The 113,091-nt window shown below is 35.7% G+C and overlaps 7 protein-coding genes across 9 annotated transcripts; 5 read left to right on the top strand and 2 right to left on the bottom strand.

Annotated features, from left to right (window-relative positions):
* The first annotated feature begins 5,900 nt into the window (after positions 1–5,900).
* On the top strand, positions 5,901–32,183 carry LOC135117433 (uncharacterized). The gene is made up of 8 exons (XM_064036714.1): positions 5,901–6,333; positions 12,554–12,706; positions 17,107–17,242; positions 20,697–20,824; positions 23,039–23,164; positions 27,712–27,876; positions 29,805–30,029; positions 32,062–32,183. The coding sequence occupies exons 1-8, from the start codon at positions 5,901–5,903 to the stop codon at positions 32,181–32,183; spliced, it is 1,488 nt and encodes a 495-aa protein (XP_063892784.1).
* A 2,577-nt stretch (positions 32,184–34,760) lies between these two features.
* LOC110373033 (band 7 protein AGAP004871) lies at positions 34,761–45,772 on the top strand. 3 transcript variants are annotated; one of them, XM_049837882.2, is made up of 8 exons: positions 34,761–34,987; positions 35,309–35,418; positions 39,589–39,661; positions 39,848–39,930; positions 40,276–40,535; positions 42,065–42,245; positions 42,742–42,784; positions 43,625–45,772. In XM_049837882.2, the coding sequence occupies exons 1-8, from the start codon at positions 34,972–34,974 to the stop codon at positions 43,726–43,728; spliced, it is 870 nt and encodes a 289-aa protein (XP_049693839.2). In that variant the 5' UTR covers positions 34,761–34,971; the 3' UTR covers positions 43,729–45,772. The 3 variants fall into 3 exon arrangements, with proteins under 3 accessions (XP_049693839.2, XP_049693832.2, XP_021185799.1); XM_049837875.2 differs by lacking the exon at positions 34,761–34,987 and adding an exon at positions 35,121–35,240; XM_021330124.3 differs by lacking the exons at positions 34,761–34,987; positions 42,742–42,784 and adding an exon at positions 35,121–35,240.
* Positions 45,773–57,792: 12,020 nt separating this feature from the next.
* Positions 57,793–70,299, bottom strand: LOC110373031 (uncharacterized). The gene is made up of 8 exons (XM_021330121.3): positions 70,115–70,299; positions 69,918–70,023; positions 65,841–65,934; positions 60,410–64,965; positions 60,222–60,320; positions 59,599–59,776; positions 58,762–58,903; positions 57,793–58,536 (listed from the first exon to the last, which is right to left on the bottom strand). The coding sequence occupies exons 1-8, from the start codon at positions 70,129–70,131 to the stop codon at positions 57,963–57,965; spliced, it is 5,766 nt and encodes a 1,921-aa protein (XP_021185796.3). The 5' UTR covers positions 70,132–70,299; the 3' UTR covers positions 57,793–57,962.
* Positions 70,300–71,907: 1,608 nt separating this feature from the next.
* Positions 71,908–78,331, top strand: LOC110373027 (LETM1 domain-containing protein 1). The gene is made up of 4 exons (XM_021330117.3): positions 71,908–72,141; positions 72,621–72,983; positions 73,283–73,571; positions 74,852–78,331. The coding sequence occupies exons 1-4, from the start codon at positions 72,041–72,043 to the stop codon at positions 75,173–75,175; spliced, it is 1,077 nt and encodes a 358-aa protein (XP_021185792.2). The 5' UTR covers positions 71,908–72,040; the 3' UTR covers positions 75,176–78,331.
* A 321-nt stretch (positions 78,332–78,652) lies between these two features.
* LOC110373004 (uncharacterized) lies at positions 78,653–82,142 on the top strand. Its single transcript, XM_021330087.3, has one exon. It carries the CDS (start codon positions 78,720–78,722, stop codon positions 82,020–82,022), a length of 3,303 nt encoding a protein of 1,100 aa, XP_021185762.3. The 5' UTR covers positions 78,653–78,719; the 3' UTR covers positions 82,023–82,142.
* A 394-nt stretch (positions 82,143–82,536) lies between these two features.
* On the bottom strand, positions 82,537–99,146 carry LOC110373022 (solute carrier family 66 member 3). The gene is made up of 5 exons (XM_021330108.3): positions 98,911–99,146; positions 98,060–98,230; positions 96,029–96,254; positions 88,361–88,481; positions 82,537–87,663 (listed from the first exon to the last, which is right to left on the bottom strand). The coding sequence occupies exons 2-5, from the start codon at positions 98,212–98,214 to the stop codon at positions 87,488–87,490; spliced, it is 678 nt and encodes a 225-aa protein (XP_021185783.3). The 5' UTR covers positions 98,215–98,230; positions 98,911–99,146; the 3' UTR covers positions 82,537–87,487.
* A 1,807-nt stretch (positions 99,147–100,953) lies between these two features.
* Positions 100,954–112,774, top strand: LOC110373025 (histamine H2 receptor). Its single transcript, XM_021330114.3, has 4 exons — positions 100,954–101,139; positions 109,726–109,918; positions 110,351–110,520; positions 111,112–112,774. The coding sequence occupies exons 2-4, from the start codon at positions 109,729–109,731 to the stop codon at positions 111,814–111,816; spliced, it is 1,065 nt and encodes a 354-aa protein (XP_021185789.2). The 5' UTR covers positions 100,954–101,139; positions 109,726–109,728; the 3' UTR covers positions 111,817–112,774.
* Positions 112,775–113,091: the final 317 nt, after the last annotated feature.

The raw sequence follows: 113,091 nt of genomic DNA, 5'->3' as shown, positions 1-113,091 counted from the left end.
TATAACTACTTAAAGCGGCCTCCGACATTATACAAATAATCTCGTCATACATGTTATCTAACAGGATTTTATGACTTTTGTTACAACACATATTATCTGAGCAACTTCTTAATTCTGAGGGAAAATCAATTTCACGAAGTCTAGAGTGACATACATTATTATATTTCGCTATTTGAGTCGAGTCACGTTCGCCCCAGACTATTCTATTTATACAAACAGTGGGTATACAAATCTTAGGCTTAATCAAATTAAAATTACAACGTATAGATATGGGGTAATGATCAGACCAATAAGTATTATATAACACGCAGGCTGCGGACACGGACTGCCGCGCATCACCTGTCACAAGACAGTGATCGAGCCAGCGCCGACAACCGTGCGCATCACTGACAAACGTATGACTGTCCGACGGCATAAGTTCTAGGTCTACACAGTACCACGATTGTTCTGCACAAAAAGATAAAAGTTCGGTAGCAAATGACTCACCGGGGTGCGCATTGTAGTCCCCTAACATGAACACTGACTGTACATTGTGACTGTCAATTATAGCTGTCATTTCACTAAGACACTCTGTGAATTCCACTAAGTTATCATTGGATTCGGTAGGCATATACACAGAAAATATTAAGATGGAACGATCACTGAGCTCGATTTTTATCGCGGCGAGACGCACACTATCGCACTTTACTACAGTTACCGTCGGAAACGCAACCTTTCTCCACAGTAGGGCAACTCCGCCATAGGGCCTGCCGCGTAACACTCCTGCCGCTGTATCCACTGCAGAGGTACCCGTGCAGGCGAAGTCGTTGTCTATCGTGGCCAGGTATCAAGGTCGTGCGGCATAAGCCACGTCTCCTGCAGCGCCACAACATCTGCCGAGCGACAAAGCTGCCGCACGCATTCCACTGACCTCGTCACATTTTTGCAGTTAAAACTTATCAAGTTGATATTATTCATAAATTATTCGATTTGCCTATATTCTCGCTAGTCACACGGACATTTTCCTTATCACGTTTGATAATGTTAACAAATCGACGATAGGCTACCCCCTTTGGCCAGAAGTCATCATTAAGGAAATTTATTAAGGAATGTTTTGGTACGAATATTTTGTATGATTCGTAATCCTTCGCTAACTTCATGTCCATTTTTCAATTTTAACATCCATGTTAGTTTTTTCTTTATGTAGGTATGGATATCACACACAGACACGCCCTTTGCCACATTATAAATGTACATGGGAACCTTAGTTTCCGCTGCCATAAAATTACATCCAGGCTCAGGCTCCGCTTTTCCTCGCTTCCCAACGAAACGGTTTCGAAACCTTTTGTTTTGAACACGAATCCACTGTTCACTCGGGGCCTGTGTCTTCCAATTCCCTTCTTTAACAATCTCCGCTAAGGATTTAGGCGCCATAGGGCTGGATCCATTTCTATCGACTGGTGGTGGTAGCGGCGCAGTACTGGTGGCCGGACTAGATAATGTCGGCAGCTGAGCGGGGGACAGGGGACCGCGGCCGCCGGTCGCCGCGGGGGACGGCGTCAGGGGCCATGCCCCAGCGACCGCCTCGCGCACCGGCGCGGGCGGTAGAACGGGCGCCGACTGCGCGTGCGGAGCCGCAAGCGACTCGATCAGCTGACCAGCGACATGCGTCATCGTAGCCGTTGCTCGTCGTTCGACGGTAGACTCGCCTTGATGACTTTGACTATTACCCTCCAATATTTTATTATCGATAATAACGGTTTTTAATGCTGATTCCAACGTAGATTGTTGTTGATAACATTCACTACTGCCTTCATTGCACTCTGGCGGCAACCCGATGGGACCACTATCGCACTCAAAGTTTGCAAGTCTTGCGACATTTGCACCTCTTTTGGTGTTTACATTGCGCCATCCTGATGAAAGATTTTGCACCTCAGTTCTCAACTGGTTCATCTGTTTAACTGTAGCATAATCTTCTTTCATCATGTCGAGATCCTGCCGCAGCTTAACAATATCTTTCAGTAGCCTCGTCACGTCAACATGATCGAACAGAACCGGGGGTAACTTCTCAAGATCGCGGGCCACGAAGACGGGGATATCCTCGGAGTCGGTATCGCGAATAACACAGATGATGTCGTCTATGTTTCGAACACTTTTACCGGCCTTCCTCCTCGTTATCTTACGTTTCTTTGTCGGCAACGATTCGAACAACAGATTCTTCGCCGCTACTATTTCACTCTCAGAGAAAGCGCTCACACAGATTCTGCTAATACTTTCATCGTCCATAACAGCAATCTTATTATGGACGAAGGCCAAAACTTCGTTGATCACTACATTGCAGTTTGCACATTTAACCACAGAGGACATTTTTAAATCCGTAATACCACACCGTCACGCACAATATCCAACCGTACGCATACGCGCGCGCGGCGTGACTGAAAGACTGACTGTAACAACACTTTTTCTTTTTTTTATTATGTCTAGATAAAACTATGGCCAACTCTAACGAGTTTACCCTATTTATTAAAGTAATGTAATGTCATTAAAAGCTGTCGTTATTTTAAATGAACATATTTATTTACCTAGGTGGAAATCAGAAAAATATGTTTCTTTAAAAGTCTTGTTACTTAAGAAACGAAAAATTTCGGAGCCCGACTCTAAATTGAGATGAAGTGGGTTCTATAATTCATATAAAGCCCTGCCATATTTTTTTGAAGTCGTGAAATCTAACTACGTGATAGCGCTTGCTGTTCTTTTTGTTTTTTGTCAAATCTACAGGCACAATGGAGTTCCAAAAATCCAGCAAATACAAAAATACATTTTTGTCGTGTTTGAGCCAACTCGTAACAAACAGAGTTCGAAAAAGCGTTACATGGACACAATACAAAAGTACAAACGAACACGGTGGACATTCGAGCAGTATTCGAAACTATGATCGAATAAACACGCACGATTTTTTGAATCGAGTTTTTCTATCGATTTTTGTTTCGGTGTTTGATCCTGTATCGTTTTTTGGGTGCGCGACTCAAAGCTTCGAGAACACCGATTGTTTCCAGGAACCCTTTTCTGTTTTAGTTAGCATTTGCTGTTCACAAAAAAAGATGAAACAGAGAGATGCATACTGCATCAAATATTCGTAACCCCAGCACAAAGGTTTTTTCACTTTAATTATTGGAAATATCCAGTGGCAGCTTTGTTTGTATTCCGGTTGTAGATTTTTTCTGTTCAAGCCGAGTGATTTATTTTTCTGTTGTGGACGAGATAGAAACCGTGGTTACAGCATTAATTATTACATTACGTAGTTAATTCGTTTTTATGTGATGTATAATCTAATTTACTTTGATAAAAGTAGTACATGAATCTGTGTCTGTGTATGTATAAAGTTAGATGGAACTTATTTAAAATACTTTTTAACTTAGTGTTCTTGTGTCTATAATTAAATTCTTTTCTCCATTGATTTGTTACTATATAATTATGTTAATAAACCTCTCGATAACTATTATCGACATTTAATATTGATATGAAGTAATAGTTAGTTTAGTTACATCACTAAGTATTTTACCCAATAATTACAGAGTAATTTAATTGTGGTCAATTAATTTATATTGTAAATTACCGTTCTGGAAATCATCAAACCACCAAAGTTTGAATAGCATGATTTGTTTATTTACTTATGAATCCAAAAACCGAACTATAATATAAATTAATTTTCATATCAATATTTACCTGAGGCCATCCAATATTTTGAGTAGGTCCTTATTCAAACAGTGCGTACCTCAATTTGTTTGACTGCAGAGTACTAGTTCAACATCCATATTTCATAGGGAAAAAGTAATTAAAACTGTCTGATATTTATTTACTGGGTACGCGTATATTAATTAAGCCTTTGAAACCTCAAAGTGAATGCATTTATTTAAGTTCCTAAAATGCATTCGAATTTTTGTAAGCTTGAAAACCTAACCGTAAGTGCCGATCGATAAATACAATAATCTCTTGGGAATTGTAACAAACGGTCCGCTTAAAGTTTTACACAGTTAAATTACAGAAGAAAAGACATGAAAGAAAATGAACCCACTTTTCTATCAAAGTATAAAATTGACGTAGTTACGAGTATCATTTCAAAGCAATCTATTGCAACATAATCTGTGTCGTTAAGTCGTTACTTTCCTTTATACTCTTCTATCAGAAGGCCACTTCAAATTAGTGTTGCTATCTATGCGATTTTATTGATTTCAGTTAATTTATGAATGATACGTTGTCAGGAAAGCTGCAATATTTTGAAAGAATTTTTGTTATCATATCTTGCGTATATTTTATGTTTTTCCATGTGTTTTTCATGATCCAATGACCTTGTTTATCCCATCTCGCTAAGTAAAGATTTAAGAAATGGAGATTATAATATTTTATTGGATACATCTCTGTGGGATAGGTATCTCTATTTTTATAGCTTCGACAATTTCGATAATCACCGCCCTTACGTAGACAGGCAGAGAACGCCTAAGGCGTTAAGTCCGCCATTGTACGTTGTAAAAATGTATAAATAAATAAGTATTGTATTGTAAGATACGTTATGGTAGGGTAATAGACTCACCATAATCTATTATCTAAGGGAAAAGAAATTAATGAGATTCTTCAGTCAGATGTACACGAACCCAGCGAGTACCTACTACAAATCTGTATAAAATGAAAATTATGTAATATAAATATGAAACTTCAATAAGAAATACTTATTGAAATAAAAGGTGAGCTCAAGGTGAACATTAAACTATGCCACAAACCACATGAGTATAGACTGCTCTGCATAAGTTTATGAAACGTGAAAGTTTGGTTTGGTAAAATATTGTGAAAAGGTTAGGCTAGTTTATTCTCAACGGTAAGTAGCCACACTTTACAGTCAGACAGCAGACAGTAACTTGAAATATGTTTTACCTTACTTTTTAGTACTGAAATATTTATTATAGATTCTGATTTCTGCGAAAACAAATATTTGCATAAATCCGTTTGGATGCACTAATAGCTTTTACGTCCATTTCAAACATAATGGCTGCCTGAAATTTGTTTACAATCCTTTCATTGCAAATTCACCGATTTCAATATCCTTTTATAAAAAATCGTTACAAAAAACATAAAGAGTATTAAATGGATTTCAGTTGTAGGAAAATAAATATAAGCTCTTTATGAAAAATATTCTGCATCATATTTGTACTGCGTATTCGATATCAATTAAAATGAGCGCGCGCTGTATGTAATAAAGTTGAGCTACACAAAGGATTATTGCATCTGCTCAAAGGGGGAGGTTTAAAGTGCAAATATTTTTTTCGGAACTTAAATTTCAATGGACTTCCCAGAATTAATCCCGCGGCCATCATTTTGCTGTATCCAACCATGGCAAAAGGAATGATGAAAAATTGTTTTCGTATGTATCATTTTTGGAAAATGTAATATCTGTTTTAATCAACATTCCTTTTTGTTTTCATTTAATCACTGGCTGTGTCTTTTACCATTCGGCTGCGGCCAAAGGGAAATAATTCCCGCATGCTTCTAAAAAGTCGCCAAAGTTCGTTTTGGTTACATCAGCCGTTAATGAAAGTTCCGATGGGTACGGCAACTTTTTTGCGAATGTGTTTTGAGGAACCTTACACTGGTATTGATTAATTTTTGCCAATGAAGCGTGGTTTTCTCATAAGTACAATCATAGGTACACGGTACCTGCTATGAAATGAACAATAAATACTTAGTATGTAAATCATTAAAATGTTGTTAAAGCATTGTCAGTTCAAATGTAGGTACGTATCTCAATACAACAACTCAGCGAGCAAGTACAGTCTCAAGCTAAATCCAACCTGAAGAACCAAGTCGAGATATTGGGCATCAACGAAACTACTAACGAAAATCCCGTACATACGATACTCACAGTTGCTATGAAATTAGGTGTTGATCTCCAAGACACAGACATCGACTTCGTAACCAGAACGGGACCCCGCTTCAACAACAACTCCGAGATAACTTCTAGCCCACGTCAAGAAAACCAGCCACGCCCTCTGGTTGTTAAATTCTTACGACACAACAAACGTAATGAATTCCTACGTGCTGGGAAAACGAGACGCAACATTTCTAGCGAAAAATTTGACGTACCAGGTCCATCCAGAACCATATACATTAATGAGCGTCTCACTAAGGAGGACAGACAGTTATTTCGCGCGGCCAGATTACGCGCCAAAGAATGTGATTACAAGTTCTGCTGGATTAAGAATGGAACTGTTTACATCCGCAAAAAGGAAGGAAACCCCGCCATCACTGTTAAGGCCATGGATGACTTGTTGCGGTACTGCCCCGCGACAACTGCACAAACAAGTGGCTGACGCTCAGACAAACCTGTTATTGTGTTATCTTCAAATTTTATGTAAGCATGTTTTGTTTTGTTATTTTATCCATTTTTACATTTTTTTAATTTCCTTGATTATTTTAGTTTTTAAGAAAATAATGTCATTTTTCACTAACGGGCTTAACTATACATACACACACATTTGTCAACAACACACCCCACAACATACATATTACTTGACAAACTTAGAAGTCAAATATACACGAGTAATCCTCATGCACGTATTCTCTCTTACACAAACACCAAAAAACACACTACAATTACATAAACACAAATACATAAAAACATACATCTTATGTATGCATATTTTGTTATGTTATTATTTCAACTATTTCTATTACCTTTTAACTCCTTTGATTATATTAGTTCTTAAGAAAATTATGTTATCACTCACTCAAGGGCTTACATATACACGCACACAAACACGCCAACAACTCTCCCTACCACATGCAAATATCTCAACAAACTTAGGAATCCAACCTACACTGGTAATCAACACGCACGGCTTCTCTATTACACAAATACATAAATATATATTAAATACACAATACATACTCTACACGGCTACACAACACTATTTACCACAAACTCTTTCTTATGGAAACGTTGTCAATCTCACTCAGTTTAACCAAGACGCAACAAACATTTTAAATAAAAATCACGCACAAAAGTTTCTTTCATACATCATTATATTAAATAAAAATGGCTTCACTTGACATCGCCAATGATATAGACGAATCCTTTTCAATAGAATGTCACACAGTAGATTCCCCAGAAAGTTGCAAAATTATCCTAAATGTTTCCAAAGATAAATTCACAGTTCTTACATACAATATAAGAAGCTATCAAAAAAACTTCGATGACTTTAAAGTTGCTTTATATAGGTTGAATTCAAACATTGATGTAATTGTGCTAACAGAGTGCTGGCTGTCTGAAGGCACAATCTTAGAAGAAATTCCAGGTTACTACATATACAGAACCTCTTCCCAAGTTAACAAAAACGGAGGTATTGTTACCTACATCAGAACAGTTTGGAATAACGTTACTAGTACGGAAGCCAATCTAGCTGACGCTGACAGTTTGCTCTTAAACATCACATATGACATTACACTTCTAGCAATATACCGTTCCCCTTCTTTTAGTAACGCAGACACCTTCTTCAGTTCCCTTGACACTATACTCTCAGATCTAAAACATAAGCAAACAATCATAGTAGCTGGTGACATTAATATTAACATTATAGATTTAGAAAATAGCCAGGCATCAAGTTATTCGTGCCTCATGGCCTCACACGACCTGGCCCCTGCCATAACTGTTCCCACAAGAGGTGGCTCATGTATTGACCATATTTTCATTAAAACTAACGCAACTCCACTCGGTCTAGTATGCAACCTATCCATCACAGATCACGATTTAGCGCTATGTAGTATACCCTTGAAGTCGCAGAACAAGAAACAAACCAAACGCTGGAAAATCAAAACCGATTGGGACGCTGTGGTTGATGAGATCGCCAAATCAGACTGGGAACCCGTATACAACTCCTCATGTGTAAACAATTCATTAAACCTTTTCAACGACATCGTTTCTAGTGCCATTAACAAACACACAAAAGAAATAAAAATCTCGAGAAAACTAGCCAATATCCAACCATGGGTCACACCCGGCTTAATTAGATGCATGAGACACCGTGACAAACTACACCTAGAGTGCAAAGCCAACCCTAATGATGCCACCAAACACTTAATTTATACCCGATACAGAAACCACGTATATTTGTTGCTACGAAATCTCAAAACTTTACACAACAAGAAGGAAATAGACGGAAATAAAAACAATCCCAAAAGGCTTTGGACTGCTATAAAAGACATATGTGGAAATAAAAACACCCAAAACAATGCTAGAGAGCTAATTGCATCCAGTTCTTCCCCCGTGCAAGCACTCGACAGTTGCAATCAACATTTTGTTAATGTGGGAGAGGAACACGCAGCCAAAATTCTTAATAAACTTGGAATTACACAAAACTTTTTAATAGATTCTTACCGACCTTCACAAACCATCTCACAATCATTTTTCATGAATCCGACTGACGAACAAGAAATCACCGACATTATACGTAATCTGAAAATTGATAGTGCACCTGGTCCCGATCAACTCACGGTACTCCTACTCTCAAAATGTCTAAACAGCTTCATAAAACCTCTAACCCACATTTTCAATTTAAGTTTAGAAAGCGGTGTCTTTCCTGACTCCTGGAAGACGGCATCTGTTACTCCTATTTACAAAACTGGTCCTAAAGACGATCCTAAAAACTACAGACCTATAGCTCTCTTAAGCATAGTTTCAAAAACACTAGAGAAAATTGTTAACAAAAGACTTATAGACTATGTCGACAAAAACCAAATCATTTCAGATCGGCAGTTTGGCTTTCGTCAAGGTAGATCCACTGAAGACGCTGTGGCACTCCTGACAGATCGAGTTTCTCACTATATCGAACACGGAGAATGCTGTATTGGTGTATTCCTCGATCTCGCAAAGGCGTTCGACACAGTATCGACGGGGTTACTACTAAAAAAATTAGAGTTTATAGGCATTAGGGGCAACTCTCTGGAATGGTTTCGCAGCTACCTTACATTCCGAAAGCAATATGTTAAAATAGGCTTCCAAAGAAGCAAACTCCTCCCAATCAACTACGGCGTTCCTCAAGGTAGTACCCTCGGTCCTACCTTGTTCACATTGTACATAAATGATATAGTAAGTTTACCCATCAACGGTGCGGAAGTAATTACTTACGCCGACGACACAGCCATTGTCTTCCATGGCAATACTTGGGACGGTGTACGTAACATAGCAGAACGTGGTCTCTCCGAGATTGCGATATCTCTAGACCTTAATCTATTGACACTCAATATTACCAAGAGCAAATTCATTACCTTCTGTAAAACGAATCATACCTGCCCTCCTCGCTCATTTACTATAAAAATACACACATGCACACAAGTAAATAATAATGACCCCCAACAAAATTGCGCCTGTGATACCCTTGCACGTACTGAAACAATTAAATACCTAGGGATAATCATAGACCACCATCTGAATTACAAAGCACACATCTTCTCACTGTCTGCTAGAGTCCGCAAATTAATACACGTAATGAAAAAACTTAGGGACTGCTCTCCATTAGACGTACTGAGAACTGTTTACTACGCGCTTTGCCAATCCGCCATACAATACTGCATACGTATATGGGGGAGTGCTGGAAAGAGCACCTTCATTATTTTGGAAAGAGCACAACGAGCCTTGATCAAGGTAGCTTTAAAATTGCCTTTCATATTTCCCACGAACTCAGTATATGAAAAGTTTCAAGTACTAAGGGTCCGCCAACTGTACATACTTAAGGCAACGCTCGTCACCCACACACTTGTCAGAAAACGCGCAGACTATCAAGAAATACTCAGGAAACGGGTATTTAGGATTCCTATTCCAACTGCCAACTCCGAACTAGCCAGACGTTGTATAACATTCTCGCATCCAAACACATACAACAAAGTCAACAGGATTTGTAACCTAAGGGACTGTACATCTAAAATGTGTAAAAAGAAACTAACAGCAGCCCTCCTAAAACTCTCATATACGGAAACCGAAGCTCTGTTGTAGCATAAACTCACCCTCACCATCAACACTGACACTCTCACACTGACTTAACACGCCACACACTCTCACCACACACACACACACACTACATCACACACTCTAAACTAGCAAATAAGCCCGAATACTTTACCCAGTTTTATTTAATTTCGATATGTACCTAAATTTAAGTCCTTCCCTATAACTCCAAAGATACTATGTAACTTTATACTATTAAGACTAATTATCGCACTCGGAGCCACAAGATACAAGCTGCGCTTAGTTTGTGGCTCAACGACAATGTCAGAGCTATGTAAGGTTACTTATGTCAATAAACATTATTTTATTTTTTATTTATTTTTATCTACTTTTACGTATTTACAATTCCAACTACTACCTATCAAAAACACAAAAGCACACATTCACGCCAAACACGTTATTTCCCATTCACAAGAATTTCATAACACAAGCTCATTACTACTATTAGCAATAGTTTTATCATTTATCCCAACAATACGTTACTAGTGTCAACGAAACTGCGAACCGATTACCTTTATAAGTAGCGTCATTACTTCAACAAAGGGACCTCGTTCCGTGCTGTTGGTTAAAAGAAAATTATCACTGGACCATTGTCACGATCTGCGTAATCGGTGAAATTCACTATTGTTTCCTCTTCCGACGGCATTATATATAGAAATGGCGACTTTATAATCTTCCCATACTTGTGTAGTTGGTTATATGGTTAAGATGAGAAGTCATTTGGTGATAATCGTGTTGATGTATGGGTTTTGTGAAGGGAATGAAGGGAGGGCTAATGGGAGGATTCGCGGAGGTGCACTCGCAAGTCGGTATAAGGGAAAGGTGCAAGATGTGGGGAAAGAACAACGATTTTGGCCGCCGGGATCTAAGGAAAGTAGATGTAAGTAGCGCTGTATTATTCTTTTGCGTCACTTTAATATTGCAGTCGCGTAGTGTCTATACTTAAACTGCAAAATTTTCCAATACTCCATCCTGCACTTTGGTGTATTTTGGTTTGTATCATGTACATATACTGCGAACTGAGTAATAAATCAAAACCATATTTCCTTAGTCAGTTAAATTTTCCGCTTCACAAATATTCTCCTTTAACTTATCTCCCGAGTCCACAATTTCACTGAAACAGCATACACAGGTAAATAAAGCTTTATTAACTACTCAAAGAACTTAGATATGTTTCCCTTTTTCAATTAATACTGCTACATTTGGGTAGCAAAACAAGCAACCGTCCGACTTTGACTTTTGTGTAAAGTTTACACTTTCATTTTGCTAGTGTGTACGCTGATGCTAGTTTCAACAGTGTTTACTTTGTAGCGAAGCTAGAGATTTGTTGACCGAGCTGAATCTGTTAGAGAAATAAGCGGATCTCACACTAATATTAGTTAGTTAAAAGTTGCACTTGCTTCTATGTTTATTTAGATTTCTAGTGTACGCGGTAGATGTTTGCATAAATGCCACCCTCAGAGTTCCTGCATACTGGAGACTTTTTAGTCGGCCGACAGTTTAATCAACCGCTTGACAATTACTAACATGTATCATTACCGGTACCGGAAAAACTTTGATTGAATTCACGCTCTTCTTAAAATTCAAATTCAACTATCGGGCTAACTATCGGCCAACTATTAGTTTCCAGTGTGCGGATAAAGTTGTATGATTTGGTCTGTCTTACCACCCCAGGCTAAATCAAGAGCTTTATGTTATGTATAGCGAGATAGTACTGACGTAGTCATGAAAATCATGAAGCTTACTAATTATTTAAAAAAAATACAGCGAGTTTAACACCCATATCTTGGGTACCAATAATAACAGCTTACATACGTATCAAAATATTGTTACAGTGTAGCAAATTCTAAGATGAAACTACAAAATTACGCGAAGCACACGACATATCAACGCGTGTGGTTACAAATGCATTAATTAGTGCATCGGAGCGCGCCAATTAATGTGTGATCCGCCTTACGACGCTCAGATCACTAGACCATGCTAGCGAGAATCGTGACAAAAGGATTATTCAATATGAAAGATATGGAATCTCTTATTAGACGTAGTCTTTGTTCGAATGATAGATGATTTGTCCATATATCTTGGATTTCATTTGAAAATTAGGACAGAAAGCTAAGTATTTATAGAACCAAAATTTAGTATTACATAAAATAAACTTAATACAACTTAAAGACATTATAAAATAGATATGACGGCACAATACTTTTGACGGCTAAGATGTACTCGAAACATCTTATTGTACAGATTAGAGCGAATATTAGTTTCAGTACTTACCAGTTCCTACTCCTCCTTCTTACTACCTCTTTGCCTGAGGGTGGAGAGGATTTTAAGTATCAGACTTATTGACTTACTGTTAACTCGTCTATGTTCCTGCCGGCGTGATTTGTATTCAAGGGTTAAGATAACACCTAAGTACAATCCTACTACCCAAGACATTTGTATGTCAAATAGTAATGAGTAGGTATGCAACTAAATAATGCCTTACTTTATATACTACTATACATATAATATATTTCCCAACAGTTCTTTCACTCTTCACGGTGGTGACATTTCCTAATGGCGGTTGTGCGGGCGCTTCTGGTGACAACGGTACTTGCATGACTGCGCGCGAGTGTACCGCCAGAGGGGGCTCAGCAAATGGATACTGTGCTAATGGATTTGGCCTCTGTTGTATATGTAAGTACTGAATACTGGTTGAATTTAAAATAGGCTTAGTAAATGATGGACAAATTTTTATTTCGATTTCTTATAACTAAAACATTCCTCATTATTACTCTTACCACGACTTACGGCAGTTTTTTTATCAGCGAATTTTCCTCTCGATTTTTCAACACGAGACACATTTTTTTAAATGAGCACACAATTGACAACTATCTTTCTATTTTTCTCTATATGGCTCGCGTATACCTACACTCGATTTGGCTGCGCGCGAAAAAAATCACCATCACAAAAACGCTCTGTGAAAACCTATGGACTTTCATTTGCGCCGTGCAATACCAATGTTAGCTTTTCTTCCAAAGGCATATCAATCAAAGGCATCAAAGTTCAGCGAAATCAAAGCCTTTACAAATATTTGGACATTCCTAGCGCCGACCACACTGCAGGTTCATAATTGTCTTTGAACTGGACCCCCCAGTGTTCTATAGAACTCTATGCGTACATTCGGGGCTGGTCAGATGGACGACACAAAGGGCTTTGCGTATGGTCTGGACCGCAGACTATGGTATGCCTATGCATCGCCCTCAGATTGATGAAGATACCACACTATGGCAGGTACTGCAATCAAATTGATGACTTCTATTGATGGCAGCTGACCAAAGTCAATACCTACCTTTGTTTTCAAAAGCTTATTCAAATGGAGTATCTAGGTCTTTTGTGTATTTTGGTTGAACCTTTGGCATGTCATCAAATCAGCAGTTTGCTGAGCAGAGAAAATTATCTATATGCTAATAACTTGTTTTGTTTCTTTTTTTTTTGTAAAAAACAATTCTTGAAAAACAAAGTTAATCCTATTAAAGTTATTCTCATAGACTAATTAGCAACTAACAAGAAAAAGGGAAAATAGCTACTAAAAACCTTCCAGATTATCATTAATGAGCGTCTTTTTTCCAACATAAGCCGATTTTCATAATCGCTGTAGATATTCCATGAAATTGTTTGATTATTTCCAATAAACACGACTTAACAACATCACAACATTATTAATCTGGATCAAGGGATTAAATTAGTTGTCTAGAACGATTAAATCTCGGCTCGATTTCAATTCGCTAATTGCTTGGATTATTTCGATCATTTCGATATTCGACGTCGAAATCATCATACCTGTATTCATTTGCTGAGTGCACTATTATCGTGATTGATAGAATTCTGATAGGAATCCGATATTGGGTTTCGAGGGCTTAAGCTGTATATCACTCCTGTTACATTAGGAACCATTGTAAGGTTACTGTAGGGGTACCTATAACACTCAAAATTGATTATTTATCCCCTACGGTGTTTCTTATACCTACGTTTTGTCTGGTCGTCTCTATTTCAAGCCAAAGCCAAATGTTTTTTTTTTTTATTATTTTAAATAGGTTTTTGCAGACCATTATGAAACACCGCACTAGTTACAAAGTTTATTTTGAACAATGATACTCTTTCTCTATAAATAAAAGTTTTTTGAATGTTGTTCTTAAGAACGTCGGGTCAGTAGAAGTTGAAATAAAACTTTTTCTGGTTTGAAACAGTGAAATAGCCTTAAAATATAACGTAAAGAATGCAGTATCACAGCCGTTCTATCGTTCCACTGCTGGGTACATGTCTCCTCTCACAAGGAGAAGGATTAAACGTTAATCACTACGCTTGCACAATGCTGTTTACCTCAAAATGTTTTCATTCACCTTTTCAATTAACATTATGGTGACCAAAATATATAATCGGAAAGTACATACATACTTATGGCCGTTCGCAATATTTTATCCATCTGTTATTTTGCTAGAGATATGAATTTGACGTTTCGAAATATCTAATAAGCAAACCAAGTTACATTTTTTTTCTCTCACCGACCACAAAAAAATAATCAGTTTAAAAACCTCTTGCTTTATTAAAGTTAAAATCGTTAATAGTTGAATAAATATCAAAATATGTGAATCAAACATTGATTGGCAACGCGACAAGGTTTTGCAATCAAATAAAACGCGCCGAGATTCGTGGCAAACCATATGTGTTTGTTTTATCTATTTTTTGGCGCGAATGATAGAGTGGGCGCTACGGGTCGGCACGTCTATTCGAGCCTTTGATGCATCCGCGATTTTCTAAGCCCTCTTTTAGTCGTGTATGAACTGTAAAGCCAATGTAAGTACTTTAAAGTGTACTTATTTCTGCTTGCAATTTTGATGCGTAATGATAAAAACCTTGTTAATCTAAAATTACAAAGCTCTTGTTTAACTTTTATAACGAACGTAATTTAGTGAATCCATATCATTTTTGAAAATTAAGTTCTGATATTCAGAACATATGTGTGCTGACATCATTTTTATGGGATCATATTGAACGATAAACCTAAAACTGAATAATCAACAGTCTATTAACTAGTATCAGTCTATTAATGAAAATTGGTAACCTATCCTCATTAACGGCCGAATTTAAAGCTTTCAATAACTCCCGCAAATGCGAGTAATACCTATTGCCTGGCGAGGCATTATTTAAACAATCTTTTTTTTAATATATTCTTAGAGGTCAGATCAGAAGTGGTACTTGAAAATGAATAACACACGTCTATAAACATTTAACCTGGTAAGGTTTATTTCTTACAAAGGATTTAGCAGAAGCCAACTTTGAATAGCAAATACAATATCGATAATTAATTATAAGATCAGGATGTGACATCTTCAACGTCCGTCATCCTTCTATCCGTCATAACTTCTTCTTCTATACCAGCCTGGTCAGTCTAGGTTGGTAGCAAGGAGGATTCATATCTAACAATATATACAAGTGAATATCATGTTATATAGTAGTTGAATGTTAATGGATGTTTTAATTAAAATAATATACGATACTTCATCAGTATAATAAGCAGATATTCAGAATTCCATGAAAAATTCGATTCGAGAAATATCGAACTTTTCTCTGTATCTGTATGTAGGTAGGTATGTAAAATGATGGGCACAAATAAATAATTGAGCTGAAAGCTTCACCAAAAGGGGGCGTACCCCAGTTGTGAGGGCGTTCCTTACTGTAAACTGAAACAAAGGGGCGTGGCTTCGTTCCCAAGGTCAGAACGATGCAAATAAACCCAATTGCAATAAATATGGGCCAGAGGAATATTTTACGTAGCCCTATAAATCCAAAAAGCCGATGCTGTTTGAATCACTGCTTTGCTCTTAATGCCTAATTTTGTCATTGAAGTTACTTTATTTTAATAATAGTGGCCCAAAATAAGAGAAACTTGTTTCTAAACGCAAGTTTCTGAAAGTTTGTCAGCCAATCAACATTTTTACTAAAATATGATTAAAAAATTGAGCACTTTCTACAATGAACAATTGCTAAAAACAATGTACGTCTCTAAATAAGTCCATCATTATCCGTATGAGATATTTTTTTAACAAAATTTCGAATTTCAAATAATATTTTTGCTCGCCCAGATTTTTTGCACTGTATTGTAAATGGTAGCATTGAAGTACATAGTACTCGTAAACCAGTGATCTACTTTATATAGGTAGATCACTCGAAGTAGATAACTAAGGTAATCTTTCTCGAACGCAAAAATATCGAAATATTTTATTTAGTATGAAAACGTACGCTTTAATTGGACTTAATCAATGATTTAATAATTCTTTCGAAACCCATTAATTTAACACAGGTTCACATTTTAAAATATTATTAATAAAAAAATAATTAAACATATAAAAATAGTGTCAAACAGGCATAGGGAACATGGTCCACGCTACTGGCGATCAGGGCCCCATAGAGAAAAACCTCCTGACTATGACTGCCGTGTCGTGTCTTTAATTATCATTCATCTTTATGGCACACTTACATAATATACGAAACACACACAAAATACAGAAAGTTGATATACAACGGCGAGCTCAACCCAGAATTGGTTTCATGTACGGCCAAACTTAGGGCGATAAAGAGATTTGATATGGGAAGTGTAAACAACTACACAAAAACAATAAATTAATGAAAAAATACATAATATACGAGTATAACAAGAAACTTAACGCAATACATAATACACAATACATAATACATGATATATTAATATTTCAAAGCGAACCATGGAATGGCTTTATGATCAAATTCTATTGTAAAAATCTGTGTATCTGATTAAGCAGCATGAGAGCTAGTAGCAACAGCTTTCTGATGATTCTGAGACACTCACTCTGTTCAGTAGCTTGGGAGTAGAAATAAATAAACAATCATTATTGCTCTTTTGTCTATCTTCATCAGACCGCTGAACTATAGATAATGGGAATATTGGAAGGCTAACGTGGGGCAATACCCAACAAGCTGAAGCCTTTTTCAGACAACTTTATTGAAATGGTGACACAAACCCCAATTATTAAATATAATATGTTTTTTTCTTTCAGTTATGACATCATGCGGGAGTTCAACGTCAGAGAACGGAACATACTTTGTGAATTCAGGCTATCCTTCAGTGTATGACGGGACTGGATCTTGCGAACTTACTGTACTGAAAGCCCATCCTGATGTCTGCCAAATTCGGTAAGGATATTTCAGTTTACTGAAGAAGTTTTTGTGTAATAGTTTTTCAACAAAATTTAAGATAATTTTTGCTTAAGATGTTAGGATTGGCTTGATTAACATATTAACATAGGTGAAAGATTATATGTGACCAAAAGTGACTAACAAATTATGTAGAACTCAAAACTGACAAACTAAATGACTAGCTTGGTCAACGTCTTCATAACTGCGTAATATTTTTTAAGCGTCTCAGGAAATTATTATCGATAAACCTTAGCAGTAAAAAAAAATAAATCTCATGAAAGCTTTATCTCATGATAAAGTCGCCTGGCTTCCTGGGGCGAAATACCGTTACTCTACGGACATGCAAATCCCCATAAAAAGTATCTCAATAGAAAACTGTTTTAAAAAACCTTTATTAAGCAACTAAGCTACCTAACTAAGCAAACTCTTTTTTAATAACTATGGCAGGGAGAAATTCTGTTTTTGTAAAGGACTTTTTATATCCTATGACAAAAAGACCAACCTACACGTAGCGCCTCGCTGCTACGAAATTCTCGTAGCCCACCGCTACGCTGCCTACGAATTGGAGTTAATAATTGGCTATATAAAAATGATCAGCTAATAATATGCCAATCCCTATTACCAATTATTATTAGTTATATCCCATAATAATGATGGTTGACTGCCTGAAAGAAGACATTAATAAATTGGAAGTGGGTGTTACTATGACGTCTGATAGATAAAAATGGAAGAAAGAAACATATTACGCCGACTCCCCAAATAATTTGGGAACACGGTAGGTAGAAGAATAATATTAATAAGGGGAATGAAAATAGATATAAATCCTACAACATGAATAAATATCAAACTACAATTCAAGTGACATTTGAGATTGTTTCTCAAGTAACATTTTACAAGAATAATATTGCATCTGATTGCCTACTCGTGCCGGTCCTTGACAAGCAATACTAAGTCTGTCATTACCTATTTCCCTTTATAACATCTAAGACGCAGTTCTAGTAACTCAATATTATAAACAAATGATACAATATTGAATCTGCAAGTCTCGTGTATCATTTACAGGGTGCATTCTTTTATTATAAAATACCTACACAGGTGAAAATTCAGTTTTAGTGGTTCATGAGCACTAATTTGTGGCATTTGTTCCTAATTTAGCGTCAGTTACGTGTGACGAATACGTGAAATAGCCTAATTGCTGTCTGTATTTTAGGAATCCACGTGTACTGCAAACTTTTAGTCGGACTATAGTTTTATCAGGCTCATTCATTTTGAAGAATATAAATGCAACTGTCAATTGTTTTTTCAGTAGTGGTGGGATCTCTAAGTAGGTATGATTCCTTCCTACCAATAGACTCTCGTTTTTTTTTAGGTGAAGCTAAAATGGCATTGGATCATCTATCGTTTTCATAGCTACGTCAAAGCACTAATTAAACGTAACTAGGTAATAGGTTTGCGGTAACCAGTATTGCGTAGTGCGGTCAAACTTATTCGAAAAGCATATTTGATCAAATATAGCAAAATTTATATAAACCACAGATATTAACAAATTTTAGCTCTAATTGATTAAAATAAATTAAATTAGTACTAATTACGAACTCAGTTCATAATTAAATTAGCCAAATTTTACTAATTAAATTATGCGTTTAATATAATTAGTAAATCATGTTTGTTTTTGCCTAAATAGCGTAATAATTAATTTTATTATGTTATATCACATTAACTGCCAAATGCTCAAAGCAAGATTTAGTAACATGTAGTGACTTGGACTGAAATAAGTAGGTGTACAATTAAATTCAATAAGTGGTAATGTTTATTACCAAAATAAAAACGGTTTTTATTATTTTGTGTTGTTTTATACAATAAAAGATACATACTGTTTTTGACTTCTTCCATCAATTAGAATTTATTTAACCCACACCACCTAATTTTAAACAAAATGTCTTTTAAATCAAACTTTTAATTCAAACTGCACCCTGTGGAGTGTAGAGTACCTACGTGTGTGCTCAGAACATTTATGATACATCTTATTACTCGAACTACTGAAGCGTTTGCAATAACTAGGAAAAGCCGCGCAGCACGAACCATATTACTGATTGAAAATATTCCAACGTACAGAACTTTCTAGAATTTGTAACGGTTTACGACTCCGAGTTTACCTAGAAATAATTGCATGAGCACACATTGTAGAGGATTTGTTAACCCTAGAAGCCCAATCATATTTAACTAGCTATAAAGCCCAATCATACGTAAAAATGACGTGTAAAAATAAAACTACAGAGTTTTCCAATTTTTTTCTGTTAATGAAGTATATTTTTGCATGAGTTATCATAATTGAAGTTTTAATTAATAAATTAAATACATTTTAAGTTAAAAAATACTCTTTATTAATACTATTATGGCACTTTAATCAAATCTTAGAAAAAATCAACAAAAAAATCAAGCCTCTAACACTTTTTCTTAAAATTATGTAATTATAAAAAAAATCAACTAGTTTTAAATGTTTTCATAAAATTAAATCAATTTGTAATAATATTTTATAAGTCTCTTAGAAAAAAACAGTCTTTATATACAGTCTTGACAAACATCAATATTGTGTTCTCCACATATAGCATTTGCAACACTGAGCTTTGGTCGTCCGCCTTTTTTTATATGAAAAAAATCCACAATAGCATCGTTTTTTTGGTTCTGGCTCATAACTAATATTTTCTGATGATGGTGGTACCACTCCATTATCACTCCAGACATCATCTTCAACTACACAATCTTCTTTCTCGGATTCCGAATCCAGCGGAGAATAATCGTCATCATTTTCTAAAATTGTAGCTATTTCGTCCTGGTTTAGCCGTTGACGGGTCGCCATTTGGTATTCAACCTGAAAATATTAATATTATATGTAAAATGTAACGAAACAATACAATTAACTCAAATAAATCACAAATATATAAAAAAAATAAACAATTTCAAAAGTTACACAAAGCCCAATTATACGTCAAATTGACGTGCAACCTCTCTATTACAACAAAATGGCGGCACTTACCGAGATGACGCAACTGTGTCCTGCGAGGTCCCAATGGCTACTGAGTTGGTTCAGAAGTTAGCGGCGATCTGACGGTAAACGTGAAAGATACAGAGATATTTCGCCGCGGCATACGTCAAATTTACGTAGATTGGGCTTCTAGGGTTAAAACTTTCGCTAACTGAAAAATATGCTACCTACTGAGAAAAAGTTGGAGTTTTCCAAAGCTACAGAGAAAAAGTTAGATGAAATTTTGTATAGAGGTGCTGAATTCAAAGGGTTTTATTTAAAACTGACTTATATTTTTTATACTTGAATTTTAGCACAATAACTTTATTTGAGTCGCAGCTGAAACTTTTCTTTTTCCAATTACATAATGTTAATTAACTCGACCGTACACATTCAAAATCTACATTCAAAATATTTTTATTTTAGGTTGGATTTCAATCGCTTCACAATTGCGGGTCCGGAGCAGATGAACCACGTTTGTAACCAAGACCAGTTCATTGTGTCTGGAGGAAACCCCGTGCCAGCCATCTGTGGAGCCAACCAAGGAAGTCACAGTAAGTATAATTTATAAGCTATTGAGTAAAGACGCTTTAAAGTTTTGATAAGATTGCGAAGCAACTCAAAGTCAAAGTGTTTTTATTTCACATAGAAATGTCAGTAGCTAGGTGCATATAGTTCTTATGGAGAAGAACCGGCCCCGTTACTAATATCTACTTGAGATCACTAGGCCAAGTGGCCGGAGACTCCTGCTAAGTAACTTTGTTCACAAAATATGATATGCGCACCTAAAAACTATCGAAACCTACGTAAAACAAGAGTATTCAACGCTCAAAAGCTCCCAGTAATAAAAGTCAAACATTCCAAAACACCTGCCCGCAAAAAAAGGATTCATGACTACACAAAGCAAGCACACACATCCCAGGAACATATTTCAATCAAAACCAATCGCACAGCCATCCCTTTGAGATACCACGCTAGAACTCCAAAAATGTTCTATCCTCAGGCTCGACTAGATTGCATAGGATGCAAAAGCCACGATATACAGCAAAAGCCACGGAGTATTCCAAAACTTCATAGTTCCGAAGTGCAAGATTACAGACTTCAAAACCGATGACATAGTTAAGACTTTGATTCTTAGTAGTTTAGCATGTCTGGCTGCTAGACTGAGACTACGATACCATGTAATAACTAAGTACATATACCTAAATGATCTATTAATCCTGATGCATTTAGGGTGGCGGCCCTTTCAGACTAGAGAATTTTCCGCTAGGTACGCAGGGGTGTAGCACGCACAACAAATAATTTACAAAGACCGGATCAGGCGAAAATACCTGAAACCGCATAATAGGTTTGCAGCGTGGGTAGTGTCGAACAAAGAAAACTTGAGCGTACCTACACATACTTTTATTATGTGTGACAAAATTATCTATATATGAAAGCGCTGTAAGCTTCATATTTCCAATACAAATAACTTGTTATTGAAAATAGGCAAGTGACATTGACAACATTAAGACTTGTCCCAGTTACCAAGTGATTTCTTTGGAATCACCTATAACAAGGACGATGAAATAGTTGCATCTATGATTGCATAGAAATACCTTGAATTCACTGATTGGTAGCTATTGAACTGCAATAACTACGATGCCGTCACATTCAATAAAGTTAAATTGCTCCAGTTCTTATGACATTCATTACAGACTCAGGGGCATATTTTTTTTCTAGAGAAAAAAGAGATTACCTTCGAACTAATTATTTTCAAGGAAATATTCTTGTTAGCACAACTGTACAACACTTCATCTCATGCAAAAAAAGGTTATATTTTGAAATGTAAAAGCAACTGGTCAAATAGGTACTTATAGGTACTTCATTTTTGACGCACGTCACCCCTTTTCAAAACTCTCTCATCGATAAATCATATTCAGTCATGGCAAATCACACCGTTCATTAGCAGTCAGCTAAACATTTTATCAAAGATATTTTGCTCGAGAAAATTCCGAAGGCAGACTTACAGTATAGGGATTAAAGAAATGTCTAGAAACTACCGCCTACAGGCTACCTTCAGCCCGTCTTATTTTTAGCTACGAAGAAATTCTATCGAACTAAAAATAATGTTATTTTCCACTGGAAAGTCTTGGCAAATTCCATTTTGAAAAAAATAACAACGTAATCTTGTTTTTGTATCGGCAAACCTGTAGGTTGCTTCGAATCAAATATGTTTTCTTGAAGGTGAAAAAGTCTGTCTTAAAAAAATATAGTCATATACCTAGTACATAAATATTTTCCGTTAAAAAGACTCACTGAAAGAGAGAAGGTTAATTATGCATTTATGAATGACACTTCACGTGCACAGCACACTTGAATACACTATGCCGAAACAAAAGGCTACTTACGTACTTATTTTCGACGGTAAAATCAGACATACGCGGTGAGCGGCTAATTAGCCAGATTTTGACGTGACTTGCGGAGAGCTTTTATAAAATAAATGCAGAGCGCGTGTAACCCGTCTGCCCACGCTTTATTAAATATAACATCATAATGGTATACAACCGACGTAGGATCTTTACCGTTGTACCAAAAAAAACTTTTGAACGTCTGTTGAACACTTGTCTAAAAAATGACAGATTATGACATTGAAATAAAGTCCATTTTGCAGCCACATTTTTTTTAGACAAGTGTTTGACACATGTTTAAGTTTTTGTAGTAAGACCATTAATGTTTTATTTCAACAGAACTTCTTAAATAGTAACAATGTGTATCGTTTTTTCAAGTGTATATAGATGCAGGCATCGGTATGACGAATCCTGTGAAGCTAACATTTGTGACCAGCGGGACTTCATTTGAGAGACTTTGGAAGGTCAAAGTTACTCAAATACCATGCAGTACAATATACAAAGGTAAGATTTGTTTTTATATTAACATCATTGTATTTTCCCTTTCGCAGGTAAATTTTCAAATCACAAGTGCAATTTATAGTGTAAGAGTAGTAAGTACCACAAAGCAGACTTTTTAGTCGGCTAACAGTTTGATCGGGCGCTTGATAGGGTTGTATAGGAGTGCGCACATTACAACGATCGGGTTTTTAGCCGGCGTTAGACCGACTGAAAACTTTGATTAAAATCAACATTTTCGAAATGAAATGAAAATCTTAAGGCGAGGAAGTGGTCAACAATAATTCCATAACCGGCACGCGCATCTAAGGCGCCAAAAGGGGTCGGAGCGTCTGAGCGGGGCGAGGATAACAATACGCGCGCTAGCTTATAACTAAAAGTCGTAAGCGACAAAATGGTTTTGTAATTTTAATATTTAGAAATGATAATTTAATAAAAATTCCTACTACAATTTTAAAGAGTATGTATATACTCAACTACTAAAAAAGTTAAGAGGCTTAAATCGGTCCCGTTTGCCCATAATATGTGAATCTCTTTTTAAAAAGAGGTATGTTTGATATATTTTTCTCTGTTATAAAAGTTACCTAATCATGTTTCTACAACTAACAAAATAAGGTTTATATCATGAACTTTCAGGTAACCAAGTTGTATTTTGATCCGTTTTGTATTTACTGAGAAAAATTGACATCCTTGGCGCCAAAAATTCCAATTCGTCCTCTTAATGCGCAGAGACATGGTCAATACAAAAGGTGGTAAAAACAAAATAAGTGACTTAGCATATCTCGCCTTCAGTAGGCATGCAAAAATTATAACATATATGTATATGCTTAAACCTATAACCTAAAACTAGGTAGGTACAAATCTATTTTCTACAATTAACATACTATTTTATTGTGTAGAACTTCGAGTCAACTGTTTGTTTAGTCTGCAGTGTATAGAGTAGAGGTACTATATTGTACTCTTAATTAACAAGCATTGTTTTCGCTTTACGCTGAATTTTATTTCACGTTTAATATTATTCATTTTTGTAGTTCCTCCTTTATTACGACGTTGAAGTTATAACAAAATAGTGAATGCTTTGTCTCTTCCCGTTCCTTCAAATTCTTTTAATGTAAACAAAAAGAGCCTTCTTTCATTGTTCTCTTTGCTTTCGTAAACGTCTTATTTAGTTCTTACAGTTCTGAAATATTAATATACAATGCTTTTGTTTTAGCACTAGTTCTTTTTTTGTTTTGGTCAAAATTGAAATCTTCACCTTCCTAGCCTTTCCCCAACTCTGTTGGGGTCGGCTTCCAGTCTAGCCGGATGCAGCTGAGTACCAACATTAAAATCCTACAAAATAATATAAGTTAAAAACATGAATGACCTATATCAGGGAGCCTTTCTGAAACGAACATGCTTCAATTGATTTTCCTTTGAAACGCACAAAAGGGAATATTTCCTCATGTAAATACAATTACAAACAACATTGCTCGAATGTCACTGAATACAACAGGAGTTGGACTAATTAATAACATTGTTGCTCTGATTGGCATCGGTATCACAGAATTTTACTCTGGAATACAATTCCTGTTATTTTGCAGTAAAGTTAGCAATGTGGAACTGGTCAGTTTGCTTGTTTTTAATTTAAAATTTTCTATTCGACTCGCAAACAAATTTTTATTTCAATCATCCATCCTCCGAGCCTTTTTCCCAAACTATGTTGGGGTCGGCTTCCAGTCTAACCGGATGTAGCTGAGTACCAGTGCTTTACAAGGAGCGACTGCCCTGCCTGACCTCCTCAACCCAGTTACCTGGGCAACCCAATACCCTTTGGTTAGACTGGTGTCAGACTTACTGGCTTCTGACTACCCGTAACGACTGCCAAGGATGTTCAATGACAGCCGGGACCTACAGTTTAACGTGCCATCCGAAACACAGTCATTGGTGTCTAAGATATACTTAGAAAGTACATACAAACTTAGAAAAGTTGCATTGGTACTTGCCTGACCTGGAATCGAACCCGCGCCCTCATACTCGAGAGGTTGGTTCTTTGCCCACTAGGCCACCACGACTTTTTTATTTCAATATCGATGAAAATTATGACCTAATTAAGAGCGTGTACGCTCGGCGCGCAATGTCAACTTTAGGTAATTCAACGCAAAAAACCGCGCAGACTAGCATCGCGGCTGTGTGCGTGCCTATCATACTTCACGTATAGTCACACAAACCATTTTGATCCTTTCGAGTGAAATTGGTAGAACAAAAAATATATTATTTAGTAAATAGTTAATAGCGGGAAAATAGTGTAAGTCTATGGATGTCTAAAATATAAAAGCAAGAAAATAAGTCGTTAATACTTACACTCTTTTGCAAAAAAATCGGGCACCTATGAAAACCTTGGTTTTGAGGACTTTCTGTATATTACATACAATTTTCAACAGTACTAAATAGTCGACTGATGATTAATGACAATGTTAAGAGTTTCTGTATTTTAACCGATTTCAAAAAAAGAAAGGAGGAGGTTTCAATTAGACTGTTTTGTGATTGTGCTCAATTTGATTGTTCTCGATTTCTCAAAGACGCCTGGACCGATTTGAAAAATTGATTGTTTATATGAATGGTCCAGTCCATCCAGACCGAAAAATTGTGGTCAAATAACAACAATTGCCGGAAAGCCAAATATTGGTGAAGAGCTTGGGTTTACCATTGCAAATAAAGTTTAAAGTTATCTATCCTATATGCTTCAAAAGTTATTCGAGATCAAAAGTCAAAATTTGGGTACATCCAAAATGAAAAAAAAAATTATAGCTCGATTGGTAACAGACATCTGCAATAAGTGATTTCTAGCCTAAGGAGTCCACCATATTGGATTTAGACTCGCGACACATTTTTTTTCGAGTTATTCATAGCAAGCCCTTTCATTTGATACCCATATCGTAGGAATGCATTACAAAACATTTTTTTCTCCATCTTGGGTATACCGCCATATTGGATATAGAATCATACATTGTCATTAAAACTGAACATTCAAACAAAATTTCAACTCAATCGATAAAAAAAATATGCTTCAAAATTGAGCTTTAAAGTAAATATTTTGTGAATAAATAACTTATACCCAGCTTTAAATAAAATAGTAATGTATCAAGATTTGTTGGTCGCGCTTGAAATGTACTCTATTCTCGGTATCCACGGCAGAGGTTATTCACCCTAAGCGATGTGACGGAGCGACACGTCCTCTCTCTGTGAAGCCTTGCGGCGGTCTGGTTTGAGTTGACTCGCGTGCAGCGTTTTATAGTAGTTTTTAAATAATTTATAAAAAAATAAAAACGAGAGATTAAATTATAATATAAAGTTTATGTTTTAAAGAAAGAGTTATATTACTATAGTAAATAATTTTTATATTAAATTAAGTAAGATAGATAGGCAAAAAAAGCATTTGAAATTCACAATTTTTCACATTGTTAAAATATTTTTTTCTGAAAGATAGAGACCTAAATCAAAAAATGTTTTCAACTAACTATAGGCATGGAGATTTCGTCTATGAGTAAAAAAATAAATATGATTAGATTTGCCACTGTTTTCACATGAATTTAAGCTTCGAAATAGACGCTGAACGGGAATTTTATAAAACATCTGTTACGTTATAGGGGTTTTAAGTATTTAAACTACAGAAATTGAAATTTATGTTCAATTAACTATATAGACAGTGAAATTACCTTGCGTTATTAAAAAATAACATAGTTAAAGGATAAGTAGTTACTGAGAAACAGTGGTTTGAAAAGTACCATTTTAGGCCAAATGGCGCGCGGTTGACGTACACGCTCTTAAGATTACGCAAAGTTTTTAGCTCATGAGAAAAAGAAGGCCAGTTGATACATATTGTAGGTAAAACCGAAAAGCAAAGGTGGTCTTAGGCTGCGTTCAAACCAAACTGATTGTCAGCCGCCGAATGTCAGCGTCTATGCACAGCATAACAACGTACCGTCGGTTAAGTATGAACGAAAAAGTGAATATGTATGGAAATACACTGAGGAACGTTCCCTCACATTCGATGGCACACAGTCAATATGGTTTGAACACAGCCTTACAGATATGGTTTACAGGCAAACTTGAATTTCTATCTAATAGCGAATTGTTCTCCTTGTCTCGACATATTTGGGATGCCTTCTTGTGCAATCAATTAGTGCAGTACGACTGAGATACACAGTTACAGCTCATACCTGGTAGATTCAATTAATTATGTTCAATATATTGCAGCTTTGGACTTCGGAATACCTTATCTGCACAGGAATCTTGCTTATTAGTTGTAAATTGAGCAAGATATTGTCTTAGTATCGTTCCTAGTCTCGGTTATTTTGTAAATGATTTAAGTCGTATAACAAAAAATTATAACTTCATAACAGAATCTACAACAATTATGTTTAGTATCACTAGACATATTATTTTGAATGACTATAAAAATCGAATTTCTCTTTCTAGTTGACGAAATAACGAAAGGTTTTTAATTATTTTTTCCACGAAAAATTTATTCAACGTTCTAAAAAAAAATCTTTCAACAATTTCTTCTCCAGCTGACGAAGGCTGCTTGCAGTACTACACAGGAGTATCAGGGCAGCTGCGGTCCTTCAACTACGACCCCACTTCAGGACTGCAGCTCAGCAACCAGGACTATGGCATCTGCGTGAGAATGGAACGCAACTTCTGTGGCATACAGTACACTGCGTGTCCAGATACAGGTGATTTTATTTACAGCTTGTGTTTATTTATTTTACTTACAAGTTATTTAAACCTAAAGGCGGAAACACACGCCAGAAGCTATCGGTTTCATACATTTAAATACACGTCACGACAGGCAAATATGTCTCTAACTATATTAAATGTATGAAACCGATATACTTCTGGCGCGTCACGTTACGACACCTTGAGTTTCCTTCTTTAAAATAAAAAGAAAAAACTGTAACTTTATATTCAAATATATATAAAGTTCGTTAAGGACACTGTCATGGTCCAAAACAGTTGACAAGATGGTCCCGCGCGCCTCTGTAATTACCCTCACTACCTAAGTCCCGATCCCCTCGTTGACCATGGGATTGTCACTCACTAGCTGGCCAGGGTATATTTTACACTACCGCTACAAAATTATCGTGGTTGTGAAAACAACAATAACCCCAAGAATAAAAAAAACCTATCTGAGGCTAGCTAATTTGTCCTATGCCTCTGCCATTATAAAATATCGACCAGGTAAATGGAGTAGCTTTGTACATTACGTGGCTTGCTACATATCAAAGATGCAAGCATTGGAGCAACTTACTTGTGTAAATCATAATTTAAGTAGCCTTTGAAGTTGTTTTCTACAGTCAAATACAGTTATATCACAAATTAAATAAAGCTACTATAATTAAATATAGCTCTAACGATTTCCAGGAATTTCTGTACTTACTAACTTTATTAACAACAAATAAATATCACTGCTTCACACATCAGCTTCTTCGAGTTATGCCGATATTGACCATTCAGCTGGATTTTTATGCATGAATACGCAATTCGAGTGTAATTTTAATTTTAATATAGGTAAGAGCGAGAACTCAGGGCTTACAGCGTAGTGCACCGTTTTATTTGCTCCCCTAAATAAATTTGAAGTGGTAGGAATGTTTCACTAAATAAAAATGTTTCGAAGGATTGCGCTCGATTGAAAAATATTAATTTTCCGGCACCAAATTGAAGTTTCCAGTCGACTAACTATTATAGGAGGCATACAAATAAACATTTTGAAAACCTTTTTCGATATTTATTTTTCGATGGGCGTATGTTTCTGTGTAAATGTAAACGTATATTTTGTTTGTTTTATTGCATAAAAGTATTCGTTCCTGTAAATAGTGGTCTGGTTATTAGGACAAACGTGCCTGTTGTACGGAAAAAATGATTAGGAAAGTATATTTTCAGTGATCTGGGTTTGTATTGCGAAGCCTGATCTGCCCTCGGACATGCTAATATGGAGGAGACATGGATTACTTTTTTCTATACAAGGTTATATCAATGTTACAGCATATTTTTTATCGTATTGTTTAAAACCTACAATGTACTTAATAAAAATCGCTGTATGTGTGAGCTATGCTTTGAAAGGCTTCATGCTGTACTTATTATTAAATACTTAAAATAAGCACCAATTTTAATCATCCAATACTATTTTGATGTTAAGATTAGAAATACGTTGAAGAAATAAACTTTTTGTAATGCTCGGGAATTGAATTTTATTCTCACTGTTATCAGCAGTGCTGTGTATAAATAAGACAGTAGAACGATTATTCCTAGGCTGAGATGAAATAATAATCCAGTTCCAAGTTTATTCCAAGCAATAGAAAATTGATACTGTTTCTTTGAATGATGCACTATTTGCAAATAGGTCAGGACCTATTTCTAACAATCTAATGTTTTTTTTTATAGCGTCTCTTGATTATTGTGTCTTGCATTTATTAGTCCCTATATTATTTCAAAGCATCACTTACTAAACCAAAGTACCTTTAAGTCGAATAACAATAAATAATAATCGTAGTAAATGACTTTCTCATCCTCACCTCTTTAACAAACCCAAAAAAAAGTTAATTTTCGATTCCAAAGCAACAGACTTTTCTTTACAATAAACTTACAATTGACCACTTTTCAGTCAACAACCGCTCGCGATCCTTCACTCTAAGTGGCAACAGCAACAACCCAGTCAACGCCATGATTGGTTCCGGAGCTGGCCCCAACAATTGTGCCAATGATTGGCTTCTACTACCATGTGCCACCAACGTTGGCCGAATACAGCCAGCCCAAGCTTTGTGTACAGACAGAATCTGCGGCGGTACCTTTTCCGCGGAACTTTCTATGCAAGCGGCGACTGTGCTGAGTAAGTTGTTAATATTAAATTAATTTAGTAAGTGGGTAATAAAATGAATATGTAAGTATAATATTGTAGAGGTGAAAGTTTGTCAGTGTGTGTGTAAGTATGTGTGCATGCTTGTTACTTCTTACGCACAAGAATGAACGGATTTTGATAAAACTTGGCATTTAATTTCTTTATACATCGAAATTTCATATTGGCTACTTTTTGTCCAGGTGCTGAAAGTAGTTCCCTAAACTACTGTTGCACTAAACAACACTGTTAGAAGAAAGATAACAATATCAAATAATTCTTATATTCAGACCTAAGATAAAAGTAACTAAGACACAATAACACACATGTTTTTCAAAATCTATTTTCATATCTCAATACCACTTCGCTTTTACACGTGTTTTGAAGTAGGAAAAACAGCCTTAGGCGCTCAAGAGGGTCTCTCTACCTAAAAATATGAACTTCAATATTATTGTTTATTCAATATTACCTTCCGTAACATAAAAATAGAAGCTGGTTATTACTATTGCAGGAATAGTTTTTAATTCAATTCAAAACAACAAAGACTGACTGTATCCTAATCCAGCTCAAAGCCATAGGATTTACTCTTCAGTACAATTATTGTTTATTATTTAGTACAGTATTATTATGCAGTTCTGCGGCGAAAACAAAAGATTAAATGTCGATTCCTTTGACAAGACAAGTAGGTATAGGTAAAGCTAAGAATTATATAAAATTGAGAAGTATTTACTAAATACTTCTCAAAGGAATTGACAATTTACATGCATCGCGGAGGCCATAAGACAGTCACAAAACATGTTTGAGAATCAAATAGTAGAAGCAGTAGCCACAGAAAACAGAGACACATTAAAGAAGAATTTCTAGTCTGACAATTTTCGAGGGAAAATTGCATTTTTTATACTTAGGTACTGAACTGAATGAAATGTCAACTGCACCAAGAAATGGTCAGACCATAACAATCAAAATATATAATAACTGAAAAAGATAAGAAAACAAATGACATAGTGACACATTGAAGAAAGAAATCTTCTTCAATGTGTCACGATGTCATTTGTTTTCTTATCTTTTTCAATTACTCGAAGACTACCCACAGCTACACAGATAACACACACCACATCTGAAGACGTAGCTGTCTCAAAAACACACACACTTACAAGCACACATTCACACACGCACACACGTCTAGCATGCCTCTTACTAATCACCAGTTGCCTCAACACGAATGCCACGAGGAACGATTACACAGAATTAGTTCACAAAATCTTACTTTAACTATCCACAGAACAAGATACACGGATTAGACAAGATGCAGAATGTAGTTCATATATTACAAGTTTATTATCCTGTTTGTTAAACGTCTAACGTTAAAACCAGTTTCAAAGTTTGTGAGCGAAACCTCTGTTCAAACTTATGTATGGGTAATTTTCGAACGCCTCAAAATATGTAATGCTTTTGAAGTGCAGGATTCAAAGAAGATTATTGAATAGAAGACGTATACAGTAACTTAGACTTGGTGCCAAGTTTGCATGCCTTGATCTCATTATTTCACTTAGACCTTGTTCTTTACTGCACACTTTATATACGAAATACCCAAACAAATACAGACAGTTTATGTACAAAAAACCTTACATATTGTACTTACAACACCCACAATAGATTTTAAGGTGGAAAGATGTACCACGGGATGAGTATAGAAGAGGAAGTTAGAAAGTTTCAGTAGTGACCGATGAGCTTTGTTGAAGGGGCTATCAGTATGAGTATGTAATACCGAGGAAAAAGGATCATAGTGTGTTAGATTTTGAACTTGAACGTTTGACGGTAAAGAAAAAATGGATGCCCAAAGAAATGATGTGTGAAAGACTGTTTAGCCGGAATTTTAGGTAATGTTACTGTGTAAGATGAAGTTAGATAGATGATGTATGGAAGAAGAAGACACGCTGCGCCGATGCTATATAAAAATTGTGAGAAGGGCACAAAAGTGATGACGATGATGAAGATGATTTAAAAAACTTTTTTCATTTCACAGGTACTGTGAAACCATTCCGTCTATGGTTTCACACAGACAACGTGGAAGCACCAGTTGATATAGACAATAGAGGTTTCTGTCTCAACTATATTCAACAACCTTGTACGAATAATGTAGTTTAAATCCTAATTTAGTCAAGTTTAATATTAGCTCAATAAGAGAGGGTTTTGTTCTAAATTGTATTAATGTAGGGATGGCAAGATATGTAAGAATCTCAAAACAAAGTCAAATGCTTAAGTGACTAGAAAAGTAACTGATGAGAAATAGGTTACAACTTTAGACACTGTTGTGTGACGACACCTAGGCGTAGCTACTATAATGAAGGCTACACTTAGAACGAACCGAAGATAAGAGGATACACGTAACATTAGCTGCATATTTCTACAGCTGGGTGTAGCCTATGTAACCTATGCCTCTCTCTTCCCTGCTATGTATCATAATCTTTCTTCTCCACTTTGCTCTATGAATGACATCGCTCTTGGACCCCTGGCATTCCTTCATATCATTAGCCACCACAATAATGCCATCTAGTTTGGTGGCCTCTAGATCTTTGACCGGGGATGCAAATTTGCAATGCAATTTAACCTAGGTATCATTATGACACTTATTAAAATGTGTCTGATTATGATAACGACGCAACAAGTCACGTCTTTGGGTCAGTGTTTGGTTCTATACATGATGGGAGCCGTGTTTAAAAATGTAGAATATTTTGTATATACATACATATCATGTAGGTATGTTTTGCTCTACTACCCCTTCCACAAAATATTTTTTTATATTATGTCACAAACAAGCCTTTTATTATTAATTTCATGTAAAAGCAAAAAGTAGGTACTTATCAACACTTTCTGCTTTAACTTCAACGTAAATTCCTGTTGGCAATTTTAAAATCATGCAATGACGTCATTCGATGACGTTAAAGGTCCCTGAGTGCTTTTGAGAGTATTTTTTTACTGAAAACTTCAGCTGAGACCGACGGATTGAAATACGCCTATAGCATTATTTTCAGCGTGAAGTTCCTTTTTTTTGTTTCAATAATGCTTGACGTGGGCTTAAAAAATAATTATTATTATGCAATTTTAAAATATTACCGTTGCAAACCTGTATTTATAAAGCCTACGTTTATTAAAAACGGGGAAATTGCATCTAATGAAGTTTGTAGGTCTTTGTTATACAGGGCTACTGGTAAGTAGACCGCATCCTTTCAGGAGGTGATAGTGTAGGTCAATACGGACAAATTTGACCCTGGGATACACTGGGCAAAAGTTAACCCGTTTCAAGATAATCGAATTCCAAGATCAGTCGTCTAGGTACACGTATAAATTTTCATTATTAGTCAAAAGTCTCGTTTTTGTGGATTTTTGTGTGTTTTTGGATAGAAGATGAATCATTTCATAATAACAAACCATAAAACTGTACAAATCACAGAGGAAATTATAGCGAACAGCAATTACTTTTTTAGTAGATATTTTCTCAAAAATATTACTCTTCATTTTTTTGTGCAGAATACTTAAAAAACATCTACATTTATCTAGTTATCCAAAAAGCCACAAAACACACAAAAATCCGCAAAAACGAGACTTTTAACTAGTAATCAAAATGTATACGTGTACCTAGACGACTTGTAAAGAAAAGATCTTAAAATTCGATTATCTTGAAACGGGTTAACTTTTGCCCAGTGTATCCCATGGTCAAATTTGTCCGTATTGACCTATACTATCACCTCCTGAAAGGATGCGGTCTACTTACCAGTAACCCTGTATACTTAGTAAGTTCGAATTAATTATTTACTGCATATGGGCCACCTTTGCTTAAATTCCGACTAAAGTTAATAGCCGATAATTCACTAATTAATCATTCGGGGCAAAAATGTACAATAAACGTTGCTTTTAAAGTAAATGTATTAAAAGGATGCTTAAAAATAAATTGGTTGTGCAATGCATTAACGGTAAAACTGCAAAAGCTTACTCTATTCTTTTATTTTGACGTGTAATCTGAAATGTGTTGTGTTCATGTAATGTTTCATATTTTTTATATTAAAATACTTTACGAAGAGTTAATACTGTTTTTCCTTACACTAATCGTTTCATAATCCTGCCCTATATTTCAAATCTGCGACCAGCGTCCTAATTTTCTCGAAGTAAGTTATTCAAACGTCTATGACATAAGATTTTTATAAAAACTGATGTCTTTTGTTTTTCATTGTCTATATGACGTTAAAGAAACGTAATCGACAAAAGTTGACTAATGATTAGCCCAATATAATGTGTCTGGTCAATGACCTAGTTTCAGAAGTATACAGGTTAACATCATTTGTCTTTAAGGCTTTAATGATCTTCACTCTACTTGTATTAATTTAATTACTATCGACAAATCTTTGCCGTCAACGTATGATATTGTCATTGATTATGAACATTTTATTTAAAGTTAAGTCGATATTTCGTGATCAAGGCCATTTTTTTGCTTGAAATATTTATTAAGTCTTCGAAGTAACGTTTGTAGAAGTGTTTGTTCGGTTATTCTAAGGTATAGCGGTAGTAACGAGGTGGCCCCTACCAAGCGTGTAAACTCGCAAATGATGATGCTAGTTCGAGTTTACAAGAGGGAGGAGTTTCAGTAGTCGCAACTCCGCACCTCTAGATTAGAACGTATTTTAGTTGACCAATAAAAGCGAAGGAAATCAGTCACCATATATAGCATATCATAATGCCCGCGCAAGTGCAGTGCAGGGCCCTACGACCATATAAAAGGAGTAGCTAGCAGATTGCGAAGTTATTACACTTCACGACTTTAGTCAGTTTCTTTGAGTTGTATTCGCGTTCCCCATCCATCAGTCATTTAGTGGCTCTCGTTCTGTTAACACGCTATGTAAAAAAACTCACCGTGGCGCGCTACTCCGAAGCTACCACCATGGTGGTGACCGAGGGTGAGTACATTCCGCCTATTTTATCAATAATATTATTGTAAATGATATTCTTTTTGCATTTTAATAAGACGTATATGGTAGTGCCCACTTTTCGGTTCCCACGTGAATGTTTAATAAGCTACCGTAAGCGTGCATGCCCAGTAAATACTAGGCGCTTGACGGCAGCGCATGGGAGTTTCGTGTTCTAAATGTTTCTAAACTATGATGGAAATGTCGAGCCGACAACAATTATATCCGACTATTACTAATACTAGTGAGCTTTGGAAATTTATTTTACGTGTTTTGCTGTGTCTTTGTACTAAAGTATTGGATGTTTTTCAGTCAACGAGGAGGCGGACAACGAGGGTAAAACCTGCGGCAAGATTTTGGTGGTCCTGTCATGGATCCTGGTGGCATTAACCATGCCATTTTCGCTCTTCATCTGTTTCAAGGTAAGTGGAATTTATTTATTTTTCATTTTATTTGCCTTGCTTATAATTTTATTGGCTTATTTTTTCGTCCTATTTTTAATTATTTTTCTTTTAATTCTTCTATTGAGACTCAGCTCGCGTTGCTGTGCATGCATGACTTCGAGACGAACTCCGGTTTTACGCCAAAAAACTTTACGAGTTTGAATTTTCTTTGCAACTATTTTTAAGATATTTTTTTTCTCTTTTTCTAAAGAATATAAAGATTATTTAAGTTTAAACTGTTAAATCACAACAAAGAACCGAAAATAATATTACGAAAAGGGAAAACGAAAAGTTATAACTTCAGATTAAAAATAGTTATACAGAAAAATGTACATATTTCTTGTTTCATGATAAATCAACAATGTACATAAAACAAAATATCCTTATTAACAAAAAGATAGGGAAGGTGACTCACTTCGTTGCTAACTTTTCTAATGCCTAACTTTTACACTTTTATACCGGGAAAAGACGAACTAAATTCCTGAACAGCGCCACAAAAGTTGTAAAAAAATAATATTTTATTTTTTATTCGAAGTATATAGTTTATTCTGGCATTACATACAAAATTTAATCTCGAAGAGAAAATGATAGGAAAATGAAGATATTATGATATTCCTTCCAACGAGAAGCTAGTTCATTTATAAAAATATTTTTTAAATAAAATACCCATTACTGACAAGCCAGAATTAATTAATCCAAAAATATGTCTTAATGAACTGTGAAATTACGTTTAGTTCCAAAATTCATCTGCCTATTCTTCGTCTCATAATTCTCCCGCACCTAAGTACGGAAATTTCCAAAATAAATTAAAATGTGTATTTTATCGATTGAAGGAAATAAGTCTTAGTGGGAAATGAGGCATATGTTGAACAACAAAGAAAATATGCAGCTAAGCCACACTCGATATTTCACTTAGAAACAAAGCCAACAATAACCGATGCCCTTTGAAGTATCCAACTGATTAAAAAATCTACTCCGTTAATAATTTTCAAGAAAACTTTCCACTGGTAGAACTTCCTCCATCAATCTAGGGCATCAAATAAGTAGACTAAAGGTCAAGACTAATATTAAATATACCGCCGTTGAATAGACGAATAGTTCTTCAAAGAAAATGTTACAAACATACGTTTGCTGCCATACGGTTTATGAATAATTGAGCAGCTCATATCAGGTGTCCCATTTCTCACATTTAAGTTGATCGAACCAATGCCAATATGAACCACTATACATGATGAGACACAACATCGAATATGAATCGATAATCGTTTTATTATTTATGCACCGCTGCGATTTACTAATATTAATCGGTAAGCCTATAAAGCCTACTCGTATCGTTACTTGATGGTAATGACTCTTCATTCGATTCTCGGAATTCTTGTCATCGGTGAACAAACTAATTTCATACACGATACTATCAATAATAAGGCCAAGGTTGTGTTTAAACCAGACGGAAAAATGGTGACACACTTGTTCGAATCGCGCGCCAAGAAAACCTAGCATTTACTTACAATAAATAAATAACATGAGGATGTTATTGATCGATTAAAAAACAAATTTTCCTTCAAGTTATTTACTAAAAAGATTTTAGTCTTCTACAATAATCTAAAGAAAAAAATATTTTTTACGAATTTTTAATTTTGACAAAACTTTTAAATAACCATTATAAGTATGAGCTACAATTTGGGAATTTAGGTGTTTTTCTCAAAACCTATAATTACTGACAATCCACTCTGCATTTTTACGAGTGATAGTTGCAGACATCCATCCTTACACACATTGATACAATTTTGCGTTTACAATATAAAGGAGATTCAGCCATGGGAATGAAAATATGGTATATTGCTAATTGGAATCGATTTTATAATTCCCTTTTACAATTGTAAAAATTGCTTCATACATTTCTATAATAAGACTTATAATCAGTAGCTGAAGTCCAATTGAAACCCACTCATTTTCGATACATTATAACTGGTATATTTTTTTATTTATCCGTCCAATATTTTTCCATAACACAATTTTCTCAGTAAAATAAATTGGAGAAAAATAATAATATGTTAAAGAATACGTTTAAAAAAGCTATAAATCTTATATTTCTGATAAGCTGTACTTATAATAAAAGGTTATTGAAATTATATAAAAATATCCACACCATTTTCTGAGGGGAAATATTTTTAAGTACTGAGAACACGAATTACAAAAGGAATTAATTCAATCTATAATAAAAAGTTCAGGCGTAGGTACAAGTACAACAACTTGCCCACTGTTGGAATTCCAAATTTTCTTTTTTTTTGTTATCAGGAAGCTATCGAACCAATCAATTTTATTTTTTCACGGTATTTTTTTTGTAAATACAAACCATCCTCATAGTAACAGGTTGTTTTAGTCCTACCCACGCTTTTCTTACTCCATCGATGTGACCTCGACCTAAGTAAGTCTCCGACCTCAATATAATACGGAAAATATTGACCTCCGAATATCTGAATAAATAAGCTAATTATAGGATTGCCCCGTTACACTATCATTATTATTGTTTCGTACTCTTTTCTTACTTACGAGTAATACTCTTCGTAAACTATACCAGAGGATTCAAGATAGTGTGTAAAACAAAAACCATAAAATGTTACAACATAAGACACTGAAATAAAATTCATAATAAAACAAAAGGAAAAAACACTTTTTACTTCAAAATAAATCTTCTTAAAATTATTATATTTTAAAAAGTTTCAGTGCACTTTACGTAAAATTTTGTAAATTTTTGATGAAAAGTACCGATCCACTATTTCACGGCGCCTAACTTATTGAGAAATGTTTCAAACTTACATAAGCTGAGCTAACTTTCCCGCGCATAGTTATACCGCTCAATCATAGAGTAAGTGCAAACAACCCCAGAAATGCTGTGCTTTCCACAATTATGCTTAGAAGTAAGTATCTTTCATTTAAATTTGCGGATCAAGCTTATTTAACGATTTCCATTTTTAATAGAGAGCACATTTTATACGGCTGACGATGAGTGAGCGCATATAAATGAGCCCAACATTTTCAACTAAATTGAACGGTGCAGTGTATATTTTCCACTTAAATTCAATCAAACCATTACGTGATTTAAAGCAATATGTGCCGAACACAATGGTCCTGAAAGCCTGCACCGCACACGCCGTCGCATAAACAGAATCTTGTTTGACAATGCATACTTACACATACATATACATACACTATGTTCAATGCACAGGCTACAGTTTACCTAAACAGTTTGTAAGCATAGCGGCCTAATCGATTGATTCGATTCAAGTATTCTCAAACCGAATCAGCCTCGAAGAATCCGATTATTTTGATCGATTTACTTTAAAGTCGAGTTGAAAATGTGATTTACTCTGCAGTTTTGCCGGATATCAAACGGCGATGGCAGTCAGTTGTATATTACTAAAGATGTTCACCTTTCGTTTGACGCAGAAATATATGATTGAATTATATAGAAAGCCACAGCAAGGAAAATATTATTTTCGTATAATCTAAGCCCTGCACTACGGGGTTCCTTAATTGGTAGCTAATTGGTGGCCGGTGGCTTTATTAAAATTCAATAATTGAGTATTGAAAATGCTTGCGGCTACCGCATGGTATTCCGTTCAATGAAACTGTACCACCGACGATAGGAATATACCGTAGAAAACATATTTTCAATTAATTAATTTCGTAATAATTCGGTAGAATTGATAATTAGTATTCAATTACGAAATTTTCAAATTAATTTGTCGAAAATTAGTTTGAACTAATTATATTAAAATCAAATAGTTACAAGTACTAATATAAAGCCTTCATGAAGTACCTACCTATGTATATTTTTGAAAATAAACATGCGAAATAAGCCGCTTAGTTTAATTTGCTGAATTTGAAAGTTCACATGCATCTATGCGCTTAACCCGTTCTATGTCGGAGCGCAGATATACGCGACACAGTTGATTGTCTATTGTTTTATAATTAGCGACACGCAGATTTATTACATTATAATAATCAAGTTCAAATTAGTACGTTATGCGGCGGGAATAAGGTACATTTTTACTTACTTGACTATTGTTTTTATTGCCTTTAGTAATAACTCATGTTATTTTTTATTTATTTTTAATGAAGATATTAACCTATTTTTATATAAAGGTTGTGCAGGAGTATGAGCGCGCTGTAATATTTCGTTTGGGGCGTCTTCTATCTGGGGGTGCCAAAGGACCTGGTAAGAATAAACACAATATAAATAGAAACTGGTACTTAACATAACAAGTAAAATATACTACCCACTTGATTTTAATAATATTCTATAGGCTTTTATAAACAGCCTTTAGATTTTTTCACTAATAAGGTAAGTGGGAGGTATGTAATGAGAGAAGTGGCTTTATTATAATAATTGTTCTTTTTATAGGAATTTTCTTCATTTTGCCATGCATCGATACTTACGCCCGCGTTGATCTGCGTACGCGCACCTACGATATACCGCCCCAAGAGGTATTGTATATTTTAACTATTTTTATTTCATAGTACATTTTCATTTAAGGTGAAAGTTGAGTTAAACGTTCTTTATTTTGGGTACTTAAAACTTTGTTTTGGGGACAAGTATTTACTTCGATTTTGAAGCTTATATTTCATCCTGCTGCTTTTACCAATAAAAATTAAATGGGGCTGGAAGAGCGTATCTTCTTCAATTTGTGACGTCATATCATTTTCAAACATTTACTTAAGTACCTAGGAAATTTAATTGACACACAGGAGTTCAAATCCGAGGAGTCCAAACATTAGCCCAAACAATTGAACACTCTCAAATTCCGAATCAAACTACACTCCCCTTCACAGGTACTCACGAAGGATTCCGTCACCGTCTCCGTGGACGCTGTGGTCTACTACCGCGTCCACAATGCTACCATTTCCATAGCTAACGTGGAAAATGCCCATCATTCCACCCGGCTCCTTGCCCAGACAACCCTCCGTAATACCATGGGAACACGACCTTTGCACGAAATCTTGAGCGAGCGCGAAACGATTTCTGGAACTATGCAACTGTCATTGGATGAGGCTACCGAGGCTTGGGGTATCAAGGTGGAGCGTGTTGAGATGTGAGTATATTATGTATATTAGGTACTTTTCTCGCTTCTTGAAGAGTGCTCATATGCTTGAAGAAGTGCTACATGCCTGTCTTGATCAAAGTATTCAACTCTATAAAACTCTTCAAAGTACCTGCAGAACTCCAGCTTTCATCTAAAAAAATAATGAAAATCGGCGCAAAACTGCAAGAACTACGGTGCCTGAGACTTAAAGATAGCCACACATGACGGTCAAACTTTTAATACCAATCTTTTTTGTGTTGATGAATAAATAAACAATCGGAATATCAGACCATATAAAATAACGAAAACACTAACAAAAGCATTTAATTTTATACATTTTATGGTTATTTACGAAACTATAGACAGAATTCATTTGAAAACAATGGGTATTCTTTTGTCATACGATATGATACGTGTATATTGTTTCCGAACACAAAGCACGCATTCCACAAAGCTCGGTAATAAACCAAAAAAACAAGGGTAGTTTATTTCGAAATGCATCATTTTACGAAATAACCAGCTTTAATAATTGTTTAAAATGGAAAATATTTACATGAAAACATTAAAACATGAAAGCATGTGTGATATTTCACACGAACTAAAACTGAAGTTATTCAATCCGACTGTGACATGGAGAACAAAATGACTAGTGGAGATGACATAACTCAAAATTTCTTAAGAAAGTAGCGTCACGTAGCGGATCAAAATTCAGTTGTTCGGGGGACGAGGAATGTTACTAGCTCCACCCTTACATGCCTTTTTTGGAAACCACCCACTAATTCCAAAATGAAATGACCAATCTATCAAGACCAATCTTTGACAAATTGGTACTGATTTGACAAGGCACTCGAACGCCTCTTTAGTTCTAGGACCTGATCACGCCTGCTGTAGGTTACTTGGCCTACACCAGTGTTTGTCAACCTTTTTCACGACGGGACTCCCTTGGGGTCGCGATCCACAGGTTGAAAAACACTGGCCTACACGAAGGCGCCTGAAAGACCCTAAGGCATCTCTGCTATCTTTCCTTCCTCCGTGGACTGTACCTACCTACATGAATTCACGGCGACATTATGACCGACGTGAATTCACATTTCAAAGAAATAACGTAATCAACTTGCAGAAACCAGCGGAATTCAACTCGCGAACATTATGAATGAACTTTAATTTGCAGTTTGCACAAGCTAATTTTATGATGTTGTGTTGTTTGTTAAGCAGCTTTAGGTATTATTCCTAGAGTGAAACAGTCAACACAATGCAGTCGACAGTGAACAATGAATAGACGGACTAAAATAACTACCCTTACTTATATTAAACATGCAAAATAAGCTCAGACTGTCTGGCTGTCATTTGCACTTTCACACCAAAACTACTAGAACCGTTTCAAATGAAAGAACCACACACTAAAAAGGCCTACATTTCACAACAATTCATTCAGTTGCGGGACGGCTTTCCACTCTTACGGGATCGAACCACGTAAATTGTAGAATAGCTAGTAGGCAAAAAAATATCGTAACAAATAAACAAATGACTGCTAACAGCAAGGACGTTCGTCTGCCGGTACAACTGCAACGTGCCATGGCCGCTGAGGCAGAGGCCGCTCGCGAGGCCCGTGCTAAAGTCATCGCTGCCGAAGGAGAACAGAAGGCCTCGCGAGCTCTTCGTGAGGCCTCCGAAGTCATTGGCGACAGTCCCGCTGCTCTGCAACTCCGTTATCTCCAGGTATTGTACTGCTTTTAATTAAATAACAGTAAATGCTTTGTGCCGTTTTAATAGTCCACTTGCACTAAAGATGCATCTACACGGTGCAAGTAGCTTGCACATGTTGAGACACATGCGCAGATTACATGCATTTAAAAACCCGGGGTCCGGCGACTTGCGCATATACCAAAGTAAAATATCCACCCGCGTGCTCTTGTCACTTGTCGCTTGTCACTTGCTCCAGCCACATGCACTGTGTAGACACACCCAAGTCAAACTACCGGTAAAACCTAAGTAAAACGAATATACTTTTGAAATGTCATGTGGTCTCTGCAACTTCAAACAAATGCACGAGACAATATTCTCTGCATTTGACAGTAATGTGAACTAACTTGAGTAGGCTCGCTATTTTAGAAAATCTAAGAGCGTTCATTCAAAGCATTTTGAAGCTCATGTTCATAGTTAAGGCTGACCTAGACTAGACAGTAAAAAGGCAATAAATTCCATTCAATAACAGGTTCTGCACGGAAATAATTACGCATCCCCCCAACCAAAAAGGCGTAAGTACTAATACGTATTGTATGGATATTGCAAGTAAAATAGTTTCTGGTCTTCTTTTCCTTATTTATGTTATGTAAAATTAGGGAATAAAAAAATATTTTATCATTTAAAGATATCGATAAACTAAGATGTACAAAATACATAAGACCACGTGCATGTCTGGGATTGTGAACTCTTTTAGTCAAAAAGGAACAGAATAAAAAAAAAAAGATACAGACCTATGTCTAGTTAAATGTTATTCTTTCTCTTAGTGTTTCTATCTTACGCCTTTATTGCACGGGGTGTGCGATTGTTTTTACTTGAAACTGCATTTTTAACCTCATTTCAGTAATTTGAGAGATTTATGTAGAAATTACCCATTTTAATTGGTCGTTTAGAGCCTCTATTCTTTTCCGGCATGCCGTAGGAACTGCATGCTGTATCTTTGTCATAGCGAATCGATATCTTAGTCGATAGCGCCCGCATGCGTACTGACAGATATTCTTTTTCCGGGCATTTGTTTTTTTAAGTGATTGACGGAGTAGGTATTCTACTATGCATGCTTTGCATATATCAGTTAATTTCATTGGTTGTTAGATTGCATCCCAGAACTTCTCGCATACTGTACAACGACTTAGTTAACCAATGAGAACGAGCTTTTTAGTACCTATATACTTAAATGTTCCTCAGATTTCTTCTTTTATTGTACCCAGTTAAATGTGAAGTCACATTTCATTTGTAATTTTATTACGATGCACATCTTTTTGAATTGATAAATATGATATGAGCATTGGGGTAGGTATTGTTCTAATTGAACCATTCGCAGGATATTTTTAATGCAAATAATATTCTTCTTACAGACGTTGAACACCATCTCAGCCGAAAAGAACTCAACAATAGTCTTTCCCTTGCCGATCGATATGATTACGTACTTCATGAGGGCAAAAGAGGAATCCCAAAATAATCTATAAACATATTATTTTTGATGCTACACTCTTTTTTTGCAATTCATTTCTAATTCTACTCTATTTTTATAGTTATTTTTACTACAATTCATTATTTTTTTATTTATACTCACTTCGCTGTATTTTTTTTATATTATTTTCACTTCTACCGATTTGCCAATTCGTCTTCAGACCAGGAATTAAACATTGACACGATTTTAAAACCCAAAAAAATATATACGTTCAAGCATCCAGGAAAAAAATAGGGCCCTATGATAGTTTATAGTAATTATTGTATGTGAATTAATCAAATCAAGTATCATTACTTAATTAATTAGATTTATAAGAATGAAATAAGCAGGTAATGCTTTAATTTATAGTCCCTAGGCCAAAGACTCAATCCGAGAGACTTGGTCTCGGAATAATATTGAGTCAATAGAAAATAAGACAAATATTTATTCAATTAGCTGTAGGAAAACATATTTATTCGATAGTAAAGTAAGAAAAATTTGACATTTTAAAATTAGAAAAATTCTTTATCAATTATTCGTAGAAAAACATATTTATTCGTTAGGATAGTAAGAAAATTAGACATTTTAAATTATTTAAGAAAAATGTAGGAAAACATATTTATTCGATAGCATAGTAAGAAAAATTAGACGTTTTAGAATAAAAATATTTAATCAAATTAACAGTAGAGACACTTATTTAACCGATAGCAGTAAGAAAACATAGTTTTAGGAAATTAACCAATAAAAATATATAATCGATAAAATTAAAAAAAAATAAGTAAATTGTTAACTTAAACGTGAAAATCAAATTATAAATAATTCCTGGAACTTAAACCAATGTCTTTTACCAATAAAACAACCGATGTGTTTTTTTTTGTTTTATTTTTTAGGGCCAGCCATTACATTTAGCCACAGAGTTGCCGATTTTTTTTTTTCGTGACGTACCAAACTGCTTTTAGTTTATGCTTTGTAGTGTTACTTATTTTAGATAAATGAAGATCTCATCACATGGCTGTGCTATAAGTAAAGAACTAGTAACTTGTTAATATTTAGTATTCCGGCTTACAACACGAAAAAAAAATAGTAGGTACCAATATTATTTTCACTTCATCCGATATGTGATAAGATTCTGTAATAGCAAATGGCGCGAAAGTGAGAATACATGGATTTGGTGCTTTGAAAGTTTGAGTACAAGGTTAACGAAGAGTATGGTGAGGTCGGCAATATCACAGCAAATTCAAGGAACATTCTTATCGAGATTGGAAAAAGTAACAAAAAAAAATTTTAAAAATCTCGTAGGGCTCAGGTGGATCTTTGAAGTTTCTGCGACTTTGTTTGATCCTTCTCGAATGTATTTTTGTAGGACGTATATAATATTGTATTATTATATAACAATTATATTTATGCACGTTGCGACTTGTTGTTGGTCATTTAGCTGTGTGAACTGGATTAAAAAAAATAAAATAAAAAAAAAACACAAAATAAAAAAATGCAATCTAGAAAAAAATCGTATAACAAAAACAGAAATTATAAAAAAAGTTGTTTGGTTAAGTTTGAATGAAAACAAGAAGTTAAGGAGTTAGGAAAAACTATATCCAGTTCACATAGCTAAAAATAATTTTGGAGATTATACTCATGTTTCAGAATGTACGGAAATATTTTTATATTACTATATGCGGGTTGACTATCGAAACAGATGTTACAATATCCCACACATATTCTAGACTATTAGATTTATTATTCTAGACTAGAGAATATTTCTTGTTTTTTTGGGGACGATATTGAGCCCTCCCTCAAAAACATTAAAATCCTTGTAACAATGGCAAGTTATATTGCTTGCTGAATAATAGAATATCTGTGGTAAGATTATTGTAACATGTGCTTTAAACTATCGATATCGATAGGTATGCTACAATACAAATAAACAGTTCAAAGTATATACCCAAAGACTGCTAAGATGCTCTTAATGTACAGATCTACTGTTCCCAGCAACTAGCGGTGGGTGAACTTTTTTCCGGCAAAAAATTACGCGAAATGTACATATATATTTATGCTTACAACTAAAAATGTAATTTAAATTAAATGATGCTATATTTATGACATTTATAATATTTATATAACATTATAATATTTATATAACATTATAATATTTATATAACATTTATATATTGCAATGCAACTTTGATAAAACTGGCGAGCACTTGCGACTTTCAATATTTCTCGCGTAAAATCTGCGAATATTTTTTGATCTACAAGTCCGTATTTAGTTTTGAAAGTTGCATTGCGATTTTCAATTTAATGAAATAGTTTAAGGAGGGTCAGTGCGTTAACCCAAGGGTAGTTTTGTAAGGCATGTAAATATTTGCATTCAAATGGCATGTATTTTTGCTAAACAGTCAAACGGAAAAATTACTCTTGCAACTAATATTTAACCATTTTGATATTATTAAGTAGAAGTAGAGTAGTATAATTATTACATTTTCTTGAATATTAAATAGAATATATGGGCCCTAAAATGGTTTTTCATTTATCCTTATTCCCTATTACTATTTTATATCACGAATACCTAAGTACACACGTCACAACCCCACACGCAATGTAGCTTTCGTCGACTATTATTAATTATTCCCATTTACCAAAGATACTGAAAACCGTAAAGCACTTGAAAGTAACACAAGCAAGTAATGCAGGAGATATTAATTAAATGACGTCAACGTACAATACATGAAAATTTAATACCCCTTCCTACATGCACTAAGAAACTGCCTTCTGCACAGTGCTCTGAAGACCCTGAAGATTTGCATCAAATCGAATACAAAGACCGTTATCTTGACGTCATATTCTAATAAACCTGTCAATTCAAAGGTATTCACGGTAGGCAAAAGAAGTCTTAGCAGAAAAGGCCCATACGCTGTAGATATTGGATGCACTTTTATGGGCTCGTAGGCGGATGCCACACTCATACGCCACGTCACGTCTACGTAGGAGCTGACTGCGTTGGTGTGCCTATGATAAGACAGAGACAATGTAGGTATGATTCGATATGGGTAAGTTTGGAGACAAAAACTACAAATGCTTGAGAATAATTAGTGAGCGCATACCCTATAAATAATGGATAGATATGCTTAGTTAGGTACATCATTTTTTACAGTTTGACCTAAAAAACGAATTAAAGTATGTGACATAATGGCCGATCTTATCGTCAAGAGCAATTTCTTCCAGACAACAGATGTTTCTTAAAAACTTCTTAAATATTTGACATATATTTTTTTAAAGAAAAATCAAGGGCATGAACATTTTCTAGAGGCACATATAAAAATTGATTTGTATGTCCAGTGCTAACTAAGGGTTCTATGGTCACATATTGGTCCATAGTTAGATACAGGCTTGGTAATAGCACAGAGACCTTTCATATGTTTCATCGTTGGTAGCGTGCTGAAATACTGTCTTTGACTTCACATATTGAATTTCTACCTGTAAGTAGTTTAACTCATACGATCTTTTCGGAGGGCGGAAGGAGGCGAGACGCTAAACTGCATTTGCTGTTTCGTCGAAGCGGTTCCTAACGTATGTATATCAACATATCCATCAAGAATTAAAAAAAGGTTTGGATACATGGTAAAGGTTTTGAGGTAAGTATGGTAATCATGATAACTCAGTCATAGACTCGTCTGATTTGATCTAACAGGCTCTGAATTCAGTTGGATATAGTTGAAGCGGCCAAAAGCCAAAAAAAAATAATTCTATTTACTGCTCATATTTTCAACAAAGATTTAAGTTATCAAACTACAATACTTACATTTCAATAACAATTGTCCCATTAATCCAATAAAAAAGCTTAAAATTAGTCTGACTGCACGTAAAAACAATTAGGCGAAAACGTGAACAAAAGGATCAAAGGCTTTTGTATGAATTTCATAAAAACTCCTGCTTTCCAAATACCTACATACCTATAATAGATCTAACAATAGAAAAAAATGCGATCTATGAATTGAATCCATCAAAACGGATTAGTTTCGATGCAGTTCGCATAAAATAAAATGAATATCCTTTCACTAAATAAACAAAAGCATTCGAATCAAGCCGTACAAAACTAAAGTATTTGTAATGCAATAGGGATCTGAAGATTAAACGGTACTACTTATATTCCAATAAAACTAATTCAACGCTGAGAAAATGATCTTGTTCCAGCTCAAGTTCTTTCTTTGTTTGTTCAAAATGAGCATCGGGCAAGAAGGCAAAAGTAGAACCTACGTATTTATTTCTTCAAGTTAAGATAACACATAGGTGCAGACATATCGACTAAGACCCAGTTGCACCATTTAACGATAACCAAAACAACCAGCCCTACTCCGTGATCTAATCGGCGATTTAATCAGTTACCCAGTTATCGTTGTAGGTTAAATGGTGTAACTGACCGCTACCGCACAGAAATCGCTTTCAACAGGCAGTATCTATTAACTTATAGTAGCAGCCAAACCGTCAAAGGTAGTGACGTCACAAGCTGTGTAATTTTGTTAGGTGACAAATTGGAGGGAGGTTCAATCATTAGTGCACTAGCGTGGCACGCTTCGACGACCGATCGATTTATTTAATAATGTACGCCGCCGTCCAAAATGTTAATGGTCACTTTCACTGTTACACAACACCACGCGCTTATGTTGTATGAAGTGCAGGCTAATGGACGGAGATGATAAACTGAGGTCTTTTACCTTTTTCGCTTGTTAGCGAAATACATAGGTAGTTATTGCAAAGTGAACGAAAACTATGTTGTAATAAAAACAAAACTGTAATATCAGTAAAAGAAAACCTATTTTTAAAATCAGCAATCCCTCAAGTAGTTTGATTGTATGAAAAAGTTCAGGAAGGCATTGAACGCATGAGTATTGAGTATTGAGTTGTGACCAATTTATATTGTTGTCTAGGGTACTGGTTTAACGAGGTGCGATAGGCCGTCACTCCATGTAAAACACTAGTATTCAGTTGCATAAAGTAAGACTGGAAGCCGATCCCATATCCGATATCATAAATACATATAGTCGAGAAAACATACGTTAAAATATGTATACAACACTACTAAGATAATTACGAATCAAGTCAACCGAGTATCCTGATTTAAATATTGACTCATTTATTTTATTTGAATTAGAAGCTGACCTTATTTTCTGAAAATAAACCGTGCTTAAGTAATTGATTCCACGAAGCTATTATTTACATTTTATTGAATAAACATGAAGATGTAGAAATGTAGTTTTACGTCTAATAATTCCTTGAATATCGAGTACCTAATTATTTGTATTTGGAATTCTAGGTACGGACTCTCTCGAGAATAAGCATTGGAAAGCATTGAGCTTGTAAATAACAAGGGAAAAAATCTGCCGACTTTATAATAGAAATGCATTTTCTTTCTCTAACGAGCGAAGGTAAATAAAATGCCAATATCACAGAACTAATAAATAAAGTTGAAGGATTGTTTGTTTGTTCGTGAGTACTGATTTCTCTAGATCGTAAAAAATGCACTAAGTTTGCAGTAAGTAATCTCATTCTTGAGAAAGTTCTCAGGACGACGTAGAAGACAAGGAATAAAGATCCGTTTTCAGCGAATAGTTGTCTTCAATTAGACGTAATAAAAGAAAAAGAAGGAAATAGATGTTTATGTCAAAGAGTATTTATTCCGCTCTTTAAAGAGCCATTCAGAATACATACCAGATTACAGAAGTATAAAATAAACAATCGACTTGCAAAAGCGCTGACATTTCAATAAAAGAAACAGCTAATTAATTAGCAAAGAGAATGCTTTTGTATTCAATTTTATTTTTTTGTAAATAAACGAACTCTCGTACTTCTTGTTTCAGTTGTATTGTCCAATGTTTGGCCGGGTAATTACTCGTACAAAGCGCTCGTTATCATGGTTGAGTATTTCTGACACTCGGTTCGAAATTTAAAATATATTTTTTTACTTTCGAACTGGCCGATAAAAACTGTGACTTGTAATGAGTGAGACGTGGCAAGTAAATGCATCTATATTTAAATCAATATTTATAACTAGCTTCCGCCAGCGGCTTCGCCCTATCTACATACCAAATTTTAACCAAAAGCGTCCAACCGTTTTTGCGTGAAAGAATAACAATCATACATCCATACATTCTCACAAACTTTCACATTTATAATATTAGTAGGATTGTCGGTAAGTCAGTAACATTAGCCAATCAGCGTATTTTGTTTACCTTAAATAAGGTTTGAATTCACATCAAAACGCAGAACACATTTCTGCAATAGGTAATTAAATCCGATACTAAACAGCGTTGCAGTCATCAATCGGAATTCCCAAAATACTATTTGAATTTCATATTGCCGAATTTCGATTGAAACTGTTCGACGCGGAACAGTGATCGCCAAAGAATATTTTAATTAAAACCTGCGATTCTCTTTGACGAAATTTAGTTTTGATCGAGAGCCCGTGGCTGGCTGTTTCACAATAAATTCACGTGTATTTTGAGCTAAGTACATTAGCGGCTCCGACGGAGAGATTCCATTATGTAACACTAGTTGCTTTCTGCGATTTGACGCGTGTAACACACGAATAATATCATTATGAATAAAATTTCCACACAAATATGTACCTACACTTTTTATTGGAAATTATTAAATGACCCCTCCCGCTATGGGTTAGTAGCGTGTGGTAGTGTCAGACTCTTACTAACCAAAACCCATCATGTTCTTTCTTAAGCCCTTTATGTACCATGGCCGGGGTATTTTTTTAAGCCCTGGCAGGTAAATATGTACACTAAACTTGTAAACTATATCTATCTATGTACATAAATCTGTATATTTTCCATAGTTAACGGTTCCTTTTCACCTGAAAGTTCACAAACAAAAACTGACTAACCCATTTATAGTATTAGTGGGGACTGCACTGCCATTCGCATTTCCCGATCCCTTTTCAAATAAACTCCAAAGCTTTACCATATTACGTTTTAATGAACAACCGTTGGATTTGTTGCGAAACAGGCTTTCGACATACGCCAGGATAATTTCCAATTATTCCATTTTAGGTGTACTAATCGAATGTATTGTGGACCTGTGATGTATTCTCAGAATTGAAATATGAAATAGGTATTATTTAACTGTGATTGTATGTTAGACTTAAATTAACTATCGTATTTATAATAAATATAAGAAGAAAGTTAGCTGATTAATGATCCCTTAAATTGATTAAGGTTATCTGAAAAAAAAAAATAACACAATTTTGAGCGACAAAATGATTGTCCTTTCCAATATACTTTATAATAAAAGTCAAGACTAACACTCCATTTTCGTATTGAAAGCACTCAGGTCTAATACAAAAAAGAACTACATGATTGCTACGAAGCTACGGCGTAGCACGTTGTCGTAGCAGATGGATTTAAGCTCCTTGCTTTTTACTTGTGTACGGTGTAAACTTTGTTTGATATAAAATAAATCCAGTCCCCTTTTAAAGGCTTTCATTTCTAAGATGGGTAAAAGGTGATAACATTTTATATTCTCTTTCAACAAGTAACCTTTATTCCGTATTTTACACGGAAAATAGGAAATCAAACTAATGTAACAGTGAAGTAAATTAATGTCACGAAACAATAGCTCATTATACGGGACTGATACTGGGCATCGCGTTAGTCATTTTAATTACAAACACCTCGTACCGGCAGTCAAAGCGCATTGATTGAAAACCGAATTATAATGCATTCATGGCCCAACGGTCAGCTTTGAATATCGAATTCTAATGATAACAGCGATGCGCCTGACAGCTAATTACGTGATGGAGCCTATAACTGACAAGCCTCAGGATTTCCCTTCGAGGCATCGTGATAGCAGCGGTGAAACAGCCAGGTTGTTATTATAGCTAGATTAAGAGTTAAACCTGGATATATATAGTATAGAAAACCTTTTTGGTCAAAGCGCTTGGCTTAGATGCACGAGAGGTACGGACCACATGCATATACTTAGAGGTCATTTTTATCTACCAGTAAGTTTGAAGAGAGGCATATAATTACATACATACGTTTGTTTCTGATATTGCATATTCTCTTCGGGTTAGTTCTGGTTTTGAATCAGTAACTTAAATACATATGTAGGTATGTATAATGCCACCCTTTATAACAATAACTGACTGAATCGGTATCGTTGTATTTGTTTCCGATGTTTTTCGTCGGCCTCTTTATTAGACAGATGAATCTAAATAACACACTGAAATGACTAGTTATCCATGAAACCACATCGTAATAGTGGGTATCTGACCGCAGTGTTGTGGTTTGCTTGGCTGTTTAACACCACAATTTAGAGCACATTAAGCGCTATTATTTCAGCAGCCTGGGATACTCATCGTGGTATGAACTTTTTTTGTTTGCAACTCCGATCAAATCGGGCACGGAAATAGAACTTGAATAGGCATTTAAGTTACTTATCAAAAAACAATGAAAAGAATCAGAAGTTCTAATATTAACCGACCTTTAATTTATTAGTTTATTTTTTGGGATGAAAATTATCAGAAAACCTCTGTCTTTAGACTTTTATGGACTAAAACCCACCTTTATTCCTTTTCAAGCCAATTATGTACCAGGGCCGCGATAACTCTTTCAGTTCATCCCTCAGCCCCAGCAGACCAATATGATACCTATAGGACCCATAAGTTATATGCTCACGTCCATGGAGAACAAAAGACTAGCGGAGATGTCATGACGCAAGTTTTCTTAAGCAGCGCCAAATTCGGGTGTTTATGGGACGAGAAACGTTACTTCAGTGTCACTTCTCCGCCTTCATAGGCCTCCTTTGGAAACCGCCCACTATTTTCAAAACAGATTGGTCTTCGTTTGTCAAGGAACCCAAACGCCTCATTAGTACTACTTACTGGTCGTTTGATTACCTGCCGTACGTTACTTGACCTACAAGAAGGCACCTGACCTACCAGCCTTATGGCATCTCCGTTTATCTTCCATCTTCCGTGGCCACAACGCAGTGATCACGCGTCAGTGGTATTACCATAAGTTATTCCGTGCCATACTCCGTGACCGTTACGGAAACAAAGCGCTTACAATGCTGCAACCAATAAGCATACGTCTATAGACCTATCTACGTCTATAGATGGGTCTAAATCCTATTGTGGATTAGTTCGTGCCCACTTCAGTTTGCGATTGGCATCGGATAGTAATGGAAATCTTGGAGTGAAACGTTAGAAACCACTTTACAAAGACGGATTTAATAATCTTAAAAATTTTGTCCAATATCTTTAATGTTAAACCTTTTAACATCTGTTAATAAAAAATATATATTACATTTTGAAACCCAACAATAGGTTAACTATTTATAAAAAAATCTTTTTTGTTTGCTACATGACTATTGTTTTACTCAAAGTATAGCAGTCATATTAAATTCGTTTCAAAATAATAAAATTGTAACATGCACTCTAAGAGAAAGCATGTCACATTTTCCCAGTATAATAATATTCTATCCTCACACTTTTCTGTATGCACAATACCTCAAAGGCGAAACCTTATAAGTAGGAACCAAGAAAACTTTACAAAGGACCAGTAATAAATTATAATATAATGTACAACACTGGTTTCCTAAAGACTGTTGTGCTGAACACAATTTCAGCCCACTGTGGGCTTACAGTGTAATATTGTGATGGTTTTTAAGAACTCGTGTGGACAAGGTGTCTCTTTGAAAGCACATTTATTTTGCTATAACCTGTTTCTCAAAGCTTTATCTGCACCACGAAACTCCTATTTACTTTGGACTAATATACCTGTCATATACATATTCAAAAATTTCGGTACGAACGTGGACAGATGACCAAAGAAACGATTAATAGGTTGGGTGAAAGTCGATATGGTTAGAAACAATGTTACTTATGCACAATGACGGCAGATGGAAGAGTATGGAAGGCAAAAAGATTTTTATAAATTTGTGAAAAGGGCAGAAAGATGATGAAACTTTTTCAAAGTCGGCACAATCAATTTACCGTGAAAATGGTACAAGCAAACCAATACAATTTCACGTCAAGAACCTCTGCAGGTACGTCAAAGTAATCTATGCCTGTCATTCATGCTGTCATGCCAATACTACAGAACCAATCCAAATCGAAATTGATACACAGGTAGCCCAAAGCATGAGGAAGTTAGGTACACAGGGTCAAGTCTGATACGGGTGCGGAAATTAGTTCTCCCAGGACATGTATGGAGCCGGGGGAAACGGTTACTTTGTAATAATTATGAGTAGTGAATATGAGATGGGAGACCAACGGCTTACAAAAATCTTTCCAGAGGATGTATGGGAAATATGATATACGAGTTTGCATTTTAATTACTTTTGCAATACTTTCATAAGGATTAAAATGTTGTGGGTACCTTAATACTGTTGTGTTTTGAAGTCGTGTTTTAATTAAATTAAAATCTTTGGACGTCTGTCCAGTGCGAGGGAAATATTTCAGTAAACTGTGAGTGCATATGTTTTGTACAAAAAAAATGTTGTCTGAATCGTGGAATAATACACCATATTAATTATTTGTTTTAAGGTAAATATTTAGAATAGTTTTAGGTACAGGAACCTCATTAAGATGTGGTTGATATTGATAAATGACGAACAAAACCAAATAGAAAAACAGTTGCCGCTGTAGAATAAACAAACTAACAATCAGTAAAATTATGCTATAAATACATTATCACCGCTTTGTTACTATTGAAAATCAACGCCATTTGTAATGCAGCACATACAAATGCTCGTATTAAGGTGATAATTTGCTTAACAATCTGTCAATAAATATCAGGACAGACAATGGTTCACCAACAATACTTCATATACATAATAACGTGTAAAAGATTATCTATTCGATAAAACAAACAGTTGACTATTACATGACCATGGTTTATCGATTGTACCACAAATGGCACCCAACGTGGGTCAATGCTGATAAATGACTTACAATACACACATGTTGTTTAGGTAGCCAACATGATGCCCAACAAAAAATGAATTGCTGCGTGATGAATTCGAAGGCCAAAATTCACCTGCCGGGGCTGCGAGATCGTTCGAAAGAGTGACCGCGGCGCTGGTACATAATAGGCCTACGAAGAAAGATGATGGGTTTTAGTCAGTAAGCGTATGACACTCCCTCACGCTGCTAACCCTCAGCGGGAGGGGTCATTCGATGATTTCAAAAACAAAACTAAAGGCCAAAATTAACATAATTTCAAATCGTGCAGTCACATTTTAAATATTTTTTTTGGTCATAAAGCACCTCTTAATAATTCCACAAATATTCCTTCCAAATTATTTGTGCATAGATTTAATGTGCTCCAAAGCCGCCAATACTATCAAAACTTCTTTAACAAGACTTTGAAACTTTCAAGCCAGCTATAAGTACTGCAAAGTGAGGAACAATCTCTTTACGTGCCTTTCGAACCACGAGAGGATTGCAGCGTGAATTTAAGTTTCAGAAACTGGCTAGGGCAAAGCTGGAATACGTTCGATCTATCTATGTACTATGAACTTGAAACTCTTCCTAACTTATGCATTGTTATTACTTAGATGCAGTATACAGAAACAAAACTTAATAAATCTGTTTGAAATTACAAACGGACGGGTTAGATTTATTCATAACTTAGCTTCTGCCCGCGGTTTTACCCGCGTCCCGGATGATGACAAAAACTATCCTATGTTCAGGCAATCTTGAGTTATAAAATATATTTATTTATTTATTTAAAAAACACACACTATCATTACAGTTCACAAACCAATTCGATAGAGATGTCCACAATAGCTACACATAGGTACAAAAATAATAAAATTTAACTTAAATCTAATACAAAAACAAAACAAAACGAGAAATCAAAAAAATGTGTAACTAACACGACTTTCTTTTATATATGTATATTGTATACATATAGAAGATATGCATCATTTTATACATAACTTAATCAAAGCAATGACACGCATTTATTGTCTTACCCCCATCACTCCTTACCAATTTTGATACTTACAAAAATCACTATCCTGTACGCTATTTTCAAACAGAAGCCGACGGAGAGCAATTGCCGTCTGATCAATGTCAATAAAAAATTGTGCTGGGGTTAATTTACCCCAACATGTTGTACCATCTACATACCTATGAGTACATGATACTGTCCTAGTAATAACAGTCACGTGATAACAGTAGTGATTGATATCGCTTCAATGCCGTTGTAGTGCCGCTGTCAATGTAATGTCAGATCTCTCAAGCCTGTGACCTGTTGTCATGTGTTGACCTCACGATATAACCGTTGAACATATCGATTTGTGATAATCGATGTATGGAGAATTACAATAACCGATCCATCTTTTGTTTTGCGATTGGATATTGAATTTTGACAATAGCTTCATATAAATTACTGGCTTTTCCGTCGTCTCACCAGCGTACTGTGGGAACTACGTACCGAGTTAAAATGTAGCCTAAATTAGGAAGGCTTTTCTAGTGTGGAAAAAAATGTCACATCGGTTCAGTAATTTCTGTTTCCTCTTTATTGTATTAGTATAGATGTCCAATTTCTAATAAATTTCAATTTCTAATCAAGAATCATGTATTGTCTATGTGTAGTATAATTATGCGTATTTAATTAAATGTGTGTGTATTTAATTAAAGCAGGCGTCCCCATGCGCTATACTCAGTAGCAGTCGTTGTTATAATAACGGTTCAGAATCCGTCATACTTTAAGAAAACTCTGTCACACTCAGGTTAGTTAGGTTAGGTGAATAAAACAACCTGCAGCTCACTCGATAAGAAAAAATACTTACCTATTCTGTTACTTACCAAAAATGTGTATCACATGAAGAAAGCTTTTATAAGTGCTATTTTTTTTTCAATCACAATGTAAACAGCAAACAAGTCTTTTACGGTGCAGCCTCGAGTGCAATGAGGTGCCTAAATCACGTACCTAGGTATATAGGTGTATGTGTAAGTAGTAAGTAGTTTATTTCGGTCCAAAACGAACCATGTTAGTTCAACTGTTGTTACACTTTAGCGCAACAAGTTCGCTAAGCCTCTTACCTTAAGTCTAGCATTGAAAAGCTACAATGATTTCACCGAGTCTGCGCCGGATTACATCCTCCACCTATGTGTTGTGAATGCAGGCTTTTACGTCGAAAAGCAGTTGTAAATTGTTGGGGTATTTAAGTTTTTAGTCGTATAAATACTCTAGTAGTAGTACTATGTAAAATAGTTTTAGGAGGCAATGACTGTCCGTGCATATGAACTTTTGATACAGAATCAGCTGTAGGCTACATTTTAATAACTTTCCTCTTGTCATATTCTTACCCTGGGTTACCCCAGGCACTTATGAAGTTTTTCCGTCTTAATAATATTAAATTGTAAATAGTTTTAGCGATGTTCAACTAGCCCAACAAGTTTAACAATAGGTGCAAGTATCACATTTTTTTTCAACTTTGTCATTCCCTCTTTCGGCTATTACAACTTGCTTTCCATCACCTCAGACATTCACAGAATAGTCTACACTGGTATCGATTAAATCATTTGCCATTATGAAACCAAGAAATAGATACGTTTACTAACGTTTTTGTTATACCCAAGTAAGGATAATGCATCAAAACTAGAGGTCAAGAATAACTCTGAAACAAGAAAGAGCGATGCTCTTGGCAAAGTATATTTGTGCACCTCGCGTACATACGGGGATTTCTATGTAAATCGAACTCACATTATAATAAATTTTAATACTTTTAAAGTTAAAGTTCACATTGTGTATTAAGAATTTGGCACGCAACGAATAATCCTTTCCAATCTGAACACCCTGATCGTGTCCCTTCAGGCAGATAATATGATTAGTTCATCCCCTATGTGGGAATTAGTTAGCGTACTACGCACCCTTGCCCCCCAAACTGATTTTAGTTTTCTATTGTCTACTTTATTAAAATTCTGTACAGATCTTTAACACTATACTCCTAAAAACTTACTTAAAATGATTTTTATTTTAAAAAAGCACTTGCCACTGTTTAATGCTAACCTAATAGACTTAATTTCATAAAATAATAATGCAGTACAAACAAATATACCGTTTTATTCGTAAACATCAAGTACATACACTATAAAATTAATTCATATTAAAACTACATTAAATCATAGTAATAAATTCATACGTACCAAATTAAAGTTAAACTCGTAAGCAAAAAAACACTTAAAATAAAAATGCTAGCATAACTAATAGGTATTATACTTATCACATGGAGCCAACAGTGAGCTCCAACGGTGGACGAATCTTCCCCGTCCTCACACATTGTAGAATCTGATAAATATTTTCTAAACTTTCAGTTTTTGCTGGACGTTTGTCATAAGGAGTTGATACATCTGTTATTTCCGAAGTGTCGGTATCGATAATCTCGTTACTGACTATATGCATGCCCAAGTGCAATTTGAGACTTGTCGCTCCGTCCCTAAAAAACAACGTGATGGACCCCTGATCGAGAATTTTCAACGAGAAAAAATTGTTAAGTTTTACAGCTTTCATCCTAATCTTGAATGGTTTGAATTTTTTTCTAAGACTATGTTTTTTCTCTTTGGCGAAATTATCCAGTTCTATCGCGACCATTTCGGGGTCGACGCTCTTTTCATAATCGAACCCCTCTTGAGCCCTGTCGAGCTGTGTCGCGCGCTCCAGTCGACGGTCGCGCTCTTTTTGATCTATGAATACCTGTTGTAAGACAGGCGGGTCGTTCAAAGAGTGCCATTTCCATTTGCCCGGTGGACCAACTTTTGAGTCTACGAGTAAGCCTTCAGTTTGGTTGTATTTCAGTCTGTTAAAGCAATAAATAAATAAGGTAAATAATGTAATAAAAGTAAATACGTTTTACAATTATTTTTTTTACAGTTTTGTTTCTTAAATATTTTTTGTTAAAGTTGAATTTGTGAGCCACAATACCAAAAGAGTTCTTTTGAAAAAATTTCATACGACATACATTGGTTTCATCATTGTTTAACAGTGATATTATACTCATACAAGCTGCAAGGTAAATGCGTACCTGACATTACCGTGATGGTCATAAACAACACCATTTCCAAGTACATCGAATAATGCTAATATGGTGCGAGGTTGAAGGCTGCCAGTGGTCTCGAATTCTGTTCCAGTGCTGTACACCACATACCTTTGCCCTATATTCGATTCTGAAATCATGACGTAAACTAAATCATTCTTTGTTGGGTTTAGAACCAACCTCTTTAGTGTGAGCGTGGGTTCCATTTCAGGTCAGGCAAGTACCAATGCAACTTTTCTAAGTTTGGATGTACTTTCTAAGGATATGTTGGACACAAATGACCGGGTTTCAGACTGCATGATAATCTGTAGATCCCGGCTTTCATTTGAACATCTTTGGCAGTCGTTACTGGTAGTGAGAAGCCAGAAAATCTGATAACTAGTCTTACTAAGGGGTATTGGGTAGCTGTTACTGGGTAACTGGTTTGCTGAGGTCAGCTTCTTGTGTGGTACTCAGCTCCATCCTGTTTAATTGAAAGCCGAAAGTAGTAGGGAAAAGGCTAGGACAGTAGTATGGTAGGAAGGGGTAGGGGTAGGTAGGGATGATGAAATCATTCTTTGTACGTGAACGCACATTATCCCAGCCGAAAGCGTCGTCAAAAGAATCGAAGGCAGAAAGTGTTTTATCCGAAAGTGTCTGTTCTGAAATCTTTAACTGAAAAATTCAAATCTCATCAATGGCATTTGATCTCAATGACATTTCGGTAACATGTACATACTTTTAATTAGCAGCGGTGTGTAAAATTTGATATTTACCTACAGATAATTTTGATTTATAAGAATATTTTATAGGTATCAAATTAGTATGATTGAAGATAGCACAAACCTTTAGCATTGTAGTAATCCAAAGCAACCGTGCCGTTCTTATAAAACCAATGGCCTCGGCCGTTAGCGTCAATGAGGGCAAGTCTTTGCCCAGTGTCGTAGAAGAGCTCTTCATCATGCTTGTGCAACTCGAACCAATCATGTTTCGGATAAGCCGGTTTCATTTTATATATATTCATCTGGGTAAAGTAAAACTGAAAGTGTATTAATTACCATTTTGCCAAATTAACTCTGTTCGTCCGGATCTCACGGCAAAATCACTGAACTGACATAAATAGCTGATAAACAGACAAGTCCAGAGACTGAGAAAGGTCACAGGCTACTTTTTATCCCGGGAAGTAGTTTCCTGGGGAAGCGTGCGGAACAGTGAGATTAAATAAACAGACTCTTTCTGTTCCCCTTCTCATTGCAGGTGACATCTTTGCAATAAGAAGTTTTATACAAATGAGGGGTAAAGATTTTAGCAACAAAAAGATAAAACACTGTATTGATGAAATAAGCACCAACATTTGATCGAGTTATTGGAGACTGCAGGTTCATTTCGATGTATTTCGTTCGTTTACGTTCACGCTATGAGAAAGGCGAAAGGTTAACTGTGTATTACTCATAACATAACATACATACCCTTCTCATTATCTTCTTCGTCGGTAGCTGTGTCCAACCGTTATCAATAAACTCTCTACTAGATAATTTATATCTTATTACACCGTCTCTAAACATAGCCTGAAAATATTTAGTAATTCAATTGATAAAGCAAAATTTTTATCAGAGGCGCGTACAGAATCAATCTTATTGATATAAAATTCTCGTACCTCGTAATCTATACCTGGTTCAAATTCAGTTTTTTTAGCAGTACCAAGGTCGTCTGATCCGATATTAAAATCCGATTTAAAAATCAGAGGTTCAATTTTTTTTTGTGTGTCTTTACGTTCTTTATATCGAGGATTGTACCGTACAATTGCGTTTCCTTTTATCATTGAACTGGGATGTTTAACTCGCTTCACGTCACACTCGAGTATAGTAGACGATGTCTCGGGAGTGAGTGGTGGCGTTATAACTTTTGGTATGACTGGAGGCATGTTTTTTAATTGCAATTCTCTTAAGCGTCTCCTCTCCATTTCCTTTTCCTTCAGACGTTGTTTCTCCTTGTACTCTGCATACCTTGCTGCATTGAGTCTGTTACTACTCAATAACCTACGCAGTGCAGACTCGGACATTTGCTTTGGTTTTTTTAGCTCCACCGTGGATGCCTTATCTTGTGATTTACTTTTTAATGCCCTCTTTTTTGATCCCTTCTTTGGTGATAGATTTTCTTTACTTTTTTTTGGCGTTGCTTCTTTTTGGTCTTTCTTTTCCCATTCTTGCTCACTCATTATAGAACCAAGAGAATCATCGTCACTTCCAAATTTGTATTGTATTCCTTTCTTGCTAGCTAATTCCATCCTAGTTTTTCCTGGTTTTTTCTCTCCTTCTGTTGTTTTTTTTGGCTTGTCTTTCATGTGTTTACCATCATCGTCACCTCCCATGTGTTTACTCTTCTTTTTTTTACCGTCTGATTCTGCTTTTTGTGAGTCTTCCTCCTTGGGCTGTTTTGACTTTGCTTCTTTCGGAGTTTTGTCTTTTAATTCTTTGTCAGTAGTCAAAAGAGAGTCGTCGTCACCTCCAAATTTGAATTGAGTCGCTTTCTTACTGGCTAGTTCTAACCTTGTTTTTTGAGTTGTTTTGTCTCCCTCTTGGGATTTTTTTATCGGTTTTTCAGGTGTTTTGTTTCCCTCCTGGGATTTTTTTATCGGTTTTTCAGGTGTTTTGTCTCCCTCCTGGGTTTTTTTTACCGGTTTTTCAGGTGTTTTGTCTCCCTCCTGGGATTTTTTTGTTGTTTTTTCAGGTGTTTTGTCTCCCTCCTGGGATTTTTTTATCGTTTTTTCAGGTGTTTTGTCTCCCTCCTGGGATTTTTTTATCGGTTTTTCAGGTGTTTTGTCTGTTGGCACTACTTTTTCAGTACCAGTTTCAGGGCCTTTCTTCGTTTTCAGTTCTTTTTTAGGACTGATATCATCTGGTGCAGATTCGCTTATTCCACGCTTTGTATCTGTCTTTGTTCCCAATTTAGTATCTTTCTCAGCACCTGTGTCAATAATTTCTTCTTGCTTTTTTGCTTCTTTCGCAGCCAAAGCTCTTATCGTCCTTAGATCTTTTTTAGATGGAGGTTTTAAGTATCGTGAACTGTCTTTTGGCGTCACTTGTTTTAAATCTTTGGATAATGTTTTTTTGTCTTTTTTATCTACAACGAGCGTAGTATTTAGGTTGTTGAGTAGGTTCTTAAGAGCTTTTTTGTTTTCGTCTTCACTCAGTCCTTGGCTTAATGCTTTACGTGCATTCTCGATCAACTTTTGTACCTTTTTCATGTTAGAAGTGTCTGATATTCCTTCCATAACTGGTTGACATAGGTTTGTCAGTTCTTGTATTATATTGTTTAACAAATCTGGGGATGCTCCTCCTAAGGCCTCACTGATATTTTTGGCCAATTCCTCTACCAGATTTTTATCTAAAGCTCTACTAGCCAAAGCCTGGTGGAGATCAGATAATTTTTGCACAAGTCCAATAGTTGCCTCAATTGATGATGTATCTGACTTAGAAGATTCTGCTTCCATTTTTTCCTGAGTTTTGCTAGGAGTCAATTTGGTTTGACTTTTTTTTACTCCTTGTTCATCAGCAGTTGCGCTCTGCTTCAAGTCTTTTTGAGAGGGTTTTTCCAAATCTTTCTCACTTACTCCTTTTTTTTGAGAATCTTGAGCTAGGTCCTTTTTCGAAACTTTAGATAAATCATGAGCATCATCTTTACTTTGAACACCTGCCAGGTTTTGCTCACCATCTTTTATTAGAGTTGAAGAATCTCCTTCTTCAGGGCCTGGCAAAAGAACTTGACTTTCTTCGGGGGATACAGGTAAACCTAAAATACTTTTCATGACTAGTTTTGATAGCTTCGGTCTTTCGACCAGTTCTTGTTGACTCTGCACTAAAGGCAAACTATGAGTGCTAACTCTACTCTCAGCTTTAAGTAAGCCTGTCATACTTTTTATACTTTCACCTTTAGTTGATTCTCGCTCTCCATCTTTTGCTTTATCACTGACACTACCATGTTCACTTTGTACTCTGGGTAATTTAAGGGCACTCAGTTTACTTTGGGATTTAAGTAAGCCTTGCACACTTTTCTTACTTTCTGCTTTAGGCAATTCTCGCTCTTCATCTTTAGTGTCTTCACTTTTAACTTTAGACATAGCCTGCACACTTTTCATATCTCGAGATAAGTCTTTACTTTGAGTTTTCAAGCCAACATCGGCACCAACTTTACTTTCTTCTCCAGGTAAAACAAGACTGCTTTGTTTACTTTGAGCCTTGGTCAATCGTTGCATACTTTTCTTGCTCATATCTCGAGATAAGTCTTTACTTTGAGTTTTCAAGTCAACATCGGCACCAACTTTACTTTCTCCTCCAGGTAAAACAAGAGTGCTTTGTTTACTTTGAGCCTTGGTCAATCGTTGCATACTTTTCTTGCTCGGACCTTTAGATAAGTCCTGTGTACTTTTAGGTTCCAAACTAGCACGGGTATCGGCTTCACTTTGTGCTTTAGATAGGCCACGAGTGCTTTGTTTACTTTGAACTTTAGTTAAACTTTGCATACTTTTTTTGCCCAAACTCTTTTCACTCTGAGTTTTCAAGACATCGTGGGTATCAACTTTACTTTGTCCGCTCTTTATTCCTTGAGCGCTCTGTTGACTCTTGGTTAAACCTAACATACTTTTCTTGCTTACATCTTGTGATAATTCGTGCTTATCATCTATACTTTGCTGTTTTAAAATATCCTGTGCTTGATCCTCCCTCTGTCCACTGGAAGCTTTAACTAAACTTGGTAAACCACGGACACTATATTTACTTTCAACTTTTGGAAAACCTTCCGTAGTCTTTTCACTTTGAACAGACGGTAAAATTTGAGTTTTTTCTGCTTCGTCTTTCTTTGGTCCTTCAGGTATTATTTCCGATTTTGCTTTTATATCATAAGACGTATATGGTTTGTGTAAGCCTTTTCTGGGGTGTTCATTTATTTTCTTATATAATTCTTTGTTTACCATATCACTTACGTCAACTAGTAATTCTAGCATATCTTTATTTACATTTTTGGATGCTGCTATTACTAGGAAGTCGTTTAAGTCATCGATCAATTCTTTGACACCTTCTTTACTCACAGATTTATAAATATCTTGAGGGAGAATATTATGTAGGTCTCTCAGTTCTTTTATTAGTTTTGCAAGTACTTTTACTGTTAGTCCTTTTCTCATAACTTCATTTAAAGACTCATGAATCTCTCGATTCAATTGTTTATTATCCTTAACTTCTCGAGGTAAAGCCTTTTTTAGTTCTAATAATTTTTCATAAAGGCTTTTGTTAAGATCGTCATCACTTTGTAATTTACTACTACTTTTAATTTGTAAGTTTTGTAAATCATTGATCAGATCTTGAATTCCATTTTTACTTAGTTCTTTTGAAATATCGTGAGGCAGAGCACTATGTAAGTCTCTCAGTTGTTGTATTAGTTTTGCTACTATATTCGGCTCTAGTCCTTTACTCCCAACTTCATTTAAAGTCTCAAGGATCGCTTTTACCACTCTTTTATTCACAGGGACTCCTTGTTGCAAAGCTTTACTTAGGTCTAATAATCTTTTAATTAGGCTTTTACAATATTCTTGATAGCTAAGTAACCTATGACGACTTTCTTTTTGTTTTCCAGATAGCATCGTTCCATGTGAAAGTTTACCTTCATGATGACCCTTTTTTATGAATTTGCACAAACACATTTCTTTTGACGGAGACGGGTAGAGACTAGTTTCGGAAGTAAATCGGGCACTCTCATCCTGAATTACAACATCTGAAATTAAATCTTCAAGTAATTCCTTACTTCTTGACAATTCGGCCACTTCCTTTTGATCTAACTTTGGAAAGGTATCAATATCCGGTTGTCTTTCTTCTAATCGTAACTTACATTCGCGTAGGATTCTCTCGAATTCTGGGTCTATCACTCCGTGAGTAACCACATTCTTCTTACCGGCAAGTATTGATTGTAACAAGCACTTTACTTTACAAAGCCACATTTTACTACGTTGTTGTAACTCTTCCTGTCTTTTCTGATTGATAGAAATAAACCTACTAACTGCATAGTTACATTTTTCACAAGGCGTTTTAAAAAACTTTGCTAGCCTACAGTGCTCACAAATCCCTAACACTTCATTCCCTTTTATGTGTTTCATTTCTTCCAACAATTTATGTATTCCATCTACTATTACTCTGCACTGGCCACATTCTGACCGCGTTCGTTCTGTTAAATAGAAAAGTATTTAAAACTTAAAAATTTAATCTATATTTAATATTTATATATAAATGAATCCCTATATCCCTTGATCACGCCACCGCGCGTGAACGTCTGGACCGATAAGATGGAAAATTAGAGCTCAGACCCTGGGGACGGACATAGCACATAATTATTGTAACCATCCGGCTACGGGTAGCGGTTATCTCGGGACGCAAGTGAAACTGCGGGCGAAAGCTTGTTGCTTATAACAAACAAACACTGAACTGATATTATGTTCATGCGAGCATAATACGTAGCTAAACAGCATATACCTTAGCAAAATTCGAGTACTATCCCAATTTTCTCCTATTGCATTCAACATTTTTGCCGACATAATTCAGGAAGCCACAATATTACAAAACTTTTATACTTACGAAATAGAAGTCTTGATTTCACAAAGCAGTTGCTTCTAAATTTTGGTATGTGTAAGTATACACTATGTTACTGTACGTACCTAACTGTATTTAAATTATTTTGGCAAGTTCCTTACATTTTTATCTATCTATCAAAGTATGCTTAAAACTACCAAGGCCAAAATAACATAGACTGAACTGAAATGTCTTGCGTATATCAAAATTTAGTTCATCAGAGTAGTCAGAAGCCAGTAAGTCGGACACCAGTCTTAACAAGGAATATTGAATTGCCCGGGTGACTGGGTCGAGAAGGTCAGATAGGGTCGTTCCTGTACTCAGCTACTTCCGGTTAGACTGGAAGCCGACCCCAACATAGTTGGGAAAAAGACTCGGAATATGATGCTGAACGCAGGCCTTCCCCAAAGAAAATTGAGTTATCTGTGTGGAAATCATCTATCATACTTACCTACTCAAATATCTTATACTTACTAAGTTCAGCCATGAAGTCTGGTCGCGCAATCTGCTTGCTCCCAGTATTATGCAGGATGAAGGTATTGACAGTTTCAACAGCATTCTCCTTACCCTGCAGCCATTATATACGATATAGGTACATATATATACCTAGGCACGTTATAAAAGAGGAATTTGTTAACTATTTTCCTAATTTATTGTTTTATACTTACGGTAAACCATTACTTAATACCAACCAAAATTGCAAAGACTATTTACTAATTCATAAGTCGCTCAGTGCGTGACGCCAAAGCAAGAGTGTGTAACTACTTACTACCTATTTACCGAAGAAAAAAAAGGAGAAACTCGACTAATATGTAATATCAGAAAGTATCTACCTGTTTATATTCCTCCTAATGAGATATGCAATTAATAATGTGCTTTATCGAAGCTGTTTAAGGTACATTATCACACGATTGTTGAAATGAAACCACAATTTTGGTTCTTAGTCTATAATCACGACAAGTACACAACATTTATGAGTATAATTGAAGAAAAGTTTAAAATGTTAATGAAAATAAATGTGCCAGTTTTGATTGTCTTAATCCTAATTCAATTCAAACATTTATTTTATTAAAATCGAGATTCAAAATTCGTATTGTTTAAAGAGATTTTCAAAACATCTACCTACCTGAATACACAAAACAAATACTTTATTAGTATTGATTTCTAAATAAATATTTATTTTGTGTTACATTTAATTGTTTTAAACTACCTAAAATTGTTATCATACTTTAATGACTAGCTACAACTTTTTTTTACATTTTATGTTTTTTTTTTCTAATTTTTTATTTTGTTTCTTTTTTATATATTTTGTTTTTTTTTTGTCCTTTTTGTTTATTTTATGTTTTTTTATATATTTTCTGTTTAAACGATATCATTTTATATTTTTTTATTTTGATTTTTTCACCATTTTTGTTTTTTTTTTTTAGATTTTTATTTATTATTTATCATCACTACTCATTCAACTGTTAGTTCCTACACGAACCAATTATATTATCGATTAAAATATTACTTAGATACTAAATACATCCTAACCATAACCTAACAAAGAAATCATCATAATAATTTGAAAAAAATATGGCTGGCTCGTTTTTAAATAAGTAAAATAAGTTTACGTTAAGACGCAAGCAAACATATTTAACTTACTAATACTCGGAACTAATTTATAAGCTTCGTAAATACTAACTCGCAAAGGCAAATAGCAGACGCCAACTTATATGACAATAGCTCAGCTCAGCTCTTTGACAAACTCATTACAAACCGCTTTGCACTATGGAAAGTTTCATAAAACAATGGCACAGGCATTAAAACGCACTCATAAAAATATTCAAACATTATTACAGAATCATAATAACCTACTAAAATTCATCTTATATTAACACCATTGGTGTGGGCGAATATTTATTCGTTGAATATAATATTGAGCTTAAGATAAAAATGTTCAAAATTCTTAAATCTAATACAACATCAAGTTTACCAGCGAATTAACTTCGAAACATTTCACATCGGTCATCGTTACCTATTCTATCCAGATCCCAGTGGGTTCACAATCTAAAGATATACTTTTCCGTCACTCGTATCCTAACTTCATTACCTAACATTCCGATTATATGCAATGTAATTATCAAGAACATTATCTACTCACTACGCAAGGATTAAAATAAAGTCTACATAAACCTTAGAATTGGGGATGTAAATAGGATTTTGTATAAGTAAATACATTTTTTCCAAAAGAGAAATATATGTACCTAATAATAACTAATATAAAAATTGTAAAGTTATCAGAAATGTAAACAGTCCAAAAAATTTACGGAGACAGTCTTTTTGACATAATATTAATACAATATTTTTTGACTATTTTAGATTACGAAATATGTATGAGAACAGCGAAGGAGAATCAATTAATGAGCCGCTTTTAAGTTATTGTGAATATCTTTTTGATTGTTATGCTATTATGATTTGTTTATATTGTTATTGTATTGCCGAGCATAATATCTTATATTGGCAGTTCCAGTTAACACTTTAGTAGGTACCTGGTTGAAATGTAATGTTAATTCTCCTTCAAGTTTTTAGACTGTTTTAGAACTTACAGGAAATCGTTATAAATAGGGTTTTCTAACTTATTAGGTAGATAGGTACATTCATAAAAAAATATTGTAGAATTTCATAACGTTACATAATTGACTTCAGAACGATATCACATGCCAAAAAAACTTACGATTGGAAAACAATCATAGATACGTATAGAACGAATCAAAAACTGACACATTTATTGTTTTATTTCAAACATTTAGTTTGAACGATCATGCTTGCGCCTTTTGGGGCTCGACGGCTTCGAACCAAGCTTACGAGAGCCAGCGTCTTTTTTGCCTGATGGCGTGGATACCGCAGCTGGCGCAGTTACCGCAGATGGTGCAGATGCCGCAGATGGCGCAAGTACCGCAGATGGCACTGGTACCGCAGATGGCGCAGATGGCACTGGTACCGCAGATGGCGCAGATAGCACTGGTACCGCAGATGGCGCAGATGGCACTGGTACCGCAGATGGCGCAGGTACTGCAGATGGCGCAGATGTCGTAGATGTCACAGATGCCGCAGATGGCGCAGATGCCGCAGATGCCGTGGCTGCCGCAGATGCTACGGATGCCGCATTAGGCGCAGATGGCGCAGACGCTTCAGATGGCACCACCTGAATAGTGGGTGGTGTAGCCGGTAGTGATATTTGTTCAGAACTCGGAGTACTACGCTGAGAGGCGCAGTGACGGGCCAGGTGGCTCAATGGTATAGTTTCCATCCAATCGCCGCTGGTGGTATCGGAGGTATAAGTGCTCTCCGAGCTTACGCTGCTCAAACCGTCCTCGCTCGGATCGTTTATATTCGTCGTTTCTTCAGACGTGACGATTGCAACAAGATTGGGCAGCTTAGGTGGTTGGCCACTTCCGGAGCTTGCACCGGGCTCTGGTGCTACTGAAGCGCTTGCACCAGCTTCTTCTGTAACTGAAGCGCGGGGTACAACATCGGGCACTTGCTCTGCTGATGCTTGGACGATGGGTAATTCCAATGGAGGAATGTGGACTTCTATCCCGTCCACATTTATCGGCACGTCGAATCTAATCCCATCAAGCCTGATTTCGGCTGAAGGGCCATAAATTATATTGGCGTGTACTGCTGGGCCACGAGGCATTTCATCTGTTGGGATAGGTACAGGATGTACCAGATTGTTTGGACTCTCGAGGATAGGTCGCTCAATATCGGGTTGAGCAACAATATTTTGCTCATTTGGTTGATTTTCACTTTGACTAGAAGTATGTGCCTGAGGGTCACTTTCTGACGACATGCCTGCTTCTCCTTGAGTATTCTCAGCGGATAACGTTAAGGCGCTGCATAAACCAGTGACGAACTGGCTCATGCCATCCAGACGAACCAACAGCGCACGCTTCTCGATTGCTTCTGTATATGCCTTCTCTTGGCCCACAACACAAGGAAATAGCTTTAAATAAAAGAAAATGTGGTGCAAATCCTCGCGAATATCATGAGTTTCTGTTGGTCGAGGCTTACTGTAGTCGATCTCCTCTCCAAAAGCATCTACTACAATATTACGAGCATAAATAATATCTTCCGTAGAATAAATGCTTAGACATATATCAGCAAGAAGTTCATCGGGATATGTACCGAAATGTAAATGTTTTCCTATGAATGAAATAATGTTGGATTCAGGCCTTTCCATTCCTGGCAAAACTTTAGCAAAACTCGCCGCGAGTATTAATTTTATCACAAGTTCGCGCGTTCCGTTGCCAAAATTGGCCACCAAAGCGCAGCGGGCGCCTCGTCCGACGGTACTCCTTCGACTGCATTACCGGCTCGGGATGCGTCGGAAAATAAATATTTGTTCTCGACGAGCGACGCACCAATCACCGTTTTCGATAATTAATTTTTGGGAGGCGCATAGCTACAATGATGTGGGAGGTGCCAAAGCTTTGTAAAGTTGACAAAACTACAAAGCAAGTACCTAAACCTAATAGGATAAGTATGAAAAGCTACAGATTCTCTTACCTGCGCATCTTTATTTGTGTAAACATAAATGGCAATCTTAGAATCTTTAAGTTCAGCTATTTTCTTGAAGTCTCCCGCGCAAGGAGCCTTGCAGCATCGGCAACATCTGAAAATTTGTTTTACCACCAGAAATTATTTTTCTTGGACTATGTACAACACCCTGTTAGCATAATTTTGTATTAATTATAACAAATTACCGACTACGGCCCTCCATAATTATTATTTTTCCCCTGATATCATTCCCATTGTATCAACCCATAAACACATGACAGAGGAAAACACATTATTGTCATAATCATGTCATAATAAAAAAATGTCTATGATAAATACAAAAGGAAGAGCGTAGAAATAATGCTAAATAAAAATATTTTGATAACAATATTTAAAAAGAAACCAATACGTAATTAGCTTTTTTCTGTAAAATGTAGTGGGCCATGATATTTAAATTTATCTCCTTATTTACCTTTCACTCAAAATCTCTAATTATGTGCTTAATCCATATAACGTTATAGGTTGCGTAAATAAGTTAAGTCTAAGTGATAAAATAAAAATACATTCGTTGGGTATATTTTTATTAAATAAATTTTGGTTTGTCTTCCATCGTGAAGTTTTATTTCTAATGTTTTTTCTTCCTCTATAACTAAAAATTTTAAAACGTTCCCGCCATTCGTGTCCATAAATTTTCTCATTCGTAACTTCAAGCAAGACGCAGCTAGAGCGAGACGCAGAGACTGATGAATGATTAAGCTGAGCGAAATGAACATAAAAGTTTAATGTTGCTACATGTTTGACCTAAAATTACATAATTTTGAAGGATAAAATCGGACTCATTGATAGGTTCCATATTTCTGCTTTTAGTTTTCAGCTTTCAGTGACTAGCATAGTTATCACTATCCACATTAATGATAAATTCTTGTTAACTACAAATAATATAAGCCCAAAGACGCGGTAGCTAATAAATACCGTTGCAAGGTTCCCTCGACGTTCTCTCGTCTCCATCATCAGGTTAACTCTCTACCATGACTGTTTTACCCTACACATGCCTACATTTTTTGGGAAGTACAGACTACGTATCAAAAAAAAAATGAAATCGATCCAGTCGTCTTTGAATAATCAGTAAAGAAGTCGATTAAAAGTATTCAATAATTGGCATACCGTGACATAATAGCCACATCCTCATAGCCACCATATACCTGCTGCCAAATCAAACTGTTGAGTTCTACAAGTCTCTACAAACAAGCCAGTAATGGCATTTAAAACACGTCTCCTCTTAGATAGGGTTATTAGGTTCTCTTTTCTCCTCTTTAGGTAAGTAGGTGGTATAAACTGCTGCTGTTTCTTAAGTCACTGAGTTTAGTCGTCCGCATCATCCTACCTACCTGCCTGCCAAGAAGGGTTAAGTATGTTTTCGGACCATGGAGAACAAAATGACGAGTAATGATGTCACAACAGAAATGCCCTAAAAAACTACCGTCGCCAAAATGCTGGTCTCGGGGGACAAGAATCGTTACCGGCTCCACAATCATATGGATTCTTTGAACCCAGTCCATTCATTACCCCAAACGCCTTGTTAGTTCGGTTGTAACTGATCGTTTTGGTCATGTCAACCTTACGTTATTTGACCTACCTGTCTGCCTTATGCTGTTATGGTATCAGTGTTAATGTTAATGCTTCACTTTTCTTTCACTTTGTATTCACATGACCACTGGTCACTGGTCATTGACCAGGCTCGAATGTCAAAAAATTAACTGACTGGTTTTTCAACTGCTTATCTGTTGAAAATGAAGCATCTGTTATCGGCTTTATTCTCAAAGATATCATAATCATCATCCTCCTGCCCAATTTTATTTGGAGTCGGCGCAGCATGTTTTCTTTTTCCATAATTTTCTATTCATATTATATTCGGACCTTAACTATTAACACCTTAACCTTTATTCTCAAAGACATAAAACATAAATAGTTTATTAATTCTAGCAACCCTTTTTTAACGAATGAATGAAATAAATGTCAAAGTGACATTAAAAATCTCAATCAATCAAATCAAATTGACAAGGGTCTAACAGAGAGAAATCCGTTTAAAATTGTGAATATAATAATTGTTAATAATTCTATTGCGATATAAGATGCCTTTACAACGAATTGTGGCTCTTTCTACCATATTAGTGCAGAACAGTCGCCCTAGTTTTATCCTTAGTACGAAGCATCAGCAGTTAAATAAGTACAAGTGAGTTCGTTTTAGTAAATACGCAATTTATTGTCGTAAACAACATGCTTTGTAGCCAAAAGTGCTTTATTTTTAACTTTTCTTGTGTTAGAAGGTAATCTATTAGCGGATATTGCATCGAATATGTTTACAAGGCCGTATACTTATCGGCAATGTTACAGTTCTTGTAGCTGACAATTTGTAAGGTTATGCATCTCTTGTAATGGAAACACATAAAACTTATAACATTCTTCACAATACGTACTGACTTTGAAATGACACTTCTAGGTTTATTGGCAAACACAAGCCCTCATTTTGGATTTATATTGGATTATCAAGCCTGGTTTCACACTCCTTTGACATTAAATACTTACCTTAAAACATTAGAGACACTTCATTACTTTTGGTCCTGTTAGGAAAGTTACATTATTCCCAACATTAATAATGTTATTCCCAACTTTGACTGACTCAATAATGACAATATTTTTGTAAAATTTCAGATGTCTAACAATAAACAGATTGAAGCACACAAAAGTTTTAAAAAGCGAAAAAGAAAAACTACGCACATACGTCGTACAGAGATATATCGACTACGTGAAGAACTACACTAAAGTCCTAGAAAATAGATTTCCTACTGCCGTAAAGATGTACAGAGTCTTCAGCGTAGGAATCAAAGACTTTCTACGAGATCTTAAAACATATATATCTTTAAGAATAAAAGTTACTAGAGACCAAGGATTTAGTAATATGAGCAGACAAGATATTGAGTTGTTCCAAAAAATGCCATCGGACATGTGGAGAATAGCGCCAGTTTTAATATTATCTGCTGTACCTTTTGGCAATTATGTTATTTTTCCTTTGGCGTAAGTACCTACTTCTTTTATTTACACTAACTTTAATCCTGTGTAAGTTCTATCATCATCATCATCCTCCTACCCTTATCCTAGTTGTAACAAAAATTGTACTTTAAGCTTATTTATCTACGCAGAAGCTGTTGGTAAACCCTTTAATAAATAAATAAAATCCTGAAATGTTAGTCAAGTATGATCTGAATGTAAATTGTATCATTTATGATGCTAGTCAAATTTTCATCCTGATTCACTTACTCTACTTTATAATTCATGAACACTTGAATTTATAATCAAATTCTTACATATTTCAGATTCTTAAAACCAAGATCTCTACTCTGCTCACACTTCTGGTCAATACAGCAGAAACTGGAATTCTCCACACAAGATTTGGTAGAACGTCTTAGGAATAATAAACCAGTCTTCAGAGCCTTACAAGCAAAAGTAGATTCAATAAAGGACAAAGAATTGAAGTTAAAATGGAAGAGAATTGTTGGACTATTAGGTTCTGGGGTCCATCCCAAACCAGAGGATATTCTGTCTTGCAAAGAACTATTTGTAAATGAACCTTATCAGTTAAGCAGCTTGACCTATGCACATGCGGTGAGTTTCACTTGTTTTTACAAAATGCTTTGTAATGGCTACTTCTAATATTCTATATCTGTGGTTTTGCTTACAAGAGACAGGAATTTGATATTACCTGTATGGGTCTATGTTGATATTCTATCCATAGCGCATAGTGAACAAATCAACAGATAAATAGGATTGGCCATTAGCATGTAGGTCAATGCTTCAGTGTTCTTTCTGTAGAATACATTTAAAATTACAAAATACAGAGGAACTCATTTAAACATATATGGCCACCCATTTACAGAATATACATGCCAATAGGTAGCTGACTAGGTCAAAAATAAATGTCAGTGTTGTATTCATTTGGTAAAGCATCTAAAAAAATTCACTTTCATTTATCATTTTGATGTAATAATTGATTACATTTTCTCTATTGATAATTTAAGCTTATAGCATAAGCATATAGTTTGAAGTGAACAATCGATGATGTCATAGCTTGCGTTTTCAATTTTACTTACATATTGCATCATGCATTATGACAGTTCAATAAAAGTGATGCATGAGTGAGATGATAAGTATGAATGACTCATCAGACATTATTGTACTGGCTCATGATAGCATATGTCCACAAGCCCTAAGTAAAAAAAGCATTGAATTAACTTCTTTTGCATCACAGTTCAAGTTATCAATTTATTCATTTGAACCATAACCAATAACCTGTCTAATAGTAATAACCAATGCTGAAAGGCAGTTTTCATTGGAAATTTTGTGGCAGTATAGACCATTTTGTTCTTTAGCAGATCTTAATACTTAACCATTCATTCAATGTTGTACATATTCAAGCTGTTTCTTGTATCCTGCTGCTTGCATTGTTACTATAACTCTTTGTACCGAAAATACATTGTATCAACTCCTGCGAAATGTCAGTGACTCAAAACAAACTGTTTAATGTGTATTTAATGCTGTGTGCTTGTTAGCAATACTGTAATACAATGTGCATTGCAAATTCTAAATCATTAGTTGTTCAATTGTTCATTCACCAAAACTTTAGAGAGAGTAACCTCACGTGTTTAGCTGAGCATTCATTTGTTTCTATCACTGTAAAGGCCAGGCGAAATAATTTAAACAGCGGTTTTGCGACTAATGTACCATAAGTTAGACAGCCATAGCAAACAAATTAATAATAATATGTTTTACAAAACATTTTTGAGTAACATAGTTTCTTCCGTTGCCTAGCAATTGTTTGTACACATGTAAATAATGTGTAAAATGAAAATACAACCTTTATTAATCATCTAAAATTAAAATTCCAGGGTTACCTACTTAAAATGCATGGTTTAAGAAAAACCATATTCAGGAGGAACAAATTGAAGTACCGGGCCTTTCTGCTGTTGGAAATGGACAAAGCGATCATCAGAGAAGGAGGAGTAGATTCCCTGCCCATGGAAACGCTAAGAAACGCATGCTTAATAAGAGGTTTGAATGGCAGTCACTTAACAAACCAAGAAATGAAGAACTGGCTCCAAAATTGGCTGTTAATATCTCAAAATGTAGATAAAACTTCTTATTCTTTACTGTTACATACGCCAATATTTTTAGCTTACAATCATCCTCAAAACTGGGTGCTGATATATTAGCAGTTACTATTCATGTACTATTCATGTTTTTTACATGTACAAATACTATGCATGTATTTGCATCAGTGGCAAGGTAGCTAATGTTTTTTATTGTTTTCTCTGTCTGCGAAACCGGCTAACTCGAAAATGTTAAGGCTTACTACACTCAGTGCCGTCAGGCGGCGAAGGTCGGCGTTTCATATACAACTGATATGCTACTTGCCCTAAGCGACTGCCGTCGACAGTGTAGTATTTAAGGTACGTTTCAAATGCTAGTGCTGCTGCCGCTTCGATCCAAAACGGTTTCATGCAATTACATACAAACCAGTAGTGCAGCAGCGGCCGGTTTAATGCATTCATAGTATATGCGATTGGCTTTCGCATTCAAAACGTACCTTTAGCCTTTCGTGGGCCTCTACTCTAGTATGTGACCTTTATTTATTAATTTTATATAAAAAATGAAACAAAAAACAAAGAAAAATCTCTTTGATACCAAAATTTTTAAAATGTTAGTGCTAAGGTTTGTGTAACAGCAACAAAATAACTATGGTATTGCTTACAGCTATGTTTGCTTAAAGCTCTGAAAAAAATATTATTAACATTATTTAGAAAATAATATTATGTAAAGCACTGGTACTCAGCTACATCCAGTTAGACTGGAAGCTGACCCCAACATGTTTGGGAAAAAGGCTTGGAGGATGGTTATGTGTATTGGGAAACGGAAAATATATTTGCTTCCAAATGTCAAAAAGCCACAAATGAACTGTGACTATTTCACTTCCAATATATTAAATGTTTATCGAAACTTACTTTTCTTCTTAACTATTATTTTGAAAGAAGATCAGGTGTTTTGTGCCAAAAATAGACAAATAATTACAGTTCAAAGATTTTACTAATTAAACCTCATATGATAGAAACCAATTAAGTAAAAATATTGCAAAAACCTTAATTATGGCCTTATATACACTTACGTAAAGCCTGATTCTTACTATAGGTGTGTTCGTTATAACTGCACACAATTATTTGTTAGATTATTAAATTGAATATGACAATTAATATTAATATTTATTGCAAATAAATCCGGTTAGACTGGAAGCCAACCCCAACATGATTGGGAAAAAGGCTCGGAGGATGATGATTTATTGCAAATTATAAATATAGTTGTAATGTATTTGTACTGTGAATTTGCGTCAAATTATAATTTGTCTTCTTTGATATACTTCCAAAAATCCTGTACATATTGTGGTCTATGTTTGTCTAAGCAGAGTAGTGTCATTTTATACTTTTGATAAATATATCTGTCTAAATAATTCTAAGTGGGTTGGCAAGGCGCAAACTCCATTTGGAGTCCTAATTTAGAAACTCCAGAATGATACCTATACAATATTTATTTATACCAGCAAAATAATTAATAAGATTTCTGTAAAAAATAATATTTCTAATTATTATTCCTCAAAATAATGTAATTATTGCGGGGAAGCTATTTTCAAAATATAATTTGTTGAAATTGTAATTGTGATTTATGCCTTATATTTTTTTATCTTGTTTGTTTAAGCAGGCTTAAAGTCTGTTCGGCTTAAATATTACTTAAGCACAATGTAGCATATTGTTAAAAAAATATCATAGCACTAAGTAATCGCACCTGGTGTGTCCACTGTTTACTCTTAAGAGTTTAAAAATTATAAGCAGTATTTTTCTTAAAACAGCTGTTTGCTTTTAATTTTAATTCTATAATTTTCACTTTCTATTTTCACAGTAAACTGTTTTGTTATAGTAGTATTTTTGTTTGTTTCAATAGTATTTTTTTCCTTCTCCGTGTGAGAGGCGGCCTGTGCCCAGCAGTGGGACGATAAAAAGGCTGTAATGATGATGATTTTCACAGTAAACTGTTGTTTTAAGAAAAAGCGGACGTATATTCGCATTGTCGGTGAACTTAGGACTTACATGTTTTGCTGTTGCAGACCTGGCGAGCAAAATTATGTATTATTTTCTTCCCGTAACTAACGTCAGGCCTAAAGAACAGTCTAGAATAGTTTGTGTTCAAAACAATATTGTTAAAAGTTTAGTTCCTAAAAAGTACACCGTATGTTTTTGTTGTGATATCGTTACTTATTGTGTTGTAAAGTTTGCACTAACAGTATTATGTATCTTATTTAAGAATAAAAATGTTGAATACGTTCACAATTTAGCTCTTCGTTATTTTTTGGCAGTTTCTAATAGAGGTGCAGATGCAGTTTTGATTTTCTAAATAAATGTTATGTGGTGTAATTTTATAGCAAAAATATAAAAAATGTAATATTTGTTAACTGCAGTCATAAATGTTGACTTGGTGAATAAAAATGTTTGATAAAACTCCACTATTCTTTTTGTCGTTTGTCATTATAAAGGAATTTGCGTTAAATATTTATCGACAAGTTAAATGTTATTGTTATTATAATGTACCATTGATGAGCTAGTTTCTTATGCATGTCGTTAGCCTCGTAGCTTTTGTTAAGAATAATTGTGTATTATTCACGACGCTAATTTCAGTACTGTGCATTTTTAGCCCTCGCGATTTTGTCATAGCGCTGCTCAAGCTATTTTGTCGAAATAAATATTTTAATAAATTAGCACTTGCCATCGATATATATGTACTACGTACTAGATAGAACGTTCCGAACAAAAAGCTTACCACACTGAACTGCAGTGCAGACTATGCAGTGCCCAAAATGGCAAATCAGAGCGATTTTGACGCCTGCGTCAGATGGATGTCTATGAAACGACAATTATAAAATAGAAAATACATATCAAAGTATAAACTTACACATATAAACTATTCGAGAGTCAAGTTAGTAAAATTACACGCTGTTCATGCTATTACAACGCTTGTATATCATACTTTTCATTTATAATTCAATTTTACAAATATGCATTAATTTGTTCCCGCCCGCCATCTTAAATTATGGATTAAAAAATCGTGCAGAAACAGATGTGCCATAAAACTGGCAGTAGGTAAAATATCAATGAAAACAGACTTCACTTTGTCATGGTATGTTCTTACTTTCAAGAAAAAATAATTAAATTCGCGAAAATTTGTGATAGCCCTCTTAAGAAAAAAAACATCGTAATTAATATTAAAAACTCTAAAAATAAGTTCCTGGTTTTAATATATTACATGATTTTGCATTCAATTAGATATAAATAAACTTTTTGATATATTACATGATTTTGAATTCACTTAGATATAAACTTTTTGAGTAATGAAAAATGTAGGCAAAATACGAGCGACACTTCAGCAATTAACATCAATGAGGATGACTACATGTCACAATACGTCAACGAGATGTCAACAGACGACATAAGCGGGTAAATTATTTGTATGGATGTTCTTGTCTATCGCTAGAATATATGTCAATGGCACTTGCTATTTTTATTTCTTGCTATGATAACTCCTTGCAAAACCACTGCGAATGTTATAAAAAATCTGACGTCAGTCACGTCAATGATTGAAACTCAATTGAAATCATAATTGAAATGAATTATTTTTACGCTAACTTGCTTAGTTCCATTCATTTTCAATACTAAAATGTCTATTTATTTCTATAAATGTGTAACGCTATGGATGTTGTACCTACTTGTACTGATACATACAAGAAAACCGAGTGGCAAGCGGCAGCAGGTTGTCTGGCGTCTCGAATGCGAATTAGGCATCATTGCTGACCCTGACTGTCCTGTAGATGGAGGGTGGTCACCTTGGACCCCCTGGTCGGCTTGTCAGGGGTCATGTGACGACGTGGGACACCGGCACAGAAGTAGAGAATGCATAAACCCACCGCCTTCTCAGGACGGTGTGCCGTGCGTCGGATCCGATGAGGAATCTGACGTCTGCTACCTCACTAACTGTACCGTTAATGATTTTCGTAAATTGGTCAAAGGGGACGCTGCTCGAATGGAAGCCCTTAATCAACTAGAAGCTGTACCAGCTCTCATGGAACGTTGCCTACAAATGGATTGCCCCTTTGAGGCTGTCGAAGCTGCCTTAGCTTATGATAACACCTGGCAACTGAATACTGAATCACTGTGGAATTCATTACAGTGTGTCAAACGTAACCTGGGATGTCCTATTGCCGGAGAGTGGGGTATGTGGGGTGCGTGGTCTTCATGTGGAGCTAGATGTGGACTAGGGTTAAAATGGAGACTACGGCGATGCGACACCCCAGCACCTTCAGATGCACGACTTGCTTGCGCCGGCCCGCCTCTTCTAGCTGATACCTGTATTGGTGACCAATGTGCTATTACTAGCAAAGACTCTGGGGGAAGTTGGGGGGATTGGAGCCTGTGGTCTCCATGCTCAGAGAAATGTGGAGCGGGAGTCAGAAGGCGGAGGAGGGTCTGCCACGAAACCGAAACACCGCCAACCTCTGGAACATGGGGGACACACTGTCGTGGACAACATGACCAATTGGAAGTTTGTGAAAATAGTATGTGTTCACTAGACGGAGGATGGTCGGGCTGGGGTAGTTGGGGACCTTGTTCGCAATCCTGCGGAGCTGGAAGGCGATCAAGAACGAGAACTTGTACCCGACCAATCCCTCAAGGAGCCGGAAAGGCATGCGTTGGACCGAGAACTGAAGTCGGATCTTGTCATCTGTATCCTTGTGAAACTCTTTCTCACATGGTTTCCACTTTCCATGGCGAATCGTCTCTCCACTACAACTTCGAAAATAAACGAGCAACGCTTTATCATTTCTTTATGAGGTTTATGCCTTTGTCGCCACATGGCACACTCGTTCGTAGAGAGGCGGGGCAGAATTCATATGTTCGCCTGAGTCTACAAAAATGGCATGTTTGTATTGATGCATGCGGCTCTAGCAAATCTTGTTGTATTCCCAGAAGCTGTTCTCATGAAAGCCTGGAACCAGCAGTCTGGCACTCTGCTCTCATGACTGTTACAGGCGAATCAGCTATACTAAGATTAGATGACTCTGATGCACCTTTAAAAATTTCATGGCCATGCGACCCAGAGTTACCTGATGATAAAATGAAAATTTTTGTCGGTGAAAGGTATCACGGACAAATTCAAGAGCTTATTTTAAATTTCATTCCCTTGAGTATGATAATAAATCGAAATCAGAGATCTAGAAAAATTGATTTCTATCCAATTGCAGCCTCGAACATCGCGTATGAAAAAGCAAGCACAGAAGAAGCATATTTACCTGTTAATAATGAACAGTACCTACGTTTACCCTGCTTCCTAGATCAAGATACTTGGAGATTAGAGCTTACATTGAAACCTAAGAAGGAAGCGGGAACTATCTTGTTCCTAAAAAATGATAGGAATACAAATTGGTTGCATTTATACATACAGAATATGCGTGTTAAGATGAAGTTGGCGCTTGACAAATTCCGATCAGAAAGCAGTAGTACAACAGAGTATTTGCCTGACCAATGGCTGGATGTAATCGTTTCCAAGAAGCTAGACACAAACGCGATTGAAGCATCAATTAATGCTGGAGAACGTTTGCATGTTTTGTTTGAAAACGAAATGGCTAGACGACGAAGAGATTCCATTGACAATGAGTTTGTTACTGATACATTGGTAACAAAGCCTCAAGCAAAGGCTAAAACCACTATAACGTATAAAACTGGAAGTGTAGTTGTAGAAAAACCAGCACCAGTTGATTTGTGTACTGATGAGTTCTACATTGGCGGGGTACCAAATAAAATAAAGAAAGAAGTTGAAGAGGAGTTTGCACACTTCTCCGGGGAAATAGCATCTATCAGGGAGAACGGCGTACTCCTAGATTTACATGAGTACAGTATGGAAAAGTACAAAGATGACAAGGTTCAGGTCTCAGCAAGAACTGCAAGTGTCTCTGGATCTTACCATGAAACTGCTTGGGGTAAGTCTAACCGTCTAAACCTAACATGCCTGCATGCAAGGACGGCCAGGTCTCCGCACGAGGCCAGTTGGCTATTCTTAGATACTGCCGTTAGCGCTATTTTAAAGGATAAAACAGTGAGATCAATTGACGACGGCCGAGTCCTCCGGCTTGTAGCATCAGCAGACAATGACTTAAGAGGGTTCTACACATGTCGTGCGCATAGTAACAGGCGTACTCAAAACATCGTAACGTATGGTGTTTTAGGCAAGATACAATATAAACTGACCGGTCCTGATACGACTACGGCTATCGCTGTTGTGACTACTCTTATCCTTGTATTGAGCACACTGACGTGGCTTGCTATCGAATGTGTCCATGACGTGCGTAACGGGTATGGCTTCTTTAGAGATGCACATTTGTCTCCCAAGGAAGAAGCCGAAGCGGTGTGTAAGTATATTGATCAAAATATTCATTTGCTTGCTTCGAAGAGCGATGCTAAGATAGCTAAAGCTCGGGCTAGAAAAAGAGGGCGGCATTTGGCTAGCCGGTCTAATTTTGCCGCTCAGGAACCACAAGGGCTGATGCAGGAAAATATGCAGCCGGAGCAAAGTGAGAACACGCTGAGTGAGCCTGAGGGATTACCTGCGCTGCCCGAGGTGAGGAGTTCTGCCGTTGAGCCTGGTCACGACGTATACAGACTAGAACCCTGTTACGTCAGCTCACCTCGTCACGGTTCAGATTATTCACCAAAAGCCAGAGTGACGTCGACATCGTCTTTCGACTTGGTGTCGCCCAGAGTACTTTGTTCCCGCCTTATGATGACCAAACGCACGAGGTCCAAAGAAACTGTCGTGTCGAAGAAAAAATCCGCTCGTTCTACGCTTACGTCATTGCGTAGGACCCAGGATAGTCTAGTGTCAATGAAGTCTTCAGCTTTGATTAGTTACACACCAGCACAGAAGATACTGCAAAAGTTCCAGCAGCTTAAAGGTGACGATTATTAGGTTATTTCTTAGAGTGTTATGGTGTCATAAATAATTTGTAAGTAATGTAAAATGTGAGAGGATTGCGTTTATGTTGTAATTTTTTAAGAATTAGTATTTCTGTTAATTCTAAGATTCCTTCATAAGCAATTATACGTTATGTTTAGTATCTCTCCAGGTTAATTATATGCTTATCTTTGCGATTGTGTTTCAGTAATCATTAGATTAACAAACTAATAAACGATTTTTTGATCAAAATTAATAAACTAATCTAAACTTACATAATGCTGTATGTTGTAATACAGGATAGCAACACAAATAACACAGGCTTATTCATAGTTTTACCCGATTGCGGGGGAAGTAGTTCGGGACATGAGTGAAACCGTGAGAAGAAGAGTGTAGAGGTATGTAATTTGACCCGCCTACATGACATCTAAACAAGAGCTTTCTAATAAAATAAAATACTATCCATATTATTCATTTGACTATTTTTACCAACAGTTTATATCTAGTTCACTGAAATAAAACAAAAGTGTGTTGTTCAATATAATTTATTTGAAATAACATCTGGGACATAATTAATATTGATAAAAATAAAATCGGCTAGGACCATTATTTTGGCACTTAACTATATTCAACATGATAAAAAGTCATTTTATAAAAATAAATGGCACCAAATACTTTGTAGAAATAAATACATTTTATATTTCAAAGTATGCTAGATAGCATATGTATAATTTACAGAAAAGTCTTAGTAAGAATTAAATATAAACGAGAATTAATAAATACGTATTCACAGAAAATAAATTAATTAGTGTCTTTTTACGCTAATGTCGAATATTAGATACCAGTGACACCTTTAGAGAATATTTCTTGGTGTTCTTATACAATTTGTGTACCAATCCCTCAGAGCTATGAATATTCAGAGAATAAAAAGTACATTTAAATATAGGGTACAGGCTAATAGTCAACAATTTCACAAAGTTTAGTAAATAAATTAGTGCGCCCCTTTAATAGTGAACGAATAAATTGAAATATCTAATATTCACGACTCAAAAGGATATATAACGATTAAACATAATAAAGTCAAACATTATATATTCTAGGGAGAATAATTTTTAAGTTTTAACACATTTTTGTCTTAGACGAAATATTTATCAATGTCAATAATTGATTTGACTAGAATATAGAAAGAAGTGTGCATTGTCTAATTTTTACTAGTGCAGATTTATCTTAGCTTGAAATTTTTATTAAGTTATCTAGGCACTCTATATGCTGAAGCTAAAAGCTGAAGGCATTTTACATGCATTGGCGATATAATTACTTAGCTAGCATTGTTCTAGAATCATCGAAAAGCAGGGGCCCGATTCTCCTAAGTTAATAATGTCAAAATCTAATAGAAATCGAATCGCAATATGATTGCAATAGCAGTTTTAACCATATCGGGCATTCTGCTACTAATAAAAGACCAATCGTATTCGATTGACATTTGATTGGTGTGCGATTGGTCTGCTATTTTGGTGATTTTGGTCTATACGGTAGTTTGCTGTACAATCATTTTGCAATCGTAAATCATTTGCAGACAAAATGATTCATTATTGAATGACAGAAAAGGATAAAAAAGTTTATTTCAAAGAAAAAATAGCGGAATGCCACATACGCTTCGATCGTAATCGAGTCGGGATTGGATCTCAGTCGAATCGAGTCGAACGTCAATCGAATGGCGCTTAAGTAAAATTAGGAGAATCGGGCCCCAGATGCATTGCAGAAAGCGAAAGTTGAATTTATAGATTCCTTGTAAGAATTATATTAACCATAATTAACGATTGATTTTGATGGATTGATACTGATAGGATATACAACACTTAAAAATAGAGCGTACACACTAAAAATATGGAATACAGTGTATATAACAGAATCAAATGTAAGAAAATACTAAGTTGAAATGCCAGAAGTCGAAAGATGTTTTCGACTTTCTTTCACTGTTTTTTCTATCTTTATGTGCCGATCTGAACGAATTTTTTTCTTAACTTGGGATTCCAAATATATTTCTAATAAAATATTTTTATGCATTTCGGCATTATGCTAAGCCAAAATGTGGGTATAAAGTATAAAAATTGCATAAATATTTGGATCAATACGGACCCTAACTATTTGCATATTTTACAACATGTGGGTAATGTATAAATTACTGTAACTTCAGACTGCAAAAATTGTGTAAATAACAGCTATATTTATTTGCTACATTAAAATATTCATAATTATAATATAAACAAGTGCATATTTTTTTGACTTTGTAATTTTTCCTCTTATTTACATACAACAATATTATTAGTACACAGTAAAATATAGGTGCGCATGCATTAATATTAAAAATCATCGATCATTTTTATAATTTCACAAATTTCGTGAATATAAATTATAGGGAATGAGTGCATGCACAAGGAACGTTATACAGACTACTTAAAATATAGACAGCTCTTCTATAACAATTACCTAAACGGTTTTATAAACAATTTTAACGCTTATATGCTCTGTCTATGTTTGACCAAGTGCTATAATTAACTAGGCAGTACTTGTGCGATGAGTTCTAACGTTCTATCAATTCCTTTTTTTTATTATAATTATATTAGAGTATTTTATTATATAACGCTTCTAAGCCTCTACTAGTGACTACATTAAGGTGAATACTTCAAACCAGTTTTCCACCAGTCTTCTACCAGATTCAGGTTTCTACCAGTCAAAGCATTCACCAGTCAAGAAGTGCATACAATATTCTATTATCTATCATAGTGAGAAAACAGTAAATACTTGAATTCCAAAGTGTTGCAAGAGAGTATTGAAGTGTGCCTAAAATTACAAACATTCTCAAAGAGCTCTAGTGTATTTAAGCTAACAATTTTAACCAATTCTAATTATATAAAGAACCTAATATCGATATTATGCTGAGATTCAAATAACCGCAATGGTAGACAAAAAAATGATATTGCATTTTAGCTAATATGGCACAGTTTAGAAACTTGAAACTATACAAACGATGAATATAACTTATACGGAAACTTATAAAATGTATACGGAATTAAACAGGAAATCGCTACGGTTGGCTACTAGGATATCACAAAAGTTGTTTTGTTTTTGATACCTTTTGCTATTCATAATCGCCGTAACATATTCATCATGGTGTTATTTAGCTGCCTTTTACAAATACAATTGCCGGCCGAAAACGACCTCATAAAACCTGAACCATTTTCAATACGGCAGATTAAATGTTCTTTCCCAAAAATAAATAATTTTGTACTCTCTTTTTGAACACCGTATAACTTTTAACAGTGTTAATGCTGTATCTGTGTGAACTTTGCAATGTATAATATTGAAAAAATCGCATTACTGACTAATATACACGACATAAGTTTTAAAGTATAGGAATGGTTCTTTAAACAACTACGAAACTTAACAAAAACCACCTACTTAGGTGGCTTTTCTGTCAGTTGTTTTTAAAATAATAAACATTAATGAGAATTTATTCATAAGAATTGCATTGTTTTCACAGGAAACCTACTCAAAGGCTTTACTAGATTTTCAAAAAGAAAGAAGAGCTTAAAAAAAGAATGACTATTACTTTAAGAGGCAGGCATCTTACGAGATGTTATGTCTTTTTTTGCATTACATATATTTTCTTGCGCAAAAAACGGACACATTTGAGAATCTTGATTTTAAGGACTTATGAACTTCGGGAAGAACTGGAAAATATTTCTAGCGTTTACAAGGGTTTGAATGACATGCGTAAGAACGTATTCTAAGTTTGAAAATGGTTCAACCTTGTGCTGGAGTAATTCCTGGTAGAAAATCCGTCGGCGTTTCGGAAAGTTTTCGATGTAATTTTCAGAAAGCATATTATGATGCAGTTTTAGACTGATTTATGTGTTCCTTTCTGTCACATAAAAACACGTTTGATAAAATGGTTTATGCAGACATTGATGGCAATGTTAAGAGTTTTACTGGTCAGATATTGTACCCACGAGTATTCAAATATCCTTCAATTTAATGAATCTGAAAGTCGATATGGCTAAGCTAAAAAATATAATGTTAGTATGTGAGATGATGCCAGACAAAAGAGTATGTAAGGAGAACATGCTGCGTTGACCCAAAATAAAGTTGGGATAAGATTAGGATGATGAGGTAGCGAGTTGTTTGTTGGGTAGTATCGCGAACTTAATAGGTACTTAGTTTTATCTCAGCCCAAAAAGCCAAAGTACCGGAATTTATTAAATAATGCTTATTTATAACAGAAGCATATTTTAAATTCCTGGGCGCAATAGTACAACGGTAGAATCATTCGCACCAAGCGTAGCGATGCTCTTACTGATCAGATTATACAATTTACTCCAAGTGATTTTTTAACCAACTGCGCATTATTTTTCAAATATGTTTTGAGGTGACAAGAAGGTGCATTACCACTTTATTAAAAGTTGTAAAAATGCCTACGAGCTTACTACCAGAAACTAGTCTAGCACAAACACCACTTTTTTACCCATCCATCCTCCGAGCCTTTTCCCAACTATGTTGGGGTCGGCTTCCAGTGGCAAACACCACTTTTTTACCAAATCATAAAGAAAAAGAAAACAAATTTAGAATACGCTCTTATTCATGACTGGCTAGTTTTACAAATATTAGCGACATATTCCAATAAATAATTAAAGTTATATAAATAAAGTTGTATAAGTAAAGTTTAGACACACACATTAAGTCCTTAAACTCAAGAATCTCATAAGTGCCCGTGTTTTTTTACAAAGAGTGTACTTTGAATACTAGCTGCGGATTACAATACATATATCAGTGCGTTGTTCTGCGATTGAATATTGAATTTTGACATTAGCTGGATATAAATTGTGGCTTTCAATCTCTAATCGAAAACAACGATCGAACGTGGAAAGGTTATTGCAATCCGTAGTATATCTACGATACTATGCTTAAAACCCCCTTATTTACTAAAGATGGACCGGGATGTTACCCGTAACTTGAAAAAATATTTAGGGCTGAGAGTGGATGTCACAACGAGGTGCAAAAGATATAAAACATTTCTTTTTTTATTTAACGTAAGTTGATGTCAGATACGAAGCCTGATCTTATTATAAGCGATAATTCTGTACTTAAGAAAGTTGTTTCAACTAAAATGTTTTGTATAAACTGGTTAATGCAAAAAATATAATAAATCTAGAAACATTTGAATTGAAAGAACTTTCAAAGTTAAACAAAGACATCAAACAAAATTTTTCTACATTCGAATTTCCCGCACCTGGGCTTGACATCCAATTGAGATAATTTAGTAAATAAGCGGATTTTCTCGCGGTATCGCATTAGATGTACACAAAAATCATATCGTGATTTGACTACGCATCGAACCTACCTCCACGGTCTTCAATACATTATTTTCATGATTATGCATGCATTTGATACATACCTACCTACGTGTGGGTAAAATTATTTTAATCGCAATGACTGCAATGACCATTGGACTTCCTTCGCTGACGGCGCGGCGGGCAGCATTGCCTTTTGTAATAGACAGCAGTGCAGAGAACTGCTAAGCTCAGCAGTGTTGATATGAAGAAGTTCGTCATGAGCTTCATGTCTGCAGAATCCACGTAGACTGTGAATATGCGGGCTGGAATAGTAATGTTGAATGCGTTAGTATGTTTATTGAGGCAATTACTACGTTTTCAATTAATAAGAGATAGCATAGTCATTGACTGACCATTTGCCATTTGGGTCAATAAGAAACGCGGGTGGAATCTATAGCCTGGCCAGCTCGTTAGTGACACTCCCATGGTCAACAAGAACGTAACGCGACTTCGACAGTGGGGGTGATTACAGGTGATTACGAGCTGGACGGTGACAGCTGATAAAACTGTGACTATAAGAATGTCAGGAGCTGGCCAGGCTCTAGTAGCCTATAACTTTTTCGCAGTGAGATATCAGTATCTGAAATGTTTTGGCACCCGTTTACAAATGAAACCTTTTTAGCAGTTAGTTTTTACCCGTCTGTCAGTAAGGGTTATGTTTTATTTAGTAGTACTATATTACTTTGTCTAGTTGTTGCATAGCTTGACTGCTGTGCACCTCGGGTTTGTTTCACGGGTCGGGACGAAATTGCTTTATGGGTTGTAGAAAATTTCACGAAGCAGCCCATAGCTGGAGGTTGGTGATTGATACACCCGTGCATCGGAGAGCACATTAATGTCTGTGGTTCTGTGTCTGATCTGTCTCTGGTCCTTTCTGGCAGGACATAATGCCTTTGCACTATGTCCTGTGCAGTTGGCTGAAGTCTTTATATAACAATCGGCTAGGACGCCGCTACTTACCCAAGTTAGTAGCCACAGAAATGACCCACGTGGTCAGCGATACTGCATCAGCATTCCCTTCACACACGATCCCGTATATGTAAGTCACCTTCGCGAACCCGCTCAGTGGAGTGCAGAGAGGCTGGAATTCAGAAAAAAATCCATATTAACATACACTAATATTATAAATGCGAAAGTAACTCTGTCAGTCTAAACCACTGAACTGATTTTAATAAAATTTGGTAGCTACAGAGATAGAGTTAACCATGAGAAAGAACATAGGATAGTTTTTATCCCGGACTTTTGAAGAATTCTCTTGGAAACGCGATATAACCGAACTCTACGCGGGCGTAGCCGCGGGCGGATGCTAGTACTTTATAAAGTATCGCTGGGAAGTATTTCTATAGGAAATTAAGTGCTATAAATGCTTGTATAGCCTCCTGTGATAAGGTTAATTTTGCAGTAATTATGTAATTAGCAGTGGTAATGTAATGTTTAATCTAAATATATAAAACTCAAAGGTGACTGACTGACTGACTGACATAGTGATCTATCAACGCACAGCTGAAACCACTGGACGGATCGGGCTGAAATTTGGCATGCAGGTAGATGTTATGACGTAGGCATCCGCTAAGAAAGGATTTTGATCAATTCTACCCCCAAGGGGATAAAATAGGGGATGAAAGTTTGTATGAAACTTGCCCACGCAGACGAAGTTGCGGGCAACAGCTAGTTAATTATATGACAGAAAGTAATTCTTTCAGATTTTATTTTCCCCTTATGCAAATACCATTAACTAAGTAAAACATGTGTGGAAAAATTGTGTGCACATTGGGCTACTCATAATATTTTCACAGAGGAAATAATTAAGGGAATTTAATTAATGATAAATATTATAAGGTTGATAATCACGGCCAGTCGTTACATCGAGGAGTCAGTTTTTAACACAAACCCAAGGACAATTCATTGAACCACAATAGGTCGGCCTAGACCAACTGAGTCAATAATAAACTATCTATCAACAATAAAGTCACGAACATTTCGCCCGAGTTACGTCGACACACGCTCAAACAACATCAAATAACCTTTTCAATTATTTTATCGTTCGATACGATATGGGAAATAATGAAATGAATTCATTCGCTATGGATGGAACTAATAGGATCAGACTTAGTGAAAACTAGGCTATACATATAGCCATTCGATACATACTAACAAAAGGCCGTATTTAAAGGGGACATTATTTTCTCCTAAATGTCGATGTTCTTGTGTCCCGAAGGAGTTAAGTCCCGTACCAAGATATGTGGCCCATTTCCACCTCCAGGGTACCACCACTCTTCAAGTTATTTCATTATCGGTACAGCCGTTAACAGACAAATTAACACGGTAATAAATCTTAATTTTAGAAAGAAACGGTAATAAGAAAAGTTGAGAAACTGAATATATTACTATTATTCTGTTGGAGAATACCTGAGGACACTGATATTATTCCCTAAGGATGTCGACAATTCAAAGCCCCGACCGGCTCATGATTGGTGAGTCACTTGCTAGTGCAGAATATCTAGTAGATATACTAGATATTACTGTACTACTACTATAGGTAGTTGAATGCTGACAGACTAGGATTCGATTGAGTATAGTAAGTTCAACTCAGTTGTGCGCGCGGCCTTATGTGTGGGTAACCCTTGTACATATACAGTAACTTTGTGTGCGTGACAAGAGGTACAGTCGGGTACAATACAGTTATTTAGGGGTTGTATATGGGGGTTCAAAGAAAAACAGTTATTACGTAATTTAATGTTTATTTATTTATAATGATTATGAATCGCTATTTGAAAAATCAAATGATGAATTTTCGGATTCGCTACTCTCCAAGGAGAATTATAAATTCTGACTCCAATGTCAAAATGTCTATAGTATTCTTCTTTTTTCTTTTCTACATGTCGACAAGTATTACGCCACATCCCTTCATCAATTTGACTTAAACGTTCATTTATGAGTTTCATTATTTTGTTATTTTGGTCGACATTATGCGAAGCAATATAACTTTTTAAAATTCCCCACACATTTTGTTTACATTATTATACTAGACTATACCTCTTTTTACATTCTTAGTCCACGTACCCCGAGCTAGAAAATATGTACTTAAGGAGTATTCAATTCTTAGATACTGTCAATGTCAATTTGAAAAGACGTATGAAAAAATAATGAAAAACTATATTTAATAATAAAAAGCTTTGAATGTCGTTTTATTTTTTGAAACGCTTTATCTGACTCCTTAATAATTTCTCCGCGAATAACTAGTATTTTTGTAAACGACTGTACCCATAAGAAAAAGTGATAAGAACACGTCATGCTCGGACGACGTCACTGTCACACGAATGAAAGTTGTATATTTACAAGCCGACGCACACATAGGGCCGCGCGCAAATCTGAGTTGAACTATCTATACCTACATATATAAGAACAGTTATTTTGTAATTTTCCTTTTTAATCCAGTGAGGCCCATTTTCATTACAAAAATAAACGTATTTTTTTTTTTTTAAAGAAACGACTACTATGTTGTAAAACGGACGAAAAATTTATAGTAAACTGTTGTTTTAAGAAAACTATATAATCCCAAATTTCAAAAGTATGTCGATCTACGTTCCACGTGTATACGATATACGTATACGATATACGTATACGATATATATATATATATAATAAACAAGAATCAACCGAATCAACAATATAATAGAAATACATCAAGATGTGCTGCAAAAGAGGTGTTATTTTAGTAAAACTTTTCATCGATCTCAAAAACAATCACATCACTTCACCCACCTTAACCCATCACATTAACCTTTGTAACTTTGTTACATTGTATCTAATTTCAGCAAAGACCAGACAAATAAGTACATTGTTATTGACAACTCGTTAACGCATTGTAATCGAGACATCGGTTGCCCACTCGATCTCTCAATTGGGTGCAACTGCCGACTCGGTCTATAATAATATGCAATTGGAGTACGGAAATCGTGACGGTTTATTGACACGAGTTTCATTGTTGCTTTCAATTGAACTATTCAAATTGTGAACTTTGAATTGGGTTTATTATTTGGCATATGTTCTGATAATGAGCAACAAAGGTCCAAATAAAAAATAAAATCACCCTACAAAAGATTTGCGGGACTAAAAAACCTCAAGAGACCTGGGAAATGCAATGTTTTTGAAACGTTTTTATTGCATTTCTAGAATGTTTTCTTTCTAGAAATGCAATAAAAACGTTACGTTACGCATATCCTATTAATTCTTCCTGAAATGTCAAGTTTTACACTTTCGAAATTTCGAAACTTTTGTCTGACTTTTGTCGAATGCTATAATATGCTGATTGATGCGTCGCTATTTAAGCTGGTATCGTATTTCTTTCCATACGTTTGAACCTATCACGTCCCCACGTCCCGCTATGGCAATTTCGCAATCAATAATAATCGCAATATGTGTATGCAACTCTTAAAATGAAGTCATACCTGATATACCACCGATATAAGGAACGATGTAGTTTGTCAATGTCGCGGACATTTTAAATTGATAGCATGGCGATTATCCAACAGAGCATAGGTGTGCGTACCTGCTAATGTGTTACACATCAAATCTTAGAAAACAACAGTCCATTTGAAATACTGCCAAACATTTTAATAATAGTTTAGAATTTATTAATTGTTATTGTAAACAAATTACTTATTTGACCTTACTACTTATTGAGTGGCTCAAGAGATGATAATCATGATATTTGGAAAAAAAATACTTATTAGCCCTTGTAATGGTCTAAGGCCGCGTTTCCACTGACGCGGAGCTGGGCGGAGAGGAGCGGAGAAGAGCGGGGAGGGGCGGAGAGGAGCGCAGCTGGGCGGAGAGGAGCGATGAAGATTTTGAATGCACCTAGTGACGTAACGAAGACAACTGACGCACTGCACGCGAGTCAGGCCGCGTTTCCACTGACGCGGAGCTGGGCGGAGAGGAGCGGAGAAGAGCGGTGAAAAGTGGTCAGTGTTTCCACTGAAGCGGAGCTGGGCGGAGAGGGGCGGAGAGGAGCGCAGCTGGGCGGAGAGGAGCGATGAAGATTTTGAATGCACCTAGTGACGTAACCAAGACAACTGACACACTGCACGCGAGTCACGCAACGCCCCGCTCCGCACCGCTCCGTACCGCCCCGCTGTCCTCCGCTCTGCACCCCAATGCTCGCTGTCCTCCGCACTGCACCGCCTCGATGTATGAATATTCGCTCAGCTCTGCTCCACCCCGCTCGTACTGTTTCCATTGAAGCGGAGCGGAGATTTCAAGCATAGTCATTGGTCAATTTGTGCACCGCTAAGCTCCTCTCCGCCCAGCTCCGCGTCAATGGAAACGCGGCCTCACGCACCGCCCCGCTCCGCACCGCTCCGTACCGCCCCGCTGTCCTCCGCTCTGCACCCCAATGCTCGCTGTCCTCCGCACTGCACCGCCTCGATGTATGAATATTCGCTCAGCTCTGCTCCACCCCGCTCGTACTGTTTCCATTGAAGCGGAGCGGAGATTTCAAGCATAGTCATTGGTCAATTTGTGCACCGCTAAGCTCCTCTCCGCCCAGCTCCGCGTCAGTGGAAACGCGGCCTAAATCTTTCGAAGTTCTGAGGTAAGTATGTTTTACATTAAGACAATTTCTTAAGCTACATGGAATTCCGCCATTACCCAAATTAAGTGTGAAATGCAATCCGCTTGATCAAGACCAATTACAATCTTTGATTCTACCTAGAGATTTCTACCCAGAAGTTTCTTCGTGCATCGACTCAGTACAGCAATGAGTTTGTATTTTTGTAACGCCTTTAGGCTTAAACGGCTTAACCAACGGACATGAAATTCGTCATAGATATACATAGTATCTGGAGACGGATATAGGCTACTTACACGAGTGAATTCCCTCGGGACGCGGAAGAATTAGGGGAAGTAATTATTTTAGACAACGATTTTAAAGAAGATAAAGCATCTAAAGCCCCATTCACCTTGTTTGTAGGTCATGGCTTAAGAGTATAAAATGCGGGAACAAACTGTACGTAGTTAAGCACTCACATAAGTAAGCACGAGTAGAATGTGTTACATTTGCATACGAAACGCATCAATGGTATTAGAAATGCCGACATCGCGTTGATTGCGCATTTAACCCCTAATGAAATAGCTTAGTATTGGGAAATATCGGTTCGTGAATCGTCATTTGTCAACCAATGATATTTACAGTGATATTGATTATGATTTAACAGGAAGGACTACTTCATTAGATTTAACTATCTTTATATATGTGGAAAGTGAAAAAGCATCGATCTTTTCTAGTTGATTACAATCCAATGCCTTCTTGACTTACCATCAGTTGCACAAGGCTCCATTTAAGTTAAAGCTTCATTAAATCTATTGATAACACTTTTTATCTTGTTGACAAAGAAAGAGTCAGCAATAGATTTAAAGAAGCTTTAACTTTAATGGAGCTTTGTGCCACTGACAGTCATAAGCGAAAAAGTAATGTCAATTGCACTAATATTATTAACACAAAATCAGCCTCCGTTTACACTTCACCGAAGGACGAAACCATACGTAGAAGTAAAAATACGGGAATAAGACAGCCAAATATCAACTATCAAAACGCTCCCGAATAATTTCAATGACACACACACATATACACACATACATATTGATATTCACAAATAACCGTGATCTTGAACACTTCACTAACTGGGTGACCTTGACGCACACGAATACATCTCCCCTCATCGTATGAGTGACACGGTATCCTATTAAGATAGAGTACTTTGATGCTTTCAAAACAACTATGTTGACGAGCAATATGAAACACCCTACTATTAAGATGACTATGTACATGTTACCAATACTTTCTTATGTATAGGGAGGTCAATGGAATTGTGAGTTTAGAGAAGGTCAAAGTATTTTAATCGACTTCAAAAAAGGAAGATATCAGTTTGACTTTTATGAATGTAGGTACCTATGTGCCTATCAGCCTTTTGTCTTCCCATTGCTGCGCACAGGAGGATTGAGTGTAAATCATCACGATTAATGATCAATGCGGGTTGGTTACCGCTGATGGAACCTAATTTAAAAATACTATGAATTCGTGAAAAACGAGCTCATAATCTCTTCTTATTATTTCCGTGAAGTCCTAGAGCAAGACCCGGAACAATAGCTTTTAAACACACTTGTCCTAGTTTCATATGTTAATAGTAATAGCTGACAATTACTGCCGTCTAGACAAACTTAATTACTTAAATTAAAACAACCATTATTTTAACTATTTCTACATGTAGCTGCGAGAAATTCAACTACTCGGAAATACTAAATAATGGCCATTACGGGAAAGGCTCTTAATATCTATCTATCAACAGCTTTCGAACACTAAGCCTCAGTTTCGTGTTTATGCTCACAGAGTAAGGAAAGATAAGCGGAGATGCCATAATGCAAGTAGGTCAGGCACCTTCTTCTATGTCAAATTTGCATGGCTTAAAAGATCAGTCACGAGTGAACCAACGAAGCGTTTGGGTTCTTTGAGACGTCTGTCAACGATTTTAGGTATAACTAAAAATATTCGGGTCCAAAGAAGGCGGATAAGAGCGAAAACAATAACGTTCCTCGTTCGCCGCTCACCATCTTTTTGGTGCACTAATTTCTTAGGCGGTTTTCCTGTATGCCACCTCCGCTAGTCATTATGTTCTCCATGATTATACTGCAGAATCGATTATCACACTTGCTTTCCCAGAACATTTGCATCAATTATGTAAGCGTAAGTAGCTTACTCTAGGCCGCGAATGGAGTTGCCATCAAGTGCGATTTAATTGCAATCCATATTCCCAGAACCATATAATCCATTTCGAAATCCGTTCTTGATGTCAATATCGAAAGCTTATTAATTGGGAATCGAATCCAGGAGTTCATAGACAGGTAGGGTTAATATGTCAGATGTCAAGTATCCGAAGGATTAATCGAATGATCATTGGATAATTGGAAAACTGCACTCGTTTTTGACGGAAATCGTGTACGTATAGTTGTTGAGTATAATATCGGGACACTTTACGTACGATTGGTAGGTAAACCCCGAGGTAAGCTCTTAATTAACTTTTTAAGGGTGCTAGCACATATAGAGCTCGAACTAAGAGCTCATGGCTGAGCCAAAGCCGCGAGGGCCGATGGATCATAAGGTTCTTAAACATCTGTCCGTCTGTGGATGGGTTGATGACTTTCTTGACGAGTTCTAAAGAAGAAGACGTATTTCGAAAGGCATAATAATATGATGGATCCCAGCTGTCATTTTGAACATCTTTGACAGTTGTTAGCCAGAAAGTCTGACAGCTAGTCTTACCAATGGGTATTAGGTTGCCCGGGTAACTGGGTTGAGTAGGTCAAATAGGCAGTCGCTCCGTGCAACGCTGGTAGCCAGCTACATCAAGTCAGACTGGAAGCCGACTCCAACATAGTGGGGAAAATGCTAGGAAAGTGTCGATCATACGGGGAATAGTATCCAATTCGAGATGCTTGGTCCTTTCCTCAACCCCTTGAATGCCGGTACACAGATCCAAGCGAGACAAAATTGATTTTCAAATGTTCTCTAATTAGGGTCATTCAAGAAGTTAGTATAGAGATAAAATAAATAATAAAAAATGAACTCACCACTAAATAAGACAGTATATGCTTCGGTAAAGTGCCCATCGCGAACGCAGCAACTGCAGAGACGTATGCTATGGTGGTGATTGGTACTATCGACATACATAGCATTCTCTTAAACTTCAGCACATAGTAGAACATGACGTATACTTGCAGCAATATTATTGGGTACTCCATGTATGTCATTATTCCGTAGTCGTTTGTGTAATTGTATAGTGTCATTATTGAGAATCTGAAATTGGAAAAAAAAATTATAAATATCGGGACACCATTCACTTACGGCCGGTTAGTCCTATGGTAAGATATTTACTTTGAGCGCTAACCTATTATAGTGACATATAATATTTATAAAAGCACACTATGCTGTAACTCATAAAAAAAAATGTTGCCCGTACCGGGAATCGAACCCGGGACCATCTGTTTGGGTGTCCGTCAGTAACCTTGACGACAAAGGGGTCGGCAAACATAGAAACAAGAAAAACATTGTGTTGAACAAAACACCAATGTTTTTACGCTCCAGTGTCTATTATGTGATATGCCAATTTAGATTACTGGAGCTAGACTGAGTGGGAGCTGTACAAAGGGTCATATACATAATATACTTAACTATGTAACTATACCACTACGTACTTTGATCACTGTGACAAACAGTTCAGAATTATTGAAACTAGAATTAAAACAATTCAAATTACATGATATTGCTTTTATTTAATTCGTCATAATTGAATTCGTCACAGTTGAAATTAACACTCGATAATAGGCATAAAAGTCTTGTAGTTTATAGACTTTTAATACTAGTAGCAGGTACTGATTGGAACTAATATTGTAATTAATTAGTTTGGAGTTTGTGCACATTTTATAACAAGCATCAATAGAGAAACGTTTTTATTTGAGCCCTTTTTTTCCTTTTACTATCATTTGTTCAGTCTTTCTGACTATGAGCAGATTTTGTGAAATTCGAATAGCAGTTAGGCCATAATTATTCCTAGTGGAGCTATTTAGTTTGAGAAACAATCATCTGTCTGTAGTAATGTAATAAAAAGGAAACATTTATTTATTTGTTTGTACTTTAAGGCTCTGAAACTCCTGGACACATTTAAAAAATACTTTACTGTTGGAAAACCTCTCTATTTTCCAGTAACATAAGCTATATTTTATCTGGGTATGTGCATTCATTTCAACTAGTAAATAATAATTGTAGTTGTAGGCACATTTAAAGCAAGTATGTTAATATTCTAGTAATTCTAAGATTGCAAGTGCAAGGCCTTGCTTATGCAAGGCCTTGCACATTTACAATATATGATTATGTAGGTATGTGCTTAGTGACACATATTTTTACAACAGTTTCAACATCAGCATATGAAATTTAAAGTACACTTCATAATCTAGTTTATACAATGTGTGTCACAGTTTAGTGCTCAAGATAAGAGCTAGACTGTGATTAAAATTTACAACTTTACATAATTTGTTTATACACAATGTGAGGATTGTTAGGAACACTAGAACTTGTGTAACTTCTATTTTTTAAGACTCTAAAAGGAAATTACTGTTACAGTATTATCAGCCTTTTTTTTGTCGACCCACTTCTGGGCCCAAGCCTCCTCTCACAAAGAGAATGATTGAGTGTTTATCACCTTGCTTGTCAATGCTGGTTGGTGACTTCCGACTTTGTAAGCCTTTATGCAATAAGAGAATATAGGATAATAAAATTTGAAGCTGTTTTTACTACACCAACAATCTTACATGTATACCTTATACAAGCTATTCCCCACGCTTCCACTATATCAAATGAAAAGTGATGATTGTTTGTAACACTTTCCTGGTAAACTCAACACTAAAAAACATTTGTTTCCTTGATTGTACCCTAAAGGCACGGAAACTACTGGAATGATTTGAAAAATTCTTTCACTGTTGGGAAGGTAGACCATCTCAAGTAACATAAAGCTATATTGTGTGAAACTGCAGGAGAACACCTAGTGACCATCTAGTGCACGCTTTATGACACAACAAAAAGCCAGATAACTAAGTTTTACTCACCCAAATATCTCCATAAGCAAGGCTTGGACAAAGATCCCTTCTGCGGATCGCTTCTGCCGTATGTAGCATATTTGTGGCACCTTCAGGAACAGGCATGACAGAATGGTCAGGGTACTGAGTACGTTAGCAAAGTTCCTTGATACAGTAGTTTCCATTTTTTATTATTTATATCTGTGGAAAAAAATATAGTTGGAAAGTTGCTGTGTTAATTCGAATGTAGAACTTATAAAGTTTATAAATTATGTGACATTGAATATTTAGATATTTTTTGAGAATAGTAAATAATTCAATCAGTGGGTCATCTTAGGGATGGATTCTTAAAGCTATATCAATAGGTACTGTTTTATTAATTTCATTATTCAGCTGATTACTTTTCATGTGACAATTCATAACAAGCATGTTATGATCCTTAAATAAGCAAACGATATTTAACCGAAATGGCTAGTCGTAATAAAAATGAAACCACAAACCTGTTTTGTTAGATCAATATCATCAAAATAAAGTTTTAAAAAATTACTGCTTACTAAAACATTTACATCGACCTACTGACCAAGATTGACAACAGGCTGATAAAAATATGGATACAACTATATTTCTAACACGCTTATTTACTTGAAACAAAGCGGTAAATGTGTCCGCAGCGCACTGAAGAGGTAGGTATCAAAAATTGGTGTCAACAGTCAGGAAACAATAGTCTACGGGAGGAGAGTGATATTCTACACTACACGGCAATCTCCACGGTTGCCAAAGATGCTCCACCGGCACTCAATCAAATCAACCGCTGTTTTACAAATGATTTAATGCCAAGGTCAGCTCGATTATATATCGTCCGCCTTCCTCACAATACTTACCGGTGTGAAAATAAGAACACGTTTACAAACAAATACTGCGTGAAATAACCTCCTGGATGCACTCAGCGATAGGTTGAACTATTTTTAGTGACATTTTTATTTACAATTCGACAAGAACTTGTTAATATTAATCGAATTAAATTTTAATGTAAGTCGCCAAACTTCATTTTTTTTAACGTCGTGTTGACGGTGTTGACAGTTTGACGTTTGGGTAGGTAAATGTTGCCAGCTTCACTTCTTTTTAAACAACTACCGCTCTGCAGCTGACTACTGAGCATGCGTGAGACCTCAAATGGCTGCTGATATACTAGGGGAGATTGGGTAAAAGTGAATATTTCTTTTCAAAGAAGTGTTTAGTACTCCGAAATGTAAGGCAAACTGATACATCTTTGAAATTAAATGATAATGTTCTTATTTTCTATAAGAGTGTCAATGGCGTTTCTTGTCGGTTCTTCTCTACTCCTTGAAAGACCTACACGTTGGAACCTTACAACTAACTTGACAATTTGAAACAGCTTTTAGAGGCCCATTTTAAATTCCAAAAAATGATTTAGGTACTTATAGATATTTCTTTATTTAGAGAGATTAAGATTATTAGGAAATCTTTCGCACTGAAAATTATATTTAAGACAATACATAAACATAATAAAGGTTAGTCACGAAATCAGAAAAATTATAACAAATCTTTGCTTCTAATGACATGCACTTCACCCAATAAGTTATTTTAACTAGGTAAGTTTAATAGTTTTACAAATGATCTTATGATAGGGAAATATTAAAACCTAAGTATCAAAATATTCATCCGCATCGCTAGGTAAGTAGAACTTATTAGCAAAGTTCCAAAGTTCAAAACTTTTTGTTAAGCTGTGTCCTTAAGGGTCCATATTTTATCCAGACTATAAAATTTACCTTAAGTAAAACATATGAAATGCTTATAACCTATTGAGTTTTATAAAACAAAAATTGACTCAACATGAAATAAGGCAAAATCGTAGTAAAAAACTTTACAGTTTTGTACAGTTTTTTAATGAAGATAATCATTGTATTTCATTATTTTGGAAAAAGGCTTAATAATAAATTGCTATATCACCAATTTTACCATTGTTTCATTTTGTAGCAACACTAATCACCAGCTGTCAAAGTGTTTCCTAAAAATTACACTAGATGTCACTAGTTATCGTAAGTTGGAAACATTTGAAAATTGAAAATACAACTCGGATATTAAATTGGTGTGCTAAATGAAAACTAAAAATATACCCCTGTATCTTCATTGCTTTAGTTAAAATGCTGGTAAGTTAAAATATTTGTACATTATAACTACTAACAACAAATAAATTGAATCTACTATTAGCGCTTTCAAGAAAGTAGGTAGATATCTGCTTAATTATCTATGTAATTACCGTCAAAAAAATGTATGATTTGCTACGGACCTGTTGCTAATCCACATATTGTAGAGATTGCGAAAATATCCTAAAACATAAATTAAACCAACTCCTTTATAATCTCATTACTAAGAAATGCATCATCTTTTTCAGTAAACAAATTAAAAATACACAGGTATTAGCGTAATGCAACTTTTGTTCGGTGTGAACTTTCCGCCGGTGTACAAAGCCCGCCAATTACAATGTTGTTGCATTAGCGTGGTCTTTGTTATAAAATCGCAGTATCAAGTTATATAAGCAAAAGCTTCAAAAGAAATTTAACCCCCGTGAAGCCAGACAGCCCTTTTAACTGTTAACATACTTGACAAAGGATTTCGTCATATAAACTGTCTGTTTTATGTCCGTCACATCTGTCGTCATCCGTCTCCGTGTCGCCATTACTAGCACGAAGATCGTCTGAAAGCCTGCGCAAAGGGATGAAACTACCCACGGCGCAGCATCGCACCCACTCTCCACAACCCCTCCTCACCTTGCAATAAAACCGAATGCACGTCCCAATCATTTTTATTGTGCCCTCTCGGCTGGTGCGAGACACCCGGTAGTTCGCGAGTACCGCACAGCTACTGAGTGAACTTCCAGACTCAAATATAACTCCTATTTAATTTTCCAAAAAATATTCATTTGAACTCTCATCTTTGATTCTCATTTGCAATATATTTTGATTTTTAGTCGAGTTGCACTTTGCAACTGGCTTTAAAGTGTTAGTTTAAAAGTTTTGTAAAGTTTTCCGAATCGGTTAAATTTTACGAGTTTTTCTTCGATGCGCTGAGTTCTTCGGAGTTTAGCAGTAAGTAAACAAAGCTTTCTTTTATTTTTTTAAGTATGAATTTTGAATGTGGAGGAATGAAGAGTGTGAGAATGAGTTTGAGTTTTTATAATTTTATTACGGCGTCTTTACTGATTGATTTTATGACTTTAGTGGAGTTTTCGGAGGTTTTTTAATAGTTTTTTCTAGCTGTCTGCCAATTTCCGTGCTACGTGGTTACATTATTGTGTTCCGGACTCCGGTGAAACTTCGATATTAGGATAAGATGTTTTATTTTCAGTTTTCGGCGGCTGGAGATTACACAACAAATATACATTAGGTATATTTTTTTTACTTTTCAACTTTTTAATGTACTTTTATGTGGGATTAAAATTTAATTATATGGAAAAATATTAAGTTGAAAGTTATAGTAAGTTACTTTTACCTCACATAAACGGGGATCTTACGCAAAAAGTTAGGAACTATTGGACCTTGATAAATTAAATAAAAAATTACATGATTTCGTAGAGAGGAGAGTAGAAAGGAGTAGAGAGGAGAATAGAGAGTAGAATAGAGAGGGAGAGAGAGAGGGAGAGATAGAGGGAGAGAGAGAGGAGAAAAGAGAGGAATCAGATCAGATCAGGATCAGATCAATCAATCAATCAGGATCATCAAATCGCGGATCATCAATCGATAAGATCAAATCAGGATGAAAATGAATCAAAATCGAAGAGATGAAAAGGGAGAATGAGAGGAGAAGAAAGAGAGGAAAGTGAGGAAGAAGAGAAAGTGAAAGATGGAAGAAGAGAGAAGGGAATAAAGGAAATAAGAGGTGAAAGAAGGTGGTTTTATTAAATAAATAAATAATACCTAAATTTTTGTTCAGTGTTCGTTTCCGTTTGCTCATTAAATTACCTTTATTTCATGTAATTATCAGAAATTAAATTTGTATAATATGATGTATTTATTTAACCGTCGTAAATAAAGAAAATTATGAACAAAAAAAATATATATTAATGTATGTTTTTTTTTTCCATATGTATTAGTTTACCTATAAGTATTGTAATTTTAACTATTTATGTATCGTATTTGCTATGGGCCTTAGTTGCCTGATGTAAAGGAATAATAAATAAAAAAAAATGGGATTCATGAAAAATCTTCTTTAAAAAATAACTATCATTTTTGTTAACTTTCTTTGGAACTCTTGAAAAATTCTGAGTTCCAAGCCTATACGAGTCCCAGTCACTCTGGCTAGTGAAAACCACAATCCCTAATTAATTTTTTGAAGTGTAATTGCTTTCAAAAAAATATATCGATGTCGACACAAAAAGTCGATACCCCAGTCGTTGAAATTTTGAAATTGCACTCTATCCTACACTGAGTACACTTTTGTATCCTCAAAAAGAAACCCTTTTTACTTTACCAAAAACTTCAAGTCTACCATCAAAAATGTCAAAATGACACCCAAATCGACTATCTCCAAAACTCAAAGTCAATTCCCACAGTTTTCCATAATCTGCTGAAATTGCATTTTTACGTCTGAGTATCCTTATGTATCCTCAAAAAGATCCTCATTTACTTAAGCCAAAACTCCCAAAAATGTTACCTTTTTTACTTTACCCAAACCTTCGAGTCTATCGTCAAAAGACCTCAATCTAAGTCTACTCTCAAAAGTTGTCAATCTTGTAATCACTATCCCTAACTTATCCAAAACTCCGCTCTTTGACACATAAAAATTACATAAAGCACGTATTAAGAGCCTTAAAATCTCTCAAAACGATACCCATTTCAATTTGCTCAACACCCTATTTTCACCTCGCTCCCATAAAAATCTGTCACCAAACTCAATCCTAAATCGACGAACTTATATCGACATCGACAGAAAAAGAACACTGTATTTGATATGTTAAAATTGCCGTACAAACTACCCTTATGAATCCTCAAAAAGATACCTCTTTTACTTTACCCATAATCTTTAAGTCAAAAGGCCTCAATCTCGTAACCAATATCCCTTACTTTAAAATTACACCCAAAACGACTATCTCCAAAATCCAAAGTCGCACCATATTTGACCTAAAAAAATATATTAAACACCCTTTACAACTCTTAAAACCATACCCATTTCAAATTGCTCAAAAACTCGATTTCGACAACTTCGATCCCGTAAAAGTATCTCCAATTAAATTCTGTTAAAATTCAAAAAATAGCCTTCATCGACCTATGTACACCTGAAAACCTCAAAAAGACTTAAAACTCGTCTTAAAAGGCACATCTCCTCACCTAAAAAGTTATGCCCACAATTTTTGCCATATCACACTCAAAACACAAAAAATCAAGTCCGCCAATCTCGATGACTATATAGGTCACATTTTCATACATAGGTACATTTAAATTTTCTTAAAACCTCATCAACTTTTTCTTACTCAAAAATCGAATGTGCTATCTTGGATTAGTAAAATGATCTAAAAGTTTTTAGTTTCTCCCTCTATTAAAGTTTAAGTTCCGTTATCTTAGATCGCTCAAGAATTTCAATGTCGAGGCTGCCATGTGATTGGAAGGTCAAATATTACGAACTTGCATCTGTTAAATCTGAAAATCTGAAAGAAGATTCACAATTTTTAATCTCAAAAAGTTATGTCTAAACAGCGCGTATAAAAAAGATCATCACATAAAAACCAAATTCAATATCCATATCGATTGACAAAAAAAATCGATTCCGCCATCTTGGATTTGTTAAAAGACTCGTCTTTGGGTATTCATTTCCGTATAATGTAAGTTATTGTTGTAACAAATTAGGCGTCTAGTAACCGACCTTTCAAAAACCTTTCCTTTAAATTAGATCGATTTATTAAAAAATAGCAATGTACTCCAGAACCGTCACTCAACATTCTCGAGCCATAGCCGAGGCTGTGCTAGTATCCGGGCCTCCGCCACTATTTTGGGAACCAACCATTCAAACAAATGACACCTGATCTTCATTTTAAGCTGGAATGAAATGAACGGAATTGCGGAAACGTTTGACGGGACTTCATGCATTGACATTCGGCATAACACTGCCCACCTTCATTAGTAGTTATTCGAGATATCTCACAGTTATGTGTTCGATAGATGCATCAATGCGACAAAATTACAAGAGGTGAAAGTGAAAACCAATTTGAAACAAGCTTCGGTGTGGTAGATCATACAAAATATCGTCAGCTATCATAAAGAGACGAGTCAGGTAGAGCATTTTAACTAGGAATAGGGTTTCAAACAACCAACTGATGGAAGTTCGTAGAAAAGCTGTACACGATCAAACGTTGGATTGCAACTCTAAAAAAATGTTGATGGTGCTTGCAGATTGCTGTTGACTTTCAAAGAGTTTGATGGGAACGAACCTTTTTTGGCGTTTGCTAACGCAGAGAGTATTTTGCAAAACTCTGATTGCGTGTGGAGGGCAAAAGAGTTATTTTTGGAAAAAGCTCTCCCTAAAAAAAAAATGATAAGTTTTACAAGGCAGCAAAGCAATGAGATGCCTCAGGCAACTGGTTGAACTAGCTGTTAATCAAACGGCTAGCTCTTTGACTGAGCAAAGTTTAAAAAAATGAACCCCATAAAAGCGAAAAAAAAAAGTTATCTGATCACTACAAAATAGATCAAAATAAAAATGTCTACAATAAAGTCCTGGGCACCATAATTCATAGCAAAAATTATTGCATAGTAACAATTGTAAAGTAATTGTAAGTTAACCACCCGTGCGGAGTTGTGTATCGAAGTCATTAATCGTCTAGTTTCTGGATTGCGATGCTTGTAATTATTTTTTAATCCATTAAAAATATTCAATTCAATTTCATATAGGCGCCTGTATAAAATGAATGCATTTGATACAGTCATATTACGAAACCATTTAATTTGTGTCAATCCAATAAATTGGAAATATATAATCCAATAGGATGATTGGATTTTAACAATATTGCATTTAAATTTTTGCTCCTGTCAACAAAGACTCATATTGTACACGGATATTATGTACAACGCTTTGATAAATTGTAGCTTTCAGTAAATTAATACACAAGAACAGAAGAAAATTATTGAAAATTCTTACCAAATAAATACACTATTATAATATTAGGTTAGTGAATTTTCGGCTTTGTGATCGCAGACATAATTAAAAGAAACCCCGACTTTAACAATGCACGACTAAAGAATATAAACATTTCACAATTAATTTTTACTTTGAATCTTTGTCATATCAAAGGCGTGATTAATTATCTTTTATATAGCGGCCAAGTTAATAACGTTGATCATGAAATTTATTTGCCTACAGTGTTATTTGGGTGAATAGTTTCCGACAAACGCCTTACATCTGGCCGTACTAACGTCAAACTCCCATAAAACTGGACAATAAATGGGGAACAAACATAAATACGCTATTGTTAGGGGAAAAAATCAATGGAATATCGACCTTAGATCTATGGCAATAAAGCAGTAAATAATTTTCGTGGGGTGTACTTTTTTCCCGGAACGTTTTAATTTCGCACGGACTCGTCTAGTGTGCGACCATTGGCGACCATATCGCTATGGTGTTATTCCCGTTTATTACAACTCATTTGAATTTCGAATGTAATTTGTTGCGTTTGAGGAGTCAGCTTACTCATCAGTGACAGCAGCTCACAGGTTTATATTGACGTTTTTATCGTATTACTTACACCATCACCAAATTAAACATACACGGTAAACTAGCTACGGTAAATAGCCTCTTCTCTATAATAATAAAATAATGACTCTTTCACCTTATACCATCAAGATCGTGCTTTAATAATCTTATTAAAAAATATATTTTCCATTTTGATTCTATAAAAGCGCCACCACGTAGTAAATTCGAACTGTTAATTCAGTTACCGATTTCGGAAAACACATTTTTTAAAAGCTTTGTCAAACTCAAAACTGATTTTGCAACTAAAAGATTGATAAATCTATGAGTCTTTTATTCACAAATAAATTACAACTGCTTAATTACTAATATAGAAGTTATTTTAACATTGTATTATATCGAATGGGGTCAACTGAACGAACTTTCCTTCAGCTTTTCATGAGCGCTCTGAAACTAAGAGTTTCGTAATAAGTTTTCTAGATGGCGGTACGGTACGTCAACGAACGAAGGAAATAACTCTCATCTATCATTTTTCTTTAAAAACTCTATCACCGAGTGAAAAGTCGGAAAAATTGCGAAAATCTCGTCATTTTTAACATATTTTGTAGATATAAAAAGTTAAGCAAGACTTATAAGTACATTTTGCAAAGCTTATGAAAATTACTTGACATCTAATTTTAATATCTAACGGTCTCGCTAAAGCCTTTTAAAATGATGTCACAATTTCATGGAATAAATAATTTTATTTGAGACATAAAATATTTTATACATCAAAGGCATTTTAATTAAAGTAGACGCTGCCGTTCCGTTTATCCTCAAGAATATAAAGATGTGCATAAATTGCTTCCAGGTAGCTTGAGATTATTATTACTAAGTAGATCTAGCTTTGATTTGACCTCATCTTACTTGGAAGGAAATCAGGTCACCAACTCTGTATGTAACAGAAGTCATAGAAAGGATACGATAAAATTATACTGTTCAGAAAAGGCAGCCTTTAGAAAACATTTTTCTAAAGTTACGACAAATTAATAAAAACTGTTGCAGGTGACTTTTTAGTATTGTTGCCAACCAGTAATATAGGTCACCTGACACTACGTGAAAATATTTTTGCTTCTAACAAAGTTCGGATTGAAATAAGGTTGATATGCGAAGCTGGGGGAAGCTAAATGAAAATAAAAACAACTGTCGAGGGTAAACTTGAGTCATGAAACTGATTTCTGTATTCGTTTAGTTGCGATGCTGCGTTTAGTTCAAGTCCGCCATTTGTTGAAGTGTTTGCTAGAGAATCCGATAGATGGCGCTGAGACACAGGGTAACAGTATAAAAGGCGATTGTTTTGAAGCCCCGGGGAAGACTTGTTGACTGTATTGTTTTCCAAACTTTTGTAAACATGTAACATGATAATATGTTATGTGAAAAAGTACCTTGTTCTCATTAGCTCTCGAGTAGTCTAGAAATATAAATAGTTTTTTTTTGTTATTACCACAATAATCGTAATATCCAATGACCATAAAATATTCCATTTATAAATATGTACTTTTTATGTATCTGTCTGACTATGACACATTTTGAGTGTTTATGTTTCAGTAATTATATTTTTATATCACAGTCATAAAATCAATAATTACTAGCCAAATTACTGACATTTTTGAGGATAATTTTTGACGTTTTTGGACATATGCGCGTGCGCATATCTTGATATACAGACTTAGAAATAATTCCTGAATACATTTTTTTTGCCAAAATTCACAGCCAAAAAGCGCAAATGCCTAATTTACAGTAATCACCATAAAAATGACTTAAACATAATATTAAATTCTGCATTTTATCTTCAAGGTTTTTCTAAATAATACCTAAAACTAAAAAGCATTAAAAAATCGTCGTAGCGTAATTTTTACTTACATACTTACCTAGCCTTTTCCTAACTATCGAATGTTTGGTTCATCAGACCTCCTCAACCCAATTACCCGGGCAAACCAATACCCCAAGTAAGACTGGTTGTCAGACTTCTGACTATCCATAACGACTGCCAAAGAAGTTAAAAGAAGCTGATTTCAAAGTTTCACTATCCGACATCCTCAACCCAATTACCCGGGCAAACCAATACCCCTTGGTAAGACTGGTGTCAGACTAACTGGCTTCTGAATACCCATAACGACTGCCAAAGAAGTTCAAATGACAGCCGGTCTCAAAGTTTTGCTATCCTTTTACAAAATGATCTTACCTTTAATATGATATACAGCTGAGTTATTTTTAGAAATAGGAATATAGGTCATTCATGAGCTAGTTCAGAATCTGGGGCGTGACACACTGACTTGTAGGGATATAGTGAGCACCTAGCTTTATTGGAACCTACATATAGGGGGATCAGAAAAACGAAGATTAATCTTTAAGCCCTCACTTTGGATGCAAATTTTTGTCGTAGGAAATCCTTTGTTCGAATTTGAATATGCATTTTTATTACTAGTATTTTTTTTGTTAACTATAAACTATAAACTTTAACGTAATTGTCAAATAGGTGCTAGATTTCTATAAAAAAAGTTGCAGATTTTCAAATTACATTGCAATAAATAATTCAAGCTCAAACTCAAAATTATTTATTCAATCTCGGCTCTTTGAACGTCAACAATTTACAAAAGATAGATATAATATATAGATAATAATAGAAAGACACACCCTTCACCACTTCTTATGAGTTTTTGCTGGGAAGTAGCAACAAACTCCCCAGGAACACACGCCTGTCTGTAGATTAGAAGAACCTTTAAACACTGTACCTATAAACTACTTAAAATCAAGAAGATAAAATATAAAAATAACATTGAAAGAGAACAATTTGTAAAATTACATGGAATCACACTTACCTGTAATGAGCACTAGCTTAGATTAAATCGCAATAAAGAGCCACCTTTGCCTTTGTTGCCCGGGACAGTTTCCCTCTGAATTTTCCATTTTATTGTGTAAATGGACTTAGCTTGACCCGGCCAATGGCCTGGTTTGCCCCGGTTTGAGCCGGTTTGATCTGGTTTGCCCGGCTGTTTTATTAACTCTGAATTTCAGAGAGCTTTGGAGTTTTCGGAATATTGTATCGTAGTTTGAATAGTTTCAGCTCGTGTTCCATATATGCGAATTTCAGCGGTATTTGTTACTATTTGATGAACGCTTATTAAATGCTGTTCTGTAACCGATGTTTAGATTCCGATGTATGTTTTGTTTTGTTTATACTGCAAAGAGATTACTTTGGCTTTCGTGTTTGAAATACTGTTGGTGCTGACTCTGTCGATTTATCTACCTAATTGAAGCATGGACGTCATTTATTACTAATAGTAACTAGGTTTTATGATTAGTTTTCCTTTGTTTTAATATTTAGATACTTATAATGTTTACTGATTGCAATCAAATTGCAAGCAATGGTGTTTGACCATTGAGATTTTATATCCCGGAACAGAATATCCTTAATTAAACAATTAAATAAATAATACTTTTAATTAATATTATATTTAATGAATATTATGGTAAAGTTATTTATTTAACTAAAGATAAATGAAGATATTCTGTAGTGAATGCTAAGTTGATACTGAAATGTTTCCTTTTCGACGCGACCTGCGCGTTGAAGTCTTTCGTAGGGAAGGACCGAGCAGTCGATTTGACAAGAAATAATAATACTTTTTGAGTGTACGTTTTACTCGTTTTTTTCACGTTTTTTTTTCACTTTTTTACGTAGGTAGAGCGTACGTATATCGATATATGAAAACTACCGCTAAGGAATCGGTTTCAAGCGTGTCTTACTTTGTGTCTCAAAATATGATTTATTAATTTTCTGTGATTTTTTTCGGGTATGAAATAACTTCTAAGACTAACATTTCTTTTTTTACAAATACGTGATAGAGTCTAGATTCCAATCTTTGATTTCTTGGACTCTGTCCCCGATGTCAGTAGATTATTTAAAAAATTGCAAAGTAATATAAGTGGTACTAACAAATTCCTCTTGTTCGCAGACCATGAGGAACTTCACGTTCCCGATAAACAACTACGGAAACTTCAACCGCAGCATCTCGCCCATCACGCTGGACGCCGAGTGGTCGACTCTCAGTCGGCTCCTATTCATCTTAATCAGCTCTATAGCGGGCACCTTTCTTAACGGCTTTTTTATCTCATCCTTCTTTATAGAGCATTCTCTGAAACGGCTCGGTGAGTCTCTTTGCTTTGCCGCAGCGAATATTATGAGCTATAAATGTGCTTGCAATACTAACTGTTCAGGGGCCCGATTCTACTAATTTTACTTAAGCGACATACGATTCACATCCGACTGAGATCCAATCACGACTCAATTACGATTGAGGCGTATGTGGCATCCCGCAATTTTTTCTTTTAAAAAACGTTTTTATCAGTTTCTGTGATTCATTATTGTCTGCAAATTATTTTCGTTTGCAATATGATTGTAGAGCAAACTACCATATAGACCAATCGCAAACCAATCGAATGCCATTGGAATACGATTTGTCTTATATTAGTAGCAGAATGCCCGCTAAGGTTAAAACTGCTATTGCGATTCAATTATTAATATTAGCAGAATCGGGTCCCTGGTAGACCACGGTTTTGATGACGTCACCTTGTCTTCAGGTAATGTGTACCACGCTTGTGTGGGGATCTGCGATCTGTTGATCACGTCAGCCGTGATGCCGGCCGCCGTAGTAGTGCTGCTGTCTGGTGAATGGGATCTGCTGGAAGTCTGCAAGGGCATGCAGTTCGTGACCATCGCTGCGACTTACTGCCACAGCGTGTTCTTTGCTGTAAGTATATTTGTTACTTTAAGAGTACCCGGATACTGCAAATTGAGCAGTCAGCCGACAGTTGACCCAAAGGTTGGCAATTGTTTTTTTTTTTTTTTTTAAGAAAATTTTGATCCCTATTTCTTTTCAGTTGGTTTGATATCTTATTTTTGTTATGATGATCTGTGAGTCCGAACAAACTATCGACCGACTAAAAGTTTGCAGTATGTGGGTACTCTAAAACTCGTTTATTATTAAGTTAAGGATTTCTACTAAGTCTTGTGTGCAAAGCGAAGTTTCAAGTAGATAGATTTTTAATGAAACAGCACAAACGCGAAAGAAACGTTTAGCTGCTAGCGTGCTAGAAATATTCTGCTGAGTTTAGTATTGCGAATTTAATAGTTGTTACTGCACACACATTAAACATTCTTAGAAATCTTATTCCTATAAAGTTTGAATGAATAAATGTAGGTACATACCCGAACCTGTCAAATTTTACCAATCGAACATGAACCTTCCACTTTTGCGATAAGGTTGAAATCTCTTGAAGCAATTTGACAGAATGGTGTCTGTACTTACAAGTCTCGCGCTCTAACAACATTTGTTCCACAGTTTGTGACGGCCGAGACGTACGTGCGAGTGGTCCACGGGCCGCGATGTTACGACGCGTTCCTACAGATGGGTATCGGTCTGGTCGCCATTCTCATCTACCTGTTCGGCTTCCTTCTCGCTGCCGTCGGCGTCTACAGCGGATTCGATTACGACTATTGCGAGCGACGTCACCATGGCAACTTGTACTTCCGCGTCATCACCTCCCTTTCGGTTCATGGCGTGACCTGCGTTCTTACGATCTACTTCTTGATAGCCTCCGCCATTAACATCCGATGCCTCTCCCGCTTGCAAGCTCAGTACAAGAGATCCCAGCAGTACGACCGCGACTTCAACATGATCCATTTGAACATGGCCGCTTACGTCCTCTACATGACGTGTTGGATCCCGTACATCGTGACGGTCTACAAGTACCCCGACGCTTACGATGGTCTATACTACCACTCGGCTTGGATTGGCGCATACCGCTCTATGATCAACGGTTTACTATACAGTGCTATGAACGCGAACTTCCGTCAGGCATTTTCCCAGCTCTTCGTTTACTGCTGCTGCAAGAACAGCCTCTCTGCCCCGTTCCGAAGCCGCCACCGACGCAATCTTGATTACTCTACGCCATCTGGTGAAGTCAGGGTCCATGTCATGCACAAGGCCATTGCCCCTAGCAGCCCCTCACGACCTGGCACCTCTCGCGACACTCAGGAATTATGAGTATTTACCTACACTTGCCAGTATGTCATGGGCTTTCTTAAGCACTAGAGCGTATTTCACTATCCCGATCCTCAAAGACTTAACGCGCCTTTTAATTAAAATATACTTCTATTTGTTAGGGCGTTAAGTTTTTGATGATCTCGGCGCTCTAATGACAACTGACCATCGACGAAGTCGCATCATCTGCGCAACGACAACCATTGATTAACATTCTCTTTGACGTTCATGTTCAATTTCTTGGAATCTCAGTGTTGACTGTGCGTAGTAGTTGGTTCTTCTTAGAGTCACTATCCCACCTTTTGTAAATAAATCTTCATGACATTTTAATTATATATATACAGTTGTTAACCCCTATATATTGAAATTTGACTAAAATTTATTTCACTGTGCCTACCTACGAATTTTATAAATACCTTGTATCTACTTTTATTTTGATACTGTACCTATATCCCTAACTTTTACTACGAATTTACAACGGTACTTTACAGTTTTTATCCTAATATTAATTATTATAAGCATTTTACATAACAACGTACGGGCTAGCTTTGGGGTACTCACAGTGTTTTCAAAATTGATGTTTTTTTTATACTTTACAATTTTAATGTGGTGAATTTGGTTGTAAGTGAAAAAAATTATATTTATTGTTTTATAAGTATAAATATTTATTGTTATTATTAAGTTTGCACCGATTGCAATAAGCGGTCGGTTTTTTTATTAAGTTACCAAAAAGTCACCATTACGTGTACCTAATTAAATTTTAAATCACGCACAATTATTTATATTATTGTAAGTTAAAGATATTACTTTATTTATGATGTTTTTGTTATGTAGATTATTAACGTGACTAAACAGTTCGTAATAGTATATTTGTTACAAATATATATGAGAAATAAAAAATATATATCTATAGGTTAATATTTTCCAAACTGTTTTCAAATTCAAGTGTTTTATTCCCAAAGATTGTCAAACCTATACATATGTATATTTTAATTATCTTTCCGTCCCATAAGTGATTTTAAGTGTTACGTATGAAAAGTGAATGTTTTATGAATCGATCGTATATATTTATATTGAATAGCATTATATTATTATATAAACAGATATATATTTCAAAAGGATGGGGAATTATCTACAAGCCCGTCCGAAAGTTGTTATCTTTACAAATATACATTTGCGTAAAGAACGATTTTGTTGCATTTAACGAAGTATATAAATATACGTTTATATTTATTTCAACGATTTAAAGAATCTAAATTTATCTAAAAAAAATATTAT

This window comes from Helicoverpa armigera, chromosome 1, assembly GCF_030705265.1.
Source record: "Helicoverpa armigera isolate CAAS_96S chromosome 1, ASM3070526v1, whole genome shotgun sequence".
Lineage (NCBI taxonomy): Eukaryota > Metazoa > Arthropoda > Insecta > Lepidoptera > Noctuidae > Helicoverpa > Helicoverpa armigera.
Note: the sequence above shows the minus strand (reverse complement) of the source record. Positions and strands in the feature narration are given on the sequence as shown.

Coding starts and splice junctions, on each gene's coding strand:
- LOC110373022 (XM_021330108.3), bottom strand. CDS start 98,214: ATGGAAACTACTGTATCAAGGAACTTTGCTAACGTACTCAGTACCCTG. Junction 96,255..98,059: donor TTGCTTATGGAGATATTTGG/GTGAGTAAAACT, acceptor TTCCAATTTCAG/ATTCTCAATAATGACACTAT. Junction 87,664..88,360: donor TTCTGTGGCTACTAACTTGG/GTAAGTAGCGGC, acceptor TTACTATTCCAG/CCCGCATATTCACAGTCTAC.
- LOC135117433 (XM_064036714.1), top strand. CDS start 5,901: ATGAAATTAGGTGTTGATCTCCAAGACACAGACATCGACTTCGTAACC. Junction 12,707..17,106: donor ATTTGGCCTCTGTTGTATAT/GTAAGTACTGAA, acceptor TTTTTCTTTCAG/TTATGACATCATGCGGGAGT. Junction 17,243..20,696: donor CCTGATGTCTGCCAAATTCG/GTAAGGATATTT, acceptor TTTTTATTTTAG/GTTGGATTTCAATCGCTTCA.
- LOC110373027 (XM_021330117.3), top strand. CDS start 72,041: ATGCCTTTACAACGAATTGTGGCTCTTTCTACCATATTAGTGCAGAAC. Junction 72,984..73,282: donor TATGTTATTTTTCCTTTGGC/GTAAGTACCTAC, acceptor TACATATTTCAG/ATTCTTAAAACCAAGATCTC. Junction 73,572..74,851: donor GCTTGACCTATGCACATGCG/GTGAGTTTCACT, acceptor TTAAAATTCCAG/GGTTACCTACTTAAAATGCA.
- LOC110373031 (XM_021330121.3), bottom strand. Junction 65,935..69,917: donor ACACAAATAAAGATGCGCAG/GTAAGAGAATCT, acceptor TAATGGCTGCAG/GGTAAGGAGAATGCTGTTGA. Junction 58,537..58,761: donor GACCATCACGGTAATGTCAG/GTACGCATTTAC, acceptor TTGCTTTAACAG/ACTGAAATACAACCAAACTG.
- LOC110373025 (XM_021330114.3), top strand. CDS start 109,729: ATGAGGAACTTCACGTTCCCGATAAACAACTACGGAAACTTCAACCGC. Junction 109,919..110,350: donor GCATTCTCTGAAACGGCTCG/GTGAGTCTCTTT, acceptor CCTTGTCTTCAG/GTAATGTGTACCACGCTTGT. Junction 110,521..111,111: donor GCCACAGCGTGTTCTTTGCT/GTAAGTATATTT, acceptor TTTGTTCCACAG/TTTGTGACGGCCGAGACGTA.
- LOC110373004 (XM_021330087.3), top strand. CDS start 78,720: ATGTCTATTTATTTCTATAAATGTGTAACGCTATGGATGTTGTACCTA.
- LOC110373033 (XM_049837875.2), top strand. CDS start 35,189: ATGATGGAAATGTCGAGCCGACAACAATTATATCCGACTATTACTAAT. Junction 39,662..39,847: donor TGGGGGTGCCAAAGGACCTG/GTAAGAATAAAC, acceptor TTCTTTTTATAG/GAATTTTCTTCATTTTGCCA. Junction 42,785..43,624: donor ATCCCCCCAACCAAAAAGGC/GTAAGTACTAAT, acceptor TTCTTCTTACAG/ACGTTGAACACCATCTCAGC.